General features: G+C 39.2%; 9 protein-coding genes and 9 non-coding genes across 20 annotated transcripts; 9 read left to right on the top strand and 9 right to left on the bottom strand.

The window, feature by feature from the left end:
* Positions 1-9,911: 9,911 nt before the first annotated feature.
* On the bottom strand, positions 9,912-24,505 carry LOC129409715 (protein piccolo-like). The gene is made up of 8 exons (XM_055156232.1): positions 24,095-24,505; positions 19,503-19,679; positions 15,357-15,444; positions 14,889-15,005; positions 14,323-14,475; positions 13,369-13,457; positions 10,939-11,000; positions 9,912-10,830 (listed from the first exon to the last, which is right to left on the bottom strand). Exons 1-8 carry the CDS (start codon positions 24,455-24,457, stop codon positions 9,912-9,914), a joined length of 1,968 nt encoding a protein of 655 aa, XP_055012207.1. The 5' UTR covers positions 24,458-24,505.
* Positions 24,506-28,293: 3,788 nt separating this feature from the next.
* On the bottom strand, positions 28,294-32,080 carry vgf (VGF nerve growth factor inducible). Its single transcript, XM_055156648.1, has 3 exons — positions 31,444-32,080; positions 30,091-30,272; positions 28,294-29,399 (listed from the first exon to the last, which is right to left on the bottom strand). Exons 1-3 carry the CDS (start codon positions 32,059-32,061, stop codon positions 28,571-28,573), a joined length of 1,629 nt encoding a protein of 542 aa, XP_055012623.1. The 5' UTR covers positions 32,062-32,080; the 3' UTR covers positions 28,294-28,570.
* Positions 32,081-39,847: 7,767 nt separating this feature from the next.
* On the bottom strand, positions 39,848-59,987 carry ap1s1 (adaptor related protein complex 1 subunit sigma 1). Its single transcript, XM_020933957.2, has 5 exons — positions 59,840-59,987; positions 56,868-57,046; positions 54,907-55,015; positions 54,103-54,240; positions 39,848-52,497 (listed from the first exon to the last, which is right to left on the bottom strand). The coding sequence occupies exons 1-5, from the start codon at positions 59,840-59,842 to the stop codon at positions 52,450-52,452; spliced, it is 477 nt and encodes a 158-aa protein (XP_020789616.1). The 5' UTR covers positions 59,843-59,987; the 3' UTR covers positions 39,848-52,449.
* Positions 59,988-61,057: 1,070 nt separating this feature from the next.
* Positions 61,058-61,273, top strand: LOC129409927 (small nucleolar RNA U3). Its single transcript, XR_008632642.1, has one exon. It is a non-coding gene; the product is annotated as a small nucleolar RNA U3 (small nucleolar RNA).
* Positions 61,274-62,954: 1,681 nt separating this feature from the next.
* LOC129409931 (small nucleolar RNA U3) lies at positions 62,955-63,170 on the top strand. Its single transcript, XR_008632646.1, has one exon. It is a non-coding gene; the product is annotated as a small nucleolar RNA U3 (small nucleolar RNA).
* A 1,509-nt stretch (positions 63,171-64,679) lies between these two features.
* On the top strand, positions 64,680-64,895 carry LOC129409935 (small nucleolar RNA U3). Its single transcript, XR_008632650.1, has one exon. It is a non-coding gene; the product is annotated as a small nucleolar RNA U3 (small nucleolar RNA).
* A 293-nt stretch (positions 64,896-65,188) lies between these two features.
* LOC129409933 (small nucleolar RNA U3) lies at positions 65,189-65,405 on the top strand. Its single transcript, XR_008632648.1, has one exon. It is a non-coding gene; the product is annotated as a small nucleolar RNA U3 (small nucleolar RNA).
* A 1,346-nt stretch (positions 65,406-66,751) lies between these two features.
* Positions 66,752-66,967, top strand: LOC129409930 (small nucleolar RNA U3). Its single transcript, XR_008632645.1, has one exon. It is a non-coding gene; the product is annotated as a small nucleolar RNA U3 (small nucleolar RNA).
* Positions 66,968-72,268: 5,301 nt separating this feature from the next.
* Positions 72,269-72,484, top strand: LOC129409937 (small nucleolar RNA U3). The gene has a single exon (XR_008632651.1). It is a non-coding gene; the product is annotated as a small nucleolar RNA U3 (small nucleolar RNA).
* A 4,066-nt stretch (positions 72,485-76,550) lies between these two features.
* Positions 76,551-76,766, top strand: LOC129409932 (small nucleolar RNA U3). The gene has a single exon (XR_008632647.1). It is a non-coding gene; the product is annotated as a small nucleolar RNA U3 (small nucleolar RNA).
* Positions 76,767-78,468: 1,702 nt separating this feature from the next.
* On the top strand, positions 78,469-78,684 carry LOC129409929 (small nucleolar RNA U3). Its single transcript, XR_008632644.1, has one exon. It is a non-coding gene; the product is annotated as a small nucleolar RNA U3 (small nucleolar RNA).
* A 1,950-nt stretch (positions 78,685-80,634) lies between these two features.
* Positions 80,635-80,850, top strand: LOC129409934 (small nucleolar RNA U3). Its single transcript, XR_008632649.1, has one exon. It is a non-coding gene; the product is annotated as a small nucleolar RNA U3 (small nucleolar RNA).
* A 2,136-nt stretch (positions 80,851-82,986) lies between these two features.
* On the bottom strand, positions 82,987-84,339 carry LOC110168515 (nuclear factor 7, brain-like). Its single transcript, XM_020933953.2, has one exon. It carries the CDS (start codon positions 84,337-84,339, stop codon positions 82,987-82,989), a length of 1,353 nt encoding a protein of 450 aa, XP_020789612.1.
* A 10,920-nt stretch (positions 84,340-95,259) lies between these two features.
* On the bottom strand, positions 95,260-98,340 carry LOC110168521 (uncharacterized). The gene is made up of 6 exons (XM_020933958.2): positions 98,310-98,340; positions 98,151-98,224; positions 97,735-98,076; positions 95,568-95,669; positions 95,449-95,483; positions 95,260-95,376 (listed from the first exon to the last, which is right to left on the bottom strand). Exons 2-6 carry the CDS (start codon positions 98,182-98,184, stop codon positions 95,272-95,274), a joined length of 618 nt encoding a protein of 205 aa, XP_020789617.1. The 5' UTR covers positions 98,185-98,224; positions 98,310-98,340; the 3' UTR covers positions 95,260-95,271.
* A 6,456-nt stretch (positions 98,341-104,796) lies between these two features.
* On the bottom strand, positions 104,797-108,534 carry LOC129409657 (uncharacterized). Its single transcript, XM_055156055.1, has 6 exons — positions 108,497-108,534; positions 108,338-108,411; positions 107,922-108,263; positions 107,373-107,489; positions 105,319-105,359; positions 104,797-105,223 (listed from the first exon to the last, which is right to left on the bottom strand). Exons 2-6 carry the CDS (start codon positions 108,369-108,371, stop codon positions 105,119-105,121), a joined length of 639 nt encoding a protein of 212 aa, XP_055012030.1. The 5' UTR covers positions 108,372-108,411; positions 108,497-108,534; the 3' UTR covers positions 104,797-105,118.
* A 4,141-nt stretch (positions 108,535-112,675) lies between these two features.
* On the bottom strand, positions 112,676-115,499 carry LOC110168516 (uncharacterized). Of its 3 annotated transcripts, XM_055156057.1 has the most exons (7): positions 115,394-115,499; positions 115,187-115,309; positions 115,028-115,104; positions 114,612-114,953; positions 113,984-114,097; positions 112,941-112,981; positions 112,676-112,846 (listed from the first exon to the last, which is right to left on the bottom strand). In XM_055156057.1, the coding sequence occupies exons 3-7, from the start codon at positions 115,059-115,061 to the stop codon at positions 112,742-112,744; spliced, it is 636 nt and encodes a 211-aa protein (XP_055012032.1). In that variant the 5' UTR covers positions 115,062-115,104; positions 115,187-115,309; positions 115,394-115,499; the 3' UTR covers positions 112,676-112,741. The 3 variants fall into 3 exon arrangements, with proteins under 3 accessions (XP_055012032.1, XP_055012031.1, XP_055012033.1); XM_055156056.1 differs by having other exon boundaries at positions 115,187-115,499; XM_055156058.1 differs by having other exon boundaries at positions 115,028-115,101; positions 115,187-115,499.
* A 761-nt stretch (positions 115,500-116,260) lies between these two features.
* Positions 116,261-118,296, bottom strand: LOC110168517 (uncharacterized). The gene is made up of 6 exons (XM_055156060.1): positions 118,110-118,296; positions 117,951-118,027; positions 117,532-117,873; positions 116,912-117,025; positions 116,531-116,571; positions 116,261-116,437 (listed from the first exon to the last, which is right to left on the bottom strand). Exons 2-6 carry the CDS (start codon positions 117,982-117,984, stop codon positions 116,366-116,368), a joined length of 603 nt encoding a protein of 200 aa, XP_055012035.1. The 5' UTR covers positions 117,985-118,027; positions 118,110-118,296; the 3' UTR covers positions 116,261-116,365.
* Positions 118,297-121,628: 3,332 nt separating this feature from the next.
* LOC110168518 (uncharacterized) lies at positions 121,629-130,707 on the bottom strand. Its single transcript, XM_020933956.2, has 6 exons — positions 130,671-130,707; positions 130,244-130,591; positions 124,190-124,222; positions 123,994-124,113; positions 123,890-123,918; positions 121,629-123,797 (listed from the first exon to the last, which is right to left on the bottom strand). Exons 1-6 carry the CDS (start codon positions 130,705-130,707, stop codon positions 123,696-123,698), a joined length of 669 nt encoding a protein of 222 aa, XP_020789615.2. The 3' UTR covers positions 121,629-123,695.
* Positions 130,708-132,216: the final 1,509 nt, after the last annotated feature.

The raw sequence follows: 132,216 nt of genomic DNA, 5'->3' as shown, positions 1-132,216 counted from the left end.
CACGCAAATATTATACTTACTTATCTTATTATCTTATCTGGTGAGTACAGTTTTAACTTCATATTTTCATGGTTCCAAAAAGTTACATACTGTTGCTTTAAAGGGCCCATATGACACTATTTTCTGAACTGTTCTAACGTTGTTCCTTCATCACAAACAGACCTGGACTTGTGTTTTGTTTCATTCTCACATGTTTAACACACAAACCTGCACATTTAAGCTTTAGAAGTTCTTCTGTCAAACAGAAACACTCTGTTCCACCTTGTGATGTCATGTGGTGATACAGAAAGTGCTCCACTGTGCTTTCAAACTCCATACACCTTCACTAGAATCATCTGGATGATTTCAACTCTGGATTTACCAATCCAGGGTTCCCACTCTTTTTCACTGACAAAATTTCAAAACTTTTCCATGACTTTTTCATGACCTAAAGTGACTTTACAGCACCTACATGTGTAGAACTGATCAGACTTTTAGGGCTAAATATGAAATGTGAACTCTGTCCACTCACCTTTTGGTTTGGGATTGTAGTTTTTTGAACATTCAAAATCCTGTCAGTGCATTTATTGTTGTTTCTTTTAAACAAAAGACGCAGACGTTCGGAAATAATAATAACCTCATGAGAACTAGGGCTGGGTGTCATTAAGAAGTTGCTGATACGATACACACCTCGATACATAGGCCACGATATGATATGTTTTTCGATACAGTGCACTTTCGATTCAATACAATTCGATACGATATATTTCAAATTGATTCAATATGGTTCTGTGAAAAATAAAGGTTAACTCATGGCTGTGATACTAAAAATCGACTAAGTCCACTAAGTTTGTGCAGAGTAAATATGAAAAACATCCATTTTACTCATAACAGTGAAAATGTCAACACAACTGTAGCTCTTACACAAAATAATTTTGTAAAATATACCTAAAAATTCTCTTGGTGGTAAATCGATACAGCAGCCCACGGTATCGATACTGTATCATCACATTAAACAATATGATATATCAATATTTCAATATTTTACACACCCCTAATGAGAACTTAACAGAATGCTGTATTTGCGTGAAAGAGACACTACAATTTCAAACTTTTCCAGGCCTGGAAAATGACATTTTCAAAAGGTAAAAGAAGCTGTTCTCTTGAAAACTACAGCTTCATGGCATCACGAGGTGGAACAGAGCATTTGGAGCTTAGATGTAGATCAGTGGTCATAATAGCCTCATGTAAACCAGAGGTCTACTTCTAAATACTCAAAGAGCCAGTGCCTCCCACAGAAAAGAAAACACCTGGAGCCACAAAACCCTTTTGACTCTAAAATGAGGAGAATGCTGAAGATCATTGTTTTATATAAAAGACTAAAGTGTGTTGCATTTATGAAATCAGTGAAATACTACAGAGAACACAGAATTTTATTTCTCATGTAACAAAAACATTTTGAACCCTGAAAAAAGACACTTGATGCTTATTTCAAATGAAATACTCAATGTCTATTTGACTTCTCATCGTAAGAAATAAAAATCCAAACTTAAATGATCCACCCGCAGCGACCCAAGAACACCGTCTGCTTCTGTGTTTCATTATCATTTTATCACATGTAGACCAGTCTCCTCGGCCCTGACGTAAATGTTCTGTTTTCTTCAGAAACTTTCCTTGGTTGTTGGATTTATTCATCATTTACCTACCAGGGGTTGAAAAGCCCAATAAATCATACTGCTGGTGTAGGTGTCGGGCTGTCAGATCTGTGCACATCGGCGACTGTGACGCATAGTTTGAGTGACAAAAATATTATAAACATTTTATTTGAATGTTACAAGATTACCATTAGTCAGAAATTTTAAATTACGTTTAAAAACGAACAAACTAAAATAAAAATCCTTTATAATTAAATACTAATTATTTATTTCTCAAAGCCGCAGAGAGCCATAACAGAAGGATGAAAGAGCCACATGTGGCTCTGGAGCCGCTGGTTGCCGACCCCTGACCCCTGTAGACAGAATAAACATAAAGGGTTCATCAAACATATGAATGAAACAAAACACAACTCCAGGTTTGTTTTTGAGGAGATAACAGAATTAGACCATGACTTAAAGCTCATAAGGATAAGTTTTGTGTTCACTAACAAAACCAGTATTTGCTCAACTTGTACTTCCCAAGAGTACTTCCCGAGTACACAGACAGTAATATATGGCTGAATACAGTAGAGAGGTGATGTTGCAAACCAGTGAATGTATAACTGATGATATGAGCTGGGCGTGTTTGGGTGGGCCCAGGTCGACGGTGATTTTTGACCCCTCTCAACTCCCAAGTTGGGCGTCGACGCGCACGAATACGAGCTGTTCCACGCCAGTATCGCAATAAAACTGGTACTTTGATCGAGCCCACGCCTCCTGACAAAGTTTAATGTGAGAAAAGCCCTGTACTCGTAACTGTAGTTGGGGCAATCACGGCTGTTAAAGATTCCGTGATAAAAAAAAGTTTGATGTTATTGCAATTTTGTAAGGTGTGTACGAGAATGTGCGGTATTGAGGAGTGTCAATACAAAAGCTAGAGTGGACGTTGCCATGGTAACGTGCAGCGGCAGGTCGGGGTATAAAGACAGTTTGGCTACTCATTTCACTAAAACACAAGATCATTAAGATCATTAAGATGATAAGATGATTAAGATAAAGATCATTATATCATAAAAATCTTATCATATTCATCACACTAGGGAATTCTACAACTGTTACCTAGCAACCGTGTACACTGGGCCAAAACTCCTCTATTGTACACAGAAACTTGACAAATAAAAATCCAAAAAAACACCTTTATTTTTGTTGAAATTATGTTTAAAGTTTCAGAAAAATGTGTTTCTTGTGTAAATTGTGCCGAACATTTGGACAGAATTCTCATCATGTGTAATTTTCAACATATTTTTCAGCTTTTCTTCACAAACTGCTTCTTGATTTGTGTAAAACTATAATTTATATTTACAACAGGCATTATCACAGCAAATTAAAGCAAAATTAAAGAATCATAAAAGCTGCCATGCAACCTTCAAGGTCAAGGTCAAGTTGTGCAGAGGAAGAGGATGTTTAAACTGAAAATTCTAATTGTTAAAGGAAACTCAGTTGTTTTGTTGGGTAAAGGTGAGTGAAGAACTGTTACTTAAACTGCACAAATCTCTCTGTCTGCGCAATTATCGACATCATAAAATTAGTTTTTTAAATTTTAATTCTAGAATCAGTCTGAGTGAACAAGTTCCTTCTGTTTTATTCATGACCATAACATTAGTTTGTCCACTTTGTCACTTAAGGCCAATTTACGGTCCAGCGTCAAATCGTCTGCATCATGACACAGAGCTTCTGCGTCGACTCACGTGCATCTCCGAAATTTTCTAACTACGTGTCAAAACGATGCAGACAGCAGGGGAAGCGACGCACGACGATAAGGGCTGTGATTGGTCATCTCTACCACCACTCCACATACATTTCCTGTACTCGGCTTTCCTTTCTTTCAATATATGTTGAGAAATAATGGGTTTGATGCAGCTTTGTGCATATTTGTTTACGTTTTACAGAAACGAAACTTAAAACCGCATGGCTAATTTGCGCTCAAAAAACAGCTCGCTCCTTGTTCCCTGACGTGGTAGATCGGACTTAAAAAGGACACGACTCAGTGGAATATGAGTGTTCTTTCTGTGACAGAGGGGTGTTCTGCTGATGGTGAGTCTGTTCTGTGCTTCTATCGCGTTGGAGATGGTTCGTGTGAAACTTTTCAGAGATTATACGTCTGCAGGTCACACGCATAGACTGTATTTATGAATGGACATATATCCTAGCCCCCTAGCCTTTTGGTGGTGAATTACTTTGCGGTGCACAGACCTCGACGCAGATCCATAAATCAAAAACGACGGCGACAAGGCGACTGCAGAACTATACTTCACCTTTAATGTGTCGTCGTTGTTCTCCTTTAAGTTTTCGTCTTTCTTCCCTTGATAGTTGTGGATAAATTCTTGATGGTAGAATGTTTATTTTTTTGTGGATCCTTTGTTGGATGAAGATTTGGTGTTGGGGCAGATTTATGAAGCTGCTGAAGAATACAACACACATTCACACACGCATTTTGCCACAAAAAAAACATTAACCGAAAGTAACGTTTACCTACATTATGGCATTTCCAGACATTTTTAGATTTATTTAGGTTATTTTACTTTCTATTTACCTAATTAACAAGTAAATTAATTAATTAGTTAATTATAAAATAAAATATCCTAAATATAATCAAATCTAAGAAGAAAAAGGGAAAGATATGGAACCCTTTACTTCATGTTTTTCATTTTATTATATTATTACTTAAACGTTTTAATTTTTCTTTTTGTCTTCCTTCTCACTTATTTAATTTTTTTATGTATATATTATTATTATTATTATTATTATTATTATTATTATAAATTAATTGTCTTGTCTGTTGTTGTATTAAACCAAAAATTTAACCTGTCATGCCACTGACAACGGAGCACTTCCTGTATTACCACGTGACATCACAAAGTGGAACTGAGTGTTGCAGGTTGCAGAAATGTGCAGGTTTGCATATGAAACATGTGAATGAAACAAAACCCAACTCCAGGTCTGTTTGTGCTGAAATTTTACAAAAAATTTCCAAAAACTTTCAACAATTTTTTCACAGTTTGGCAGTTTTTTAGGTTTCAAATTGTACTTACTGGTTGGAAATCATGACCTTAGCAAACCAGGTTGAACTTTAAGCCACTGATCTTGTAACGTACACAGAGATTAATATTTGATGAATAAACATTTCAGAAATGGAATGGATGGGCGGAATTCTCCCTCATATTTTGTCATCAGTGTTTTAGAACTCTCTACTTTCTGACATTTTCAACATATTTTTGTTTTACTTTTCTTCACAAATTGATTCTTGATTTGTGTAAAACTATCACTTGTATTTATCCCAACTTAATATCTTTATCTGAATAACTTCATCCCAATTTAAATAAAGTTAAAATGAGAGAATCGTCAAAACCTCACGTGCACTTTAGTGGGAGGAATGCATTTTTTCAACTCCTGTAGGAAACCCCATAGATTTTGTTGGCTAAAGGTGGGCGGAAAACAGTTACTCAAACAACTCAAGTACTACTGAGTAACTGGATGTTAGTATTGATATTTAAAGCTACGTTATGTAACTGTTCAGTAATATTCAGGTATGGTTTGTTTAGTTTTTTTGCACTGAAACACTGAAAAAATTTGTCTTAAAACTGAGTGTTTCAATGTTTCAATCCGTGTTTTTAACTTTCGATTTCTGTGGATTCGTGCAGGTGCTGCCTCCAGAAAGTTCCATACTGCAGCTTTAAGTATAGTCCGATGTGGATGTTTTATTGCCTGACCAGTCAGCCCCTCCCACTTTCTGTTCAAGTGCAGAAGAGTCTGGAAACAGATCATAAAGTGTGTCAAAGGTCTGAGTGGCACACGTCCTAACTTGTTGGATTTTATTTCCTCAATTTCATTCCAACATTTTATTAACAGCCCTCAGTAAATATAATGGCGCCTAAAGTTATTATCTCAACTGATTTATCATAAGTGTTACAAAATTACCTCCTGGCTGGAAATCATAACATCAAACTAGGGACTTATATAACTGTTACCTAGCAACCATGTACCGTATTTTCCAGACTATTAGACGCACTCTTAAGCCTCCAACCCCATCAAAAAATGACTGTGTGCCCACAATCCAGAACGCCAGGGTGTCCCAGCACGACTTCAGTAAACTACAAACAGTGTTGGGGAGTAACAGATTACATGTACTGAAGTTACATAATCAAAGTACAAATTATGAGTAACTGTATTCAGTTACAGTTACTGTTTCATTGAGTGGTAATTGGATTACAGTTACTTTATTGAAATAAATGGATTACACGGCGGTATTTTCCTGTTTTCACTTTTTTTTTTTTTTTCTCAGTAATTCCACTCATTGCCAGAAACTAAACCAGGTCTAAACTAGATCTAAACCAGGTCTAAACCAGGACTAAAGCAGGACTAAAGCAGGATTTAACAGGACTAAACCATGCTGCGCAGACGTGTTTCCTCCTCTTCTATCAATAATATTTTAACTTTGGTTAAGTAAAGTCTGGGCTTTTTATTTTCTTTTATCAGACAAAACATCTTATGTTACGATTTCCTGGTCTTTGCTTCTCTACAGCAAATCAAGTAATCCAAAGTATTCAGATTACGTTACTCACTTAAAATAATTTAATGGATTATGTTACAAATTACATTTTGGGGTATGTAATCTGTAATCTGTAGGGGAATACATTTTAAAAGTAACCTTCCCAACACTGACTATAAAGCCGCACCACCCGCAGTGAACGCAAACACACACGGAGCAGACAGCGACCGCGCAGCGAAACACACCCACAGACACACTCATCACTCCACGCCGACGAGGAATGGAACGGAGTGACGAACCGAAAAAGCGAGCGCAATGTGCCACTTCTAGACACAACTGAGTCAGTACGAACACGCCGACAATCCGTTGGTCCCAGACAGCACCCTCCCTACACGCCACAACTGAACAAAGCCCAGAGTCACCGTGAACGTCACAAACAAACAAAACCACTCACCCATCACACTGTTGTGTTTCATTTAATGTGCCTTATAGTCTGGAGAGGTTTATATGTGAAAAAAGTTTGAAAGGTTGTCTGGGGTGAAGGAAGTCTGGTAGTCCCTGCTTTGACTGCTGCCCCCGTGACCCGGCCCCGGATAAGCAGAAGAAAATGGATGGATGGAAGTTTGAAAATAGACCATTTAATGACAGTGCACTTTATAATCCAGAGCGCCCTATAGTGCAGAAAATATGGTACACTGGGCCAAAACTCCTCTAATTTACACAGGAATTAATATTTAAAAAATAAAATAAAACACCTTTATTTTGTTGAAATCATGTTTAAAGTACCAGAAAAATGTGTTTCTTGTGTAAACTGTGCTTTACACAACTTCTGGACAAAATTATCCCAGTGTGATGTCACCAGTGTGGGACTCTCTAACACAGAATTCTAGACTTCCTGTCATTTTCAACATTGTGGGTGTTTCTCAATTCCCAGGATCTTTGCTCCAAAAACCACTTTGTAGCACTCCTCTGAGGAGAGCGACGGCACCGTGTCACGTGACCAAATCAAACACCATAAAACTCAAGAGTTTTAATCAATCATCAATATTTCTACAAATATCAAGTGTTCTGATGTTTTCATGTGTCACGGGCATTAAGACATGAAAATCTGTGGCCAATCAATCATGTCAAAGCCTGATCCATCAGATCTCTGAAGTTCAGCAGGACTGGGCCTGGTGGGAAACCTGGGAAAATCAGGAGCCACAGAGGAGCGCCAGTGGGAACAAACTGTCACACTTCACCCACACTGCCTAGTATGAAAGTGGTGTGTGTGTGAGTGTTGGTGGTGGTTGGAGGGGCCGATGGCGCAGATTGGCAGCCTCACTTCTGTCAGTCTGACCAGGGCAGCTGTAGCTACAATAGTAGTTTACCACCACTGGGTATGGAGTGACTGAATAATGATCTGTAAAGCGTCTTTGAGTGTCCAGAAAAGCACTATATAAAACTGATGCATTAATATTATTCAATAATAATAAAAGCTGAGTGAATCATGTGTTATTGAGTTATTTAGGTTAATTAGTCTACAGAAATAAATACACAGGCTGAAACATTTTCAGATTATAGACTATTTGTTTTCCTAATCTCCTTGAAGAGACTTTGCTGCATTTGTCCTGATTTGAATTCACTGATCTGAGAATAGTGTGATCTGCAGTAATGTGGCTAAAATAACAAAATATTTACTTCTTTTGATAGTAGAATGAGTTTTATTTGATTCAGATGCATTTTACTACTTAAATAAAGTTTGTTTAAAAATGAAATTGCAGTGCATTGTGGGCAATTTGCAGCGCTCCGAGGCAGCCAAAGATCCACCCGGGCATCCTGGGTAAAAGAGCCAAACGGGAAAGTGGAGCGTGGAGGGTGTGAGGACTTTGGGGGAATTGGAACACCACTCGGCGGAGCTCTGATCACGTGAATCTGTGTGAAATGTTCAGAAGCCGAGGATACTGGGAACTGGGAAACACCCTGTGATTTACCAAAATGTGGCCCAATTACAGTATTTATCTGACTACACTATGGCTACTTGTTTATTATTTGAATGGCTTAAGTTATGAGCATTTGCTGTAAATAATTCTTAATTGTTTTATTTGGCATTTAAAAGTTCCCCAGATGCAAATGATTTAAATAAGCAATAAACAACAATAAACAATAAAACAATGATTAAATGAAAAAATTCAAATTAACAGAACAAAAAGAGCCAGAGCTTTCAGGGACACATCCATCCACAGACTCATCTCAGTCCAATTAAAATACAGTTGTGCCCATGAGCAAAACACTACTGTAAACTACAGCCATCTGAACATAGCTTTAAGGCGCTGCACCCGATTTTTACGGTCTTCAAAACAGAACCTTCATTCAGAGCATCCTCATTATTCACCGTAATGAGTTTATAAGCGCCTCTCACAACTCTCAGAGGCTAGAGCTCAGTCATGCCAACAACAACTAGCATGCTAACAATGTACTTACAGCTCTTCAAAGGACAAAACACTTTGAAATTGGATCCAAACTGGACACAGCTGTGCTTATACAATATATATAAGTACTGGGCTAACTAGTTTTTCTTAAATACACAGAAAAAATAAGGTACAACGCCTTTAGCAATTTGCAGTAACACTTGTCTACAGTAGTATCACGTGTCTACATCTCCAACTCAAGTACGACTGAGCGCCCCACAATCCAGAGCGAATCTAGATATACAATCACTCACACTAAAGCAGCAATGTGCTTCTAACTGAACAACATCAGCACGACAACTTCACAGCAACTACACAACTGAACAAACAAAGCCCTGTTGTGTAAAGCCCGGTGCGGTTTATTTGTGAAAAAAGTTCGAAAATAGACCATTTATAATGACAGTGCTAATCCAGAGCGCCTAATAGTGCAGAAAATACAGTAACTGGATGTCAGTATTGATATTTAAAGCTACAGTATGTAACTTTTCATTAATATTCAAGCATGTTTTATTTGTCATTTTGTCTTAAACTGTGAGCAAACACCTAACCCACGGAAAATGTTTCAAGCCGTGTTTTTAACTTTCAATTTCCATGGATTTGTACAGGTGCTGCCTAAAGAAAAAGAAATACATAGTTTATCTTTAAGTATAGTCCGATGTGGATGGTTTATTGCCTGACCAGTCAGTCCCTCCCACTATCTGTTCAAGTGCAGAAGAGTCTGGAAACAGATCATAAAGTGTGTCATACAATAATATAATGGCACTTAAAGTTATTATCTCAAATGATTTATCAAAACGTTACTTCCTGACTGGAAGTCATGACTATCATCATGACACTAGGAGCAACCACGTATACTGGACCAAAACTCCTCTGATGTACACAGGAATTCATTTTTGACAAATAAAATACAAGAAAACACCTTTATTTTGTTGAAATCATGTTGAAAGTATCATTTTTTTTTCTAAACTACACTAGTACAGGGTTCAAAACTTTTCCAGACTTTTCCATGACCTAAAGTGAATTTTCCATGACTTTACAGCACCTACATGTGTAGAATTTGATCAGACTTTTAGGGCTAAACCCTTTTCACTCACTTTATGGTTTGGGATTAAAGTTTAGAACATTCAAAATCCTGTCAGTGCATTTATTGTTGTCTTTTTTAAACAAAAGGTGCAGACGTTCAGAAATAATAAATAGTCTAATGAGAACTTAACAGAACGCTGGAGTTGCATGAAAATTCCATGACTTTTCCAGGATTTTCATGACCATACAAACCCTGGTACTAACACTTAAGCAGTATCACGTGTGGCCTGTCTGCGCCTTACGGGACATCAGGCTGACCGGAATGAGGAAAGGGTTGAGTGGAGCGTTTTGTCTCAGTCTGGTGGTACTCTGGCGGCTTCGGTCCCCTTCAGTCTCTGTGGGTCTGGTTGGGGCTTGGTGGTGGATTGTGGTTCCAGCTGTATGGGGCAGATGGTTTGTGGGTTCAGTTGGTTGTGGTTGGTGCTCTGGGGGTCCTGTTGGTTGTGGTTGGTGGTCTGGGGTTCCGGTTGGTGGTGGTTGCTGGTTTGGGGGTCCGGGTGGTTGTGGTTGACGCTCTGGGGGTCCTGTTGGTTGTGGTTGGTGGTCTGGGGTTCCGGTTGGTGGTGGTTGCTGGTTTGGGGGTCCGGGTGGTTGTGGTTGACGCTCTGGGGGTTCGATTGTTTGTGGTTGGCGCTCTGGGGGTTCAGTTGGTTGTGGTTGGCACTGTGGGGGTCCGGGTGGTGGTGGTTGGTGCTCTGGGGGTCCAGTTTGTTGTGGCTGGTGGTTTGGGGGTCCGGTTGGTTGTGTTTGGTGGTTTGGGGGTCCGGCTGGTGTTGGTTGGCGCTCTGGCGGTCCGGTTGGTGGTGGATGGCTCTGTGGGTCCGGTTGATGGTGGTTGGAGCTCTGCGGGTCCGGTTGGTGGTGGATGGCGCTCTGGGGGTCCGGTCGGTGGTGGTTGGTTGGTTTGGGGTCCGGTTGGTGGTGGTTGGCGCTCTGGGGGTCCGGTTGGTTGTGGTTGGTGGTTTGGGGGTCCAGTTGGTTGTGGTTGGTGGTTTGGGGGTCCGGTTGGTGGTAGTTGGTGCTCTGGGGTCCGGTTGGTGGTGGTTGGTGGTTTGGGGGTCCAGTTGGTTGTGGTTGGTGGTTTGGGGGTCCGGTTGGTGGTGGTTGGTGCTCTGGGGGTCCGGTTGGTTGTGGTTGGTGGTTTGGGGGTCCGGTTGGTGGTAGTTTGTGCTCTGGGGGTCCAGTTGGTGGTAGTTGGTGCTCTGGGGGTCCGGTTGGTTGTGGTTGGTGGTTTGGGGGTGGTACTCCTGAGGATTTTTGTTGTTTCACCTTTTTGTCAGCGTCCAATGAAAGATTGTGGTATGTCTGAAATCCAAAAAAACAAAGGCAGAAATAATTTATCAGATCAAGGGTGGAAAGTAACGAATTTACTTACGAATCATTTACTCACGTTACTGTAACTGAGTAGTTTTTATGAGTAATTTGTCATTTTTAAGTAGTTTTTGAAATAGCTCACGTATATTTTGACCCAAGTATTTTACTTCAGTACACTGGAACCTGCCCTCGTTAATGAGTGAAATCAGATAGAGGAAAAAAATGAAATGCGAAAAAAAATAAAAAAATAAATCCCACTCTGCCAGAAATGAAAGTAAACTGAGGCTGCACGAGCGGCATCTTCACTGTAAAATGTTCAGTCTCTGTACAGAACCGTCTGTCTTGAATCAACTTGGATCATGGTGGTGCCGAGCCACAGATCAAGGTCGTCATGGAAGATATTCAAGGTTAGATTAGGTTGCGTTATTTGTACCCATAGGTAAATTTTTTTTGCAGATTTGAGAGGCAGGTCCCACATTTCACACCTCACTCATCCACATTATCTACAACACGAACAAAAACACAGTTACAATATAAAGCGTTACAGTGTTTCATCCATCCAAGATCTTGGGACTAAAAGCCTCTGACCAGAGGGAAACAGCTGAAACTCTGAGTTTAGTGGATGCTGCATGTCTTTTATAATCCTCTGGGACGTCCTCTGTAAGTGTCTTGAGTACAAAGAGTCGGGGCGGCTCTGAGGATGAACAATCACCTACTCGCCCATTTAACCAACTGATTCTGGGAGATCTTGTTTTTAGCAGAGATGCTCCCAAACCATGAGACCAATGAAAACGTGAAAACCAAATGTTTTTTAGAACATCATGGTTCTATCTACATGGTAAAAGGACAATTTCCTCAGACAATGAAGGAGCTGGTGCCTCTGTTACACACAGTAGTACAATTATCACCAAAGTGAAATTTGAATTATTGAGTGTTCCTAGATACTTACAGGAATCCACACACTCAACTGACTGCCCCTTTATATTCAAGAAGGTTTATTGAATAATTCTGGAGAAGAGAGCAATAAGCCAGAGAATTCAGAATTTGTTACATTGTTAATTCGTTTAATTTGTTAATTTTGTTATGCAGTTAAAGTTCTAAGTTCTATAAAGTTCTATAAAAAGAAGAACTCAGTGTTACTAAGTGTTTGTGAGCTCATTTGTTTTTAAAATGTACAAAGTTTGCACTGAACAAAGTTTGTTTGTATCACCTAAAAGTTGATTAAAATGACTATTGCTGGATTACATTTATGATTCATTCTTTTTTACATCAAATAACTGAAAGTAACTAAGTAACTTTTAGTCAAATTACATTTTAAATGCAGTACTTTTTTTACTTGAGTAGATGGTTACTTTTACTTTTACTTGATTAGGAATAAAGCAAGTAAAGATACTTTTATTTAATTCTTATAGACAACTGTGGCCTATATCGGTACAATTTGTTTTTTTGGCTTTTAAAGGGCCCATCTCATGCAAAATCAACTTTTCAGAGCTTTCTACCTTCTAAGAATGATGTGTGGGCCTTGTATTTGTCACCCAAGTGTCTTTTAGATTTTTTAGCCATTTTTTTAAACAAATTGCAGTGTATTTCTGCCCCCCTCCCACGTGACAACGAACTCAAGCAGTTACAACGATGACGCAGCAGATACACCTATGACGCGTTTGATGTAGCAGAAAGCGCTTCGCACTCGCCCCCCCTCCCCCTGCTCCACCCCGCCTCCACCCTGCATCGACTGACAATTCCCACATGAACACCTAAACAAAAGCGACAGCATAAGCTCATTGTTCTACACTGCAGTGAACACGATATCATAAGTTTATCTACTAGTGTTTATTAATGCTTTACCAATCAGTAATGTTCAGCTGATGTGGACGCGGTGCTTGAGCTTCGTGCTCCTCAAAGTCCTCGTCCGATTCCGGGTCCAACACATGCGTCTGAACGCGCTGTATCTCCATGATGAATAAAAGTTTATTCCTACCACTATCAGGGTGCACGCCTGTCTCCCCCTCCCTCCCTGAGATGGGCGGAGGAAGGGCGGCTCACTCGGCGCGTACGTCACGTTTGGAGGGCGGAACTTGTGCTTTCTCAGGGAGGGCGGGGGGATGAGCAATAGTCGGTTTTTCATAGTTCCTGGTCTGTGACTGTCTCCAAGAAATCAGTAAGATTTCAGAACTATTGTGTAATGGATGTTCCAAAACCCAAATTGTGCTTGTTTATGTGCAGAAGATACAATATGAAAAGAGTTATTTTGAGAGATGGGCCCTTTAAAATGGAGTTGATGTGACTTATATTCAGGTGCGCTCAATAGTCCGGACATGACAGTAAATGCAGGTGTGATGCCGAGGAGTCTGTAAAGGACCTGGGTAATGTGCTGGATGAGTGGGTCACAGTCCAGAACCAGGAGCTCCTCTGGGAGAGACATGAGGAGGTCCAGCACTACTGCACTCTCTGGAGAAACAAGCACAAAACAACAGTAATGTAAGTCATGCTTCTAATGGGGAGGAGGGGCGGCGGTGTGGAGGACTAAAGGGAAGAGTGAGGGGGGAGAAGAGGCGGGGTCTGGAGGACTAAAGGGGAGAGGGAGGGGGGAGAAGAGGCGGGGTCTGGAGGACTAAAGGGGAGAGGGAGGAGGGGCGGGGTCTGGAGGACTAAAGAGAAGAGTGAGGGGGGAGGATCAGGGGTGGGGTCTGGAGGACTAAAGGGGAGAGTGAGGGGGAGGAGGGGCGGGGTCTGGAGGACTAAAGCGGAGAGAACTAAAGGGGAGAGTGAGAGGGCTAAAGTGGAGAGTGAGGGGGGTCTAGAGAACTAAAGGGGAGAGTGAGGGGGGAGGAGCGGCGGGGTCTGGAGGACTAAAGGGGAGAGTAAGGGGGAGGAGGGGGCGTGGCCTGGAGGACTAAAGGGAAAGTGAGGAGGAGGACGGGGGGGGGGGGGGGGGGTCTGGAGGTTTACAGAGAGGAAAAAGTTATATTTTTATACAGCGCTTTTCCACCTTCAAGGCATTCAAAGCTCTGACACTAGGGGCAAGACAGTTTAAGTGTGTTGCCCTAGGGCACAGCCAACAACTGAGCTGAGCTGAGTTGTCCATTATTGTTAGGTAGTGGAAAAAAGGGGTTTATATTTGAGTTTATTTAATTAACACACTGTAGAAAAAAAAGTCCTGTAAAACCATAAATAGTACAGGTTTAGATTATTTTTTTCTTTTTTTCTTAAATAGGCTTAAGGTAAGAGTAAGCTTTGTAAAACACTGTGACACAGACATGGTATTGTTGCATTTGTGTTTGAATGGACACAGAATACACTTCCAGTCTCTTACCCATAGGGCTGAGCTTGCGCAGCAGGTCGGGCTGGTGGAGGGCACTGAGGTATTGGTAGATCTTCTCAAAGCTCACTTCTTCCGTGGAGCTGGGGAGAGGAGTGCTTTTCACTGTCTGCTTCAGAGGGGCGCCGGGGACTGTGGAGCTTTGGGCTGTGGACAGATGATCAGCAAGAAATAATATTGCAGTCTTTTATTTCATACCAAAGACGTGTTGAATAGTTGATGTATTCCTCAAGTAAAGTAAAAAGTAATCCAATTAATAATTACAATACTGTGTCAAATTGTTTGACTTAAACGTAAAATTATGTGCAGATAAAGGCATCTCCAAAGAGTGGACCATGAAGTGGAATTGTCAAACCAACTTAAGGGAAACTAGAACTATTCAAATGTTATCATAAGTGTCTATGTATGCTACCTATTTACTGGTTTTAGGGCTTGGTGATATGCCAGAAATGATTGAATTCAACAATCAAAACAAAAGATTAATTAATACAGTGTTGTTAATTATATCTTGAAACGTCTCAAGCATTAGCTCATGTGTCCGCTGCTCTACACGGGCTCACCTGGAGCAGTCTGCTGCTTCTTCACGTCCTCTGTAACAGCAGGAGACTGGACACATGGACTCTTGGACACTGATGGTTGGCTGGGCGGTGGAGATGCATTTGAGGCCGGGGGCTTATCTGGGAAAGAGACCACTTATAATAATTAATTTAAATGACCTGGAATGTTCCACAGTTTCATATTAAATTAATATTTTATTTATTTAATTACAGATGTTTACTGACTAAAAATACAAAATAAGAAAGAAAAACATGCATCGTGTGAGCAGGCTTTCCTCTTCACAGATGTAACCTACAAGTTTACTTGGGGCTGTCACCTGCTTGTCTCCATGAACATAAATGTTTAGTGTTATAATGTGTAACTTTCTAGGCAAAACAATAACATCTCCATGGAGACATGAAAGTGGTGGATTGTGGAGTGGCACCTTTGATGAATTCTTAGTCATCAGTGTGAGAGGGAGTGGTACAAACCTTTGGACAGTGGAGTGGCCGGGCCATGGTGGAGATGAGACGTGTTTCCCTTCAGCGAGCTCGGCTCAGTGGACATCACAGTGAGCACCTGAGCAATAAACACACAGTATGTTACAATAACCTGAGAAGAACTTTGGCCTAAACCTTCAAAAAATGACTCAAACAGATCATTCATAAACATTACCTATAATATGTTTATATGTAATGTGTATCCTCAGATATGAAGTCCAATGCTTTTACTGAAAGAGTATTAAAATAATATAATTTTAAAATGTAAAAGTTTCCAGAAAGCTTACTTTTGTTGCCAGATTGTACGACTAAAACCAGTTGGCACTAAACCTAAAAGGACTCTCTACAATGTGTGTCCTCTCAGTATATTTATCTACTGGCCTTTATTTAACCGGGACAATCCATCAGACATGAAGTCAGCTAATGGGATTAAAGAGCATTTTTCTCACACTAACACTGCAGGGGCGTTGGTTACCTATTATTTAAAATGTTTGATCTTAACTTTGTCAGCTGTTCAATAATCCACAGGTTTAGATTTTATTGAATTCATTTTTTGGAGTCTTTTGGAGTATACATGTCATGTTACTGCCTCTACTGATCAAATGCTGCTTATGTTTATAACACAAGCATTAAGTATCATTTGTAAACCACATTTTTGTTGTTTTTTGTTCATTTTGTTTTAAGACTTTGGCGAGTCAACACAGGCTCCTCTGTTAAGACGAAATGCTGCTGCTCCTTCAGTGAGTGCAGTACTCTGCTGGCTGTGTATAGAGGTTATGCAGATGATTGATTCATTTAGTTGGGTCACAGGTTTATTCTGACATAAATCACAGACACTCATATTTAACATACACTGACAGAAAAGGTGTCGGCTGAAGCTTGAGCTTTACTCTTTATTCCTTTGTCAGAGCGTCATCTTGAAAGCAGCTCAAATTCATAAATACAGCAAGAGGAAACAAACAAATCAGTAACAGTATAACAAAGTAGTACAGCACAAACTATCATAATTCGTGTATCTGCTCAGAGTTAAACATTTAAACTTCTTTATAAAATGGAACAGAGTGGTGCACAGTTTTACAGTTTCTGTGCAGTTGCTCCAGAACTGCAGCCCTTTAACAGATTTACACAATTTCATAATGTTTGTTCTGATTTTCTTTTTGATAAACATTACCACACCTCTGAGCTCATATCGGCTATTTCAGATTTTGAACATATTCTGTAATGATTTTGACAAGAGGTTGTTGTTTACTTTGAACATGATTTTCAAAGTATAAAGGTCGACTAAACTGACAAATTTCAGAGTTTGAAGCTTTATAAATAATGCATTGGTTGATTCATTATAAGCTGATAATGTGATGCTCTTACTGCATTTCCCTTTTAACATAAAGACTGGACTTGTATTAGTCTTATATGTATTGCCCCAAATCTCAACACAGTAAGTTATGTCGGCCATTACCAGCCAGATGTATATAATAAAAAGACTGTTTTTATCGAGGATATATCTATAGTTATATATAATTGCGATTACTTATGACATTGCATCTTTCCACATTTTTAGAATGTGTGGCAAAAAAAAAAAAAAAATCTAAAAATCTAAAATAAGAAAACCCAATCAACGCTATTAAATCAGTGAATAGTGAAACAACAGGGACACTGCAGGCTACACTCACATTATTCACTGATACAGACTTTGGATCAGACGCAGCTGAAATGAACCTTCCTCTCCTTAATCACATGTTTCTAAGTGCGTGTGCTGAGGAGATTAACTGTTGTAGGGCAAATTGTGTACTTTATCTCCCTCTGTCGTTAGTGAACATGCCAGCTACACTCTGCACAGGCACACACTGTTGGGCAAGTGACTTTAAAACTGTAATGTGTTATTTATGACTTGTTCCTGTCATTTCAAAGTCATTAGTTACATTACAATATTACTGCATTTAAAATGTAAAACATTACATTACTATTGCAGCACTTTTAAGTTACTCTCACCAAAATAACTGTGAAGATGCTGAACTTTTGCGCCGTATATGGACTGAACCAGGACTAAACCAGAACTAAACCATGTCTAAACCAAGACTAAACCAGGATCAAACCAGGACTAATCTTGGACTAAAACTTGGAATCCAGGACCACCCCTGACAGAACTCCCGAGCACGATCAGGCATCAGCTGCGTTTAGCTCCGTGGAGCGTGGAGTTCTGCGCCGCTCCTTTCGCTCGAGGTCCCCCGATGGTCTATATGGGTGCACCTCCGGCGTTTCCCCGCTGCTGATATCGCAGTGATTTAAGTGAATTTGTATGAAGAAAAACAAAAAACCCACCACTTCAAATCCAGGTTAAAAAAACATTGTAACGCTTGTTACTGACATTTGTACTGAGTAAAATATTAGTTTTTTTCCCATGTAATGCCTTACATTACTACGTTACAGCAAAAAGCAATGCATTACAGTAATTCGTCACTTTCATAACACGTTACTCTCAACACTGCAGTCTGAGCAACACTGGAGAAACTACTTTCAGTTTCCATGGACCAAAATTAGGCCAAAGAAAGCAAAGAAACACATTTAGTCTGTTGTGCAGCTCATAGTTCTGCCTCACTGCCACTCAGTCAGAATGTTACTACAGTTTTCAAATAAAGCGTTTTTAACTGCACTTGGATCGTTCTCCATGAATTTATTTCACTTTTAAGGCACTTTAAAGGGTTGAATGAGATGCGCAAACTGTCAATCTATGGCTTCACAAATGTTTAGATCTTACAGGTGTTTTTCAGATTCCAGAATGAGATTATGTTATAGTCCCAGATGGAGGCAAGAGACAAATTTCCCTAATGACTACAATGTGCTTTGCCATGAAATATCTAAAAGGTGAACGCACAAATCTTGAAGCTAAGTGAGTGACTAAACATGCACCTCACTGTATTACAACAAAATCTGCATTCTAACAATATTCATTTCAGATGCCCCTCATATGTATTACTGTATTTTTTGGACTATAAGTCGTACTTTTTTTCACAGTTTGGGTGTTTCCAACGACTTATATTCTGATGCGATTTATATAATAACATTTTCAGACTGACAGCCACGAGAGGCTCCAGTCTCGTGTGTGAGTATCTGCTGCTCCTGTTCCTCCTGTACCACTGTCACTTCACTCTACTGCACATGTCTCCTGCAGAAAGAGCCGCTGTCTCACTGTAAATAGTGAAATATTCAGGCGAAAACGGTAATCGAGCAGCAGAGAGAAAGTTTGGAGTGAGTGAGAAACTTGTGAGGGACTGGCGGGAAGCGTGGATGGAGAACACAGCTTCACGGCAACTGGGCGGGTGCACCATGAAACTTTCCTGAAGTCACTGGATGGATGGACAAAGCCTGAACTTAAATGACAATCGAAACACCCTTTTGGGATTCAGAAAGGCCGGGATAATTCTAACTGGAACTGATGCTGAGTCTGACGACAGTGACACAGAAGAGGAAGCGGCGCTCCGTTTACATTATGGATCTATGGTTTATCTCCGGAGGTCGCCCAGAAGTGACACGGAGAATGAAGTGTTCAATGGATTTAGTGATTTGGAGTGAGTTCGTGAGTTTGGTAAACTTATGTTCTGTCGTTTATGTTATAATAATCTGAATAATTGTTAATATGTCACGTTAACATATTAACAGTTAACATATTCTGTTGTTATTACTAGAACTTGCCTTTCAGGATGAAATCGGATCAAGTCAGTTTCTGGTCTCTGATTTTACAAAATACATTTCCCTAAAAAGTGCAACTTATGGTCCAGTGCGGCTTATATATGTTTTTTTCTTCTTCATTGTGCATTTTTTGGCTGGTGTGACTTATACTCCGGAGCGATTTACAGTCCGGAAAATACGGTAAATATTATTAGACTATAGAATGAGACAAATTTCTCTATTAATAACATTGAATTTGTCCTGAAATAGTCTGAAAAGTGTATTCACAAATCTTGAATGTAATCTTTTCTATCTAAACTGACTAAACACATTAACTTTCTATGTTACAACTAAAACTTACATTTGAACTGTATTTACTTTAGCTGCCCACCGTCTGCATTAAATAATATTGGTCAATAGAATGCAGTGACATGTTTTGAAACCCAGCAGTGGTACGGTGCTGTTCCATACCTGGGCGAAGGCCTGGGACAGAGCCTCTTCCGCCCCCCCTCGGCTCAGAGCAGACGCCTCCTGGATCCAGAAGTCCAGGGGCCTCCTGCTTCTCCTCTGCTCCCTCCTCTCTGCCCGATGCTTGGTCTTGGCAAATGAGACGACCTTCTCCTTCAGAGTGTCCAGAACGGAGTTTATCTGTGAGGAGACGAGGGACATGCCTTAGACTGGTGCCAAATTAACAATGATTATCGTATAAGTTTCTAACACAATACATGCCTCGATACATACAATATACGACACAATATGATACATATCTAGATACAGTACACTTTTGATTCAATACGATATATTTCAAACCAATTCGATATAGTTCAATAAAAAAATAAAGGCTAAATCATGGCTGTGACACTAAAAATCTTCGTTTAAAAACTTCTTGTGCAAAGTGAATATGAAACTAGGCTTGTAACGATAAAAAATTTAGCTGGATGATCAACTGACCAACAATTTAATGCGACAAACGATAATATTAACATTTTGAGACCAATTTCAACTAATATAATGACCATGGAATAAAAATGCAAATACACCCTTTTGAAAGATCAATAAAATTTACTTTCTAAAGAACATTTAACACAGGAACTGCACAAGAATGAAAAACAACAGGCCTAAATAAAATAGACATGCGAACATAACAATAGCCTTATGTAGTCTGGCTTACAGGGAGGACTTGTTAACAAAAATGCACTTGAATAAACCATTGTTAATCCAAACACAACCAAAACATTAAATAAATGGATTATTAAGTCTCTGTAACAAAACTGCCCTTAAAAGTGATTTTTGTCATTGATTTACATTGGAATATTGTGTCTTGTCTCTCTGTGGCTGCTGCTGTGAGCCTCGACATTTTGGTCTTTAAGTGTTGCTTGAGACGTGTATCCAGACTGTTCCAGGGTTTTACACCACATACAGACACACAGAAACTTTTACGGGTAGTTTGAACATTAGGCAATTTGAAATTTCCATACCCTCTTAAATTATAAGTTCTCTCTCATTTTGAACAAGCTTTGAATATTACATGGTAGTAAATTGTTACATGCTCTGAATAAAATTACTAGCAAATAATATTTTACAAGATCAGGAATCTGGAGGAGCTTGGATTGAAAAAAAAAAAAAAGAGTATGGGTGTGTTCTAAAAAAACAACTTTATGGATGATTCGCAGAGCTCGCTTCTGTAATATGATCAATGGATGAAGTGTACATTGGTAAGTGTTCCCCCCACACTTCAACACAGTGAAATAAGGGAAAACCAATGAACAGTAAAATGTATGAAGGGCATTTTGATCAAGGGCATATTTCACTTTGTTTACTATAGCAAGACTTTTGGAAATGTTTTTATGTGTCTAATGTGGGCTTTCCATGATCATTTACTGTCTATTATAACTCCCAGGAATTTATTTTCAGTTACATTTTCTATTTGGACACCTTCAATCAGAACTGGTAAGTCTGTGTTAATCTTGTGATTACCACGTATTAACCCGCACCACAGGATCCTGTTTGGTTATGATGGAGCCGCTTTCCTGTCTGGTATCATGTCAGTTTCTTGTCAGATTTAGGGATTTCAGGCTCTTGTGGGCGGGGCTAGCTGTGTGGATCGGGTATGGGTGTATGTCGGCTGTTGGGGTTTGACCCATTTCTTCTCGTCGTTTACACGCTCACTGCATTTGATGCATGTTCGCCGTTGAGACATATCCCACTCACTTGTGTTGATTTGGCATTGTCACTTGTTTTGTCACACGGAGATGAACTGTTTTGGTTCTGACGGCGGCGCTTGTGTTGCAGCTTCATGTTCACAGCACAGACAACGCTGCTTTCTGCACTCAGACTGCGCACGCATTCACTGTGTTGGTGAACAAATAATCCGTCTAGTCTAGGCTGGCACGCTGGTTCTAGCGTCATTACACTTGTTAAACAAGAGAAGTCAGAGAGTGATAGACGCCTTTTGACATTCAGTCTCTTTGACAGCAACAGAGAGAGCGAGGAAAACAAACATGCATGTAAATAGAATTTATCATGTCCAGAAAAGTTATTGAGCTTGTTAAAAGTTATCGTACAATTAACTGATTTATTGACAATCGTTACAGGCCTATATGAAACACAAACATTTCACATCATCAAAACTGTGAATATGTCAAATGTGTCGCATAAACGAGCTTCCTTTCTCTAAACAAGCAACAAAACTGTAGCTGTAACAAAATAATTTAGTAAAATATACCAAAAAAAAATACTCTTGGCGATATATCGATACAGCAGCCCATAATATCGATACTGTATCATCACATTAAGCGATTTTGATATTTTTGCACACCCCTCATCACATCTAGTCAAATTAAAGGTGCACCATTTAATTTTACTGGTGGAGGATCTGTCCCTTGTCTCCGTGGAGATGTTATTGCTTTTTCTGGAATCTTCCACAGTTTAATCCAATCCAACTTTATTTGTATCGCACATTTTATAAACAAGACAGTTACCAAAGTACTTCACATAGCAGTGTAAAACATCTAACTCTAAAATGTTCCAATCAAAAGGAACTAATAGAATCAATTAGAGCTGTAACAATATCCAAGTCTGACATATCATGATATTATCGTCAAAAGTCTCACAGTAATATCGTGGGCTGTTACAATATATCGAAACACAAGTTCCTTTGCTTAAATGCAGGTTTTATAGTTGCAACAGTCAATAAATATCGGGAACTACATATCCCATGATTCATTTCAGTGCAGACAACATGAAGAATTATGTTTTTGACTTAAATTCTTGGGATTATGATGGAAATAATTCACCCCAATATCATCTCAAGGTATTTTAAAAGTAAGAAGACTCCTATTTACAATGACATAGCCTCTCCAAACTATCGCATTCAATATCGTATCATGAGTAGGCCTGTAACATTAATCAATATATCAATTAATCGTATGATAACTTTTAACAAGCTTGATAACTTTTGCGGCCGCAATAAATTCTATTTGCGTGCTTGTTTGTTTTCCTCGCTCTCTGTCGCTCTCAAAGAGACTGGATGTTAGAAGCTTCTATCTCTCTCTGACTCCTCTCATTCAACAAGTGTAATGACGCTTGAGCCAGCGTGCTCTGTGTTTATCAACACAGTGGATGCGCACACAGCCTGAGTGCAGAAAGCGCCGCTGTCTGTGCGGCTAAACATGAAGCTGCAACACAAGCGCCGCTGTCAGAACCAAAACAGTTCATCGCCGAGTGCCAAAACAAGTCACGATGCCGAATCAACACTGGTGAGTGTGACACGTCTCAACAGCCACATGCGTCAAATGTAGAGCACGCAAACGATGAGAAGAAATGTTTCAAACCCCAACAGCTGATAAACCCAAACCCGAGTGACAGAACTAGCCCCGCCCCCGGGAGAACCTGAAATCCCACAAGACACTGACACGACACCAGACAGGACAGAGACTCCCTCAGAGCCAAACAGGATCCTGTGTCGAGGGTTAATAAAAACATTTAAATGACCAAAATGACGGGGCCACAGCAGCAGCCACAGAGAGAGTGACCACTATATACCATGTCAGTGACTAAAATCACTTTTAAGGGCAATTTTGTTACAGAGACTTAATAATCTATTTTATTTAATGCTTTGGTTGTATTTGGTTCAGCAATGGTTTATTCAAGTGCATTTTTGTGAACAAGTCCTCGCTGTTAGTCAGACACATTAGACTAGTTCTGTGTTAACAAGTCTGTTTTATTTATTTAGGTCTATTGTTTTTGGTTGTCTTACACTTCCTGTGTTAAATGTTCTTTAGAGAGTAAGGTTTATTTATCTTTGAAAGGGTGTATTTGCATTTTTATTCCATGGTTATAATATAATAGTTGAAATTGGTCTCAAAATGTCAATATTATCATTTATTGCAATAAATTCTTGGTCAATTAATCGTCCAGCAAAATCTGTTATTGTTACAGGCCTAATCATAAGATGCATATCGTGCTACTGTCGTACAGAGAGATTTGGATATCCTTACATCCCTGTTGGATATGTTTTATTTGTATTGTGCAGCACTTTGGAAACTGTTTAGTTTATGAAATGTGCTATGTGAATTTGATTAATCACAGTGTTTTTGTTTACATGTGCCTTATATGTGTGTAATCCTCAGTGGTCCAGTAGGTTCATAGTGTCCATGTGTGTACACTAGTCTATGTGCTCTTCTACTTGTTCTGATACAACTCAACATTATTCTAAAGACATTCAGGAACCTTCATTTCTGACCCGTGAATGGGACTTTTTGAGTATCGATACCTGCTCAAATGAGTATCTAGTTTTGCTGACTTTCGATAGTATGGACAACCCTTCATGCATCTTTCTCTCCCTAGTTGAAGTAGTTGAAGTCCTAGTTCTGTTTACTTGTTTACGTCTGGTTTCATCTGGTTTAGTTCTTCTACAGCCTGTGTATTTTCTAACCTAGTGCATGTGTGATATAAAAACATTCAGTGCTGAAGTTGATCGTCCCTAAAGTCAGTCTCTATTGCCTGTGAGCTGTCTGATCCCCTTTTACGCACGGCCCCAGCGCACAGGTCAGTCACGTCACCTCTTCCACCGTGCGTGAGGGCAGACGCTCCTCGATTTGCTCCAGATCCAGCGGCTCTCCGGACAGGTCTTTGGGGCGCAGTTTGGTGAGGGCGGTTAGCAGCTTCCTCTGCTCCGATACCGGCCACTTACACACGCTCTTCCCCAGGTTTTCCGGCACCGCGGGCAGCTCCCGCCTCGTCCTGGTGCGCTTACGGGGCGGAGGCTTCATGGTCAGGCTCAGAACAGTGTTTGGATTTCTGGACGCAACTTTTCTGAATCTGACACCGACCCACGCAGCTGCAACTCTTCTGCTGCCTGCGCTGTGGTGGTGGCGCAGGTGGAACGACAACAAACGTACCGCCCCTACTGGTCTGGATGCCATGTGACGCACTTAAGTGCACTGCTGCCATCTGCTGTCTGTTTTGAGAACAGTTCTACATTTATTTTTCTGCACACAACAAGATGATCTATAATGTATATAACGTAAGATAACGTACGATATTTTATTTTAGTGTCTAATTACCTTATCTATAGGCACATCGAAGTTAGATATAGTGAGCTTAGTGAGCTATTTTTCTAGTTTCAGTTGAATAAAATAAATCAAGAAATGTAAAATACAAGTGTCTGGAGCCCATTGCCTGATGTGTACATGATAGTTCCAGCCTAAAATACAGTTTTACGCATAGACCAAGTAAGCAGCCTACAGCAACACTTGGGCTGCTTATTATTACTGTTCTGTGAACTCCGTGTATATGTGTGTGCACCATTGTACGCGTGCGTGTGAGGACACGCGCATGTGTCTGTTGTGTGTCGATGTGCGTGCGTGTGCGTGTGTGCGCGTTCTGCAGAGGCAGCCTGATGCCGCTGGATGAGTCACCACTTCACCACGTGACTCCATGAATCATCACCTCTGTGAGAATGAGCAGAGCACCATTTCACCAAACACTTGTTCCAACCATTTGATGCTATAAGAACATGACAGTACAGGATCATGTAGGTTTACATAGGCTACTGCAATAGGCTACTACAATAGGCTACTGCAATAGGCTACTTCAATAGGCTACTTCAATAGGCTACTTCAGTGTACAACAACATGGATCAGGTTTTTGCAGGTGATGACTTCACATTCAGTATCTCAGAGATGTGCAATTTATGAACTGTGAGTTCAATTATTGCACCAACTAACTCACTAAAATGACAAATCCACAGTGGGTTTGATGACTCCCACAGAAGGTGATAATGAGCGGGACTGTAGTCCTCCTCTAAAGGTTAACTTGTGACAGTAATGAGGCTGCATGAATCATTGTTTAATTTGATTATCATTTCAATACCAGTCATTAGACTAGAATTATTATATTTATTATCATGACCAATATCCTCCTCTGTGCTCAGAGCATCCACCTCCAGACTGTGTCAGCCTGTGCAGGTTCTTCTGCCTCACGACTGCTGCTCTGGAAGCTCCAGCGCTTAAAGGACTCGTATTACTCTGTTTTCTGATCTGTGTTCTAATGTTCCCTCATCACAAACAGACCTGGAGTTGTGTTTTGTTTCATTCACACATGTTTAAAACACTAACCCTGAAGATTTAGCCTGAGTTCTTCGCTCAAACAGAAAACACTCTGTTCCACCTTGTGATGTCATGAGGTATTACAGGAAGTGCTCCACTGTGTTTTTAAACTCCACACACCTTCATTAGAATCATTTGGATGATTTCAGCTCTGGGATTGCCGATCTCTATTGAACTAAAAGTAAAAGGAGCTGTTCACTTGAAAACCCCAGCTTCATGATGTGAGCCGTAGAATTGGCTGTGGCGTTTGTGCACATAAACCGTGCCCCCTGACCCCATGTCATGTTGGACAAATGGGCTGGTTTCTGGTCTTTTTGGACCTGTTCTCACTGAATAAACAGAGGGGACACATTTGTTTTTCTTCTCCAAAGATTCCTGGTCTACTACTTTATTACTACAACTTGGTCCAGTACAATGACATCACAAGGTGGAAAAGAGCTTTGGAGATGTAGACAGACTAGTTAAAAATGGTGCGAGAACAATGTGTGAAAGAAACAAAACACAATTCCAGGTCTGTTTTTGAGGAGGTGAAGTCAGTGAAGTCCAAATAAGAGCGTAGAGTTGTTCATAAAACCAGCGAACCCAGTTTTATTGCGACACACGAACACAACAACAGACACCGATTGTTGCACAGTTTCAGTTGTAGTTCATTTTTTATACTTTTTATTCAATGCTTTTTTCGAATGTTTTTTTCTGTTTGCACACGAGCATGCACATCACAGAGGCACTCGCTGGTCCTGCCTTTAAATGGGTCCCCGGGGATAAAGGCAGATTGTCTATGCAACAGTTCCTACCACACAATTCTCATTCTTCACAAAAATTACAAATCGACATTCTGTCCATTTTTTTTTTTTTTTTTTTTACAATCATATGAAATCCAAAAACAAAATGGCAAAACAGATGACATTAAAGGCATTGTACCTGATATTTACTGTGTCAAAATGATGAAAAACATGACAAAAAAAACACTTTGTTTGACAGTTTTCAATGGTCCAAAGTTATTCCTCATTTGCCTTGTCCTTTTCAAGCTTCGTAATTGTTCACCGCATTTATAAGCGCTTTACAGAGGCTAGTGCGATGTGTTACGTCACAGTAATGCTCACAACAACTAGCATGCTAACCACATACATCCTGTTTAATGCTTGATAATTAGATGCAGACAGTACGTGGTGGAGTTGTTTACTTACTATATAAGAGCTGTATATATAAAATACAGTATGTCTGTACTGGGGCAAGACCAAATGCTCAAATATGTGAAAAAAAAATGTTTTAAATCGGGTACAGGCCCTTTAATAGTCATCTTCAAAATGCAATGTAGCTATAAAAATACAATACAATGTAGTGCCACTTCTGTCAAAAGCGAAGAGCATTTTCTTTGAATGAGAGCTGCAGAAAATGAGGCGAATCAGCATCGAAACATAATTCAAAGGCAACATATTATGCTTTTGTTTTGGAACTTAAAGCATGGGGACCGTCCACCTGATAGTGAACAAACTCCACCTTTAAAATGAATCCACTGACTCCATCTGCTGGTAACACTCCCAATGTTAGAGTGACTTATGCTGAAAAGGCAAGCATGGTACATTTGGCTCTAGCAACATAACACAAACACATAGGCTTTGAGTGAAGGCAGTTCTGCTGAAATGACCCAATGAATGGACTTTAAAAACAGGGAGGAGCTAGTTTCAAATAGTGCCGGGGTCAATCCAAGAAAGTATAGAAACACGAGAATGACATTCAATACTACTGAAAGGTGCACTATGGACCTTTTTGGCGGCGCATCCACCATCTACAGCAGTGTTATTGCTTTGTCTGGAATGTGACACAGCACCACATCAAACATGTACCTTGGTAATGGTGACCTCTACAGGTAAGATCTATGGAGAGGCAACTCCACTCATAGTTAGAATACAGTTTTTCACAAATAGACCTTTTTCACAACAGCAGGAAGTGCTGTGATGTAGGTAAACGTCAGTTTAGGTCAATGATTTTGAATGGCAAAATATCTGTGAAAATGTCCGGCATATTCTTCACCAGTTTCATAAATCTGCTCCATCACCAAATCTTCAACCAATAAGGTCCACAAAAAAATAAACATTCTTCATGAACATTTTATCCACAACTATCAAGAGAAGAAAAATGAAAACTTAAAGCAGAACAACAAGGCATTAGTGACACACTGAACAAAACTAATGTTAACTTGTTAACTCGGACTGATTCTACAGTTAAAATTAAAAATCGATTTCATGTCGATTATCATAGACAGATAGATTTGTGCAGTTCAAATACTAGACATGTGATCTGTGAACATCTGTAGCACTGAAACTGCACAAATCTTTCTATCTGTACTAATATCGACATCATGAAATAGATTTTTTATTTGAATTCTAGAATCAGTCTGAGTGAACAAGTTACTTATTAATGAATTACTTATTACTTCTGTTTTATTCAAGACCATAATGTTAGTTTTGTTCAGTCTGTCACTAATGCTCATCGTTGTTCTCCTTTAAGCTTTCATCTTTCTCTTCTCAATAGTTGTGGATAAATTCTTCATGTTAGAATGTTTATCCTTTGTGGACTTGTTGGCTGAAGATTTGGTGATGGGGTTGATTTGAGGCATTTCCACAAATGTTTTGCCATAAAAAAAACAGGTCTATAGAATAAATAGAAGTTAGAGAAGTTAAATGCCATACTGCGGAACATCTCAGGCAAAACAATAACATCTCAACGTTCTGTAGATGTTAGATTCCACCCTCACCATCAGTTATATTGTGCATGTTTAAAGTATATTTTGGTAAGGAAGAAACATTATGACAAAAGTTCAAGTTAATTTGCATAATATGTGACCTTTTTATCAAAATTATGTTTATGGTCATTTGTTATTCCATAGCTGATTAGCATTCTCAATATACACATTATTCAAAAAGTCTATGGAAAAACCAGAGGTGATCGTGCACAGTTGAGGTCTGAGTCTGTCCTTAGTCTAACAAATGTGCCTTTTTCCGGACAAACTGCTAGGTATCTCTCCAGACCCTCTCTTCTGTTGCTATTGTCGCTCATTGTCTTTTTGGAACTGGCATCTTTTATCAGTGCCGGAGCAGGAGCTAACCATTGCTTTTGCCGCGCCACCGCCCGACTTGGGGGTGCTTTGAGCTTAAATCTCCACGGGTTCACCAAGGGAGCGCTGTTGGTGTAATATGGTACAGGTTTTCTGAGCAAACGCCATCCGGGACTGGGGTTAGTCCGTGTATTGTAAGCGTAGGAGCTAACTGGATTCGTCAAGAAGCGATTGAAAGCATAAGGGTTGTAGTACCAGGGTTGAGGCCTAGGTGGCGACACAACAGGGATTGGGTAGTACGCTGGTGGATACCGGGGATAGTAGGGGACAGGGTAGGCTAGAGGTTTACGCCAGCCTTCTGGAGCACTCTGCGACCAAAGTCCGGGTTGAAGCTTTCTGGGCTTGCTCCAAAGATCTTGAGAAGGTGCCGTTTTGGGATGATACCAGCTTCGGAGGTGACTGGGGAAAGGTTGATTTGTTTCTACGTTGGAGGGATACCTCGAGGACATCTCAGGAGGTAGCACGTCTTTCCTCTTCTTCTTCTCCTCGACATCACTGATGATGTCCACCACGTCGTCGGCGGGCAGGTGGAGCTTGCTGGAGATCTCGATGAGCTTGTCGATGGTCTGAGGGTCCAGGTCTTGGGCTTGTTCGTCTGAGCGCTTGTCCTCGGGGGTGTCAGACAGCGGCTGCCTGTACCTGGGGCCAGAGTTGGTTACATTTACTTGAGTAACTTTTTAAAGAGGGAGTATTTCATGTCACGAAGTATTAATCGCTAACACATATTTAGACCTTTTATTGTTTTGAAAATGTTACATTTTTGGTTTTAGCGCACTATGTCACTCCCCCTTAAGAGCAAACAACACAATCAATGCACAATGCACATTTCTCTAATGAAACTACTGCACATTGCATCAGGTTTGTGAAGTTGTAGTGTATTTGAAGGAGGGGACCATGTGATAACATGGTAGAAAGTTGATTTTGCATAACATCCCCTCTTTAAAGAAATTGTATTTTCTAGCAGCATACGTTTATTCTTACTTGAGTGATATATTTATTCAAATAGCAGTACTTTTTGCTTCTCTTCCCACTGTTTACTCTAGTCTCCAGCTTTATATTGAAAATATTGGATGATTTGAACGTTTCTTGCACCTCTCCTTCACATATGACCTCTCATTTTTGTGTCTATCTTTTGAAAATACAGCTTTTGTGTAATATTTAATGTTTTGTCTTCTAATTACATTCTCTTCGTCTCGTCCCAAGAATTACTCTTCAGGTTACCCTTACTTGAGTAGTTCCTTTGACCACTATGTTGTATTTCTACTCGAGTAATATTATTTTGAAGTAACGTTCCTCTAACTTGAGTAAAAGTTTTAGCTTCTCTACCCACCTCTGCTTGGGGCCATTGCGTTCTTTGCCCATGTAGCGCAGGAGCATGTCTGAAGCGATGTCGGCCAGTTTCTCCTCCTCCAGACGAGCCCTCTGTGCCTCCGCCGCCTGCCGCCTCATCTCGTCCTGCTCGGCTTTAGCTCGGGCTTCCTCCTCTTCGGGACTCAAATTCTCTTCATCAGTCTGAAGAAGAGAAAATGGGATATTACCAATAAAAAAAAAATATATAATATATATATATATATAATATATACTGTAAATGTGGCGGGATTCTTCAAAAAATTTAGGCTCAATTGGGATATGCGTTTTGAGTGGTTTATTGTGCTCATGCGCAAATATTATTGACAGTGGTAGTTCTCTCTTTAAAAAGGTCAATTCTCTTTCAACTCTTAGCCATATTACATTACATTCACTGGAAACATTATTTACACTATTAAATGGTTAATATTTCACTTGCCAAAAGTTACGCACGGACAGTAGCTTTAATACAAAATCAATAACTCACATACAACACTTCAAATACACAGAGAATACGAATAACTGCCCATACGACTGATGTGTCTGGGTTTGCAGAACGCACCACGGGAGGAGAGAGAAGGCAGCAGCGCAACTGAATTTAGCATGATTTGGATGTTCAAAACTGGCTCTTCTAAGTGTCCACTCTTAGTCACGGCAGAACATGCCAAAGAGGTTATGGAAAAAACATTTAATGTACATTTGATAAAGAAAGGGATCGGCAGACAAGCAAACTGGCGTTCACAATAAATAAATTTGTCTGGTTCCGTAAATATAGAGATAATCTAATTTTAACTATGTGCCTTTTCAGAATCCATCCAGTGGGATTATTGACTTGGTCTTCAACTTGTAAGAAGCACTTGGTAGCGACTGCTCGATGTTCCAGATCTTGAAAGCCCCGAGAGTCAGGAGTACCAAGGACCAGCCAAATGCCCGAAAATCCATGAAAGAAACTGGAGGACACCCACTCAACATGCAAACCAGAAACCCAGAAAAGCCCCATGCCGTCCACGAATCAAACTTGGGATCTTTTTGTTGTGATGTATGCACTGACACCTTTCACTGAAGTGGCACGGCAAGTAAGATCAGCATTCACCCCGTTACTAGAGAGAAGCCAGCATGTTGCGAAGGGAATGGCATCTGGTGTAATAACGTGCCAATGCATATTACAACTCGTTCCTTGAATCAGTTTCATGGAACATCTTAGAAGATCAAATTAACGTATCTCATGTCTTCAAAAAACATGTCAAAAATTGTCTAGCCTTACCATCAAGCTTCTACAACATCAACAAATCGTAAAAAGAATATTGATTGAAATAAATAACACAAAAGTAGCTACCTCCTCTTGACTCTCCTCCTCGTTTGGTTGCGTCTCCTCAGGAGCTTCTTGCTGGGGGCCGGTTGTGTCGACATCATCCACCAAGGAGTTCATCTTCTCCAGCTCGTCCATGAAGCTAAAGGATGGAAAGTTCAGAGCCTTCTGCGTTTCCTCCCGCCACTTCAGCTTCTGTTCTTGGTTCTTGTTCACCGGTAGAACCTCGTTAAAACTGTTGGAATCATCTCTCTTCTCAAAGGTCCCCACGCGAGGGAACTCCTTCATCATGGTCTCCAGACTGCGGAGCTCCTCGGCAGTCAACTGCTCTTCCTCATCTTGGCGTACAGTTTCGGATTTTGGTTCTTCCACTTCGGCAGACTCGGAAGGCGTTTTTGTTTGCTCCTCCAAAGTCTTAAAAATAGTGTGACTAGTTACGTCCTCCATAGGTGGGTCCTTGCTCCTCTCTTTTTCCTGACTTTTTTCATCTGATTCTTGATGTCTTCTGTCTTCTACCTCCTCATTTTCTAAACTATCCTCACTGCGAACCTTGTTTTTGCCTCTTAAAGCTTTCACTAAGATGTTTGCTAGCTGTTGCGGCTCGATGTCTCCGAAAAGGACATCGTCTTCCTCTTTGTCGTCCATTTTGTTTAGACGTGGAGTAGTAGTTTCCACGGGAATAGGTCCAAGCGTGGTGTCCAGCTCTGCACCTTCTCTAGCGGGGTGGAGGGAGGACAGGTGCAAGATGGAGACTCCAGTCAGGAGGAAGAGGCTGCCTGCGGCTCTGCGGGGCACCATCATGCCCCATGCACTGAGTCTGTGAACACAACCAAGAACAAAAGTGGATTTACAATAGGCACAAAGTCTTGTTTTGTGCAAATATTTTATGTTTTAGTTTAGTCTTTATGCCAAGAGACAATGTACAGAGACATTAAGCTAATAAACAACAAAGATGTTCTGTGCCAGATTATATCTAAATAGCTGGTGCAGTGAATAGCTTTTTTTTTTTTTAATCATGTTGTAGTTGTGTCCTCATTTAGTCACCACTCAGAGTTGTATTTAGAGTGATTCATGCATGACTGAGTAATCTTTATTCTCTTGTATTCAAAATGTCATTCCAATCTACTCCTCTTTTCACTGCTATGTAGTGTTTTGGTAGCCTGATTCATGAGCCGGTTTCACTTTGTAGAAACTGTCTGACCTCGCAGTGTTAGAATTTGTTCACTCGACAGTAGGTGAGTGCTTTTTTCATTTAACCCAGTGGTGTCAAAGTCAAATTCACAGAGGGACAAAATTCAAAACTGGGACTAAGTCGTGGGCCAAACTAAATATTTATTACAAAATTTCAACAACATGCATGTGTCCTCTTATTTCAAGAACCTTTTCTTATTAAAATAAATATTTAATGATAGTTTTGCTTAAAACAAGCAGTTTTGCTGCAGAACAAGCAGAATATAAAACAATAACTAAAATTTAAATAAATAATGTCTCTGTAGCAGGAGTCTCCAACCTGTAGCTTGGGAGCTACCAGTAGCTCTTCACCCACTTCCAAATAACTCGCCAAGGTATTTTTAAATTATATGTAGTGTGCATAATAAGTCAAATTTGATGAATTATCCATCCATTACCATTGTAAATGTATCATTTTGATGTGTAATTTGGTGCACTGATAAATGGATAATGGTTTATGTTTTATAAGGATCTAACTGTTCCCCATCTAAGGCTGTGGCTCTTATATTTACTCAGTTTCTTTGCGACTGCTGAATTTGGTACAGTGGCTCTCTGACATTTTTGTTTGGTAAAGGAGCTCACTGCAGAAAAAAGGTTGGAGATCTCTGCTCTATAGTCGATCTGTAGGCGGCGGGCAGCTCTAATACAGATTTGATATGAACTTGCGGGCCAAATATAATTATGTTGCGGGCCAAATTTGGCCCCAGGGCCGGAGTTTGACATGTCTCATTTAACCAATCGCTGCTATTTGGTACACACATATGTAATGCGCTGCTAACGGGGATAACTGGTATATTAAGCTTTCCCCAAATCCCATAGGAAGAAGGACAATAACGTCTTTCCCCTTGATAAAATTCACCAAACATTCTCTTTGTTCCGGCTTTAAATCCTCAATCTCGGGAACCAACGGAACTCGCACTTATGGGGTTTTTGCGAACCATCTAAGTGTATTCTGATTCCTGACCTAGTTGCTGGACAGAAATGAAATTAAGTGGAGGTGACGCCAGCCTGGCTAGTGTTTTGTACAAATGTGACAAAATAAAATACAGTCCTTCTATCAGTAGATTCCGACAGCGCATTGTTGTGATCATGTTTATGCCAAAATAAGCTTGTTTTGCACAGACGCATTTTCTTGTTGTTTTACATGAATATTGTGATTTCAAATGTCCAAATGACCAAAGGCAAAATTCTATTTGTCAGCTGGACAAAAGTTTGTTTTGGTTAAATACGTTTCACTGCTCATCCAAGCTGCTTCTTCAGTTCTGGTCAGACGCTGGAGGACACTGTCTTATATCTGCCTGGAGGAAGGAGCTAACTACACTGAAATGACTCTGAAATTAACACACACACTTGTTTACAGTTTCTGTTAGTTAGCGAGGCCTATTGATTCTGCACTGAGTGTGGGGTCTTATTAGCAGAATCATTCCCATTTGAGAAACGAAACAGCCACCTCACAAGAGGATGAACCAACACAGACGAGAGAGCAATACTGGACCTCAGTCTGCCGTACATCTCCACCTAAAAGACCCCACACTCAGTACAGGTCAATAGGCTTCACTAACTAACAGAAATTGTAAACAAGTGTGTGTGTTAGTTTCAGAGTAGTTTCAGTGTAGTTAGCTTCTCCCTCCAGGCAGATATAAGACAGTGTCACCAGCGTCTGAACAGAACTGAAGAAGCAGCTTGGATGAGCCGTGAAACATATTTGACCGAAATAAACTTTTGTCCAGTTGACAAATTGATTTCTCCTTTTGCTACAAATCAAAAAAATAGAATTCTTGCGTGATATATACTTCTATCAGTAGGTGCCGACAGTGCTTTGTTGTGATCACGGTTATGCCGAATCAGCTCCTATTGCGCACTGTCGTTTTCTTGTTGTTTTACATGAATATTGTAATTTCAAATGTCCAAATGACAACATAATGACCCACGTCTTTCATAGATGAACTATACAGCAGACACAAGCACAGTAGATCTTCAGTTAAGTTATATTTTGATTTCCTCAAGCTGTCTGTGCTGCACTTTTGTACTGTCAATATTGGGATTTCCAATGAACAAAATGTAAAATAATGGTCTACTTTTGTTCTTATCGTTCAAAACAAAATCCCTGGAGAGAGCATAATAAGTTCCATTTAAGATGCCCATTACTAATAAATCAGGATGGGATCATTTCCCAATCTCACGTCGTATGTTTGTCCTCATAATGCCAGTACAGTAGTCTAAATTTGAAGTGCAAACAGTTTTGTTTATGTGCATAAAATATAAAGGGACAAGTTTTTTTTTTTTTTTGCGCAGTCAACATGATAAAGCTTTCAATCTTTATCTAATCTCTCTAAATCAAGGAAATTTCAGGTAATAATTTAAATTTCACAACGTTGTCTTCTCAAAATCTTACATTCGTTATTGTACCTCGAGGTTTAGATAATTTAGGTAAGATTTAAATAATTCTGGGCTTTGACTGTGCATTCTCTAGAATCCAATTGTGTTGCAGTCCCCATAGAAGCCAAACGTCGTGCTCTACTGTCTGCTGTTTTTTTTTTTTTTTTTTTGTCTTTTCTATTTCTCTCCCAAAAATGTTTAAAAATCCAATTATAAATACAAAACCTGAACAGTTTAACAGTAACTTTCCAGAAATTGTGTATAAAAAACCCCCAAAAAACATGTTCATCATATATATCATCATATATAAATAAATAAACATGTTATTCCTATTTATATTAATTCAATTCACAATTCAATTTTCTTAATTCAATATTACAAATTTTTACTCTTTATTGATTTTTATTTTATTTTTTTTAATCAGTAGACAAAAAATAATAATAAAATGAGTTCTCCACTCCCTTTTTAACCCTTCCTTTTGGGTCCCTCATTCATATATACTGACATTACCACGTAAAAGATATTTTTTCTGCAATATAATGTACCTATTATTTTATATACATTTCTGAAAATATACAAAATTACAATATTGATTCTTTTAAATGATTTGAATATTGCCTATATATTACGTAGGCTGCATTAGACCTCAGTTATTGTTGCCCTTCCCATCCTCCACAAAACTGATAAACAAAAAAAAAGAGAAAATTATACTAAATTACGCAAATATTTCTGATAAATTACAAAAATATAATCAGAGTAGGACATATAACAAAAAAATCTCCAAACATATATTTCTCTGTAAATCTCATATCCTACCTTCTGTGGAGCGCTGTCCTGCTTTGCTTCTTTACATCTGCCCGCGTTGGTGTGTTTTCATGCAGTATCCAGGCTCTCCCTCTCTCCCGAACCCTGCCCACCCACACATGCGTCAAGCGGCCCCCCCATTGACGTCACCGAGCTGGGTTTCATTCATAAGAGGTCCCCCCTCCTCCTCCCTCCTCCCTCCTCCCTCCCGCATCCTCCATCTACCAGCAATTAGTGACAGTAACTGCAGACTCGGCTTCAGCTGGCCAGGGAGGGGTCGGGATTCAACACAGCCCGTCAGATGTGTGTTGTGCTATTTTGAAGTAAAAGGCTGCAATGTAGTGTCAATGCCCCTAGGCTTGAAGCTTGATTTGAAAGATAATACTGAAAATCTCACTGCAATATAATAATAATGCATGAGTGTTATAGAGTATAGCGTGTTTTGAGATGCTTTACAGTTTGGTGCATTCTTCATTCACTGCACACGTGGTGGTGATAAGATACTATTGTAGCCACAGCTGTCTTGAGGCAGACTGACAAAAGGTGATGCTGTCAGTTTGCACCATCAGCCCCTCTGACCAGCAATGTGGGTGAAGTGGGTTTATTTGTACATTTACATTTATATAATTATGTTTTATTTGACACCTGTCTCTGTTGTCTTTTTGCTAAAATGTATTATTATCATTTATTAGTGCTGTCAAGCGATAAAAAAAATTGAGAGATGAATTAATTATGATCTGTAATTAATTAATCTAATTAATCTCTTTTTTGGTGTCACCTAAAAATTACTGAGAAAAGTCCATGATGAAAAGTTGAGGTATTTTCATTTGAATTCATTATTACATTATTTTCATACTATCATTAACGTTTTTATATAAGTATCATCATTATTATTACTGTTACTAATCTGCATAAATAAACTCAACTTTACAACATATAAACCATAAACACTCTAGAGCCACATCAGCCCGTTTGACATTAGAATGTGTTTAATGCAGCTTTGTGCAAGTCTCACAGAAACTAAACTTAAAACCGCATGGCTCATTTGTATAAATTAAGTGGAGAAAAGAAAAAAAAAAGCTCTTGTGCGCTGATGCAGTTCAGCTTCTGTTGGACTAAAGGACTCGACTCAGTGGAAAATGAGTGTTCTTTCTGTGACAGAGGGATGTTGATGGTGAAGTTGAGTCTGTTCTGTGTCTGTGTCGCTATGTTTTCAGAGATCAGACGTGTGCAGGTTTATCGCAGATGCGGCGAGAACGGGAATGAAAATTACAACTCTTTGCGGGAGCGAGCGGAGCAGGACTGCACAGTGCGGGACTGTGTCCTAACAACACATAAAAACAGATTTTATAATAAGGCAACTCGCATACACAAACAGTAAAGTTAGAAATTAAAAATAAGATTAACGTGATTAAAAAACATAACGCGCTAAATATGACTGTAACTAATTAATCGCAATTAACGCGATAATTTGACACCCCTACCATTTATATATTTTCTCTTTGTTATTATATTATATTGTGATGTGTGAGCTCCTGTGTCCAAATCATTTCTCCTTGTGGATCAATAAGTTTGTCTAAGTGTCTTGCCTAAGGACACAATGACACAGTGTTTTTGCCACTGGCGCCCCCCTGTGGTCCCTGATTTTCCAGCAGTCTCCCAGTGGGCGAGTGAGGTGATTGTCCATCCTCAGAGCCGCCTTTACCCCCTGTACTCAAGACAGTTCAAGAGGACGTCCCAGAGGATTTTAAAAGACGTGCAACATCCACTAAACTCAGTTTTAGAGTTTCAGCTGCTTCCCTCTGGTCAGAAGCTTTTAGCCCCAAGATCTGGAATGAATCTCAAACACAACAGGACTCCAGGCACTCCAAAGAAGCAAAAAGAGTAAAAAATCGCACGAGGAAAAATGCAGTAAAAGGCCTTTATTTAAATGGCCAAAGCCAACATGTTTCTACTTTAACTGGTCTTCATCAGGGCTTAAATAAAGGCCTTTTACTATATTTTTCCTCATGCGATTTTTTACTTTTTTTTTTTACTTCTTTGGAGTGACTGGAGTCCTGTTGTGTTTAAATTTGATCCTTTTTCCAAGAGCAAACTCCTGCAGCAAACAGCCACATTTTTGATCTTTCTATCTAGAACAAATCGTTTTATAAGCTTTGTTCCAGCTGCTATCGTACTTATGAATAAATTGTAATGTATTTATGTATCAATTTTAGTACACTCTCTTAGAAAAATGTTTTTTTTTAAAATATATTTAATATTTACTGTGATTTTAGCCAAGTGTGATGCATGTATTTAATTCATTATTTATGAAACTAAACATTGGCACACTGTAACACTTTATTTTGTAATTGTGTTTTTATACATGTTTATTGTTCATAATGTGGATGAATGAAATGTGAAATGTGGGACCAGCCTCTCAAATCTGCAAAACAAATCTACCTACAGCAGGGGTCTCCAACCAGTAGCTCTTTACCCCCTCCCAAGCAGCTCGCCAAGGGACTTCTGAATTATACGTATTGTCCAGAATAAGTCAAATTAGATTCATTAAATATCTATTACCATTGTACTTGTATCATTTTGATTTCTAACTTTGTGCACTAATAAATGGATAATAGTTTATATTTTATAGGCGTCTAACGTGGCTCTTCTATTCACTCAATTTCTTGTGGCCGCTAAAATGAGTAGCTCTCTGGTATTTTCGTTTTGTATAAGTAACTCACAGGAGGAAAACGGTTGGAGACCCCTGACCTGCTGGTATGAATAAAACAACCTAACCTAACCTAACCATCCAAGTCCTACCCAGGCCCGGCCCTGCTTAGCCTCTGAGATCTGACGGGATCAGGCTTTGACAAAGTTTCGTCACTTTCTAAAAACTATACTATTAATATTGATCATAGACTGTGTACAGTAAATAAATGGACTTAGCTAACCCGCCATGTTCCAAATAGGCTCTTTTCACGCTTACGTCACAAACCAGGAAGGTGTGGTGATACAGGAAGTGCTCCATGTGTTTCTAAACTCCACACACCTTGACTAGAAACATTTGAATCATTTCAGTTCCTGGACATGCTTAACTCTACTGAAGTAAATACAGTGTTGGGGAGTAACAGATTACATGTACCAGTGTTACGTAATCAGAGTACACATTATGAGTAACTGTATTCAGTTACAGTTACTGTTTCCATGAGTGGTAATTGGATTACAGTTACTTTGTTGAAATAAATGGATTACATTACAGTATTTTCCCTTTTCACATTTTGGGCTAAACCAGGACTAAAACCAGGACTAAACGAGGTCTAAAATCAGGACTAAACCAGGTCTAAACGAGGTCTAAACCAGGAAACCAGGACTAAAAGGTCTAAATCAGGACTAAACCAGGTCTAAACGAGGTCTAAAACCAGGACTAAACGAGGTCTAAAACCAGGTCTAAACAATATGACACTAACAGTAGGTGGATATAATTTAAAGCAGCAGTGATCTCATATAAAAATAATTTCTCTATCAATAATATTTTTAATTTGGTTAAGTAAAGTCTGGGCTTTTTATTTTCTTTTAACAGACAAAACTTCTTCTGTTCAGATCCTGATCTTTGTTTCTCTACAGTAAATAAACATCTGTTCATGGAGACTTGGGCTCAACAGACAATTTGAAGAGAACTTAAGAATTTTCAGGATGTGGTTGGTACATTCATGTCATTTTAAAAAAACATGACAATATCAAGTAATCCAAAGTATTCAGATTATGTTACAAACTACATTTTGGGGTATGTAATCTGTAATCTGTAGGGGAATACATTTTAAAAGTAACCTTTCCAACACTGAGTAAAGGTCCCTCTTAACAGGGAAAACCACCGCTTCATGACATCACAAAGTGCAGATGTGTAGAGATTAATAATAAAAGATTACTCAAACATAACTACACAACATGACTAAAAGCTCACAGTAGTCAATGTTGTGTAATAAAAGACCTTTAAATGACTCCACTGTCAAAGTAATGTGTAAGAAACACTCACAAATCATTTCAAAAGTTTATTAGGTATAAAATTACATTCACACTTCAGTTCAATTACACTGGTTCCATTGGTCGATACATTTACACAGCATAGTTCATTATTCCACACAGGGCACTTTATATACGTCAGCAGAGGCTCCAAACCAAACCAAAAAAACAAACAACTTTCAATTCTGACATGTCTCCCCTTGTAAATAGCAATAAAAAGCACAATAAGGTATTTTCAGAAAGTTGTGTTCTAAAATTGGAAGCAAAATTCCTCTTAATTTCATGTTTTTGTCATGAATACGGTTAGAAAATTTGAAATTAGACCTTTCGAAAGGTCGATGGAAAAAGGATTTTTCTTCCACAGCCAAAATAGCTAAACCACAAGTGAAAAGAAATTCTCGAATGTTGAAAATAAATATTGAAAATAGTTGAAAATAGGTCTGTTACGTTGATATTTTGAAGCTGATGTCGTCAACGCTGCCTGGGGGTGTGATGTTAACTGAAAGCACTGCTCTGTCAAAAGCGCTGTTACTCTAAGTTAGACTAATCCGAGTTTTGTTTTGACCAGAAAGAACCGACTTAACTGGAAATACAAAAGGTGACATGATTTGTGCACGCCCTTTCGAATAAGTTAAGTCGGTCACTCTCGCCTTTTTGAAAACCAAACACCTAAACGGGACCACGAACGCTCGGACTGATCCTGAAAATACGTTGTTTAAATCCGTTTTATGTTTTCTCTTGAGTTTTCAGACACCCTTAAAACTTTTTGACAGTGTGTGCTAATGTGTGCATTGTGTCACCGTAGTAACAGACTTTTTTCACAACATCCGGAAGTGCTGAGCTGTAGGTTTGGGGAACTTCTGGTTGATGGTTATCGGTTGCAAAATGTATGTGTCAATCTCTGGCGTCTTCTCCGGCAGCTTCGTAAATCTGCCCCATCACCAACAAGGTCCACAAAGGATAAACATTCTTCTAAGTGTGTGGCAAAATGAGTGTGTGTGTTTCGATGGAGGATTTGGTCTCTGTGTGGAGACTAGGGCTGTGCAAAAATATTGATATATCGATATACTGTATGGTTTAATGTGATGATACAGTATCGATATCGTGGGCAGCTGTATCGATATATCGCCAAGAGTATTTTGGGGTATCTTTTCACTAATTATTTTGTTACAGCACTACCGTTTTGTTGCTTGTTCAGAGGAAGGAATCTTTTTTTATGTGACACATTTGACATTTTCACTGTTTTGATGATTAAAATGGGCACAAGAAGTGGTTTAACAAACACTTTTAGTATCAGAGCCATGATTTAGCTTTTGTTTTTTATTGAACTGTATCGAATCGAATTGAAATATATCGTATCGAACCGAAAGTGCACTGTATCGAGATATGTATCGTATCGTGGCCTGTGTATCGAGGTATGTATTGTATCAGCAACTTCTTAATGATACCCATACCTAGTGGACACAAAGGATGCTCCAAAAGACTAAGGGCCTGTTTGCACGAGAACGCTTGTGAGTAAAAACGACAAAATATTTTATCACAAGTGCCTTTCGTTTAGACACTGACGGCGTTTTTGGGGAATAGAGACGCAAAAATCTGAAAACATTGAATACACTCCGCCGTAGCGTTTCCGTCTACACTGCCCAAGACGCAAAACTCTGCTCAGGTCGCGGACACGTTTACGTCACATACATTATGACCTAACCACCTGGCATGTGTACACAATCGAATTCCACACACTTTTGCGTCACCGTATGCACGCAGATTTCCTCCTAAAAAGCTTGTCTAAACGCGGAATATAAAGTGAAGGCGCGACGCCACTTTTGCGTCTTCTGTTCAGACCGTCGTCATATAAACGTAGACTAAGGCCATACTGAGCCAGCCTAACCATGTCCTCTGGGAGGATATGTCACCGAACAACAGAAGACCAACCGCGACGCTAAATCTTTTATTCCTTCTGCCATAAAGCTTTTAAATATAAAGTTAATGTGCTATTGTGTTCCTGATGCACTGAGGTTTGAATGTATGGCGTGTGTTTATGTATCCGTTTTTCTTTTTTATTTTATTTATTTATGGATTGTGCATGATCAGAGACGTGTACATTGAATTGCATTTTGGGATCAATCAAGTTATTTACTGATTGAATTGATAGAAAGATGAAAGCTTAAAGGCGAACAACGATGACGCATTAATGAACCACTGAGCAAAACGAATCTTATGGTCCTAGAGATGTCTCGCATTCGAACTGCACAAATCTCTCGGTCTATGTGAATCATGAAATCGATTTTCAAATTTTAATTCTAGAATCAGTTACTTCTGTTTAATTCATGACCATAATATTAGTTTTGTTCAGTGTGTCACTAATGCGTCGTCGTTGTTCTCCTTTAAGTTTTTGTCTTTCTTCCCTTGATAGTTGTGGATAAATTCTTCATGGACAGAATGTTTATCCTTTGTGGAGCTTGTTGGTTGAAGATTTGGTGATGGGGCAGATTTATGAAGCTGCAGGAGAATACGACACACATTTTGCCATAGAAAACCATTAACGGGAAGTTCCGCAACCCTACATCGCTTCCAGATGTTGTGAAAAAGGTCTACTGCTGAACAACTATTAAGGATTTGCGTGTGATGTGGCAGTTCAGTGACTTAATGTTTTGGCGGCCATACTGGAGGTCACGATTGGGGTTGATCCGGAAGGCGTTACTCAGTTACTACAATATAATCATGGCTACTTTAAAGAGCGCAAACAACATAAAACTGTCCGAAATTGCCAGCTCATTAGATCAGCCGTCATTAGAAAGATATAACGCTAAAGTCGTCCTCCTGGGTTGTGGAATAGATCCCTAATTCCGACGCTCGCTCTGTGCCCAACCTCCAATATCCAGATATTTCTAACTACTTAATTCATTCTTCATCGTCCTACACCAACCAAGAACTGAAAAGTTACAAGGGGTTATGCGTGACATCTTTGTTGATCACCAAACCATCACATCTGTTCCTAGGGGAATTAGAATGGGGCGTCAAAATCAGAACCGTAGGTCTCAAGGGCGGTGGAAATTGAGGGGGCGATTCCTTGTCGGCCTGTACAGCGCATTATTCTTATTTTATCACACACAAATACTACACTTTAGTCCAGATAGATAGTTTGACCTCCAGTATGGCAGCATAAACAACAGGTTACGAGCTTTTGTAACATACCGCATTTTCCGGGCTATTAGGCGCTCTGGATTTTAAGGCGCACTGTCATTAAATGGTCTATTTTCAAACTTTTTTGCACAAATAAACTGCACCAGACTTTAAAGAAAGCACAAACATTTGAATGGGTGAGTCGGACTTTGTTTGTCGCGTTCACGAGTCTGGGCTTTGTTCAGTTGTGTTGTGTAGGGAGGGTGCTGTCTGGGACCAACGGATTGTTGGCGTGTTCACAGTGACTCAGTTGTTCAGTTGTGTCTAGAAGTGGCACATTGCACTCGCTTTTTTCGGTTCGTTCCTCCGTTCCGTTCCTCGTCCTTGTGGAGTGATGAATGTGTCTGTGGGTGTTTTTCGTTTTGCGGAGCGCGTCTAATAGCCCAGAAAATACGGCAGATGCAAAACCTTAATAGAGAGACATGTAAAACACCCCCAGCGCGATGTCACATCAAAGCATCAATATCACATTCCATCTGCTCTCTGCACTGGATAACCTCTCCATCATTTGATTGGCTAGCGTGGTTTTTAGCGGTGCATTCTATACACATTTGTACAGTACAATCATTTCATTATTTATTTATAATTACATTTTGTGATATAAGAAAACTAGACCACTACAACATTCACAACCATTATTCTGAAAAATTATCAAGAGATTCATTTTTGTCCATAATGGAACCTATTATTCACATTCAGAAAGTATCCCAGCCCTTGAGGTCTTTGTACCAAACTGTTCTTGGTACACCATGACTTTTCTGTAGTATAGTCAGAGCAGAATTGCATGTGTTATGGAATAGACAATATATTTTATCAGTATTAGTAGATAAAATACCCAAGATATCCACAAAAATATCACGATATTTGCAGTATATTATTTTCAAAGCTGCCCCAGTCTCTGTGTTAAACAGACTAGTGAATGTTAGTGGAAACAGACAAGACATGAAAGAAGATCTGATAAAATCATATTAGCCTTTACCCCAGATACGCTTTGTCATAATTAACGTGCAAACTTAAAGGTCCAAGATTACACTAAATGGACTCTTGTGAGGTTTAAGACATGTTAGAATGTTCCCTCATCAAAAACAGACCTGGAGTTGTTTTGTTTCATTCACACATGTTTGAGTAACACTTTATTATGAGTCTGTCCACACCAGCAAAGCTCAAAATGCTCCAATCCATCTTATGAAGTCATGAAGTTGTAGTTTTTAAGTTCCAGAACCAGAACCCAGACTACCCCGCCCACACTCCTTCAGAACCATAGCCCGGACCACCCCTCACTCCTCCAGAACCAGAGCCCAAGCCCGACCCACCCCCCTCTCCAACAGAACCAGAGCCCGAGCCTGGACCACCCACCCTCCTCCAGAACCAGAACCAGAGGCTAGACCACCACCCGCTCCTCCAGAACCAGAGCCAGAGGACCACCACCCGCTCCTCCAGAACCAGAGCCAGAGGACCACCACCCGCTCCTCCAGAACCAGAGCCTGAGCCCGGACTACCCCCCCAACTCCTCCAGAACCAGAGCCCAGACCACCACCCGCTCCTCCGGAACCAGAGCCCGGACCAACTCCCACTCCTCCAGAACCAGAACCAGAGGCCAGACCACCCCCCGCTCCTTTTTACTTTTAGTTCAGTAGAGATTGGCAATTCCAGGGTTGAAATCATCCAAATGATTCTAGTAAAAGTCCATGGGGCACTTCCTGTATCACCACATGACATCACAAGTTGGAACAGAGTGTTTTCTTTTTGAGAGAACTGAGCCTAAACATGTGTGAATGAAGCAAAACTCAACTCCAGGTCTGTTTGTGCTGAAGAAACATTACAACATAGATCACATAATAGCGTCATGGGGGCCCTTTAACAATTTTGGTGGCATTGCTGTAGATATTTAACAATCCAAACTGATATTGGAAAATATCGTTAAGGCTGGGCCACAACCGATAACTGATATAGGATTTTTTTGATAATATGTTGACTGGAAAAATTAAAAATAAAAAAAAATATCTTTATGTCTGACCATTCTCGTGAATAAGCAGCTTAAAGGCCCTGTACCATTGGAGCAAAATGTACCTCGCCAAGGCACAGCAAGGTACTTGGTCAAAATACGTCTGATGAGTAGTGTTTGCATCAAAATATAAGGAAGTGCACTGTTAGCATGTTAGTTGCTCTTAGTCTTAAGTTTATGGCAAAACTCCAATCTTGCGAAAAGCACTTCGAAACTTATCGTGGTGAGCAATTAGGATGTTCAGAAATCAAAAGGTTCTGTATTTTTTGGACTATAAGTCGCACTTTTTTTCATGGTTTGGGTGTCTTCTGTGACTTATACTCTGGTGTGACTTACATATTAAAATGTTCACACTGACAGCCAAGAGAGGGCGCGCTAGTCTTGTGTGTGAGTATCTGCTGCTCCTGTTCCTCCTGTACCACTGTCACTTCACTCTACTGCACATGTCTCCTGCAGAAAGAGCCACTGTCCTGTTTGTATCATGTCAGTCGATCGCACCATTACTTCTGCACCACTGAACAATTTAACATTCAAACAAACTTATAAGGACAACTGCACTGAATATACATGAAAATGGTAATCGAGCAGCAGAAAGAAAGTTTGGAGTGAGTGAGAAACTTGTGACACTGGGAGGATGCACCATGAAACTTTCCTGAAGTCACTGGATGGATGGACAAACCCTGGACTTCAGTGACACTGAAACCATCCTGTCAGGATTCAGAAAGACCCGAATAATTCTAACTGGAACTGATGCTGAGTCTGACGACAGCGACACAGAAGAGGAAGCGGCGCTCTGTTTACCTGCGGAGGTCGAGGCCGAGTTGTTCAGAAGTGACAGCGAGGATGAAGAATTGAATGGATTTAGTGATTTGGAGTGAGATGGAGAGTTTGTTAAACTTGTTCTGTTCTGTTGTTTATGTTATAGATATCTGAAGACCTGTTCATATGTGACGTTAACAGTCTGTTCTCTGTTCTATTGTTATTACTAGAAGTTGTAGGTTCCTGGTCTCTGATTTTATAAAATACATTTCCCACAAAAAGTGCCACTTATAGTCCGGTACGACATCTATGTTTTTTTCTTCTTCATTACAGATTTTTTGGCTGCTGCAACTTCTACTCCGGAGAGCGACTTATAGTCTGAAAAATACAGTAACTGAAGAAGAACTTTGCCAACTGTTTAAAACAAACTAGTTCTGTTTTTGATGCCTTGCTAAAAATAGGTACAGTGCCTTTGAGTGTTGTAATGCACAAAACAAATAGAAGGCTTAAATGTGAAGGCGTAAAGGTGTGGTCATTCAAACGGCATAGATCAACATTACAGTAAAAGGCAGGATATAAAGAGATACACAATTCAAAACAGGTGATGGAAGTAACTAGGAGTAAGTTAGAATTTCATGTTCACATTCTATTATAGGACAAAGGAAGCTAAGCAAATATACTCTGGTGCGCTTTGCCGTGTGCTGCTTTTAAAAGGTGCACTATGCAACTTTTCTTGTGAAGAGTCAACCTGTTTGCCTGCTCAGAGATGTAAGTGCTTCACCTGGATTGCTCCACAGTATGAACCTGGGTGGCAGTCACAGTATTGTCAAAGTATTGTTTAGATAGGGCAACTAGATTGGGGTTGTCAAAAAGGAGGATGACGAGTTCTGGGGCGAAAAATGTTTGATGATGTTTATACTTTGTAACCGGCGATTTCTGTTGGTGTTTCAATATCTAATATGCCTTCATAATAATACGCTTAATAACTAACTGTAGGCACCATTTTCTGATTAAAGGAGCCGTCTGTGCCCTCACTGTTAGATGCACACTTGCCACGAGAGCTTTAATTCTAAATAAAAATGATAAAATTCTGACTAAAAATGAATTCTGCTTTAAAAAGTACCATGTAAACACTTACTTCCGAATTAAGTTGAATTCCAAATAATCGTTTTCATTAGGAATTAAGTGTGTGGTTTATTCTGATTTTAAAGCTGAATTAATTTATTCCTCGATCATGTACCATATTTTCCGCACTATAGGGCGCACTTAAAAGCCTTTAATTTCATCAAAAAACGACTGTGCGCCTTATCATCCAGAGCGCCTTAGATATGAATTCATTGGGGTGTCTTTCGTAAACTACAAAGCCGCACCACTTGCAGCAATACGGCTCCCGTAGTACCGTACCAATGAATTGTGGACGCCTGGGCTAAGGATCAATATCAACTGTGGTCTGAGCTTTCAGGAAGACCGGAATCATCTCTGAACTGCCAGGTAACAGTAACCGCACTGACTCGGATAATGACGAGAGGGATGTGGACGTGCTGGATGCCGTAATCACCCAAGTGTTTGAACAATTATGACTTATTGTGAATATTCTAACAATTTAGTGTCTCAGACAGTATTTTTTTACATGTTACAACTGAACAAAGTTGAGAGTTATTGTGAACGTGTTAAATAAAGTTTGACTGATTTATCTAACTGTTGTGTTTCGTTTAATGCGCTTTATAGTCTGGTGCAGTTTATATGTGAAAAAAGTTCAAAAATAGACCATTCAATGACAGCGCGCGTTATAATCCAGAGAGCTCTATAGTGCACAAAAACGGTAAATGTTTATTCTTAAAATAATTCTGGTCGTTCAGCATATGCTCGTTGCGTTGCCCTTCTGACTTGCGTCACTGGTGGCGTCCGGATGATCTGACTCCACCAGTCCTGACTTCAAACTTTCATCCAAGTCTCTTTGGATTTGTGAGCGGGATGCGGGAGTGGGCTGATGTAGAGCCTCACACTCAGTTTGTCTTCTTCATCCCTTCTCCTCAACTGTTTAATTTATGTTTTACAATTTTTATAAAAGTGACTGTTTGCTTTGAGACATGCCTGCTGACTAACTGCCAGATTTAATACCATACTGTGGAACTTTCCAGGTCAGTACACCTTCATGGAGAGAAGCAGGTAACAAACTGTCCATCAGGAAGGCTAGCTTTACATGTTGTGAGGAATCATATTATTCATAGTGCAAACGTGTTATTAGATACAATTTTAAAGGTCCAAAAAAGTAAATATATGAACAGAAGCGAGTGAACTAATTAAAAAATGAAAACTGGATTACATTCATAAATGCATGGGTAGGATAACTGCAGCCATTTTCCATTTAGAATTTTGATCCAAAATTCACAAACTTTTCAATCTGAGTTCCATCTCAGAAGTATCTTTGATTCACAAGTACAATACATTATTTTGTTAATGATAACTTAAATAAAATGGACTTTATGAGAAGAGATCCCAAGTCTTAAGAACTACGACTAAATCACAGACTTTCCCAGAAGTTTTGAGATGATTTAAGCTGGACGGACACTGTGCGATATTTTCGATCGTTTCACTCTGCTTCAGCTCAAACTGTACGACCAAATCGCAGGGTTTAAAAATTCACAGCTCACGATTCAGGTTCTCACACTAAACGAACCAGTTCAACAGACGAAACCCTCACGATATTCTTGCAACCAATGATTGCCGATTTGGAGCTGGTCGTGAAGTATTAATCAGTTCAGCAAGACACACGATTGAGCCAAAACTCGTCCCGATCCTAAAAACAGTCGCACGAGTGAAAAATTGGCTCAGAAAGAGTCAAAAATCACACAGTGTACACCCAGCTTTAACCGGAAGAAAACCGGATCTAAAAAACTAGGACTTATTCAGAACTAAACCAGGACTATGCTCTAAAACAGGACAAATTCCAAAAATCAAAGCAGGACTAAACAAGAATATAACCATCTCAAAAATCCAGTAAAATCCAGTCCTAGTTGTGACGTCGAGAGAATGCAGCCTACGGAACTTTCTCCCTGTACCACCCCTTCGTCACTGGACAGTACCTCAAACTATTATTTAACAATTTGTTCATAAGCAGCTGTAATAAAATACCTTTACAAAATCAGAATACATGCATTTTCAACCAGAGAGGCCACTAGGTCAGCATGGGCACTATATAGTCTAAAATTCATTATAGCCATGGTTACTAGAGTGATAAAGGATGGAGAGGGTTGCCATAGTAACAGTGGCCAATTCAAAACCAACAAAATATATATGTCTTTATCTAAATAAAATGATCTACTGGGCAAAAGTCCTCAAAATGGTGCCTATAACTAAAACACACAAATATATGTATGGACCCACCAGACCAGTTCTGCACTCCAACCGCCTACACCATGATTGTTAGCCATTAAAATAATTAGTCAAAAAAATAAAATAAAATACTCAATTAAAAATGCATATATTTTTAAAAGGGCTGTACCTGATTTTTTTTTCATGTATTAAAATAAAACGAGTCTCACCCTAAAAAAGCAGCTATTACGGCCAAAATGAGACGAATTATACTGCGACTTTAACGGCCGCTGCGAACTGGATCTATTTTTTCACGTAGTTTAAGAAGCCGAACCTGATTTTAAGGCTACGTTCAGACTGCAGGGCTTAATGCTCAATTCAGATTTTTTTGTGAAATGAGATTTTTTTTGCGAGCTCGTTCACATTTCCGATTAAATGCGACTTGTGTGTGATCTCCAGTGTGAACTTTAAATGGCCCAAAAGTGTCCCGCATGTGCATTGGAGGACAGGACGACTGTGCTCAGGGTTTACGGAAGTTGCCTAAACATGGACACTAACATTGAGGGGAGCGTGCCTATGTTCAAACATCCCCTTGTTCCTTTAACCTTTTCCCACCTTTCCTTTATCATCAATTTGCATCAGATTTGATCCCCATTTCTCCCAATTTGTTAGTCAATTACACTCAACCTATTCTCCAGCAGTAGTTGTAATGTAGAGGTCATGGTGTAAAGGATCCTAGGTTGAAATGACTCTGAATCATCCCTTTAAATGTGGTATTAAAATAAAAATGACTTGAATATGAGTTTCACTTCGAGAAAAATCTTAGAAATGAGGGAACATAGGGCTGAGGGAACATAATTCTCACCCTGTACCTAGAGATTTTAAAGCTGCTGTCGTACCAGAGCCAGAACATGTACAGCTTGATTTGTTTTAAGGAGATTAAGAAGGAGAAGGACGAGGTTTTTGGCCGTGGCGTTTTGTGGGGCAGTGGCAGCGACGTCCGTAGAAACGTGTGCAGAGTCGCAGCTGAGAGTGGTGGATTGTTAAGTGCTTCACTGCTTCACTGACACGGAATTCAGACACAATTTTCATCTGATGAGAAGAACGTTTGTGTACATTGGTGTAGGTGGGATGAATGTGACCTGGCCGTTCAGACTGAAGTCACATGTCAAAAGATCGGATATGTATCGGTTTTAGGACCACATATCCAAGTGGCCTGGGTCGCATTTGAAAAAATCTGATCTGTGTCGTTCGGACTGTCATTAAAAGATCAGATACAGGAGCATAGGGGCAAAACAAATAGGAAAACACTCATTTAAATATAAAGCTCCTTCTGATTGGCACAATCTTCCCTCTTCGATTCGTGCTTTAACTTCTGTCCCTTCATTTAAAAATGCTCTGGTTCAATATTTACAGAACCCATGTCATTGTTTTTGATTATTTTGTTGAATTTTTGTTGTTTGTTCATCTTGTTGTGATAATCTTTGAACTCTGTTTTAGTTTTCTTTTTTTCCTCAAACTTGTTTTATTATATGTCAAACAGTCGAGTGTGTGTGTGTGTGTGTGATTGTAGTTGTGTTGATTTTGTTGTTTTGATGTTTATTTGAATTTATTTATCCTACTGTCTGCCCTACTGTATCTGTCTTTTGTTGTTGTATTTATAAGGACCCCCTTGAAAATGAGATGGCAAGACATCTCAAGGGGCTTATCCTCCAAACAAAAAAATTCTAACAATTCAATAAAAAAAAAAAAATCAGATTTGGGTCACTTCAGGCTGCAGTCTGAACATAGACCAAGTATCTTAAAAAGTGAAAAAAAAAAAAAAAAACTACTTTCACTTTCCTAACGCATCTGAGGAATCCCAATTATTCACTGAGATGAGTTCTGGACATATTTTGAGCTGCTTGTACGATATATCCGTACTGGGGCAAGACACGTTTTGCTCAAATACATGTGTAAAAAAACAGATATAGGCCCTTTAAAACAGTAGTAATTATGCACAGCTCTTTTAAATGTGAGATTCAATCATTATTTACTGATCCATTCAAATCTCACATAGTCAAAATTGTCTATGCAAAATGTCTCTTCAGTAACCTAAAGAATTCAAAAAAAGGGAATTGTCAATGGGGAGTAGGATTTAGTTTTTGCCTCACCTTTGAGCTCTGTACAGATTTGCACTGTCCGAGCAGCGGCCGAGAGTGAAGCTTGTTTGCACTGAAATTGTAATAGGGATGGGAATTGATACGACTTATTGATTATTCATGATAAAAATTAATTGCTGATAAATAAAATAAAAATAAAACTATCCTGTACTACAGAAAATGGATTCTTGTGAGCTTTAAGCCATGTTTTAATGTTGTTACCTCCTCAAAAACACATCTGAAGTTGTGTTTGTTTCATTCACACACATTTGAGTAACGATTTATTATTAGTCTGTCTACATCTCCAAACATCAAAATACTCTGGTCCACCTTGTGATGTCATGAAGTGGTAGTTTTTAAGTATATGGCTACCTTTTACCTTTAGTTCAGTAGAAATAGGCAATTCCAGAGCTGAAATCATCCAAATGATTCTAGGTATATGGAGTTTAAAAACACAGTGGAGCACTTTCTGTATTATTGCGGAGAGGAGTGTTTTCTGTTTGAGAGAAAAACTCATCTCAGTGTGTGTGTGAATGAAACAAAACACAACTCCAGGTCTGTTTGTGACGAGAAAACAACATTATAACACAGATCAGAAAACTGCGTCATATGGGCCATTTAAAGATTCGCTATGTAACTTTTCTGGATTGAGTGTCTGCCACTTTCTTGTCGCCATGGAAACAGTACAGCTCTGCCTGGAGGGTTCTGCACTATGACTTTACACTTGAGCAAGATGTGCCAGCAGTTACAGGTCAGATCTATGGAAAATTTTTAAAGATTTTTGAACTTTAAAAGCACCCAGAACCGAGTAAATACAATACTGTTTAATGCCATACTGTGGAACATTCCGGGCAAAGCACTGACCCTTATATGAGACAAGTAGGTGGTAAACTCTAGCAGGAAAGTTACATGCACCTTTAACGTAGATAAAATGAACTGGTACCAATTCCCATCCCTGACTCGTAAAACTCTCTCCTTTAAAGATGCAGTAGGTGTTTGGACCTGTCCTCGTCTGCAGAGGTGGTCACTCCCTTTTGAGGACAGTTGACATTCAGAGCGCTCCCTCTGCGAGCGCACACGAGCAGGAGCAGAACACGAGAGGAACAGGAGCGGGACAGGAGCAGAGCAGTACCTCCACGTGGCTCCTGTCTCTCCTGGTGTTAGAGTCCGGGTTTAGTGCCTCGTCCGTGGGTGAGCAGGAGTCAGGCTGTGGCCCTATGCCAGGCCCATCTCCTCCAGCACACTGCGCGGTGACTCATCCTCCTGCGCACACACACACACACACACACACACACACACACATACATAAACACCAGAGCTCAGGCTGCGGTCTGCTTCACGGTTACAAACCAGAGGCCAACAGGTTTTACACACAAGGGTAGAATGTTTTTTTTTTCCAGTAACAAACATATCAAGTAGGGATGCAACGGTATTCAATATAATATCAAATCGCTCGATACTGGTGTCACAATTCGATACACGTGTTTGATCGATACACACGTCCCTCCATGTGCGCTCTGTTGTTGTTTATTTTAGTCCAAAAGGAAAACAGTTATCACGGGGTCCTCCTCTATAGGGACTTACAGCTGAAATATTCTAACATTAGTGTTTTTTTATTTTACGTTGACAGAGACAGGAATGACAAAGGTATGAACTTTTAATTATTTTAGAATCGATTTTACCTTTACATCGGCTTTAATCAAATGCTCTCTATCTCATAAGTTTCCCTCAGAAAACGGGCTGTTGAGACATTTCTACGTAATATAACATAGTTCTGGACACAGAGTGAAGAAGATAGTAGAGTGCAGAGTGTTTAAAAAGAGCAGGGTAGGTGGCGTGGTGCGCTTGGGACCGCCTTGGCGTGGAACAGTTAGGAGGGGGCCAATGCAGTAAGAGGAGAGACAGACTCAAGAGGAAAAGAAAAGAAATCATCAAATCATCCTCAAAAAAGGAAAGGTCTGATAATTTAACTCCTCTAGCAGTCTATATTAAGAGTAAACTGGTAAATTATAACATCTAAAATTGTCTGAGAAACTTTGTTCTTAATTTACTGAATCAAATGAACTAAAACACTTCACATATAAACTACAACAGCACTGGGATGTATTGTTTGTATGTATTGTTTCACTAATAACAGTGTTATTACATTGTACATTATTACATCGTGATATCGTGACCCAGATATATGGGTTGAGATATGTATCGAATCATTGGAAAACTTTACCGTTGCATCCCTAATGTCAAGCGTTATCAACTGTAATATATATTTTTTTTATTTAAATTTGAAACAAAACAAAATTGTAAAAAATAATATCTCAATTAACTGAAATCCTCAAAGGTTGAATTACGGTGAGTGCATCAGTTCACTCCAGTGGTATTACACTAATATTTGTACTACTTACTTAAGGCATGGACACCAATGTGCCTAACATGTGCAGAACTATAACAAAAAGACCTCGCTCTGATCTGAACGGTCTCTCCCTGAACTCCAGCACCTGCACCAGTCATGAGTCAGTGCTAGTGCAGCCTCTGCAGCTCAGGGAGGGAATTCTGGAAGTTCTGAGCTTCACATGAGACCTGTCCTGTCCATAAACTGAGAATGAAAATTTAAGCCTGTGCCTGAATGGGGCACAGGCTTAAATGAAAAGGCTAGGCACACCGAGTACAAGCATTCCAAAAGATCTGAGGGTCTTATGATAGTATTTAGTGGTAAAGCTACATTATTTGAATCTTTACCTTGAGCCAACCAGTTCAAAATCTCATTTTAACCAGCCTTTAAACTAGAGCTGCTTGATTCTTACAGATTTTTTCTCTTTATGAAGTCGAAGTACTCTTAGTAGAGTATGTGTCCGTGTGCTGTGTGTGTACCTCCTGTAGTAGATCAGACTGCTCGATGGCTTTGAGGACACTTTTTTTAGATGTGTCCTGGATCTCTCCTCCCATCAGGAACTCGTCCAGGATGAAGTAGGCCTTCTCAAAATTAAAGATGATGTCTAGTTCACACACCTGCACACACACACACACAGGACATGTGAAGAGAGCAGAGGTAACGTGAAGAGAGCAGAGGACAGGTGAAGAGAGCAGAGGACAGGTGAAGAGAGCAGAGGACACGTGAAGAGAGCAGAGGACACGTGAAGAGAGCAGAGGACACGTGAAGAGAGCAGAGGACACGTGAAGAGAGCAGAGGACACGTGAAGAGAGGAGAGGACAGGTGAAGAGAGGAGAGGACAGGTGAAGAGAGCAGAGGACAGGTGAAGAGAGCAGAGGACACGTGAAGAGAGCAGAGGACAGGTGAAGAGAGGAGAGGACAGGTGAAGAGAGGAGAGGACACGTGAAGAGAGCAGAGGACACGTGAAGAGAGCAGAGGACAGGTGAAGAGAGCAGAGGACACGTGAAGAGAGCAGAGGACACGTGAAGAGAGCAGAAGACAGGTGAAGAGAGCGAGAGGACAGGTGAAGAGAGCGGAGGACAGGTGAAGAGAGCAGAGGACACGTGAAGAGAGCAGAGGACACGTGAAGAGAGCAGAGGACAGGTGAAGAGAGCAGAGGACACGTGAAGAGAGCAGAGGACAGGTGAAGAGAGCAGAGGACAGAGCAGAGGACACGTGAAGAGAGCGGAGGACACGTGAAGAGAGCAGATGCAGATAAGCCCACTTGAGAGGAGAACACTTACACTGCCAAAGTATTTGTCCAGGAGCTCCACAAAGCGATGGATGACCTCCAGCGTGATGAGCTCATTGTCCTGTTCTTCTATCGCACAGCAGAAATACAAACTGGCATATCTGCAAACAATCCAGAACTAATTACATTCAGAACCTCTTTCTTTCACAAGAGTCCTGGTTCCAGAGGAAATAGCTTATTGTACATGATTTTATTGGTGGGGGATCAGAGCAGGTACAGGGAGAGCATGCAAACTCCACACAGAAAGGCCCAGATTCAGAAGAAATGTCATGTTTACAGTGAAAACAGTTTCAATTATGCAGTGTAATTCTTACTGGCTTGCTTCCCTCAAAGGAAATATGTAGTAAATCAGAGTGTTCACCGACGCACCACTGTGTCACCACCAGATAATGGCCACATTTACATGATGTTTTTTAATTTCAAATTAATTGTTCTGAATTAAATAGTTTGGAATTAAAATATTCTCTTTCGCGTTTACGTGGCAATAATAATTCTGAATTGAGGTTTACATGGAAAACTCAAATCGTCTTTTAATTTCTCTCAGCGTCTGGGGGTTATGCCAAGGACACAAACATGATCCATGATGATTTCTCCGCAGTGGTCCTGATGATAATTGCACAGCAGCTGGAGAATTCTCTCATCATGCTTTATGTCTGTCAGCTGAGGAAGAGAAAGGAAGAGTGTCACAGAAGAGAGGAAGAAGACAAACTGAGTGTGAGGCTGCTCTACCTCAGCCCACTCCTGCATCCCACTCACAAATCCAATGAGACGTGGATGAAAGTCCGAAGCCAGGACTGGAGCCAGATCATCCGGATCGTGTCAGAAGGGTGACACAACGAGCATGCGCTGAACCACCGACGTTATTTTTAAGAAGAATGAGCGTTTACATGATCGATCAGAAAATCGGCATAAACCACCCACTTACTTTGGAAATAAATGGAATGTCTTTTTAAGCGGACATGGTCCTTTTTAAAGCAGAATTCATTTTTATTCAAACCAAATTATTTTTATTTGGAATTAAAGTTCTCATGTAAATGTGGCAAACGAAACATGGAATCATTTAAGTGACCTTTACTTTGTAATCAAAAGTACCAGTAAATGATCAAATTCAAGTAACAATTACACAGCTTCTCCAAATCCAAATGTATGAATAACTGGAGCAAAGGTGTACTTCCTCCTTCTGGAAAGGTTAACTGATTAAGGTAAGGTAATTCAATCAACAGTAATCTTTAGATGTCACATTTAATAGAGAAGTATGGTCGAACCTATGGTAGAACCTTGACTAAATTATTTTTGATGTATTTATTTATTGATTTGGCAGGGAGAGTGCAGATTAATGAACATTCCTGCAAATGCATCAGATTTAGCCACAAGGCTTTCAGAAGTTTCATCTGTAGTATGTAGACAGAAGTAACATAACACAATCACATTTGTTACTCATTGTATTATTATTATGTAACAACTAAGTAAAAGTAACATTGTAACAAAAAGGTAGGTTATGTAGGAGACTGAAATATTCAAATCAAATTCAAAGGGAAACATTGAGACCTTATCACAGGATTTTGCTCTAGTAAAACATATTCGTAATGAAAATCTAAACTACCAGCCAAAAGCATGGACACACTTTCTCATTCAGTGTGTTTTTTATTCGTTACGCTTACACACGGGAAACTTAAAACATATTAAGTAAGATATATGCAATAATGCCATAAAGATAAAAAGCTAAATAACTTGACTAAATATTTTTTATATTTTAAATTTAAATCTCAAATGGTGGCTTTTTAAAAAATTATTAAAAGTGTGGAGTTTTTTTAGTCAATTTTTTTGTTTCTACATTCATTCATAATAAGACTCTACTGTGTAAATAACAGTAATAAATAATGTAAATAAAATACATGAAAAAGAGTGTCCACACTTGTGACTGGTAGTATAACATAACCAGACCCACGTCACCTCTTGTAGACGATCTTAAGGTCTCTCCACTCCAGGAAGCTGCACATCTTTGGTTTTCGGGCCAGGACGATCTGCATGAGTTCCCTCACCATCTTCTTCTTCTCCCTCTCGGCTGTGGCCATGTACCACTTCTGCAGCCGGAGCTTCCCCTGGCGGCTGAACAGCAGCATAAACCGCATCTGCACACAACAACAACCACCACCACCATCAGGGGAATAGTTTATAATGCACAAGAGAACAGAGATTCATATGACATTCTTATGATATTCTTACATTTTAAATACATTTGCCCATTAATCATAGAATTTTAGAAGAATCTTTACACCAACATATTAAATACAAATGAGGCTGTCATGATTGCACAATTTGAAGTGCGACACAGAAAAATATCAGAATAAATAATAATAATAATAATAATAATGAATTTGTCTTATACATTGCTTTTCCAGTTCGCTTAACAGTTTGGTGCATTTTTCACTGCATACTACAAGTACATATAATATTTGTAACTGCCTAATGCCACTGACACAAAGCAAGATCATTCCAGTAAACCTTCTTTTAACTGAATCATTAAAAGGCATGAGCTGCACCCATAAACTGTATAAAGAAATGGACAAAGAATGGTGACACCCATAGTGTTTGGTTCCAGTCAAATGAAGCTCATTGAGGCTTGCAGTTATAGCGGCAAATTTGGAGTCAAGTTCTATATTTGGAATTCCGACCACAAGTATCACAGCGACCAAGGAGCCGATCCGGAATGAGGCCGTCAAAGGTAACGCCCCCTCCCACCAGCACTGCTGCGCTGACAGGGAGCAGGCACTTAACAACGCCACCAACCTGTTGCTAACACGAGCGGGAGCAACCCCGGGGGAAAGAAGGCACCTAATTTGTCTGTTATAAACAGAGATGTGCAAAATTACTGAAATATCAATATATCGTATCGTTTAATGTGATGATACAGTATTGACATCCTGGGCTGCTGTATCGATATTTCACCAAGAGTATTTTATGGTATATTTTACTCAATTATTTTGTTACAGCTACACTTTTATTGCTTGATTAGACGAAGGAAACTCATTTATTTGGCATTTTCACTGTTTTGATGAGTCAAATGGGTGTGTTTCATATGAACTTTGCACAAGAAGTAGTTTAACAAAGACTTTTAGTATCACAGCCATGATTTAGCCTTTATTTTTTATTGAACCAATCAAATTGATGTGAAACATATCCTATCAAGTTGAAAGTGCACTGTATTGAGATATGAATCGTATTGTGGCCAATACATCAAGGTAAATATCGTATCCACAACTATAATCAGGATAAATTAGCTCAAATAATAAAACAACCAATAGTTTCTCGTCACAATAATCATGATCCTAGAAATGAATTTTACAAATTGTCAGGAGGAAAGATAGTAAACATTTCTATACTAGTTTGATTTTGTCTGAAGTGATAGAGCAATTTGGTTTTCTAATTGAATACTGTTAAGGTCAAATGCTAAATAGAATAAAATGTCTAGACATGGGGATCATTACAATGTGATTATAGGGGTGGGCAATTATTTTTTTCCATGGGGCCAGATGAGAAACAGAAAATATTGTGGAGGGCCGGGTCAAAATGCTTAACTAATTTCTGCATAATATTAATATTTTAAAAAGCAGTACATATGACTGTTTTGATGAGTTGCTCAGACTGGTAAGAGTTTATGTTATGACTAAGCAATGAAAAAGTGAGGCCGCCTTATAAAAAATGTCATTTAAAAACACATCTAAAATAAAAACAATGCAGCTTTAGTCCATGCATGAGGTCAAATTATAAAATATGTTTATTTTGTAATTCTAAATTATCTTAAACAGGCTGGTCAGACTCAACCAAAGGTCTGTATGTGGCCCGAGAGCTGGACACTGTCCAGGTCTGATAGAGAGTGACACAACAGGTTGGTTTTCTCCCATGTGCAGTCAGGAGAAACCAGTATTATTTCCAGGCTATTACACCACAAATATTGGTCCTGATCCTGTACTTATATTTACACATGTGCAGGTTAACTCGACATTTCACTTGCTCTCATCTGGAAAATAAGCACACAAATGAGGAAGGGTCAACTCAAGCTACAGTCCATGGAAGTTCAATCTGCAATGCTAAACCAAACCTACTCTACTCTAGACATTTGCTATATGTAAATATTTGTAAAGTTCCATGATCAATGTCAAGGCCAGATTATCCATATGGGCCAGTGGCACAGTGCCCAGGGGCACCAACCATCCACAACCAGTAGGTGGGAGCACTACATGACTCAAACTATTCTCAAAATAACTTAAAATATTTTTTGTAAATTTGTATCTTATTCACTTCAAAATGTTAAATGGCCATACATAACTTGCCCCTTCATGTACTGAATACATATACAGTAGTCATCATGTACTGTATAATCTATAGTTGGATGCTACTTGACACTTGGATGCTGTTAAGTTAATTTTTAATTGAGACATTTGAATATGCTTCCATGAGTATAGTTGGTGCTGGGGGAGGGCACCTGTGAGGTATAGTGCCCAGGGGAACCACACTGGCTTAATACAGCTCTGTCAATGTACATAAGAAAGCACATCATTTCTAAAACTATGTCATGAACAGAGGTGGGTTAATATAAGTTTTTTTTTTTTTCTTCTTCCAGCTCCTTTTCGAGAAATGTGCTTTTCTGTTGTTTATAATGTGTAATGTTGTATGTGTATGATTATTGTTTCTCTCTTGGCACAATCTCGAAATAAAAAATGAACCAGTCCATTTTAAACCTGTTTCTTAGTCCATGTTTCTTGTCCTTTTCGCGTTAGTTTGGTGTGCCTGTGGGCCTGTTAGCTCCCCGCTGCTCTGCTCAGGTACACAAACCCAGGTGAGCACTTCCTGGAACGGTTCACCTTACAGCTAGCCCGCATGTTAGCATCTCTCGTGTTTTAGACAGAAAACACATAACTCACCATTGTGCCTTTCGCTCTAGAAACCCGTGGCTACTTCCGAAAGCCGGCGGTGCAGTCAGTCATCAGGATCAAGCCGCCGATGGGGTGGAACTGGCGATAGACTTTACGTGTCCATGTCGGTTTCACATACGGAAACTGCGGACGAGACGGGAGCACACGGAGCATGCGCACAGCCGCACTCGTCTTCCTTGTTACCAAATGACGTCACGCAGCTAAGGCGTTTTTCTGCCATCTGCTGTTCAACTTCATTTACCCTTTAACTTTAAAACTTCAATGTTTTTCAGAAAGATCTATGCCTGTTATTGTCTTCTCTGAAATGTATGAAAAATAATAAATAAATAAAATCTGCTGTACAACTTATGAAAACTGTAGAACAACTTAAAAAATGGAAAACTCCAGCTCTACCTCGCACACAACTGTGATTCAAACATCCCTGTTTTTTTTTTTTTAAATTCATTTTTTTCCCCCACAATTTTATTCCATATTTTCCTGTATATTTATGTTACTACTCGTGCCTCTTGTACGTCTTTTGTTTTGCTTGTATGAAAATGACTGTAAAAGCATTTAATTATTTCATTCAAAGAAAAAAAAAAAAAAAAAAAAAATTATGATTACAAATATGTCATTATGTCAAGTCAACCGATTTATTGTCTGCACTTTCTGAATTCATTTCATAATTATCTTTGCAAAATACCACATTCATAAAGTCAACCTAGGCTACCTTTACAGTTTTCAGGAAATTAATATCACTGTTCAAACCTCCAACCATAAAAACGTAAATTATATAATTAAATTGTAGAAAAGAAACAATTCCCCACTATTAGAACGAGTTACAGCATACTCCACCTACTGTCAGTAGAGGGCGCCAACCCTCTTCTGAGAGTAAGCTTGTTTACCATGGATCTATGATGTTTACACTTTTTTTCTTTACTTGTCAGATAACTAAGTTTTCCATTGCTTAGAGCAGAGTTATGGTGCAAGGCCCCCAATTACACCTTTTTCTGAAATGAAATCACATTATTAAATTAATTGACATTCTAAAATGGAATCTTCTTCTGAAATGAAATGCCATTGTGAAATGGCATCATATTGTAAAGAGAGAGGACACAGTGTGAGGAGAGAGGAGACACAGAGAAGACACAAGGACAGAGACATGTTCCCATGGACCAGAGTGTCAGTCTGGTGGCTCTAGTGTGTGTTGTAGAGCTGTCTCACATTAAGACTATACTTTCAGGGATCATTTCTAGAGTTTGTGACTTGAGAAATGTGTTTCTAAAGTGTCTGGTCTCGCTGACCACGATGAAGAGTTGTTAATACTCCTTCCTGAGCATGAAGCAGACAGAGAGAGCAGGTTTACTCCTCATGCTCTCTGTGCCTGATGACTGTTCACTGTTTCCTCTGGAGGCAGTGAGGAAGGTGTATGATCTGAGTGGTGTTTACTTGTTCTGGAACTGGTGCAGCTTTACTGTCTTAAAATTGGGATACTGATTTTCAAACACTTCAGTAATTGAAATAACATCCTAATGTGCATTTAAGTAGTGCTCCAAATAAAATAACATTTTGGAATTAAACATCCTCACATTCTAAAACAAAATCACATAAAAATAATGAGTTCAACTTCTAAACTAACACCATCTTGTAAAATTAAATAATTTCACATTCTAAATGAAATAACATTCTGAAGTAAAATCACAGTCTGAAATTAAATGACATCACCTTCTGAAAAGGAATCACATCCAAAAGTGATATCCTATTCTGAAATGAAATCACATTCTGAAACGAAATCATGTTATTAAATGAAATTGTAACGGGGTAAGAGAATCATTCCTCTGCTGCTTTAAATGGGTGTGGTTTTACTGTTTGGTGTGGACCAATGGTCATGTAATTGGCAACTTGAAAAGGGGCGGTGCTTATTGTTTAAAAACCCTGTGAACCTTCTCCATGAGTCTGTCTCACAGCCTGTTGTGTCTCTGTCCAGGTCAGTAGGAGGCAGCTCACACATTCACTTATTATATTCATTATAAATGTTAAGGGGAAACTAGTGTTAGACTGAATGTGGACTGGATTTCATTTTGTTGTTTTAACTAAATGTCTGTGATGTTCTCTCACACCCTGTTGTGTCTCTGTCCAGATGAAGTCCCCGGGCTGTTTTGAGACTTGTCAGCAGCTTCATGGGTGAAACGGGGGCACGCTGGGCCAGAGTGCCACACCAACTGTCGATTGCCCACCATGGAGCCACACTAGCCCAACCAAACACCTGGACCTCTGGACAAGCTCTCGACAACCTTTTAAACAAACTTTTGAACCAACTCCCTCACCCCTGGACATGTTGATTCCCCATTAATACAGAAACAACTGGTGGATAATTGTAAATAAAACCCTTAAAACTAGATGGAGGCATTTTCTTTAGTGAAATGATATCACTTTCTAAATTTAAATCACATTCTAAAATGAAATGACATGCTGAATTGCATGTAAGACTCTTTCAAAAATGACTTCACATTATAAATTGGCACCATTTTCTGAAATTAAATAACATCACATTCAAAATAAAATAGCACACTGAAATAAAATATTATTCTCAAACAAAATGACATTTTCAAATGAAATTAATTGACATCACATTCTGAAAAGGAATCACATCCAAAAGTGCGTCTTCTTCTGAAATGAAATCACATTCTAAAATGACGTCACATTCTGAAATCAAATCACGCTAAAAAATACTTAACATTCTAGTGACACAATCTTCTAAAATTAAATGACATCACATTGAAAATGAAACTGAGTTATTAAATGAAATCACATTCTCAAGTTAAATCACATTAAATGAAATAGGATTGTGAAATTAAACGACATCACATTCTGAAAAGGAATCACATCCAAAAGTGACGTCTTATTTTGAAATGAAATCACATTATTAAATGAAATCACATTCTAAAATGGAATCTTCTTCTGAAATGAAATGCCATTGTGAAATGGCATCATATTGTAAAGAGAGAGGACACAGTGTGAGGAGAGAGGAGACACAGAGAAGACACAAGGACAGAGACATGTTCCCATGGACCAGAGTGTCAGTCTGGTGGCTCTAGTGTGTGTTGTAGAGCTGTCTCACATTAAGACTATACTTTCAGGGATCATTTCTAGAGTTTGTGACTTGAGAAATGTGTTTCTAAAGTGTCTGGTCTCGCTGACCACGATGAAGAGTTGTTGATACTCCTTCCTGAGCATGAAGCAGACAGAGAGAGCAGGTTTACTCCTCATGCTCTCTGTGCCTGATGACTGTTCACTGTTTCCTCTGGAGGCAGTGAGGAAGGTGTATGATCTGAGTGGTGTTTACTTGTTCTGAAGATGGTGTAGCTTAACTTCAAATAAATTCTCAGAAGATTTTGGAACTGTCTCCAAGCTCTGACTGTCCCTGCAGTGTGGTGTGTTTGTTCAGTCTGAGTGCAATTGAACTGTGCTCAAGTGTGACACAGTTTCATGTGTACATGCACACACATGACTTTACTATACTCATGTACTATACTCATATACTATACTCATGTACTATACTATATTACTGATAGGAAGAAAACAGTGAATAAAATCTGTGCTTATTTCAATAAGGACTGTGACAGGAGTTTAGCAGCGTCTGGTGTCTGGCTGTTCTCACTGCTCCACATTGTTTCTATCTCCATAAACTCAGGAGGAGTGTGTATCATAAAAGGAAGCACATCTGTCTCACTATTTAACAGATTTTCCTGCCGCTGGACTTCTTTCCACCTCTAAAAGCATTAGAACATGTAAACAAATGGCACCGTGTGATGACGTTATCGGGTCGTGGCACAGTTCAGATGTGCAAATGTGAGTGTGGAACATAGAACCTACACAATAGTGTTTGAACACGACAAGGTTCTAAAGTCCTAGTGTGTGTGTCCTAAAACAGTGACATGGAATCAAAGTCTTTACTGGAATAACATCACATTCTAAAGCAGGAGTGTCAAACTCAAATTCACAGAGACCAAACTTCAAAACTGGGACTAAGTGATGGGCCAAATTAAATATTTATTTAAAAAATTATTTACTTATTGAAATAAATGTTTAATAAGCTTTGCTTAGACATTGAGTCCAGAACAAGCAGAATATAAAACAATAACTAAAATTTAAATAAATAATGTCTCTATAGCAGGAGTCTCCAACCTGTAGCTCAGGAGCTACCAGTAACTCTCCATCCTCTTCCAAATAACTCGCCAAAGTATTTTTAAATGATATGTACTGTGCATAATAAGTCAAACTTGATGAATTACCATTGAAAATGTATCATTTTGATGTGTAATTTGGTGCACTGATAAATGGATAATGGTTTATGTTTTATAAGGATCTAACTGTTCCCCATCTAAGGCTGTGGCTCTTATATTTACTCAGTTTCTTTGCGACTGCTGAATTTGGTACAGTGGCTCTCTGACATTTTTGTTTGGTAAAGGAGCTCACTGCAGAAAAAAGGTTATAGATCTCTGCTCTATAGTCGATCTGTAGGCGGTGGGCAGCTCTAATACAGATTTGATATGATCTTGTGGGCCAAATATAATTATGTTGTGGGCCAAATTTGGCCCCCGGGCCTGAGTTTGACATGTCTGCTTTAAAGTGACACCATCTTTTAGAATTAAATGACATCACATCCAAAAGTCATATCATATTGTGAAATGAAATGCCATTGTGAAATGGCATCATATTGTAAAGAGAGAGGACACAGTGTGAGGAGAGAGGAGACACAGAGAAGACACAAGGACAGAGACATGTTCCCATGGACCAGAGTGTCAGTCTGGTGGCTCTAGTGTGTGTTGTAGAGCTGTCTCACATTAAGACTATACTTTCAGGGATCATTTCTAGAGTTTGTGACTTGAGAAATGTGTTTCTAAAGTGTCTGGTCTCGCTGACCACGATGAAGAGTTGTTGATGCTCCTTCCTGAGCATGAAGCAGACAGAGAGAGCAGGTTTACTCCTCATGCTCTCTGTGCCTGATGACTGTTCACTGTTTCCTCTGGAGGCAGTGAGGAAGGTGTATGATCTGAGTGGGTGTTTACTTGCTCTGAAACTGGTGCAGCTTNAAATGACATCACATATGAAAAGAAACACATTATTAAATGAAAATTCTCAAATGAAATATTGTGAATGAATTGACATCACGTTCTGAAAAGGAATCACATCCAAAATCAATCATATTGTGAAATGAACATCATATTGTAAAGAGAGAGGACACAGTGTGAGGAGAGAGGAGACACAGAGAAGACACAAGGACAGAGACATGTTCCCATGGACCAGAGTGTCAGTCTGGTGGCTCTAGTGTGTGTTGTAGAGCTGTCTCACATTAAGACTATACTTTCAGGGATCATTTCTAGAGTTTGTGACTTGAGAAATGTGTTTCTAAAGTGTCTGGTCTCGCTGACCACGATGAAGAGTTGTTGATGCTCCTTCCTGAGCATGAAGCAGACAGAGAGAGCAAGGTTTACTCCTCATGCTCTCTGTGCCTGATGACTGTTCACTGTTTCCTCTGGAGGCAGTGAGGAAGGTGTATGATCTGAGTGGTGTTTACTTGCTCTGAAACTGGTGCAGCTTTACTGTGTTTAATTTCGGATACTGACTTTGAAACACTTTAGTAATTGAAATGACATCCTATGTGAATTTAAGCAGTGCTCCAAATAAATAACATTTTGGAATAAAACTCCTCACATTCTAAAACAAAATCACATAAAATAACGAGTTCACTTCCTAAACTAACACCATCTTTGTAAAATTAAATAATGTCACATTCTAAATAAATAACATTCAAAGAATCATTCTGAAATTAAATGACACATTCTGAAAAGAAATCATCCAAAAGTCATATCTGAAATGAAATCACATTCGAAACGAAATCAATTTATTAAATAAATTGTAACGGGTTAAGAGAATCATTCCTCTGCTGCTTTAAATGGGTGTGGTTTTACTGTTTGGTGTGGACCAATGGTCATGTAATTGGCAACTTGAAAAGGGGCGGTGCTTATTGTTTAAAAACCCTGTGAACCTTCTCCATGAGTCTGTCTCACAGCCTTTGTGTCTCTGTCCAGGTCAGTAGGAGCTGCTCAACATTGACTTATTATAACCAAAAAAATGTTAAGCACATTCCCCCGATTTAGACTGAATGTTGGACTGGATTTCATTTTTTTGATTTTAAGATTTTATGTTTTTAAAGCTTTGAATGTTCTGGCCCCACGTGACGTCTCAGACCTCATCCAGATTTCCTCCCCTGCAGCGCTCTGAGGTCCGAGGTCCAGCTCCAGCTCGTGGGGCCTAAGACGAGACTTAAAACCAGGAGGACAGGATCTTTCTGGGACCAACCCTAAACTCTGGAACATTCTGCACCCCCACGTCCCAACAGCCCCCACAATGAAGAGTTTTAAGTCTTGTCTTAAAACCAACTTTTATTCTCTGGATTTTAACACCGTGTGAGTCATGTGGTTTTCTGTGTCTTTTATTTATTTGACTTATTTAGTGCTAATTTATGTTTTTTATGTTTTTTGCTTTTATCTTGATTTGACTTTTTTTTATTGTTTTAGGACTGGTTTGACCACATTTTTTGCACTTGACCTTTTTCTTGTCTTTGTTTTATCTCTGTGCAGCTCTTTGGAAACTGCTTTGTTTGTAAAATGTGCTGTAGAAATAAAATGGATTTGGATTTGAAATGAAATGACATTATTAAATGAAACCACATTCTAAAATGACATCCCATTGTGAAATGAAATGCCATTGTGAAATGGCATCATATTGTAAAGAGAGAGGACACAGTGTGAGGAGAGAGGAGACACAGAGAAGACACAAGGACAGAGACATGTTCCCATGGACCAGAGTGTCAGTCTGGTGGCTCTAGTGTGTGTTGTAGAGCTGTCTCACATTAAGACTATACTTTCAGGGATCATTTCTAGAGTTTGTGACTTGAGAAATGTGTTTCTAAAGTGTCTGGTCTCGCTGACCACGATGAAGAGTTGTTGATACTCCTTCCTGAGCATGAAGCAGACAGAGAGAGCAGGTTTACTCCTCATGCTCTCTGTGCCTGATGACTGTTCACTGTTTCCTCTGGAGGCAGTGAGGAAGGTGTATGATCTGAGTGGTGTTCCTTTTTGAGCATAACACAAACAGTCATGTGTGGATGTAGTTTAACAAAAATTAAACTTTTTGTACCAGAATCTCTACCCTAGCTTTATGTCTCTCATAGCACTTCCCTAGTTTTCTCATCTGTAGTGTCTTTTACTGGTGACTTGAAACTGGATTGCCCTGAGATGAAGCTGACCAGATCCTCCAGTTTGGAGCAGGACTGCCGTGTACTATAGACAAGGTTGTCACCTGGCCGGCAAAAAAAATTATCTTCATCACCTCTTATCGCTGGCAGTAGATATGCAAAATAAACAATTATTACTTTTGTTTCTATATTTTAAGGCATTGGGTGAATTATTGAGTTATGAAGCATGTTACTGCTACAGGCCTTCAGTTGTAATTTGTTGTGTTTGCTTTAAATTATTTTGCTGGCTGTCCTGGATCCTGCTGTGGGAGCTCTGTTCCGTGATTGGTGGAGTACATTTACACCTGGCCAATCCTGCCTCACCTCCAGACTCCTCCACGTGTTTAAGGAGACTGGCAGCGCCTGTTCAGGACTGCTGGTTAGTGATGGTGAGATGAAGCCCCATGAAGCACTGAAGCGTTCCATCCATTTGCTCGACTCTTGAGCCGACGCTTCAAGGTGCTTCATTTGCTCCACGGTGCCATCAAGAGGCCAAAAAAATGTATAACAGGCAGAGTGATAATAAAACAATCAACATGATCATCTTGGTTCTGATGGAAAGATTTATATTGAACAAATGAATGATTAAATATTTGAATGTTTGTGACTTCAACATACAAAGTGTTAACCTGGAGTCTGTGTTCATGATATAACGGTCGGCTTAAAAGAAAAAGTAGGAACAAATTGGAGATCAGGATGTAATGTGACTGTGCTTGTGTTACTACTTTACGTCTGTGCTTATGCCACAATAAGGACGGCAAATTGGGTCATTTTATTCATTTTTATGTAAAAATATCAATTTCTCCACAGTATTTGGACTCAGACAGTTTCTTTTTTCCAGAGAATTTCCCCTGTTTAAAAAAAAAAAAACTTTCACAGCGCACAGATGAAGCAGGTGTGCTCCATCGCAAAAAAAAAAAAAAAAGTCTCAAATAGAATGTACCAAACTCGCAATAACCCAAAACCATAAATTGTGAAGGGAAATCCATTGCGTTTCTTTGGCCCTTATGTTTCGCGCTCCAAATCCACGAACCACTTCCTGAAGCAGTCATGTGGTACGGGCGGTTCTCGAGGCTTTGAACGCCGCCACATACGCCGCCACGTACGCCGCCACGTATGCCACCACGTACGTCACCAATACAAGCCTCGATACTCGCTTCACCAAAGACTTCCTGGATTACTAGACACACGCTTCGAAGCCTCGACACGAAGGACACGTCACTACTGCTGGTCTTGGTGGCCAGTCTTCCATTTGGCGTTCGTGTGTCTAGCTCTGTAGTTTAGTTCTGTTTTGTGCGGTTTTTTTAAAATTTGGTCACTCATGTGGTTTACTTTGGACACTTGTGTTTTAGTTTTGTGTGTGTCCCTCAGTTTTACCACTCGTTTTTGTATAAGCCTGTGTGACCTGTTTTGTGGCACAAAACTGTGTAATTCTGTTGGTCTGTTTCTTATTTTCTGTACAAATTTTAGTCTGTTTTGTTGATTTACTTTTATATTCTTGTTAATTATTAAGCATTACTTCTTTTATTACATTTTTCCACCTTGTTTTTTTCTTTTTTTTTTTGTTACTTCCCTGACCCCAGTGAGCTGGGTCGTAACATAGCAGTATACATAAAACAGAACCTGTTGTATTGTAAACATGGTAGCAGCTCTCCACAGGCCCATCAAATATGGCTTGTTTGTTCATCTCTTTCATGAGCAGTGAGAGGAATTCCCTCTTCAGTCCACCTTGTATCGACATCGTCCTCAAACCTTCGAGCATCATCAGAGAACTTAACTAGGAGGTCACAGTTTTCAGTGAATGTTGGTCTTTTGAGTCCCCTAACAGTTCCACCCCAGATGTTGGAGCAACAGACGTTAAATCTGCTGACATGTTTATGGTCGATCTGGAGTGTCAAATTTTGTATTATTTCTGAAACTGACGGTAGTTCCACCCTAAAAGCAAATAGAACAGGACTATTTTACTTCATGAACATATTGGTGAATTACAGCAGATTCATTCAACCACAATAAACCTCCACAGTTGTTGGGCAGGTGAGTTCTTACTCTTTATCCTTTGGAATTGTATGACTGTCCACGTCCACGTCTTCTTCATCCTCGATCACAGTGGCTGAATACAACTCAGTGTGTTTTCTCAGAAATTAACACAAAAAAATACATTTTGGTATTTTTAAATAAACAATATTTGTGATTTGAAGAGTGAAGAATAATACCTGTAACTTGTAGTTTTCGTCAAAGTTGTTAAATCAGTGGGCGACTGTTGACTGCTGTTGGGTATTGAACTCTGCAGCATTTCTGCTCATGATGATCATGTCTGAGTCTGACTCCTCACAATCTGTGGTGCACTCCTGGGCTGGGAAATACAAGATCAGATATTAAATGATTATTTTGAACCAATACCAGAGTGTTCCTCTAGGTAACCCTCTAGGTTTAACTCACAACAGATCATGAAATCTGCAGCTGTACAAATGTACACGGTGATGTGTTGATATGCCTTCCCCACTGCCTCCTTGTAATCTTTTCAAGAGAATGGGGTGTTTGTTGCTGGTATATTTTCATCTTTGAACCATCAGGATACAGCAGAAAGTGGGGACCAGGTTACATTCTTATCAAAGGCCTTTCATTTTGTCAGCGTTGTTCTGTGCATGTTCTTTGGCATCTGTCCCTGGTTTGACTGAAAGATGATGATCCCCTAGAGCCTGCAAAATAATTGAGTAATTCCCCTTTCTGTTAAAGTCATCAGAAGTATTGTCAGGTGGGGATCTAATCTTTATGTGTGTGCCGTCAGTTTCCCCTGCCATTTGAGGGAGCCTCCGTCAGTCTCGAAACCCCTGTGCAATCAGCCTAAACTCAGCTGCAGAGGGATGCTTCTGATATTTCGGTTTTAAAATGGCATTTATGTCACAGTTTCTTGTGTAATTAGACAACAGGTTGACAAGCCTTCAATAATCAGGTGTGAGATGGACCTGTACTCCAGGTTAGTAGACAATCACAAAAGGCAAATTGCTACATGGTAGTGATGTTACGAGATGTGCCAAGACTTTGAAGCATGTGTCAAGTAATGAAAGGGGTGTTTCCACGATGTGAGTATCAAGGCTTGCTTCATTTGGGGGAGGAGCCAAAAATGATGACGTGTGAACCCTCGCTGCGTGGACCTATCAAGTGATTGCTTCAGGAAGTGGTTCAGATTTTACTGCGAGCTATTCAAGCGATATTAAGGGATTTGCGTGTGATGTGGCAGTCACATGATTTAATGTTTTGGTGGCCACACTGGTGGTCAAGACTGGGATTATTCAGTTTATTACAATATAATCATGGCTACTTTAAACAGCGCAAACGACATAAAACTGTCGCCAGCTCATTAGATCAGTCGTCATTAGAAAGGTATAAAGCTAAAGTCGTCCTCCTGGGTTGTGGAACAGATCCTGATCTAATTCCGATGGAGCTTTGTCAGTCTAATCAACGCTCGCTCTGTGCCCAACCTTTAGCCTCCAGATATTTACAACGACTTAATTCATTTGACATCGTCCTACACCAACCAACAACTGAAAGCTACAAGGGGTTAGAAGCGTAGCGGGATGCGTGAGATCTTTTTTAATCACTAAGCCATCACATCTGTTACTGATAACAATGGAGTTGGGAAATTGGAGAAAGGGAGTCAAAATCAGAGCTGGAGTGACCTGGGACAGTGGAAATAGGTGACCGGGTGGGAGGGATTCCTTGCCGGCGAAAGTGAGGAAAGGGCGGTGGGTGGGGGATACCGTGCCGGTAAACCGGCGAGAAAAATACTTTTGGTATATATCATTTCATTTACTGTAAATCCCTTCTTCGTTTGTGTGGAGATGGTCCCTCACCAGAAATTAAATGTTGCACAGACGACTGGACTCAGTGGGCTCCATCCCTCTCTTTTTATATCGCTCTCCACCTCTGTCTGTGATCTTTATCAGCCAGGATCTGATAGAAAGATACTTTGGCCTCCTTCTTTAGCAGATTGACTCCAGGCCAGAACATCCAACAACAACACAAGCCAAAACCTTTGTTATCCAATTCAAATTTTATTGCACACAAATACTACACATTCATCCAGATGGATAGTTTGACCTCCAGTATGGCGACATCAACAAGAAGTCACATGGTTTTGTGACGTAGATGCAAAATTTCAATAGAGCTGCGGTCAGTAGAGAGTTTGGATAGAGAGTGGAGAGAGTTTGGAGAGTTTAGGGAGAGAGATTTAGGAGAGTGAGGAGAGTAGGACAGGTGATAGGATGGAGCCAGCGAGGAAGAGGAGGTTTTCCCCTGTGTGGGAACACTTTGATCTGATATCTCTTAACAAGGTAAGCGAAATCTAACATCATTACAGACACATTAGGTTTGCTTACCAGAACTATTTTTCATGGATTCTTATTTTATTCAAAGTTGAGGTGTTTATTGTGTTCCAAGGAGTTGGGGAACAATAAGAACTCTTCATCCATGCTAAGGCATTACCATGACTTGCATGAGAATAAGGAGGAAACTAGAGCTGAATGTCTGTGATGTTCTCTCACACCCTGTTGTGTCTCTGTCCAGACGAGGTCCCCGGGCAGTTTTGAGACTTGTCAGCAGCTTGGTGGGTGAAACGGCGTCACGCTGGGGCTAGAGCGCCACACCGGCTGTTGATTTCCCGTTATGAAGCCATGCTAGCCCAACCAAATGCCCGGACCTCTGGACAAGCTCTTGACAACCTTTTTAACAAACTTTTGAACCAACTTCCTTACTCCTGGACATGTTGATTCTCCATTTATACAGAAACAACTGGTGGATAATTGTCAATAAAACCCTTAAAACTAAACTCTTTTGTCCATAGTTATCTGGTGATCCACAACACCTGCTGTGCAGGGCGGTCGAGCCCTTAGGGGGCGTAATAAAATCACATTCTGAAATGAAATGACAGTATATTCTGAAAAGGAATCACATCCAAAAGTGACGTCTTCTTCAGAAATGAAATGCCATTGTGAAATGGCATCATATTGTAAAGAGAGAGGACACAGTGTGAGGAGAGAGGAGACACAGAGAAGACACAAGGACAGAGACATGTTCCCATGGACCAGAGTGTCAGTCTGGTGGCTCTAGTGTGTGTTGTAGAGCTGTCTCACATTAAGACTATACTTTCAGGGATCATTTCTAGAGTTTGTGACTTGAGAAATGTGTTTCTAAAGTGTCTGGTCTCGCTGATCACGATGAAGAGTTGTTGATACTCCTTCCTGAGCATGAAGCAGACAGAGAGAGCAGGTTTACTCCTCATGCTCTCTGTGCCTGATGACTGTTCACTGTTTCCTCTGGAGGCAGTGAGGAAGGTGTATGATCTGAGTGGTGATTACTTGTTCTGAAGATGGTGTATCTTAATTCAAAATAAATTCTCTTTGACCGGTTGGAATGGAGCTATCTGTGGGATGTGCTGCAGCATATGGGACTTCCGTCGGGTTTTATTAACATGATTAGAACCTTATATGCTAATCCCACTGCACTTGTGTTAACGGGCAATGTGTGTTCATCCAGGTTCACTGTGTCTCGTTCTTCACGCCAGGGCTGCCCCTTATCGCCACTTTTATTTTTGTTTATCTTTGGAACCTATCGCACAATTAGTAAGACAATCAGGAAAAAAGGCGCCTATCACAATCCATAATACAGCCCATTATATCTCCCTGTATGCGGATGATATTTTAATATATACTAGCAACCCATCAGAATCAATACCATATCTCCTTAATATATTTGAACTGTTTTGGAAATATCTCGGGTTACAGGGTGAATTGGGCTAAATCTGCTTTGATGCCTCTGGGATCAACAACACTAGATGAAACCTCTTATAGTATACCAATAGTACAAAACATGAAATATTTAGGGGTCTATATTCATTCCTCTCTCAACTCCCTGATTGAAAACAAACTATAAAAATTTGTTGCAGACTATAGATGGAGATCTTAAAAGATGGACCTCTCTTCCAATGTCATTTCAGGCTCGTTTGTCAGTAATCAAAATGAATCTATTGCCCCGTATTAATTTTTTGAGCTCTATGCTACCTTTAGCACCACCGCAAGGTTACTTTAAGAAATTACATTCTGTCATAAACACATTCTTATGGAATAAAAGGAAGCCCCGAATTAAGGCCGCAACTCTACATAGATTAAAATCTTCAGGAGGAGTGGGCCTCCCTAACTTTGAATGGTACTCGTGGTGTTTTGCATTAAGATCTCTAGCAGTATGGTTAAAATCTGGGAAATCTGCAGCATGGATACCAATTGAAGAGCAGATAATTAAACCTTACAGTATGCCCACTCTCTTATATTCTAAATTGCCACACAAAACCATTAAAGGCCATTATGGATCCATTGTTACACATCTTATATCTGTATGGGACAAGTTAACAATTTTATGGGGATAGATGACCAATATTTTCTTCAGACACCAATCTTCCATAATTATTCCCTGCTAATTGACAAGAAACCCATTTCTTTCTCACGATGGGAGCATAAAGGGGTAACTAACTTCAGTGATATCATAGGCCAGAAAGGATTAAGAGAGTTTCATGATTTACAAAAATGCTTTAATCTACCAGGTACTTCGTTCTTCTTTTATCTTCAGCTGCGCACAGCAATGCGGTCCCATGGTGTTCCTTGGGGATGCATGCTAAAAAATCACCCTCTTCATTCTATTTTGAACAAAGCAGAAAGCTCTGGTATGATTTCTGAAATTATATAAACTAATTGTTAAGTGCACACAAAAAATTCTACCTGTCGAGCAGCTTTGGAAAACTGAATTGAGAGATCATTTGGAGTGGGATTGGAATCAGATTTGGTCCAACATTTTGATTTCATCAAGGAATCCCAATCACCAGATGATTCATTACAAAATTATTCACAGAGCTTATTTATATCCAAGAAGATTACACCAAATGAAAATAAAAGACAATCCATACTGCGATTTTTGCAAAGAACAAACTGTGGGCACTTACGTACATATGATATGGGAGTGTCCAGAGGTGACACATTTATGGGAAAACGTTACAAAAGATAATGTCTAAATTAATAGGAATAACCATACCTTGCACTCAGAGGTTTCTTTTGCTAAACGACATGTCCAAACTAAATCTGACAACTAATGATCGTCGCATATTACTAGCGGGTTTTACAGCTGCCAAAAAAATGGTAATATGTCGGTGGAAATCAGTTCAGCCTCTGACTGTGAGAGAATGGCTCCTGTCTTTCAGAGAAACCGTTCAACTGGAGCTTTCTGCTGCCCGAATGCATGGAGCAAAAAACAAAAACATTTCTTGCTGGTCCAATTTGTTAATCAAACTGAGATCTGAATCCATTGTTTAGTTGTTACGGGGTTTTTTCATTATAATATATGTTCTTAGAATGTACACAATATGTACTCTCAGTAAACTTTCTATGTATGGTACATAATAAGTGTGTATGATGCGATTTCTGCTGATGTCTTTTGACGGAGGAAACTTGTCTGTTTTGTGTAGAGGAAATATAAACCTGGATGTGTGTTTTTTTTTTTTTTTTTTTTTGTGTGTGGGTGTGTCTGTGTGTATATGAATGCGTATGTACATTTGTATGTATATATATAACATATATACTGTAATATGTGTATACTGGTATGTGTGTTTATGATGCTGTATATATGTTTTTTATGTATATGTGTATATATATATGTATGTATATGAGTGTGTGTGTATATATATATATATATATATATATATATATATATATATATATAATGTATGTATGTGTGTAATTATGTATATGTGTGAGTACATATGTATGTTAATGCCCATCAATAGGGAATTTAAGGGTGGGGGGTGGGGGGCTTAAAAAGGAGAAAAATGCAATGCTAACTGGAATATGTATAATTACAAATAATAACACTTGAATAAAAATTTGATCACAAAAAAAAAATAAATTCTCAGAAGGGCTTGGAACTATCTCCAAGCACTGACCATCCCTGCAGTGTGGTGTGTTTGTTCAGTGTCAGTGCAATTGAACTGTGCTCAAGCATGACAGTTTCTCATGTATGTACAAACATGACTTTACTATATGAGCCCTGTGTGTGTGCGCTGATGTTACTCACATGAGGAAAACAGTGAATAAAATCTGTGCTTAGTTCAATAAGGACTGGGACAGAAGTTTAGCTGCATTTGGTGTCCGGCTGTCATCACTGCTCCACATTGTTTTTATCTCCATAAACTCAGGAGGAGTGTGTATCATAAAAGGACGCACATCTGTCTCACTATTTAATCGATTTTCCTGCCGCTGGATTTTTTTCAGCTTCTAAAAGCATTAGCACATACAGCACCGTGTGATGACGTTATCGGGTCGTGGCATGGTTCAGATGTGCAAATGTGAGTGTGGAACATAGAACCTACACAATAGTGTTTGAACACGACAAGGTTCTAAAGTCCTAGTGTGTGTGTCCTAAAACAGTGACATGGAATCAAAGTCTTTACTGGATAATAATCACATCATTCTAAAGCAGGAGTGTCAAACTCAAATTCACAGAGACCAAACTTCAAAACTGGGACTAAGTCATGGGCCAAACTAAATATTTATTACAAAATTTCAACAACATGTGCATGTTTTCTCTTCAAGGACCTTTTCTTATTGAAATAAATGTTTAATAAGTTTTGCTTAGACATTGAGTCCAGAACAAGCAGAATATAAAACAATAACTCAAATTTAAATAAATAATGTCTCTATAGCAGGAATCTCCAACCTGTAGCTCAGGAGCTACCAGAAACTCTCCATCCTCTTCCAAATAACTCGCCAAGGTATTTTTAAATGATATGTACTGTGCATGATAAGTCAAATTTGATGAATTACCATTGAAAATGTATCATTTTGATGTGTAATTTGGTGCACCGATAAATGGATAATGGTTTATGTTTTATAAGGATCTAACTGTTCCCCATCTAAGGCTGTGGCTCTTATATTTACTCAGTTTCTTTGCGACTGCTGAATTTGGTACAGTGGCTCTCTGACATTTTGTTTGGTAAAGGAGCTCACTGCAGAAAAAAGGTTATAGATCTCTGTTCTATAGTCGATCTGTAGGCGGTGGGCAGCTCTAATACAGATTTGATATGAACTTGCAGGCCAAATATAATGATGTTGTGGGCCAAATTTGGCCCCCGGGCCTGAGTTTGACATGTCTGCTTTAAAGTGACACCATCTTTTAGAATTAAATGACATCACATCCAAAAGTCATATCATATTGTGAAATGAAATGCCATTGTGAAATGGCATCATATTGTAAAGAGAGAGGACACAGTGTGAGGAGAGAGGAGACACAGAGAAGACACAAGGACAGAGACATGTTCCCATGGACCAGAGTGTCAGTCTGGTGGCTCTAGTGTGTGTTGTAGAGCTGTCTCACATTAAGACTATACTTTCAGGGATCATTTCTAGAGTTTGTGACTTGAGAAATGTGTTTCTAAAGTGTCTGGTCTCGCTGACCACGATGAAGAGTTGTTGATGCTCCTTCCTGAGCATGAAGCAGACAGAGAGAGCAGGTTTACTCCTCATGCTCTCTGTGCCTGATGACTGTTCACTGTTTCCTCTGGAGGCAGTGAGGAAGGTGTATGATCTGAGTGGTGTTTACTTGTTCTGAAACTGGTGCAGCTCTGTTTAGTTAAAATTATAGCACTGACCTGGAAACTATTTCTTTGTTGAAATGACACCACATTATAAATTTAAAAAGCATTTTAAAATGAAACTACTTTCTGAAATAAAAACTCTTCATGTTCTAAAGTGAATCACACACATTCAGATTGAAAGAATATTCTGAAATAAAGTCACATTCTGAAATGAAATCACATCCAAAAGTGACATCTTTTTTTTTTTTTAGACTATTGACAGTGATTTTAAATTTGACAAGTGAATGTGGTTGTAAAATCTGGCTTTTGTCATTTGCGGCTTTTTTCTAAAATTAAACCATTTTTATCTTTTAAATGATTTGAACAGGTCACACTTTTATCTCCTCTTGTTTAGACTGTAATACTCTTTTCTCCGACATCAGCTTCCTGCACTTTTTCACTTACAGTTGGTCCAAAATTCTGCTGTGTGACTTTTAACTGGAACCAAAAAACATGAGCACATTCCCCCGATTTAAGCGTCGTTGTTCTGACTTCCAGTTCATTTTAGAGTTGATTTTAAGATTTAAGATTTTGTTTTTAAAGCTTTGAATGTTCTGGCCCCACGTTACGTCTCAGACCTCATCCAGATTTCCTCCCCTGCAGCGCTCTGAGGTCCGAGGTCCAGCTCCAGCTCGTGGGGCCTAAGACGAGACTTAAAACCAGGAGGACAGGACCTTTCTGGGACCAACCCTAAACTCTGGAACATTCTGCACCCCCACGTCCCAACAGCCCCCACAATGAAGAGTTTTAAGTCTTGTCTTAAAACCAACTTTTATTCTCTGGATTTTAACTCCGTGTGAGTCATGTGGTTTTCTGTGTCTTTTATTTATTTGACTTATTTAGTGCTAATTTATGTTTTTTATGTTTTTTGCTTTTATCTTGATTTGACTGGTTTTATTGTTTTAGGACTGGTTTGACCACATTTTAGCACTTGACCTTTTTCTTGTCTTTGTTTTATCTCTGTGCAGCTCTTTGGAAACTGCTTTGTTTGTAAAATGTGCTGTAGAAATAAAGTGGATTTGGATTTGAAATGAAATCACATTATTAAATGAAACCACATTCTAAAATGACATCCCATTGTGAAATGAAATGACATTGTGAAATGAACTCATATTGTAAAGAGAGAGGACACAGTGTGAGGAGAGAGGAGACACAGATTCTTTACTGAAATCACATCCCCTTCTGAATTTAAACAGCATTCTAAAATAAAATCACATTAAAAAATACTTCACTTTCTAAACTGACACCATCTTCTAAAATCATTCAAAATAAAATAACATTCTGAAATAACATTTGAAAATGAAATCACATCCAAAAGTGACATCTTATTCTGCAGAGAAATCACATTCTGAAATGAAATCCTGTGATTAAATGAAATAACATTTTAAAATGACATCACAATATGAAATGAAATGACATTATTAAATGAAATCACATTCTCAAATGAAATAAGATTGTGAAATGAATTGACATCACGTTCTGAAAAGGAATCACATCCAAAAGTCATATCATATTGTGAAATGAAACATCATATTGTAAAGAGAGAGGACACAGTGTGAGGAGAGAGGAGACACAGAGAAGACACAAGGACAGAGACATGTTCCCATGGACCAGAGTGTCAGTCTGGTGGCTCTAGTGTGTGTTGTAGAGCTGTCTCACATTAAGACTATACTTTCAGGGATCATTTCTAGAGTTTGTGACTTGAGAAATGTGTTTCTAAAGTGTCTGGTCTCGCTGACCACGATGAAGAGTTGTTGATACTCCTTCCTGAGCATGAAGCAGACAGAGAGAGCAGGTTTACTCCTCATGCTCTCTGTGCCTGATGACTGTTCACTGTTTCCTCTGGAGGCAGTGAGGAAGGTGTATGATCTGAGTGGTGTTTACTTGTTCTAAAACTAGTGTAGCTTTACTGTCTTGAAATTGGGATACTGATTTTCAAACACTTTAGTAATTGAAATAACATCCTAATGTGCATTTAAGTAGTGCTCCAAATAAAATAACATTTTGGAATAAAACATCCTCACATTCTAAAACAAAATCACATAAAAATGAGTTCACCTTCTAAACTAACACCATCTTGTAAAATTAAATAATGTCACATTCTAAATGAAATAACATTCTAAAGTAAAATCACAGTCTGAAATTAAATGACATCACCTTCTGAAAAGGAATCACATCCAAAAGTCATATCATATTGTGAAATGAAATCACATTCTGAAACGAAATCAAGTTATTAAATGAAATTGTAACGGGGTAAGAGAATCATTCCTCTGCTGCTTTAAATGGGTGTGGTTTTACTGTTTGGTGTGGACCAATGGTCATGTAATTGGCAACTTGAAAAGGGGCGGTGCTTATTGTTTAAAAACCCTGTGAACCTTCTCCATGAGTCTGTCTCACAGCCTGTTGTGTCTCTGTCCATGATCTGAGTGGGCTTAGCTTGTTTTGAAGTTGGTTCAGCTTTACTTGAGATGCATTTGCATTAAGATAAAGAATTGTGTCCCAGCACTGATCACCCCTGAAGTGCAGTGTATTTGTTCAGTGTGAGTGCAACTGAACTGTGCTTAAGCATGGTGCAGTTGGGACTTTGACTTGGTTGAAGGAGTTGGGCCAGAGCATGACACGGTTTCTTGTGTACGTGCACACATGACTATATTATATAAGCCCTTGTGAGCACTGATGTTACTCACACGAGGAAAACAGACGTTATCGGGCTGTGGCACAGTTTAGATATGCAAATGTGAGTGTGGAACATAGAACTCTACACAATAGTGTTTGAACACGACAAGGTTCTAAAGTCCTAGTGTGTGCGCCCTAAAACAGTGACATGGAATCAAAATCTTTACTGGAATAACATCACATTCTAAATATAAATAGCATTACAAAATGAAATCACATTCTAAAATAAAACATCTTCACATTCTAAAATTAAATCACATTCTAAAGCAGGGGAGTCAAACTCAAACTCACAGAGGAAAAAATTCTGGGACTAAGTCATGGGCCAAACTAAATATTTATTTAGAAACATCTGCATAATTTCTTTTCTTTCAAGAACCTTTTCTTATTGAAACTAATTTTTAATAATAGTTTTGCTTAAACTTAACTAAAATTTAAATAAATAATGTCTCTGTAGCAGGAGTCTCCAACCTGTAGCTCAGGAGCTACCAGAAACTCTCCATCCTCTTCCAAATAACTCGCCTAAGTATTTTTAAATGATATGTACTGTGCATAATAAGTCAAAGTTGATGAATTACCATTGTAAATGTATCATTTTGATGTGTAATTTGGTGCACTGATAAATGGATAATGGTTTATGTTTTATAAGGATCCAACTGTTCCCCATCTAAGGCTGTGGTTCTTATATTTACTCTGTTTCTTTGCAACTGCTGAATTTGGTACAGTGGCTCTCTGACATTTTTGTTTGGTAAAGGAGCTCACTGCAGAAAAAAGGTTATAGATCTCTGCCCTATAGTCGTTCTGTAGGCGGTGGGCAGCTCTAATACAGATTTGATATGAACTTGCGGGCCAAATAATTATTTGATTTGATTTGAAATATAATTATATTGTGGGCCAAATTTGGCCCGCAGGCCTGAGTTTGACATGTCTGCTCTAAAGTAACACCATCTTTTAAAATTAAATGACATCACATCCAAAAGTCAAATCATATTGTGAAATGAAATGCCATTGTGAAATGGCATCATATTGTAAAGAGAGAGGACACAGTGTGAGGAGAGAGGAGACACAGAGAAGACACAAGGACAGAGACATGTTCCCATGGACCAGAGTGTCAGTCTGGTGGCTCTAGTGTGTGTTGTAGAGCTGTCTCACATTAAGACTATACTTTCAGGGATCATTTCTAGAGTTTGTGACTTGAGAAATGTGTTTCTAAAGTGTCTGGTCTCGCTGACCACGATGAAGAGTTGTTGATGCTCCTTCCTGAGCATGAAGCAGACAGAGAGAGCAGGTTTACTCCTCATGCTCTCTGTGCCTGATGACTGTTCACTGTTTCCTCTGGAGGCAGTGAGGAAGGTGTATGATCTGAGTGGGCTTAGCTTGTTCTGAAACTGGTACTACACTATTTACTTAACATTAGGAAACTAATATAGAAATACTTTTTTTACTGGAATGATTTTATGTTATGAATTTAAATAGCTTTCCAATATGAAATATAAACTCCTCACATTGTGAAATGACTTCACATTCTGAACTGACACCGTCTCTAAAGTTAAAGGGAGTTTTGGACATAGGGCCTCATTTCCTAGTGAGCCAGAGTGTTGGAGACGTGTGGAGACACTTTTTGAAATATTCCATCCAGTCCTTGTATTTGCAGAGGTCACTGGTGCTAGACTAGTGCATGTCAATGGCCATAGTTCTCCTGCCACTAAAAACAGTCTTACTCACTCCACAAAACACCTGAAACAAATCTATTGTTAACACCAGACTGTCCATGTGAATGTCTGTGTTGATAGAATCATTTTAGAAGTAAAACCAACCTTGCATTTGAAGGAATTTCTGTCTGAGCAGCAGCAGTGAGTTGTACTTCCTGATAGAAAGTTTGGCAGCAGTGCACTGATATCACTTGGCACCAGTGTTGTAACTGAACCATTAACTGAATGATAGTTCATGAACGCAATATTTAGTAGAAAAACATTCAATCTGGCAACAGCCATCAGAACCAATGAGACAGCAGATAGAGACTCTGCTTCCGTCCTCTGGAGAAGGTAAGAGACTAGTTTTCATTAGTATGGGGCAAATCTGAGGATGGAGCCTAACAGGTAGTTAAATAGTGTTATAGTTAAATAGTGTTATAGTTAAATAGTTAAATAGTGTGTAAATGAGCTCGTGGATGTGATGGAGCTGCTCCAGTTGTTCTGCCGTGTGCTGTAGGAGCGTCGCTGATGCTGTGTGTTCATATTGTAACCGTAGCCTCTTATTATAGTTTTGTGATGTTGTTGTGAGTGGTGGATCAGGTTGTGCTGCTCTTGGTGTGTGTTGTGCTCTGATAGATATAGTTCACCCAATAGTGACCAATAGTGTTTCTGACATTCATTATAATACTATATAGCCTATATATAATACATTCACTCATATTCATAATGTATATTTTTTATTTTAGCCTAATAGATTTTCTTCGGGTGTTTTGTGGAGTGGGTAAGGTTTTTATTGGCAGGAGAACTATGACCATTGACATGCACTAGTCTAGCACCAGCGACCTCTGCACATACAAGGACTGGATGGAATAGGCGAGTTTCATTGTTGACAAAAGCGTGTGTTGCATGCTGGGAATTATTTTGATCGGCGGCAATAAACACTAATTGAACATGACGGACGGAGCGAGAAAGCACGTAAAGGGTATTGATCCCGGTTATTTATCCACTCTAACGACAGAGGACCCAAGACCATTTGACCAGAAATTGGTCATAAGCATCGACGGACGCCAAATCACCCTTTTCAACCTCTACAGAGCCTGGACCAAACCAAATTTCTGGTCGGAATCGCCAACTACCTGGACAAATATTCACTTGGGCGATATCCACAATGACTTGGTGGAAACTCCTGGGCCATTCACAGCAGAAAAGATGAAAACCTCCAAGAGTCTCGATGTGTTGTTGAACTTGTTGGAGTCCACAGTTTGTTAGGATCTTCTACGTTTGCTATGCGAATGTTTGAAAGCCGTTTAATTCACTGTTAGTGGTTCTTTTCACTCAGAATACGAAAAAGACATTTTCCTTCTTCCGTGCTTCGATTTGTGCAGGAATGCAGCAGGAATTTACCATTATCGGGGATAAATACACAAGGTTATGCACTGTGTTTGACCGCTACCGTGTTTCTCGCCTCCGACCAAAATATTTCCCAGCATGCAACGCGGGCTTTTAATAACAATGATGTCAGCTGAAACTCGCCTATATTTCAGTGTCTCCGCATGTCTCCAAGACTCTGGATAACTTGGAAATAAGGTCCAAAATTCCAGACTGTCTCTTTAATATACCTACATATCCAAAGCTTCAGGCTAAACATGCAGGATGTGTTTGGGTTAAATGTGTGTGAATGAAACGCAACACGACTCAGGGTATGTTTTGGTGAGGAAACAAGATTATAACAGATCAAAAATAGTGTAATCCAGGCACTTTAAAACATCACAAGCTTCCATACTTGAACTAACAGATCTGCTAAATCTGACTTCTAAGGCTTAAACTGAATTGAACTGAACTGAACTGGTAAAATCTTCAATTGCTCCGGACTAAACGTCTCAAAGTAGGGAAACAAAACCTCGTCGAAAGTGCGCGTGAATGAGTGCAAACATTTCTTCGTGCTGACATCAAAAAACATCAGCGCTCCTCTGCTGAAGTCCACGCCGACCCTTACGCGCTGCAGCTTTTTCTTCACCGTGAGAGACCTGACGGGATCCGGTGGAGAAAACGCAAAGTATTTACCGTGATAGAGAAATATCTTCCAAACGCCTTCCATTATCTGTCCTTTCCTCTCCACATTACCACTGACTACACCCACGGTCCAGCTGTCTCCCGAGACTTCCACGTCCCAGCTGTGAGAACCTGAACTCATCCCTTCAGACCCCACAACCCAGCGGTACATCTCAAACCTTTCTGGATTCCCTGGGAGCTTCTGTCTCTCTGCGAAACTCAAGCTGGTCAGATCTTCGGACAGAGCAAGTTCTGGATGAGCGGTGTTCGGGTCTAAAATGACGGGATAGAACTGAACTGAGCTTTTCATGTTGGTCCAGATGTTGAAGGCCAGGTTGCCCAGATGTTTGGCTTGGTCTACTAAAGCTCCAGGCTCCTCCAACTGTGGTTCCTCCTGCAGGGCACAGTGCTGCAGCTTTTCTTCCACATCCTTGTACTGAAGCAGGAAGAAGACATCCGTGGCTTTGAGCTGCTCCTCTGTTTCCGCGATGATCTTTGACAAACTTTCGATCTCTTCGGTCATCGCCGCCATTTTGTCTTGGAACTTTTTCCTCTTCGTCTCCCCTTCTTCCCTCACGGCCTGGATTCGGACCTCTTCTTCCTCTTCGAGAAACGCCTGGAACATTCGAAACTGTTTTTGGATTTGTCTCTCAGTGTGTTCAACCTGATTCTGTATGTAGATCTCAGTCGCCGAAAGCTTGTCTTTGCTCTCAGTCATATCTTGTCGTTTTTTCTTTAGTGTCTGCAGTTCTTCATCAAGCTGATTCCTGCAAATGGGGGCTGCTTCGGTGATAGGTCGGAATTTATGTCCGGTGTGTTTTTCCGAGTCCCGGCACACGAGGCACACAGGCTGTTGGTGGTCCGTGCAGAAAAGTTTGAGTTCCTCGGAGTGAATTTTGCATACGGAGTTGAGTGGCTGCTGCTTTGCCTCTTGTATGGTTGGGTCTTCAGAAATGTTTTTCATGCACAGTGGACACTCTTTGGTTTCCTTTGTTTTCCACCAGTCCTCCAGGCAGACGCCGCAGAAGCTGTGGCTGCAGCTCAGTACGATCGGGTCCGTGTAGATGTCCTGGCAGATCGGGCAGCACAGCTCCTCCTCTGATTGGGAAGCCATTCTGTGCAAAACTGCAACAAAACACAGTCAAGGAAGAAGAAGTCAAATCAGAAGGTAAAATACAATGTGTAATTGAACAAATGTACGCTAGAGCTGTTTAATGTCATACTGTGATGATGAACACTCCAGGCAGAACAATGACATCTCCATAGAAACAAGATGGACCCCCCACTAATAAGTTACATAGTGCATCTTTAAAATGTTGGAAATACTTTAATTGACACACTTATTTCATGAAAAAAAAAAAATAAAAAAGGTTTATTAAGAACTAGGCCTGTAACGGTAACAGATTTGTCAGAACGATTAATTGATCAGGAAATGATTGTGATAAATGATAATATTGACATTTTGAGACCATTTTCAACTAATGTAATGACAATGAAATAAAAATACAAATACACTCTTTCAAAGATCAGTCAACTTTACTTTCTAAAGAACATTTAACAAAGGAACTGCAAGACAAACAAAAACAACAGGCCTAAATGAAATGGACTTGTTAACATAAGAATAGTCTAAGGTAGTGTACTTACAGCAAGGACAAAAATGTACTTGAATAAACCACTGCTGAACCAAACACAACCAAAACAATAAATAACCTGGATTATTAACTCTCTTTTTATTGACTTAAATTGGATTGTTGTGGCCCCTCTCTCTGTCTTGAAGTGTTCGTATTAACCCGTTCTACATGATCCTATCTGGCAATGAGGAGCCGCTGTCCTGTCTCGTATTGTGTTGGAGTCTTGTGGGTTTTCAGTGGATTTCGGCAGCTCCCAGGGGCTATGCTAGTTGTGTGGATCGGGTGGGTGTATGTCGGCTGCTGGAGTTTGACCCATTACTTCTCATTGTTTGCATTTCACTCGCCTGACTTTAACACATGTGGCCATTGAGACAGATCCCACTGACTAGTGTTGACTTGGCATAGTGACGTGTTTTGTCACATGGTGATGAACTGTTTCGATGCTCTGAGTGTGGCGCCTGCGTTGTGTTTTCACTGCACAGACAGTGGCAGACAGTTCTGCACTCAGACTGCATGCGCCTCCACTGTGTTTGTCAACAAATAATCCATCTATACCATAGATACATACAGTCTATGGTCTATACAGTCTATGCAGACACGTTGGTTCAAGCGTCATTACGCTAACGAAACGAGGAGTCAGTAGAGCGATAGACGCCTTTTGACGTTCAGTCTCTTTGGTAGAGAGCGTGAGAGAGACGAGGAAAACAAACAAGCATACAAATAGAAATGATCGCGTCTGTAAAAGTTATCGAGCTTGTTAAAAGTTATCGTGCGATTAATTGATTCATTGGTTTTTGTTACATTCCTAGTAGTAAATACTTAAAGAGGTGTACTTCTGATTATCAGACAATAAAATGCGTCATGATTAGATGCAGATAATGGACTTATTTTAGAATCAGGAGCTGGTTACACATTATATCTGCACTGGAGCAAGACAAACTTTGCTCAAATACAAGGCAAGAAATTGGGTTAATTAATACCATAACTCCTAATCCCTTAATGACGTAGTTACTAAACCTGAATCATTTTTAGTAAACTACTTGTTCATTATGAATCAAGCCTCTTAGTTATTGTAAAGTGTTACCTGTTTTGATTTGACCTTGGTAAGGTCAAATATGAAAAGTTAGACTTAGTAGAACATTGTTTCCCAAAGACCCTCAGGTGGGTCGCAAGAGATTTTTTTTGGGTTGCCTTGTCACAAACTGCATGTAAGTCTGTAATATACAGTTTTAGACTGTTTTGTTCCAATATTGCTGGTTCAGCTGAATATTAAAAAGAAGAAGAAATGTTCTACATTTAATGTCCAAATAGTCGACTTCTGGATCCTTTTATTGCTGCTTCAGTGACTGTTTTTCATTGTTTAAAACTTGAGTAATACTAATTGTTCAGAGACATGATCACTCAATCAACAATAAAATATCCTCATTAATGTTCAATAATGCTCAGATCCACCTTTATTTTGTGATTTATAAATAATGTCTGTTGACTTGGGTCATGAAGGTTTGTGACTTTTCAAATATGGATCCCCAGAAAAAAAGTTTGGGAAACCCTGGTGTAATGGGCCAAGTGGCTGTAATGCATATTTTTATTGTGTTCTTAGGCAAGACTGAGCTTATCTAATGAATATCTAAGGAATGTGGGGTGTGAGTTAGTGATTGGATCAGATGACAACATCTATAGACCAATAATATTCAATACAGATGGAGCAGCTAACAGTAATATTGTTAAAATTCAGGTTTGTGTTGCAATTTAGCAAATGTTATGTTCATAAAAATGATCAGATTCAATATTTGTGAATTTAAGTGGCATGTGAGAATATGACATCATCACATTCTGCAATCTGAAAACTGTGGGCTCCACGTCTATTCTGACATTATGACATGTCTCTATTTAGACGTGCTGATTTTCCAACACTTTTTAGTATTGCTATTCCAACACTAATGTCATGAAAGGGCCCATGCAGCCTCCGTTTTAGATGAGATATTTTTCCTTAAGGCTGGCCTATGCTCTTTTTAAAATGCATGACTGTTTCCCACGACTATCAGTGAGGACATTTTCCCACTGTCTGATTTACTCTGTGGCCGAAGTATTCTCTGATCAAGAACTTTGCACTGACCCAAGCATCTTATGATATCTGGGAGTGCGAAGTATAATAGGCTATCACATTAATATTATTCATATCAGAAAAGCAGAATGTTTGAAAAATAGTAAAGTGCCACTAAACCGACAATTAGACGTCAATGTTTAAATAGCAGCAATATTCGGAAGAGCAGTGTAACCAAAACCGTTAATAGTATCTTACCACCACTGAGTTTGGAATGAATGAATAATGCAATGTAAAGCACATTTGAAGTAGTGGTAGAGCTTCTAAAAACACATAAACTCAGCAGTATTTGAAATAAAGATGAAACTTACTTTGATCCAAGGTTTTGGTTGGAGCGTCACTGTCCACGACTGTCCAGCACTCAAGGCGTTTTACATTAAAACTATGATAATAACAACTAAAGTCCAGCTGTTTATTGCCAATAAGATGATTTATCCTTATCTAAACTAGTATACAACCCTTTTACTTCCTTGTTCATTTCCTTGTCTGTTTTCCCCCTACTTGCCTACTGCCCTACTTAAAATCACAGAAATAGAAACTCTTAAAATGCATGTGACAGCTTTTTTATTATTACTTGGTTTGGTGACATAGTACATGTGGTAAATATTCAGCATATTTGTATGTCAATAAAGTGTCAGTTTGTGTAAAAACTGTAAACGAGGCTAAAACACTGGACCTCACAAATGCACAATGTCAAAAAAACAACATAATCGCTCCATTAAAATCAACTCGTCAGAAGAGATGCCTAATACAATTCTACATTTCTTTTAAAACAGCATGCCTTAAGGTTAGGGGTGCTTGTGATAGGGTGAGGGTTATCAGTGTTTTTTTTTTTGTTTTTTTTATCTGTTAAGGAAATCATGAGTTTGGAGCTCAACAGTCCCGAACATTTCAAAGTCCACTCTGATTCTAGAAGTAAAGTCCCCATTCATTTTTCCCACTGACTTTTGGAAATATTCAAATACTAAGAGTTCAAAGGCATTGTGGATGATAACCAACGATATCCATATCAATAACACCGTTGTTTAAAGTCCAAAAAGCATGTTTAAAATGCAAAACGTTTCAATAACTTTGCATTTAACGTTTCAATAGCCCAGAAAGTCTATGGCACATGTGGCAAGGCCAAGGTCTGTGGGCTGCATCCGGCTCTTTAAGCCATTTTATGTGGCTCGCAAGGGGTTAAACAGTATAATTTATTATTATGTTGTGATTCTGTGCCGCTACTACATTTCCCATAATGCCCCATGAAGTGACTGTATCCCGCCACTAGAGTGGGGTGTTTCCCCACTTGTGAGTCCCCAACACGCTCTGGCTGAGAAAACTCAACAGTCTCCCCAAAATGTCCAAGAAAAGAAAAATTGATGCAGAAGGACGGCTATTTCATGAAAGATGGGAAAATAAATACATGTTTATACTTCAAGGAGATAAACTGTATGTCTTTTATATAACGAGACAATGTCCATAATGAAGGTGTAAAATACACGTCGGCATTTTGACACAAAACATGGAACTACGTATGCTAATTTTAGTCTCCAACAAAAACAACGAGTTGTCCAAGAATTAAAAGGAAAACTAAAATCGCTGCAGGATATGTTTTCAAGAGCTACAGTCAAGAATGATGCAGAGGTGAGAGCTTCATAGTGGCAGAGGAAATCACTCGCGCTTCAAGTGCTTCTCTGAGGGTGTGTTTATAAAACAGTGCATGCTGAAGGTGTGTGAGCAGGTCAGACCAGATACAGACTTTAAAAATGTCAGTTTGTCAAGAAACACCATTGCTGATGAGTGAAAGAGCCAGCAGGGAATCTTACAACACAGATTACAAACGATGCAAGCAGTTTTCTGGCTTATTCATTAGCCATTGATGAAAGCACAGACAACACAGATGCAGCACAGCAGATCTGATAAAGGCAGATCTGTCTATCACCGAGGAGCTGCTGGATATTGTTTCCATGCATGGGACAACAACAGGGAAGGAGATTTTTTGAGGTGGTGGAGAAGTCCTTAACTAGCTGTAAATTACCGTGGGAGAGATTGGTGGGGCTCCTGCAATGTGTGGCTTGACTGGACTGGTAAAAGAGAAAATACTACAAAAAAACTGTCCTGAACATCTGATAACCTATCATTGCATTATCCATCAAGAGGCTCTGTGTAGAAAGGTTCTGGAAATAGAGGATGTTATGGCCACTGGAATGAAAACAATCAACTTTATTTGTGCGCGTGGCCTAAATCACTGCCAGTTCCAGCACTTTTTACAAAAGATCGGCATTAAGCATGGTGATGTCCTGTATCACACAGAAGTAAGGTGGCTCATTCGAAGCTCAGTCCTCCATTTTTTGAGCTCATAGAGCAAATTGCACTTTTCATGCAAAGCAAAGGAAAAGTCTTGTATGAACTATCAGATCCAAAGTGTCTGTGTGATTTTGCCATGTTGTGTGATCTAACTGAGCATCTTGCCCAACTGAATAAGAGACTGCAGGGACACAAACAAGTCATCACGCAGATGTCCAACTCAGTCTCAGCGTTCCAGCGGAAACTTCACTCTGGAACTCTGGAAGTCCCAACTAGAACAGGACAATCTTGTCCATTTTCCCGTATGCCAGAGCATTTCAGCCTCATATTCAGTTTTTTCATGTGCTCGGTTGAATTTGACTGACGCTTTTCTGACTTCAGAGCGCAGCAGCCAGAATTTGCCCTCTTTGCAAATCCCTTTACTGCTGATGTTGACAGTGCACCTCATCATGTTACATAATGTTTTTAAATTAATATCTCTACTTTAATGTTTGATTGTGTTTTTATTTTCAGTTCATGATTACTGGACTGGACTTCAGAGGCGAGCAGCAGTGATAATGTGACCAATATAGTGAGACTGACAACGTTTCTAAATTTTTTTTTTTTTTATTACACAGTTTTTGAAGACTTTATGTTAGATCTGTTATCAAGTTCTCAGCAGATCACCCTGAATGAGAAAGGTTCTGAGGGAAGTAAATTAAATCAATTTGATAAGATTTGTTAATTTCTTATTTGTTATCTGTTAAATTTAATTAAAGTTACTGAAGGAGTAATGTGAATGTCTCAACTTTATCAGTAGATCAATACAGATAAATTCAATATTGTATAATATTTGAAACTTAAATAAATATTATGAAAAATCAATTAAAGTCTCTCATTTGTAACATACCGACACTGCATATACAGAGTAGCTGTTACAGTCTTAACTTTACAACAGGCCCTTTGAAGACAAACATGATCCAAATGTGGCCCTTGGTGAAAATGAGTTTGACACCTCTGGTCTATGGGAACAATGAATCGAAAATGTACTTCCCAAACTCTAAACCTGTTTAAAAAGCCGCCTACGGACAATGTTGAAAATTTGCACTTGTGCTATGAACACTTGAAACAATACATCTAATCCAGTGGTCACCAACCTTTTTCAGCAGAAGATCTCCACGCTTGGTCCAAGAAAAGAGCAAGATCTACCAACATAAATGTAAATAACAGCAACAAACATGATCATGTTTATAGTTCCAAACCGCTTTATTTTTGCAATCTTGTAATATTTAACTTAAGGAAAACTAATTAAAGAATGACAGTTTTGGTAATTTAACTGTTATCTCTGCTTAATTTAATTTCTTTCCAGTGACTAGTTCGGAATCAGAATACACTCAATGGTTTTCAAGAAGCCCAGAAGTTGTAGACCATGCACCAGCCAATCAGCTGTAAACTGTGAACCCATGACGTCAAACTCATCAAGTCTGTCTGGGTCCCTTTTGTGGTACAGCACAACAGTAAACAAAGCATCGAGATGGATGTAGACAAAGACAGACATTCTGTGTTGGCAACGGTTCCCTAAAGATGTTATTGCCCTTTTTCCTACGGGATTTGGTGCATTACATACATGAGATATGTAATGCACCAAATACCAGTGATTGGTTTAATTTTAAAAAATCAAAAAGTACCCACCTACTGTCGAGCGAACGAATCCTAACGCTGTGAGGGCAGACACTTTCCACAAAGTGAAACCGTCTGATAAACACTGTTGGGCAAGTTACTTTGAAACTGTAATGCGTTATTTATTACCTATTACTGTCATTTCAAAGTAATTCGTTACATTACAATATTACTGCATTTAAAATGTAAGGCATTACATTACTATTGCATTACTTTAAGTTACTCTCACCAAAATAACTTTTGCACTGTATATGGACTGAACCAGGACTAAACCAGGTCTAAACCAGGACTAAACCAGAACTGAACCAGGACTAAACCAGAACTGAACTAGGACTAAACCAGAAGTGAACTAGGACTAAAACAGGACTCACTGTAGGGACGAGCTCGGAGGTGACCGCAGGAGAAAGGAGCGGCTCTGCTCCGCACCTCACGGAGGTAAGAGCGACTGTCACCCGATCGCTCTTTATGGACCCTGCTGCTCGGGCTCGAGGTCCTGATTTCAGCAACTATTTGCAGGTACCCGAGCCGGTGCAAGACTCTGTTACAGCGCGTAACTTCTACCTTCCTTCAGCGTGTCCAGAAGTCCAACTTTTTGTGTGATGGTTTGCATCTTCCTCTGTCTTTTGGGTGCGAGCGCAGGAGCCTTTGTCGGTGCAGAACGTTTCGTCGACGTTGTGGGTTTCGTCGGGGAGAAAACTTGCAACTGAACATGTATTTAAATTTGGCAGCTGAACACATTCTGTACTGTACAGGAGACAGGAGTCCCTTGGCCAGTCAGGACGCAGCGGGAGGAACGCAATACGCATTCATACAATGTAAAAAAAAAAAAGGCATGCAAAATTGCACACAAAAAAAAAATCTGCGAGACCGCGAAAAATGAACTGCAATAGAGGGAGGGACAAGTGTAAACCAGGTCTAAACCAGAACTGACCCAGGTCTAAACCAGGTCTAAACAGCGTGGAGTTCTTTGTCAGTCCTTTCGCCCGCGGTTACCTGAAGGTCTACGAGGAGCATCTCCGGCGTTTCACCGCTGCTGATATCAAGGTGATTTTAGCGAATTTGTATGAAGAAAAAAACACCACTTCAATCCAGGTTAAAAAAACAACAACATTGTAACGCGCGTTACTCACATTTGTACCGAGTAAAATATTACTATTTTTTCCCCTGTAATGCCTTACATTACTGCGTTACAGCAAAAAGTAATGCATTACTGTAATTCGTTACTTTTATAACGCGTTACTCCCAACACTGCTGATAAATCAGGCTAGACTAAAACACTCACTGCAAGAAAAAATTTGCAATTGCAATACAAACAAAATGCAAATCACATGCAGTGCGAACAACCAAAAGAGTGCAAATCTGACCATTAAACAGCATTAACAGTGTATCTAAAGGGTTATTGAGTGGAGTTCTCTTATTATCAAACTCACACACTTCCAACTTTGTCACTTTGCAGTCACAAATTGTTGAATTTAGGCTCGAGATCTACCGGGGACACAGCAAAGATCAACCTGTCGCTCATGATCAACAGGTTGGCGACCACTGATCTAATCCAATGCACTTACTGTGTCCATATTAAATACATAAATAAATAGAACCAAGGTTTGGGAGATTCTTTTATACTTCTGTGCATGGTTTTAATATAAATGGATTGTAATGCATCTCCTCATCCCCAGTTAATATTCTAAAATGACAATAAATATTGCCAAAATTGATTACAATGTGAAGACTGACTGTGAATACTTCTGCTGCGTGCGGTGGTATGAATGTGCAGGTTATGGCAGTTTGTAATGTTCGCCATCAGGGGGCGCCTGACCCCACAGTATAAAAGCTCAAGACAGACTCTGGTCTCTTGTTCTTCCACACAGTCGGTCTGGATGGTTTGGATACACTTGATGTCTCACAGGAGGAGGTACAAAATGTATTTATTACTATTTTATTCATTTACCATACCAACTTTATTTAAAAAGCACTTAAAAACTTTACAGTAGGCCAAAGTGCTGACACAAACACAGAACAGACAATGACAATCACAGCAGAAGAAAATATATAGTACAAACACAATACAACTACAAAAAAACATAGAAAACAGTAAAATACTCAACAAAAAATGTATATGTATAAAGCCAGTAAGAAAAGGTGTGTTTTTAGGAGTGATTTAAAAACAGGTACAGAGTCCTCCTCATCTCTAACGACGACTGGTTCCAGAGCCATGGGGCAGCAACACAAAACACACGGTCCCCACGAAGCTTACGTTTAGTTTTTGGGACGGCGAGCTGGAGTTAGTCTGCAGACCTGAGAGTGTGAAACGGGGCGTAAGGGTGGATCAAGTCAGTGAGGTAGGAGGGCGCTAGGCCGTGCAAACACTGTTCACAGATTCTGCAGATTCTCTACATTTGTTGGGAGCCTCCTGTAAGTTTATTAGTCAGAGCAGCTTGAAGGTTCGATGCAGGGAAACGATCCCATGTTTGTTTCTTTGTACTGTATGTATGTGACGTAAACGCGGATGCAGATCTGACCAGAGTTTTGCGTCTCTGACAGTGTAGACAGAAATGCTACAGCAGAGCATATTAATTTTTTCCACTCTGGAGGGTGGTTTTAGATTTTTTAAACATTTTTTAAGCCCCCAAAACGCCGTCACCTTCTAAACGAAAGGCACTTCTGTTAAAATATTTTGTCGTGTTTACCCACAAGCGTTCTCTTGTATATGTCAAACGTGAGAAGAGCCCTTGTTTTTTACTCTGTATGTGTTTCATTTGCAGTGGTTTTATTTGTGGTGATTTTAGTTTTGATGTGTTTTTTTATATACTGGAGTGAAGGACTGGATGGACTGAACTAATTGAACATTCTCTCCCACCCAATATTATTGGCTGTGGCCGTAGCAGCAGAGGCTTGAAAAGACAGACAGAAGGCATGAGTGGGAGGCAGACCTGTGGCGTGTTTGCATGACACCGGAAACGGAAGAGACGGGGCAAGAGAGGTGAAGGAGCGGGAACGCGAACAGGTGGTGCAGCGGGAACGGGCGAGACTGGACTAGGCGGAGGGATGTGCCGACAAGGATGGATACAACGCCTGAAAAGAGTGAAGTAAAGGGATGTATCTGGGGGACCTTGTGGGCGTGCGTGTGGCCGGACAGTAGATCAGACCAGAGCTAAGAGGCACTCCGTTTCTGCAGCGGCTCGACCTCGACACACCGGAGCTCAACGGGAAGCAAGGATGGGACCATGTGCACAGACGCGGCACGGATACAACGCCTAAATGAACTAAGTACAGGGAAGTGTCACAGCTAATCTGTGTGTGTGTGAGTTAACCACTGGCCTGGCGAGAAATTAAAGGCATGTTCTGTCCTTCTCTAGCCTTTGTCGAGTGCGGCGTCGGGAGACGGAGGACACGTGGCGGAGCGGATGCAGTGGCCCGGACGTGGGGGACGTGGTGGCTTTAACCAACCAAAAAAGAACTAAGTAAAGGGACGTCACTCAGTCGACCCTGGTGTGCGTGTGGCTGGTCAAAGTCGGTCCTAGTTCTAGTCGCAGTCTGAAAGACTTTTGTTTTACTCTAGTTTTTACAGTCAACTACGTGGCATGGCAAAGGGACTAATCTCGCCAGATCCGCACGGACCTTCAAACAGTGACTGCAGCACCCAACCCATTTTAATTCAGATTTTAACCGAACTGGATTTTTAAAATAATATTTTTTATTACATCATTTTTTTTAGGATTCTTTTATCCATTTTATACTCTATTTTATTCTTATTTTAAATATTGTGCTTCACCAAATAAAAACCAAAAAACTGTTAACTGACTGCATGTCCACTCATCTTTTCTAGTTTGGTTGAACTAAAGAATCTGACATAAACAGACCCTAAGATGCTGAAGCAGAGGTGTGAGGCAGAAGCAAGTTTTTTAAGTAGCAGGTAAATTTGACAATCATCTGTGTAGAAGTGATAGTGAATTCCACGTTTTTTTGGGGTTTTTTTGTTATTTTTTTTATTTCACCTGTAACACTCTCACTATAAGAAATAACCTTCAACTTACAATACGAATCAACAGGAAATAAACCAGATTTGTTGTTAGTTCTTAACCGTTCCTACAGCTCAGACATAAAGCAAACAATGCAGTATTTTCAGATGAAGTACAACAGGAAGGCTATTTTATCTGAAGGAAGTTTGAAATCAGATAAGCTGTTAGGTTTGAGAGAAATATTTGTGTCAGCATGCACCGAAACCTGCTTTTAACCACTAAAAGCACAGTGCATGAAAGAAACGTGTAAATAATAGACACCAGTTATGGTCTTTGTTTTAAAGCTTTAATAACAGAAAATTTACATGTGCAATTTTAGACAGAAGTGGCTGTTCATGGTGAGTTTATCTCGTGGCTTCGTACAACACATTAGTTTGTAGCTCTTGGTCTAAAGTCCTCTTTTTTTGGAAATTGATTTTGGCATACGTCAGTTCAGTGGAGTCCAAATTCTGCAATTTAATCATGACATCCAGATTATTTAAATGTATATGTATAAAAACAATCAAGCAATGTATGTTTACCTTATTATCTTCTGATCTGTCTTTGGGAATGTGCTCTTAATGACAAAATAATTTAGTTGATATGAGTAAAATTAAATAAATGCAAATTAAATATAAATTCATTGTTGAAACATATGTACCTTTTGATAGTTGATGGATTTTAAGAATAAGGCCACAAACAAGCAAGACGAGAAAAGCAAATACACCAGACGTGATTGGAAGAAACATGTTGAGGCTGTGTTCTAGTTAAAAGAAACAAAATATGACAAAGTTAGACGTTGAAAGTCACAATCGATACTACATTTGAAGGTGTAAGACTTTTAGTTTTGTCCTGCTGTGTGACAAGAAAAGAAAAGTACACATAAAACAAGTCAAAAAAGCTCTTCACAAGTACTTTCGTGTACTTTCTAGTCATTATAATCATGCTTATTTAAGGTCAAGTTGGGTTTAAACTTTCAATTTTACTTTTTATATCTATATAAAACGTGAAAAGAATCCCTCAGTCGTCCAAAGGTAGAATCCATGTAGAGGAGAAAATTGAGTTTGTCGACTGGACAAAAGTTAGTTTGGTTGAAGACGTTTCGCAGTTCATCCAAGCTGCTTCTTCAGTTCTGGTCAGACGCTGGTGGACACTTCCTTATATCTGTATCTGCAGGGAGGAGCTAACTACACTGAAACTAACACACACTTGTTTACAGTTTCTGTTTGTTTGACCTATTGACCTGTACAGGGTGTGGGGTCTAATTAGCAGAACAATTCATGGTCATAATGGAGCTTCCACACCTCTGGACCTGACCTGACTACACCTGTTGTTCTCTTGTTTGTTTTGATTTAGGTTTGAGGATGGACTTGTAAATAGGAGACAGATGGTGTCTGAGGCCTCCATTTCTGTTTAGAGAAGGATTCTCTATCTTAACAAAAATGACTTCTTTCACTCTCCTCTCAGACTAATTCTTTTCTCTGGCTCAGATCTCTACCTCACTGTCCTCAAATGAGTGGCCCGTGGTTTTTAAGTGGAGATGTGCAGCAGACTGAGGTCCACTGCTGCTCTCTCGTCTGTGTTGGTTCATCCTCTTGTGAAGTAGCTGTTTAGTTTCTCCAATGTAGCATTCACTGCACTGAATGGAGTAGACCACATTACTTTGTTTGTGGCTCGGTGTTTTGTCCTTTGGATGGACCAGTCTCTGTCTTAGAGTGTTTGTAGAGTTGAAATAGACCGGGATCTCATGTGGTCTGAAAATCCTCTGTAGTTTTTCAGAAACACCAGCCATGTAAGGAATAGTAGTAGTAGTAGTAGTAGTAGTACTTAAATAGTTTTTAAGTTCTCTTGGTTTTGTTGAAGGCCCATTTAAAAGGAGAACAGGTGTAGTCAGGTCAGGTCCAGAGGTGGGGAAGCTCCTTTATGGCCATGAATTGTTATGTTAATGTTGCACTCTTAAATAATCCAGGCGAATAGTTCCGTTTTGCAACGTTTATTTTATCCAAGCAGTTCAATACATACGAGGCACGCAGGGCTACAACACCGGAGTGCAGGCCACACTCACAACAACTGGATGGACGTGTCTGACATACTTTTATGGCTGGACCCCCAACTATCGGCACCACTCATTTCATGTCTGCTCTCGATGCTACAGTGTATTTTTATTACATTCAAATTTAATAAATTAGCAGTGCATATACTGTAATTAATAAATACTGTGTAATTTAACATTTCATCCAAATATATTATATCGATGGGCTACATTAATTAGACCCCACACCCTGTACAGGTCAATAGGCTGAACTAACGAACAGAAACTGTAAACAAGTGTGTGTTGTTTTCAGTGTAGTTCGCTCCTCCCTGTAGACAGATATAAGGAAGTGTCACCAGCGTCTGATCAGAACTGAAGAAGCAGCTTGGATGAGCTGCCAAACATCTTCAACCAAACTAACTTTTGTCCAGTCGACAAACTGAATTTTCTCCTCGCCAAATATAAAACATCTTTGTTGATAACTGTCCTAACTCCAGATCTCTTGAATACAGTTTAGTTTCTTCCTGTTTTGTTATTACCACATGTGATGCTTTTTTTTTTTTTTGTGCCACTCCACAGTACACAATGTTGAACAATTTATTATAAATTGAAGCGCACTCAAAATCGTAGATTAAAGAAATAATCCTGATTTGATTTCAGGCAATCTGTGACACACACAAACTAAATTTCTCATGTACGGATCATATTCTAAAGGAAAGAATTTCTGGGAAAGCAAAATATGATTTAACTAGTCCTTCCAAATCATGTAAATGTCTTAAAATAAAAGCAAACTTACCTTGAATTTTCAAAAACGCTGCCGTAAAGATGACTGATTTATTGGTCATTTTTTCACCACAGAAGTACAATCCAGAGTCAGAATAATCCACTTTCTTGATTGTGAGACATGTGATTGAATTATTTAATGTCATTGTGTATTTCTCTTTGTGCGCACCGCTGTAGAATGTAACTTTACTTTCTGAATCCAACATTGAGCAGATCTGAGTTGTGTCGTCGTTCATGTGGAACCACGATATGTGAACAGGAAAACGTAAAGGAGGAACGGAGCAACAGAGAGAAGCTTCTGCTCCTCGTTGGACCTCAGTGTTGGTCAAGTGAGAATATGTGTACGAGAGGAAGCCTGGACAAAAATACACACTCAAATTAAAATGGTTGAGTAAAAACATCAGTTTTGAACACAATTCCAACACTCACATGAGAGAACAAATAAAGTCCATGTGAAGTTCATTGTTGCACAAACACACACCGCTGCAAACTCAAGAGTTGAACTACTGAAAGACACAATGTGAATGGTATAAAACATTAGTGTGGATTATAGGCCCGTTATATTTGATGAAGTAAGTCATACTTTACCTGCTGCTCAGCTCTATTGACTCACTGTGTCTGTGAGAACGTCCTTGTCACGAGTGTACGAGCACAGAGAGCTTTGGAAATGCAACACATTAACCACAATCACTTTTACCAACTACAGTTGCGAACAAAATTATTCAACCCCCGCTGCACGTTCGGTTTATTGGTAAAATGTACAAACCAGCAGCTGTTTATAAAAATGAAATCAAACAACAACTGAAATAGCTCAACACAACTAATATTAGAAGTGGTCTCTACAAATTCAACACAAAATGCTACTTTTAATGACTGCAGTCTCAAAATGATTCAACCCTCTGAATAGATTTCTTCATAAGAGCACATTCTTTGCAGATCAGATGTGGGCTCAAGCACATCCAGATGTAACCGATCAAGTGCAGGACATAGAAGCCTTCAAATATCTGGACTGCTGATGGTTTGACATTTCATTGCATGTCAGTGTAACGGAGTTAAAAATGCACATGCTACTATTTTTTATTTTTTTTTATTTTATGTTTAATTTTAATTTATGTGAATTTTATTGTTTTAATGTTTTATTTTGAAAAACGGAAGTACTCCCACATGTTTTTTTTTTTTTTTTTTTTTTGATAGTTCAACTTCCCCTCTCAGTAGCCTGTTGGAGACTGCAGAGGGTAAGTTCTGTCTGAGGATAAAACTAATATATTTGATCAAAACCAGCGCACTTTTAACATAAAAACAAATACACATGGTGGTACATCTTTTCACGTGTGGTGAATGTGTTGTGGTGCGCTGGTTTGGAGTTTTGTATATTTTATTTGTATTGTAAAAGTCGGCTTAATGGGTAACACTTTATAATAACTACACCTTACTTAGCCTTAATAAAGCATGAACGAAGACTTAATTAATAATGAACAAAGATTTAATTAATAATGATTCACGCTTAGTAAATGCTTAATAAAGCATAATTTGTCTTCACTTTAGAAAAGCTCTCAAAAAGACTTAACTAACAGATAACAGCTGCCTGAATTATCATTGCACTGAATTATTAGTAAATCATTCTCTCATAGCTTACTAATCATTAATAAATGTAATAAATGGTAAGTACATGAGTAATTAAGTATGAAATAATTATGAGTAACTATTTACAGCACAGGCAAATGAAGTGCAAGTGCGAATTAAGGTAGTAATTAAGTAGTTACTAAGCGTGAATCATTATAAATTAAGTCTTTGTTCATTATTAATTAAACCTTTGTTCATGCTTTATTAAGGCTAAATAAGGTGTAGATATTGTAAAGTGTTACCGCTTAATGTCATAGCCTAGTGCTGAATGCTGCGAAAATGAACGTCCATCTCATGGTGCTGGTTTCATTCTTGCAGAGGGAAGCCAGTGCTGATACCCAGAGACATATTAATAGAGTATTTATATGTCACAGGAATAAAGTGGACTGACTCCACATTGTGTCCTGTCTTCTGTATACGGCCTGACAAAGAATCTGCAACCGTTACATTAGAAATATGGCTAAATCAATAGAATAGTCCAAAAAGTTCATAAAAGAGATCATTGTCTTGCACAAACAAGGAAAATGATACAGAAGTATAGCAAAGGCACTGAATGTTTCTAGAGGGAAGCAGAGTTTGAAAGTTTAAAGTTAAAGGAACAGTGGCTACAAGACCTGGACATGGCAGAAAGAGGAAACTATCAACAGCTGCAACCAGAGTCCTGAGGATTCAGGTAGTAAGAAACTCTCGACTGACTGCAAAAGACCTGCAGCAAGACCTGGTGGCAGAGAGAGTTCCATGTCCGATAATACTAACCCAAAAGTACAAGAAAAGTCAGCTCCAGTTTGCTCAAAACTATATAAATAAGCCAAAGAGGTTTTGAGATTCTGTTTGGAACTTTTTGGGTCTATGGATCAGTGGTACGTCTGGAGGAGTTAAAATGAAGATGTGCTGAACAGAACACCCTGCCTACAGTGAAGCATGGCAGTGGCTCAGTGATGCTCTGGGGCTGCTTCACTTCCTCTGGCTCTGGAAACCTGCAGCATGTGGACGGCAAGATCAAGTATCAGGAAATCCTGGGAGAAAATCTCATGCCATCTATGAGGAAACTGAAGGTTGGACATCATTGGACCTTCCAACAGGACAGTGATCCTAAGCATACCTCAAAGTCCACTAAGGCTTGGTTTCAGAAGATGTCCTGGAAGATACTACAGTGGCCATCACAGTCACCTGACTTGAACTCCACTGAAAATCTCTGATGGGATTTGAAAAAGGTGGTTGCAGCAAGCAAACCCAAGAATATTCATGAACTAGAGGCCTTTGTCCATGAGGAACGGGCTAAGATTCCTCAGCAACGCTGCCAGAAGCTGGTGTCTGGCTATGCCTCACATTTAGCAGGTCATAACAGCAAAAGGTGCTCTACTAAGTACTAAAGATGCTTGTCATGAAAGAGTTGAATCATTTTGACACTGCAGTAGTCATTAAAAGAAGCATTTTATGTTAAATTTGGAAAAAAAAACACTTGTAATATAATTTGTGTTGAGCTGTTTAAATTGTTCTTGTTTGATTTCTGTTTTGTAAACATCTGCTAGTTTGTACATTTTACAAATAAAAACCTAATTTGCAGTGGGGGTTGAATAATTTTGATTGCAACTATAGATTCAGTGCCATATATATATATATATATATATATATATATATATATATATATATAGTATATATATATATATATATACACACACATACAGATACACACATACATACATACACACATACATGTAGCCATCTCTAAATTTTCTTATGTTGTTTTATTATTTTATTGTGTATTATCATTAAGACTGTTGGCGTTGATCACACGGGTTGCTTCCGTGCACAGTGCTGGTGGCTCAGAGCAGGTTTCAGTGAGAGCTGTGTGACCAGCAACATGTGGAAAAAACAAAGCCACAGCACATAAATAATTCTGTCTAACCACAGTGCATCTGATTTTAAACTTGCCTCAAATAAAATAGCCTTCCTGTTGTAATACATCTCAAATACTGCATTATGTGTATTATTTTTGTGCTGTAAAAACACAACTAACAAATCTGGAGTTCCACATTTATTGCAAAGTTCTTTTCTGTGCAAGCTTCCATTATTGTAGACACTGTTGACTGTCATAAAATCCTCTTATATGATTTGGAGCTGGACTGTGACTTTTGCACCTAGAACATCCTAGGAATCTGAACCACACTGGAATCCGTTGTAGGGCTCCATCTTGTGGCAGCAGAGGGAATTACCGTGGGGAAAAAAATGAATGTAAACCATACAGTTGTGAGGCAAGGTACATTTATTTATATGGCAGGATCGGCACAGAAAGTAAATCAAAGTGTTTTGTGCAATAAAAAAGACATTAAACTCACAATGTTGGTTTTCAGATTGTAAAATGTGATGATGTCATACTCTCAACAGTTGTCTCCTTTGATTACCTTTGTACTTTTTGCCATGAAATATCCAAATGTAAAGGAACAAATGTTAAACCTGGTCTATTATTGAACTAGTTGGACTTAGTTGTGGGCCAGCAGTGCATATTCTAGTTGCGTATTGTTGCTGTGTCCTTTGGCAAGACCCATCTTACCCAGTGTGAGTGTGGTGTGTGAGTAGGCGATTAGTGCTAGTGATGTGTCGTCCGTGTCGAGCCTTTGAAGCGTGTGTCGAGTAATCCAGGAAGGCTTTGGTGAAGCGAGTATCGAGGCTTGTATCGATGACGTATGTGGTGACGTTCAGAAGCCTCGCAAACCGCTTGTACCATGTGACTGCTTCAGGAAGTGGTTCATGGATTTGGCACACGATTCAAACATAAGGGCGGCGAAACACAATGGATTCCCCAAAAACATTTGTGGTTTTAGGTTATTGCGAGTTTGCGTAACATTTTATTTGAGATTCTTTTTTTTTTTTTTTGGAGCCAGCAAAGAAAAAGAATATTTTCACCCTTTTTGGGAGCATTTTGAGCCTGATATTCCCTAATAAGGTTTATAGTAATAATGACATTCATTAAAGCGGACAGTTCAGAATTTTGGTACATAGGGTCTCATTTCCTTGTGAGCCAGAATGCTGGAGACGTGTGGAGACACTTTTTGAAATAATCCATGCCAGTCCTTGTATTTGCAGAGGTTGTTGATGCTAGGCTAGTGCAAGTCAATGGCCACTGTTAGCCTGCCACTAAAAACAGTCTTACCCACTCCACAAAACACCCAAAGTAAATCTATTAATACACAAGACTGTCCATGTGAATGTCTGTGTCAAATAAAATAAAATTTTAGAAGTAAAATTAAACCTTGTATCACATGAATCGTTTGCACGTTGAGGGACTTATTTTCTCATCAGCAGCAGAATTTTACTCTGCTCTAGTTTGTTGTGTTGATATGAACCGTGGCTATAACTGGGAACAGACTTATTCATGTGCTCTATGTGTCGCTATGGCAGCTGCAGGTAAACAAACTATTACAGAGTCAGTTGGTGCCATGTGGTATCAGTCCGCTGCTGCCAAGCTTTTTATCAGGAAGAACAACTCACTGCTGCTGCTCAGACAGAAATTCTTCAAATGAAAGGTTGGTTTTACTTCTAAAATTACACAGACTTTCACATGGACAGTCTGGTGTAATAACAGATTTGATTTGGGTGTTTTGTGGAGTGGGTAAGACTGTTTTTAGAGGCAGGATAACTATGGCCATTGACTTGCGCTAGTCTAGCACCAGCGACCTCTGCAAATACAAGGACTGGATGGATTATTTCAAAAAGTGTCTCCACATATCTACAGTACTCTGGCTCACATGGAAATGAGGCCCTATGTCCAAAATTCCAAACTATCCCTTTAAATATACAATATTACTAAATACACAAATTTGACAACACAGTGTTTCACCTGCTCTAATATACTGTATTTCTTGTAAAAAAAAAAAAAAAAAAGATCAGGTACAACATTTGTGAATTTAACTGTCTCTTGCCTCCATTTGAGAATATGGCATCATCACATTCTACAATCTGAAAAATACCAATAGTAGTCGTTCAAAGGCATATGAACCCTAACCGATACATATCTGATCTTTTGACATGCGACTTCAGTCTGAATGGCCAAAGCTCATCCATCCACCTACACCTTATCAACAAGCCACAAACGTCACTATTCTGCGCTGAAGTAGGAGAAAATTGTTAATGAACTCTGTGGCACTGAAGTGAAGCACATCTCCACTCACCACTCTTGGCTCCGTCTCCACATCCACACGTTCCTTTCAATGGACGTCGCTGCCGCTGCCCCACAAAACACCACGGCCAAAAACCTCGTCCTTCTCCTTCTCAATCTCCTCCTTAAAACAAGTAAGTTGTTCATGTTCTGGCTCCAGTACGAGAGGAACTTTAAAATCTCCAGGTGCTCGATGCTGCGTCCATGTTTGGACAACTTCTGTAAACACAGAGCACGCTCACTGTGGTTGACGTCGTCGTGTCTCCAGTGAACATGCGGGACACTTTCGGGCCGTTTAATGTTCACACTGGAGTCACATACAAGTCACATTTAATTGGAAATGTGAACGACCTCGCAAAAACATCGGATTTCACAAAAAAATTGGAATTGAGCATTAAGACCTGCAGTCTGAACGTAGCTGATGTTATAGTTTATCTGAAGAACTGTTCATATGTGACGTTAACAGTCTGTTGTTCTCTCTTCTATTGTTATTACTTGATTTTCAACAGGAAATGTCGGTTCCTGAGCTCTGATTTTTTAAAATAAAGTGCAACTTATAGTCCGGTGTGACTTACATGTATTTTTCTTCTTTATTATGGATTTTTTGGCTGGTGTGACTTATACTGAGTGTAAGTGTAAAATTCATGTGCATTATTTGTCATGTAGAATAGTGGTTTGTTTCATAGTGCTGTGGCGTGGTTAGTCTCTGTGATGAAGGCTCCTGAGTGTTGTTCCTCAAGCTGTTTACCTGTGAAAATGGTGTGTGCCCCCCACCCCCAGTGTCTCCCCGTGCTGAGGCAGGCTGGTGCAGGGGAACTGTGTAGGTCTAAAGCACAAATGTGTCAGAGACGATGACTGTGGTCCACCGCAGACACATGACCACTATATGACCTGTATTTGGAACAAAACCAGTGTTTTTTCTCTTGATAACATCATCAGACATGGGTAAACAAAATGTCATTTATGTATGGAAACTAAATTCACTTTGTCATAATGCAACTCCTCTTCCATGCAATTATTATTTGAAAATGACAATAAAAAAACAGTCTCTTTAGTTACATATGGAATATTTTAATGTTTTTAGAATACAGCTTGATCATGCAAAAGCCAAGTCCAGCTCCAATCATACAAGAGGATTTTATGACAGTCAACAGTGTAAACATAAAAATGGAACTTGAACACAAAAGAACTTTGCAATAAATGTGGAACTCCAGATTTGTTAGTTGTGTTTTTACAGGACAAAAATAAGACACATAATGCAGTATTTGAGACATATTACAACAGGAAGGCTGTTTTATTTGAGGCAAGTTTAAAATCAAGTGCACTGTGGTTAGACAGAATTATTTATGTGCTGTGGCTTTGTTTTTTCCACATGTCGCTGGTCACGCGACTCGCACCGAAACCTGCTCTGAACCACCAGCACTGTGCTTCAATTTATGCCTGATGATAACACACACACACACACACACACACACACACACACACACACACACACACACACACACACACACACACACACACACACACACACACACACACACACACACACACACACACAAAAAAACAATAAAAAACAGTATTATTGTTTAGACAGAAGTGGCTGTTCATGGTGAGTTTATCTCGTGGCTTCGTACAACACATTGGGTTGTAGCTCTTTGTTCAAAGTCCTCTTTGTTCGGAAATTGATTTTGGCATACGTCAGTTCAGTGGATTCAAAATTCTGCAATTTAATCATGACATCCAGATTATTTAAATGTATATGTATAAAAAAAAAACAATCAAGCAATGAATGTTTTATCAGGCACACATGTTTACCTTATTATCTTCTTGGTCTTCTTCTCTTTTGGGAATGTACCCTTAATGAAAATAATAAAAATAAAATTAAATTATATCATTATCATATATATATATATATATATATTATATATATATATATATATATATATATATATATATATATATATATATATATATATATATATATATATATATATATATGCAGCACGACTGCTGACAAGGACCAGGAAGCGAGAGCACATCACCCCAGTACTGAAGTCTCTGCACTGGCTTCCTGTGAGCTTCAGGATAGATTTTAAAGTTCTTTTATTAGTTTATAAAGCTCTTAATGGTCTTAGTCCTATTTATTTATCTGATCTGCTTTTATCATATGAGCCTCTCGGACTCTCAGGTCTTCAGGTAGTCTTCATTTAACTGTCCCAAGAGTCCAGACTAAAACTCACGGTGAGGCGTCATTCAGCTTTTATGGCCCCCGTTTGTGGAACAGTCTGCCTGAGGATCTGAGGTCCGCTGCGAGTGTTCATATTTTTAAAAGTAAGCTCAAAACCTATCTTTTTAATTTAGCTTTTAATTGAAACTTTTATCTGTCTTAACTTAAATTATTATTATTATTATTATATTATTATTATTATTATTATTATTATTATTATTATTATTATTATTATTATTATTATATTTATTTATTCTAAATTAAATTATCATTACTGTTTTACTTTGTCTCCATTTTTGATTTTTATAATAACCTTTAGGAGTTTTATGTTTTTGTTTTTATGTTTATGTTTAAATGGTTGTATATATGGATGAAACAAAGGGATGGGGTGGGAATGTACCCTTAATTTGAAAATAATAAAAATAAAATAATATCATATCATATATATATATATATATATATTAATATATATATATATATATATATATATAATATATATATATATATATATATATATATATATATATATATATATGAAGGAGAAAATCGAGCATCGAGCTCCTCATCAAATCTGAGTTTTATGATTTTTGTGAAAAAAAAAAAAAAAAAAAAAACACCATAATTTAAAGATTATTCAGAATTATTGACCCCAGGACCACACAGCGAACTCTAAAATGTTCCTTCATCAGTAATGGAATGAAAGAACAGTTTAGATTTCACTCTGTGACCTGGTTGATGTTGATGAACTGTCTGAAGGATAAAGTCAATTTGAAGTGACATAAACAGAACAAAATGCACTACATGAAGTGTAATTACTGACTTAATTTTGATGATAAATAATCAAGACCTGTCATCTTGTACTATTATTGTACAAAGCCCTTAAATGTGCAAACAAAAATATTCTAAATTCTGAAATGGAGGCAACAAGAAACAAAAATGAAGTGTTCATCTACAGACAAATTACACATTTCATCATAAATTATACTTTTTCAGAATTTTAAATACAATTTTGAGGTTTTATTTTTTATTTTATTTTTCCATCCTTCTTAAAGGGAAGAAAATTAACTCACACATGTACCTTGAAAAAGATAAATTGTTTTCTTCTTGTCAGAATGCCGTAACCATTCACATTCAGCTCTGTTCATCGGTGAAAATATATTATGTATATACTATAAAATATATTCTGTATATATTATAAAATATATTCTGTATATATTATAAAATATATTCTGTATATATTATCAAATATATTCTGTATATATTATAAAATATATTATGTATATATTATAAAATATATTATGTCTGCTTCACTTTGGCTGCAGTTGCCTCTATTCCAGACTCTGAACATTCTGATGACAGAGTTTTAAACGGTCTGTTGTGACCTGAATAATCACAGTTATCGATGACTTTAATATTCTTCACATCCCAGCAAGTACGTGAGCTGAGGAGGAGGAACCATCTCCCACAAGAAGAAACATTTTACTTCTATTTAGCTTATAACAAATATTTATTTACAGTGTAGCCCCTAATGACTAGACTCAATATAATAATAAATATCAATAAATATCAATATAATAATAAATATCAATATAATAATACATAAATAATACACACACACATTCATTTTTAAAAGATTACTTACCTTTTGATAGTTGATGAATTTTAAGAATAAGGCCACCAACAAGCAAGACGAGAAGAACAATTACACCAGACATGACTGGAATAATGACTGGGTTGAATAGTTTGGTGTTGTTTTCTACTGGAAAAGAAACAAATATGTCAAAGGGAGTTGAAAATCACAAGACGTTTAGAGGATGTAACACTTTTTATATTTGTCCTGAAGTGTGACACTTTATTATTATTATTATTATTATTATTATTTTTATTTATTTATTTATTTATTTATTTTTTAATTGTGCAAAAAGCAAAACATTTGGTAATTTTACTGTTAAGCTGTTCCCCCCATTCACCACATTTTGGAATTTGAACTGTCTGTTGTGTTTATTTAACGAAGGTCAGGTCGGAAACAACAGTCTCAACTTTAATAAATATGTAATGCTTATTTTACAAAATAATATGTCGATAACTGTGCCCTTAACTCCAGAACTCTTCCTGTGAATCAGATTTAGTTTGGTTCAAAAATGTAAATATATGTTATATATAAAAGAACATGTTCCAAAAGCAAACTTACCTTGAATTTTTAAAACCACCGCCGTAAAGATGACAGATTTATTGTTCATTTTTTCACCACAGAAGTACAATCCAGAGTCAGAATAATCCACTTTCTGGATTGTGAGACATGTGATTGAATTATTTAATGTCATTGTGTATTTCTCTTTGTGCGCACCGCTGTAGAATGTAACTTTACTTTTTGAATCTAACATTGAGCAGATCTGAGTTGTGTCGTCGTTCATGTGGAACCAAGATATGTGAACAGGAAAAAGTAAAGGAGGAACGGCACAACAGAGAGAAGCTTCTGCTCCTCGTTGGACCTCAGTGTTGGTCAAGTGAGAATATGTGTACGAGAGGAAGCCTGGACAAAAATACACACTCAAATTAAAATGGTTGAGTAAAAACATCAGTTTTGAACACAATTCCAACACTCACATGAGAGAACAAATAAAGTCCATGTGAAGTTCATTGTTGCACAAACACACACCGCTGCAAACTCAAGAGTTGAACTACTGAAAGACACAATGTGAATGGTATAAAACATTAGTGTGGATTATAGGCCCGTTATATTTGGTGAAGTAAGTCATACTTTACCTGCTGCTCAGCTCTATTGACTCACTGTGTCTGTGAGAACGTCCTTGTCACGAGTGTACGAGCACAGAGAGCTTTGGAAGTGCAACACATTAACCACAATCACTTTAACCAACTAGACTGAGAGTCACTGTGTTATCTGAGATCTGTGCTCTAGCACAGTGGAAGTGGCTTTCACCTCTAGATGATATACATGTGTTTATTGTTGGGGGTTGTCAAGGTGACAGGTCAGATGTCTGAGCTCTTCAGGAGTTGGCCTCACCACACACAATCACTTCAACATCTGAACAGATCAAAACACAACTCTCACATGTTCTGCATCAGATCAGTAAAGTAAAAGTGTGTGGATTTGACTAACCAGACTTTTCTGTAGCTGCATCCAATACTGAACCTGATGTTTTGGAGGTCACTTTAAAATCTCATTTTACTGCATTAAGATTTGATATTTTGCTCAGATAATGTCTGAGAAGCTTGTATATTTTCATCGTGGCACTGGCTGAGCTGAGGAGCAGCTTGAGGAGCAGGTTTCAGATGGAGGGGGCTGAATGTGGACTGATGTGGTTTGAAGAGTGTCTCAAGCTCAAATCAGTGCACAAGTGTATTTTGGGGCTGGAGAGATTTGCGTCTGTGCACTACTGCACATGCTCAGAGCACTGAAGCTTAGAAAACTCTCTCATTGCACTGTTGTTTCTTAGGCACAATTTAGAAATAATTTTCTAACTTTATATTTCTCTGTCTTGACACTGATCATTTATAATTGAAATATACATTTATTGTCAGCCTAATCAAAAAGTAAACTATTGATTTAGTAAAATAATGCTGACATTACATTATGAATATATATAACATCACATTATATTGTTAAAGAGGCCTAAAATGAACCTTTTTAAAGGCGCCGTGTCTCTGTAAAAACAGTGTAAATGCTTCCGACTGAAAGACTCATATGTTTCCACCGGTGGTCCTCAGTCAAAAGTTTGGACACCTCTGCTTTAGAGAGCTCCTAGTCTGCCGTTGCTTTTTGTTTCTCCTTTTTTCTATAGTTTTTTTACCCACTCAGCTGCAGATGATGTTAGAGATGTCTTAAGTGGCCTTGGGTGTTGATAATGTCTGTGGACTCTCCTCTCAATACGTTTGTACACGTCACTCTGCAGAATCAATACATTCAGTGTCCACTGCATGAAGATCTCTCTATGAACAAAGATCCTGTCACACAAACAGACACAGCTTTGGTGGTGCTGTTCCTTTTTGTTCATTTATTTAAATGTATTTTTTCCCAGATCAATTCAATCTAGTAACTCTCATCATGCCTCAAATACAAAGACTTGTTTGTTTGATACAAGATACAAGATGATCACAGACTGGACATGTAGCTCCATCTAGTGGACACATATGTTAGATACATTACACACAACGTCTATGACTTTGTTTTATCTAGACATGGTCAGTAAAGCACCTCACTCTCCCCTCAGGACCATCAAAACCTCTGGAGGAAGTGAAGAAGTTCAAATACTTAGGATCATGGGTTCAGTCCACAGATCAAGACAAATTAGAAAAGCTCCTCCCTGGAAAGCACTCAACAAAATGTCACTGGAAAATCTAGCACAAAAAGTCAAACTAGAGAACAGTGTTGAATATCAAATGGCAGGTTCATTTTCCAAACAGTGCTGCACATAAACTTTTATTAAATAATTAATCATTGCATTTATACAGCGCCTTTCAAGACGCCCAAAGCACTTTACACTTCATTATTCATTCACTCAACGGTGGTAAACTACTACTGTAGCCACAGCTGCCCTGGGGCAGACTGACGGAAGCGAGGCTGCCAATCTGTGCCATTGGCCCCTCCAACCACCAACACACACACACACACACGCGCACGCACACCACTTTCATACAATGTGGTTGAAGTGTTTTTCCTAAGGACACAACAACAGTTTGTGCCTCTGGTGCCCCCCTGTGGCACCTGGAATTCCCAGAGAATACTTTGACAAACATGCACTCTTACTCTGAGGTGCATTCTTACTCCAAACATCTCACCTGTAGCTTGGCCTGTTGGCATCACATACAAGCAGGTGGTGGACCAGAGGTTACATAATGAAGCTTTAATGTTAAAAATCTATTAACAATGATATATTATTACAATGACAGAGCCAAGTAACGTTCAAATAATATTGCATTTAAAAGGTGTAGAAGATTGTGCTGTTTATCCAGTTGTAACTTTTCTCCACTGTAAGTGTTAAGGAAAATAAGGCTACATTTAGACTGCAGGGCTTTAACGCTCAATTCCGATTTTTTTGTGAAATCCGATGTTTTTGTGAGGTTGTTCACATTTCCAATTAAATGTGACTTGTATGTGACTCCAGTGTGAACATTAAACGGCCCAAAAGTGTCCCGCATGTGCACTGGAGACACGACGACGTCAACCGCAGTGAGCGTGCTCTGTGTTTACAGAAGTTGTCCAAACATGGACGCAGCATTGAGCACCTGGAGATTTTAAAGTTCCTCTTGTTGTTTTAAGGAGGAGATTGAGAAGGAAAAGGATGAGGTTTTTTGGTCGTGGTGTTTTGTGGGACAGCGGCAGCGATGTCCATTGAAAGGAACATGTGGATGTGGAGACGTAGCCAAGAGTGGTGAGTGGTGATGTGCTTCACTTCAGTGACATGGAGTTCATTAACAATTTTCACCGACTTCAGCGCAGAATAGTGACGTTTGTGGCTTGTTGATAACGTGTAGGTCAGATGAATCCGCTTTGGCCGTTCAGACTGAAGTCACATGTCAAAAGATCAGATATGTATCAGTTTCAGGAGCACATATCCAAGTGTCCTGGGTCACATTTGAAAAAATCAGATCTGTGTCATTCAGACTGTCATTAAAAGATCAGATACAGGTCACATAGAGGCCAAAAAATCGGATTTGGGTCACTTCAGGCTGCAGTCTGAAAGCAGCCTTAGTGTTGTCCTAAAGAATAGTTATACAAAGGCAGAGACTCTGGAGTGTGAGGCAGGAGAAGTTTATTTACCATCAGTCCAGGACGCGGTGAACTTGAATACACTTCACGTTAGTATTGATTATTCGAGACTGACTCTGCTTCCACACAAGGAGGTTTAAATAGGACGTAAGAAGGACAGGCTGGCTGAGAAAAAATTAGAAGAGTGTAGCAGACCGATTCTGAAATGACCAAGAAAACTGATAATGTTTCAGAAGAACAAATTCTGTAATAATAGTTGGATGATGCCAGCGTTAACCTCAGAGAAATGTCAATAATGAACTGGGGGGTTGAGGCACAAAGTGGTTTAATGTACATTTCTGAGAGCGTGACAGGACCACCTCCTAGAATCTGAAAACAACTCACAAATAAACAACACAAAGACGGTTTGCAGAGAAACAGAGGCCAGTGTGGTGCAGTCTGTGTGAGAGAGAAAAACCCACAGCCTCTGTCCACACTGTGTTCACTACAGGCACAAGCTCTTTCACTTCAACACTTCATTTAAAAATACACTTCATGCTCAGACTTTGATGTTGTTAACTCAGCCTACACAAAATGGAGTTGTATATCAGATGTATTTGCTGCAGTAGAAGTGCATATGGCAGCCTATTTATACTATTCATTTCACTAAACACATCATAATGCAACTCCTCTTCCGTGCAATTATTATTTAAAAATGATAATAAAAAAAACAAAACAGTCTCTTTGGTTACATTTGGAATATTTTAATGTTTTTAGAATGCTGCTTGAACATGCAAAAGCCAAGTCCAGCTCCAATCAGACAGGAGGATTTTATGACAGTCAACAGTGTAAACATAAAAATGGAGCTTTGCAATAAATGTGGAACTCCAGATTTGTTAGTTGTGTTTTTATAGCACAAAAATAAGACACATAATGCAGTATTTCAGATGTATTACAACAGGAAGGCTATTTTATTTGAGGCAAGTTTAAAATCAAGTGCACTGTGGTTAGAGTTAGAATTATTTATGTGCTGTGGCTTTGTTTTTTCCACATGTTGCTGGTCACGTGACTCGCACCGAAACCTGCTCTGAACCACCAGCACTGTGCTTCAATTTATGCCTGATGATAACACACACACACACACACACACACAGACACACACAGACACACAGACACACACACACACACACACACGCACACGCACACGCACACACACACACACACACACACACACACACACACACACACACACATAAAAAACAGTATTATTGTTTAGACAGAAGTGGCTGTTCATGGTGAGTTTATCTCGTGGCTTCGTACAACACATTGGGTTGTAGCTCTTTGTCTGAAGTCCTGTTTGTTTGGAAGTAGATTTTGGCATACGTCAGTTCAGTGGAGTCCAAATTCTGCAATTTAATCATGACATCCAGATTATTTAAATGTATATGTATAAAAAAAAACAATCAAGCAATGAATGTTTTATCAGGCACACATGTTTACCTTATTATCTTCTTGTTCTTCTTCTCTTTTGGGAATGTACCCTTAATGAAAATAATAAAAATAAAATAAAATAATATCATTAAAATATCATGTGTGTATATATATATATATATATATATATATATATATATATATATATATATATATATATATATATATAGAGAGAGAGAGAGAGAGAGAGAGAGAGAGAGATAGTAATGGAATGAAAGAACAGTTTAGATTTCACTCTGTGACCTGGTTGATGTTGATGAACTGTCTGAAGGATAAAGTCAATTTGAAGTGACATAAACAGAACAAAATGCACTACATGAAGTGTAATTACTGACTTAATTTTGATTATAAATAATCAAGACCTGTCATCTTGTACTATTATTGTACAAAGCCCTTAAATGTGCAAACAAAAATATTCTAAATTCTGAAATGGAGGCAACAAGAAACAAAAATGAAGTGTTCATCTACAGACAAATTACACATTTCATCATAAATTCAACTTTTTGTGAAGCTTAAATACAATTTTGAGGTTTTATTTTTTATTTTATTTTCCCATCCTTCTTAAAGGGAAGAAAATTACACATGTACCTTGAAAAAGATAAATTGTTGTTTCTTCTTTTCAGAATGCCGTAAATATTCACATTTAACTCTGTTCATCGGTGAAAAGATATTATGTATATATTATAAAATCTATTATGTATATATTATCAAATATATTATGTCGACTTCACTTTGGCTGCAGTTGCCTCTATTCCAGACTCTGAACATTCTGATGACAGAGTTTTAAACGGTCTGTTGTGACCTGAATAATCACAGTTATCGATGACTTTAATATTCTTCACATCCCAGCAAGTACGTGAGCTGAGGAGGAGGAACCATCTCCCACAAGAAGAAACATTTTACTTCTATTTAGCTTATAACAAATATTTATTTACAGTATAGCCCCTAATGACTAGACTCAATATAATAATAAATATCAATATAATAATAAATATCAATGTAATAATAAATAAATAATACACACACACATTCATTTTTAAAAGATTACTTACCTTTTGATAGTTGATGAATTTTAAGAATAAGGCCACCAACAAGCAAGACGAGAAGAACAATTACACCAGACATGACTGGAATAATGACTGGGTTGAATAGTTTGGTGTTGTTTTCTAGTGGAAAAGAAACAAATATGTCAAAGGGAGTTGAAAATCACAAGACGTTTAGAGGATGTAACACTTTTTATATTTGTCCTGCCGTGTGACACTTATGTTTTTTTTAATTGTGCAAAAAGCAAAACATATTTTTGGTACTTTTACTGTTCCCCCCATTCACCACATTTTGGAATTTGAAGTGTCTGTTGTGTTTATTTAACAAAGGTCAGTGTTTAATCAGAAACAATAGTCTCAACTTTAATAAATATGTAATGCTTATTTTACAAAATAATATGTTGATAACTGTGCCCTTAACTCTAGAACTCTTCCTGTGAATCAGATTTAGTTTCCTCTGTTGAAGTGTGCCATACTTTGTGTAAAACTGTCCTTTATCAGTTGGTATGAAGTCAATTATTGTTTGACTTCATACCAAGTGGTTTAGACACAAGTATTTTGGTCCCCTAAAAACACTTTGTTCAAAAATGTAAATATATGTTATATATAGAAGAACATGTTCCAAAAGCAAACTTACCTTGAATTTTTAAAAATGTCGCCGTAAAGATGACAGATTTATTGGTCATTTTTTCACCACAGAAGTACAATCCAGAGTCAGAATAATCCACTTTCTTGATTGTGAGACATGTGGTTGAATTATTTAATGTCACTGTGTATTTCTCTTTGTGCGCACCGCTGTAGAATGTAACTTTACTTTTTGAATCTAACATTGAGCAGATCTGAGTTGTGTCGTCGTTCATGTGGAACCACGATATGTGAACAGGAAAAAGTAAAGGAGGAACGGAGCAACAGAGAGAAGCTTCTGCTCCTCGTTGGACCTCAGTGTTGGTCAAGTGAGAATATGTGTACGAGAGGAAGCCTGGACAAAAATACACACTCAAATTAAAATGGTTGAGTAAAAACATCAGTTTTGAACACAATTCCAACACTCACATGAGAGAACAAATAAAGTCCATGTGAAGTTCATTGTTGCACAAACACACACCGCTGCAAACTCAAGAGTTGAACTACTGAAAGACACAATGTGAATGGTATAAAACATTAGTGTGGATTATAGACCCGTTATATTTGATGAAGTAAGTCATACTTTACCTGCTGCTCAGCTCTATTGACTCACTGTGTCTGTGAGAACGTCCTTGTTACGAGTGTACGAGCACAGATGATGGATGGATTGGATGATGCCAGCGTTAACCTCAGAGAAATGTCAATAATGAACTGGGGGGTTGAGGCACAAAGTGGTTTAATGTACATTTCTGAGAGCGTGACAGGACCACCTCCTAGAATCTGAAAACAACTCACAAATAAACAACACAAAGACGGTTTGCAGAGAAACAGAGGCCAGTGTGGTGCAGTCTGTGTGAGAGAGAAAAACCACAGCCTCTGTCCACACTGTGTTCACTACAGGCACAAGCTCTTTCACTTCAACACTTCATTTAAAAATACACTTCATGCTCAGACTTTGATGTTGTTAACTCAGCCTACACAAAATGGAGTTGTATATCAGATGTATTTGCTGCAGTAGAAGTGCATATGGCAGCCTATTTATACTATTCATTTCACTAAACACATCATAATGCAACTCCTCTTCCGTGCAATTATTATTTGAAAAATGATAATAAAAAAAAACAAAACAGTCTCTTTGGTTACATTTGGAATATTTTAATGTTTTTAGAATGCTGCTTGAACATGCAAAAGCCAAGTCCAGCTCCAATCAGACAAGAGGATTTTATGACAGTCAACAGTGCAAACATAAAAATGGAGCTTTGCAATAAATGTGGAACTCCAGATTTGTTAGTTGTGTTTTTACAGCACAAAAATAAGACATATAATGCAGTATTTGAGATGTATTGCAACAGGAAGGCTGTTTTATTTGAGGCAAGTTTAAAATCAAGTGCACTGTGGTTAGAGTTAGAATTATTTATGTGCTGTGGCTTTGTTTTTTCCACATGTCGCTGGTCACGCGACTCGCACCGAAACCTGCTCTGAACCACCAGCACTGTGCTTCAATTTATGCCTGATGATAACACACACACACACACACACACACGCACACACACACACACACACAGACACGCACACAGACACACACACACACACACACAGACACACACACACACACACACAGACACACACACACACACACACACACAGAAACACACACACACAGACACACACACAGACACACAGACACACACACACACACACACAAACACAAACAACAATAAAAAAACAGTATTATTGTTTAGACAGAAGTGGCTTTTCATGGTGAGTTTATCTTATGGCTTCGTACAACACATTGGGTTGTAGCTCATTGGCATACGTCAGTTCAGTTGATTCAAAATTCTGCAATTTAATCATGACATCCAGATTATTTAAATGTATATGTATAAAAAAAACAATCAAGCAATGAATGTTTTATCAGGCACACATGTTTACCTTATTATCTTCTTGTTCTTCTTCTCTTTTGGGAATGTACCCTTAATGAAAATAAGTTATAAAATTAAATTATATCATAAAATTATCATATATATAGATGATAATTTAATGATATATATAGACAGAGTTTTAAACGGTCTGTTGTGACCTGAATAATCACAGTTATCTATGACATTAATATTCTTCACATCCCAGCAAGTACGTGAGCTGAGGAGGAGGAACCATCTCCCACAAGAAGAAACATTTTACTTCTATTTAGCTTATAACAAATATTTATTAACAGTATAGCCCCTAATGACTAGACTCAATATAATAATAAATATCAATATAATAATAAATAAATAATACACACACACATTCATTTTTAAAAGATTACTTTACCTTTTGATAGTTGATGAATTTTAAGAATAAGGCCACCAACAAGCAAGACGAGAAGAACAATTACACCAGACATGACTGGAATAATGACTGGGTTGAATAGTTTGGTGTTGTTTTCTAGTGGAAAAGAAACAAATATGTCAAAGGGAGTTGAAAATCACAAGACGTTTAGAGGATGTAACACTTTTTATATTTGTCCTGCCGTGTGACACTTATGTTTTTTTTTTTTATTGTGCAAAAAGCACAATACTTTTACTGTTCCCCCCATTCACCACATTTTGGAATTTGAAGTGTCTGTTGTGTTTATTTAATGAAGGTCAGTGTTTAATCAGAAACAATAGTCTCAACTTTAATAAATATATAATGCTTATTTTACAAAATAATATGTTGATAACTGTGCCCTTAACTCTAGAACTCTTCCTGTGAATCAGATTTAATTTTCTCTGTTGAAGTGTGCCATATTTTGTGTAAAACTGTCCTTTATCAGTTGGTATGAAGTCAATCATTGTTTGACTTCATACCAAGAGGTTTAGACACAAGTATTTTGGTCCCCTAAAAACACTTTGTTCAAAAATGTAAATATATGTTTTATATAGAAGAACATGTTCCAAAAGCAAACTTACCTTGAATTTTTAAAAACGTAGCCGTAAAGATGACAGATTTATTGTTCATATTTTCACCACAGAAGTACAATCCAGAGTCAGAATAATCCACTTTCTGGATTGTGAGACATGTGATTGAATTATTGAATGTCATTGTGTATTTCTCTTTGTGCGCACCGCTGTGGAATGTAACGTTACTTTCTGAATCTAACATTGAGCAGATCTGAGTTGTGTCGTCGTTCATGTGGAACCACGATGTGTGAACGGGAAAGTTTAAAAAAGGAACAGAGCAACAGAGAGAAGCTTCTGCTCCTCGTTGGACCTCAGTGTTGGTCAAGTGAGAATATGTGTACGAGAGGAAGCCTGGACAAAAATACACACTCAAATTAAAATGGTTGAGTAAAAACAGCATCAGTTTTGAACACAATTCCAACACTCACATGAGAGAACAAATAAAGTCCATGTGAAGTTCATTGTTGCACAAACACACACCGCTGCAAACTCAAGAGTTGAACTACTGAAAGACACAATGTGAATGGTATAAAACATTAGTGTGGATTATAGGCCCGTTATATTTGATGAAGTAAGTCATACTTTACCTGCTGCTCAGCTCTATTGACTCACTGTGTCTGTGAGAACGTCCTTGTCACGAGTGTACGAGCACAGATGATGGATGGATTGGATGATGCCAGCGTTAACCTCAGAGAAATGTCAATAATGAACTGGAGGGTTGAACTGGAGGGTCACAAATAAACAACACAAAGATGGTTTGCAGAGAGGCCAGAGTGTTGCAGTCTGTGTGTGAGAGAAAAACCACAACCTCTGACCACACTGTGTTCACTACAGGCACAAGCTCTTTCACTTCAACACCTTTTACAAAAATACACTTCATGCTCAGACTTTGATGTTGTTAACTCAGCCTACACAAAATGGAGTTGTATATCAGATGTATTTGCTGCAGTAGAAGTGCATAATATGTATATATAGTTACACTGTTCATTTCACTGAACACAGTTAACATTTTAATTGAGCTGCAACAATTCATTGACGTAATAGACAACGTTGACACAGAAAATATGTCAATGGCTGTAGAGCGCATTGATGCGTCGCCTTTAGAGCCGAGCTCTGAACACCTGCTCTGCATTCTGACTCAAAGCACAACAATGCACTGGCAAGACATGCTCAATAAACCATTGAAAGAGTACAGATGTGGCACACTGCAGACTGGTGCACCGAGGACTGTCCAGGCGCACTGCAGACTGTACAGATTATTCGATTTATTTATTGTCATATATTGTCATATGAAATACAATCAAACTTTGACAGAGCAGATCTGTAGCAGTAAAAATGAACAAACAGACACATCCTCACATCTATACCAATAAAAAACATTTAATAAATAAAATAAATAGATTATTGCACTGAGTCCCTTCAGGCCTTTTATCTGCACCTGTGGCCCTGGAGCACGTCCACTGCTCGTGGGTAGAAGCTGTTGTGCAGCCTGTTTGTGCGTGTGAGGGGAGTTTGAAGTCTTCCTGAGGGGAGAGTATGGACGAGGCAGTTCCTTGGGTGAACTGCAGACTGTACAGGCTGACCACAGCGTGAAACTCGCTGTCAGCTGTTCCTGAAACACCCATTGGTCTGACCGTGTGAGGGTGACCATAACTGTAGTTCTGCTTTACCACATGTATATTACAATTTTAAGCAGCATTTTATGTTCTTGCCTTGGACCCCGTAAGTAATAAATGTACTGTCACAGTACAGAATGAGTATATTTCTGTAAGACAAAATATACTTTTTATTAGTCTAACTAAAAAATATATATATATATTTAGGAAAAATTTTTAACATATTGTTCTATAGCCTAATAAACTGTTATAATATCATTAATTAATTAATCAAAAAAATAGCTGAAAGATTAATCTATTCATTGAAAAAAAAAAAAGTTAGAGTGTCTGTGTCTGTGTCTGTGCGTGTCTGTGTGTGTCTGTGTGTGTGTGTCTGTGTGTGTGTGTGTGTGTGTCTGTGTCTGTGTCTGTGCGTGTGTGTGTCTGTGTGTGTGTACTGGTCACATATTATGTCTCGACAGGAGCATGGTCTGGGGATTGCTCTCTTTTTTTCTCCTCCCTCTCCTCATGTTATACTGCTTTGTTTTCTTCTTCTTATGTCTCACAGTCAGAAGGTTCTGTATTTGACTCCTGGGCCTTTCTGTGTGGACTCTGCATGTTTTTCCTGCATTGACCCAAATATGATAGACTTGCAAAAAGGGAATTCTTGTGATTTTGTACATTCACAAACACTTCTGAGAATCTGTACTGTTCATGCAAAGACAGCAGGTAAAAAGTAGTCCTGACCAAAACTAACTCAAGATCTGGGGCCTCATTTATAAAAACTGCGCAGGAGTTGTCGTAAGTTAGTGCATACGCCTGTAGCTACGACAAGGCGTGCGCCACGCAAACTCCATATTTAGAAAACCCACCGCACGCACCAAACCTGCAATCTTTGCTTTATAAATCCCACCTGCAACTACAATTTGCGCACGTAAACCTACGTCATGTCACGCCCTCTCCACACCTCCACCTCACCATAAAAGGAGCATGTAAAGTGACTCGTGAATGAGATTTCCCTAAACATGAGCCGATATTCAGTGGGTTTGACCGAGACACGCGGGACAGAGGGAGGAGGACGCTCCACGCAGCACCACGTGACCACGACAAAGACTTTATTAAAGACTTTATTAAACCTTGTTTAATAAATAAATACAAAACTTAAAGTGACAACAATGACTAATCTGTTCATTTAATCATTTTTTATAATATTTAGGCAGCACATCTTTGCAGTAAAGCCCATGTGTTTTTTCGCTGTTTCAAGAGTTTTATCGCTATATTTTTAAGTCTGTGTATGAAGTGTGTGAGGACTGGCCCTGTATTTATGCATATACACGTAGATACGTGCACGCGCTGATCTGAATGGTCAAATTATGAGCGCGTGCGAGAGATTCAGATGCCCTCCCCTGGAGAGCGAAAGGAGCGCGGGAGGGACACGAGGACACAGACTTAGCATGAAACACATCAGATACAGATGTTATTCTGCCAACTAAAGTCCACACGAAACATCCAAACTGCTGAACCTGTGAGTGTGGGTCTGGGTCGGGACGGGCACGAGCATTATTCTGTTCTTCATATTGTCAGAGAGCAGCTCTCATGTACAAGAGTTCCCCATTACACAAAAATGTAGGGAAGATTTTGGTTGGGGTCAGGTTCGGGCAGTGGGCTTCGTGTTGTCCACAGACTCGGGTCACTCTGGCGCTCGGTGCATAAAGACTAAAGTAAAAGTGTTAAAGTTGCGTTCATTAAATCAAAGCCTGGCTCCTGCTGCGTCCAAGGGAAGAGTTTTTCTCTCAGGTCGGGTCATTATTTCGTCCTCTGTGTTGGTCACAGTCTGTGTTCTATAGAAGTCTGTGGTCGCAGTGTGGACTGTGGGACTCTGCGCTGCACCGAGTCCGGGAACGTGGCCGCGCTCGTGCACGAGTGTCAAATGGATGGAAGGATATTGTGGAGAATAATGAGTGGAATAAACAGCCCTTCTCCGTATTTTGGCGAACCAAACACTTAAATGCGCAAATCAGAAGGTAATTCTTCTGTATACGTGGATTTTCTGATCAAACACTTCCTCAAACTCTGTTCACTTCTGCTTCTCTCCACGAGTGTCGCTTTTTCCCCGTGTCTCCAGACTTTGCGTAGAACTTACAGCAGGTCCCGAGTTGGCGTAGAGTTAAGCAAAGAGCCACGCCTTAGTCGAGTTTTATAAATACCGCGGTTGGCGTAGGAAGCGCGCGCGCAAGGATTTTTGCGTAAGCAAGCTTTATAAATGAGGCCCCTGGAGATGTCCCTGTGCTCCCGATAAACTGGTCCAGACACACTGAAAGATGGGTCAAATGCAGAGGAGCAGCTTCCACATTTGGACAATAAAGTGTATCTTAACCAAACTTTATTACTATTTTAACAATTCTAAACACTTTTGGAAGGGTCTGTGTAGGAGGGTTGAAACCGTACTGAGGCACAAAGTGGTTTAACAGACCACAACCTAGAAAACGACTCACAAATAAACAACACAAAGACAGTTTGCAGAGAAACAGAGGCCAGTGTGGTGCAGTCTGTGTGAGAGGGAAAAACCATAACCTCTGTCCACACTGTGTTCACTACAGGCACAAGCTCTTTCACTTCAACACTTCATTTAAAAATAGACTTCAAGCTCAGACTTTGATGTTGTTAACTCAACCTACACAAATGGAGTTGTATATCAGATGTTTTTTTTCTTTTTTTACAGAATAAGAAGACAGAAGAGCCCTTGATTTTTTACTCTATATGTATTTTATTTGTGGTGATTTTAGTTTTGATGTGTTTTTTTATACTGGAGTGAAGGACTGGGTGAACTGAACTAATTGAACATTCCCTCCCACCCAGTGTTATTGGCTGTGGAAGGAAACGGAAGAGACGGGGCAAGAGAGGTGACGGAGTGGGAACGAAGACAGGTGGTGCAGTGGAACGGGTGAGGCTGGGGGGTCAGCCTCATCATCAGAAGAGCCTCTAGTCAGAAAATCCATGTTCGGGTAGTGTTACAAATTGTTACAAATGAAATTGTATTTCAAGTTTTAAATATTTTAAAAAGTAAATATTAAAAGTAATAAATATATTAAACCCTTAAAATACAGCAAAAATGTTTGAGGAAATAATGATTTGGGTGGAAATGTCTGTCTTAAATGGAACAGGGTTAAGAATTGTCTGATTTTCAGGCAACAACTTGCAAAATGTTCAGTAATTCGAGCTCTACAACCTTCATTTCAATTTTATTTTAAATCTTTTTCTTTTAATATAGCATTGGTGGGTTTGTAAACCAACACATTAAGTAATACTGGCCTTAGCTAATGCTGTGATGCATGATTATGCGTTTTCCTGTCAATATCTCTAAAAACGTTGATGTTGCAGCCATTTTTAATTGGTAAACACCCAAAAGTTTACTAATTCTTCCCTGATATCCAGGGATTATTCCCTGTTGCTTTCATCAAATATACATTCAATTGTTCAAGAGAAATGTTGCTGACAAACCAATAGAAGAGGTCATGATTTTCTGACTAGTGGGCCTTCTCACTACAGGGCCTTCTGACTAGTGGGCTTTCTGACTGGGGGCCTTCTTATGATAAGGGTATAACCGAGGCTGGACCATCTGGACAAGGCAGAGGGACGGATACAACACCTGAAAAGAGCTAAGTAAAGGGATGCATCTGGGGGACCTTGTGGGCGTGTGTGAAGCCGGACAGTAGATCAGATCAGAGCTAAGAGGCACTCTGTTTCCGCAGCGTCTCGACCTCGATACACAGGAGTTCAGAGGGAACCCTGTTGAGCATGGCGTCGGGAGCAGGAGGACCCGTGGTGGAGCAGAGGCGGAGGCCCGGATGCGGGGGACGTGGCGGCTCTATTCACCTGCATGATAGAGCTAAGTAAAGGGACGTCACTCAGTCGACCCTGGTGTGTGTGTGGCTGGTCAAAGACGGTCCTAGTCACAGTCTGACAGACTTTGTTTTACTCTCGTTTTTACAGTCAACGTGGCGGTGGCTGGACCAGAGGGACTATCACGCCAGATCCACATGGACCTTCAGGCAGTGACCACAGCACCCAGCCCATTTTAATTCCGATTTTAGCCAAACTGGATTTTTTCTTTTAATATTATTTTTCATTACATACCCATTTATACCCATTTTTACTCTCATTTTAAAGGTTGTGCTTCAGCGAATAAACTGTTAACTGACTGCATATCATCTTTCCCAAACAGTTTGGTAGAACTAAAGAATCTGACACATGCACAGCTAAACAGGAGCGGCTGAGTCTGGATTTAAGGTCCTCAGAGTGTGACATGGTTCATACAGCACTAAAACGTTAGAGATGTGCTTTGGTGTGAGATCATGGAGACACTTGTACACACAGGTTTGTTTTGGATGAGGGAACAGTATTACAATATGGTTTAAAGCTGAAAAAATGCACACAAAGTACACTGAGAGTGAGAAAGATGATTAAAAAAAAAAGTGTAAAATCTTTGTTGGGGTGACAAGTGAAGAGCAACATTCAGAAAATTGTCCATCGATGCCCACCCAGAGCCGACTGTGTGTACGATGGACATTGTAAAGTTTATTTGATGACGGTACAGACGACATGAGTGTCCTCTGGTTTCCTTGGCAACCTGCTTCTCACCGTTGTGGCCATAAAGACGCGTGCAGTCCCAGTACAGTTCTGTTTAAAATAAATGAAGACAGAATCATATTTTGCAGAAAACTTAATCATACTTATATTTACAAAAAAAAACAAAAAAACTGAAATCTTACCTCCCGTGAATCTGGTGTCTGGTCTTTTGCTAAAACAAAAACCAAAAAGATATTACTTATTTGTTGATAAGTTATGAATTGATAAGCAATATTTAGAACATTACCTCTCTGGAGATGGAAGATTTTGACGCTCAGACCAGTAATAATCAAAATGGAAAAGACAGTGATACTCCCCAGAATTATTAGGACAGTGTAAACGCTCGGGCAGTCCATTTTCTCGTCCACTAGACTCACAGAATATAGAGTATGTTAGTGAACCAGACATACATCACACAGTTTTATGGACCATTGGAGGCTTACCTGGAATAATTGTGACAAGATCACCTTCATCACCTTTAAAAGACAACAGGGTTCATAAGTTTCCGTGCATATTTCAGTCAGGGTAGTTGATTTTTAAACAGTGAAAAGACGAAGCATCTAGTTTATTCTAAGTAACATGTTCCAAGCTCTCACAGAGGTCAGCTCCATGTCCCCACAGCCTTATAACCTGGTTCTATAAGAGGTTCTATCCTTCAATAAACAAAACCAAAATAAAAAAGAAGTACTGTATTTTTCGAACTATAAGTGGCACTTTTTTCATGGTTTGGGTGTTTCTTGCGATTTATGCTCTGGTGTGACATATATATTAAAATGTTCACAGTGACAGCCACGAGAGGCTCTAGTCTTGTGTTCCTCCTGTACCACTGTCACTTCACTCTACTGCACATGTCTCCTGCATGTTCCTTCTGCAAGTTGTGAAATCTGCAGCTGAAAACGGTAATCGAGCAGCAGAAAGAAAGTTTGGAGTGAGTGAGAAAGTTGTGACACCGGGAGGATGCACCGTGAAACTTTCCTGAAGTCACTGGATGGATGGACAAACCCTGAACTTCAGTGACACTGAAACCATCCTGTCAGAAACACCTGAATAATTCTATACTGATACTAGGGGTGTGCAAAAATATCGGAATATCGATATATCGTATATTTTAATGTGATGATACAGTATCGATAGAGTGGGCTACTGTATCGATATATCACCAAGAGTATTTTTACGTGTGTTTTACTAAATTATTTTGTTACAGAGCTACAGTTTTGTGGCTTGTGGAGTGAAAGGAAACTCATTTATGCAACACATTTGACATTTTCACTGTTTTGATGATTAAAATGTTTGTGTTTCACATGAACTTTGCACAAGAAGTGGTTTAACAAAGACTTTAGTATCACAGCCATGATTTAGACTTTATTTCTTATCGAATCGATTTGAAATATATCATATCAAAGTGCGCTGTATCGAGATATGTATCGTATCATGGCCTGTGTATCGAGGTATGTATCGTATCGGCAACTTCTTAATGATACCCAGCCCTAACTGATACTGAGTCTGACGACAGCGACACAGAAGAGTTTGCGTCGCTCTGTTTACCTCCGGAGGTCGAGGCCAAGTTGTTCAGAAGAGACACCGAGGATGAAGAATTGAATAGATTCAGTGATTTGGAGTGAGATGGAGAGTTTGTTAAACTTGTTCTATTCTGTTGTTTATGTTATAGTTTATCTGAAGAACTGTTCATGTGACATTAACAGTCTGTTGTTCTCTCTTCTATTGTTTTATCTAGAACTTGACTTTCAACAGGTCTCAGATTTTATAAAATAAACTGCAATTTATAGTCCCGTGCGACTTATATATGTTTTTTTTTTTTTTTTTTTTATTGAGGATTTTTTTGGCTGGGTGTGACTTATACTCCAGAGCAGGGATGGGCAAACTACGGCCCGGGGGCCAAATGCGGCCCTTTAAACCTTTTAATCCGGCCCACCAAACTTGAATAAATAATAATAATAAACCTAGTTAATGTTTTATTTTTCCTGCATTTCCGGCGTTTCCCAGTAGACGGCGCACTATATATACATTGAGGTGCGGCGGCTTCTGTTGGCCGCAATGCTTTATGGGAAAGTCATTTTCAGACGGTGTATTCGGACCATGAATGAGGTAGAAGTGTTCAAGACATAAGACTGCACTAATTCTGCAGTAACTGTGTCTAAGTGTAAATCTGTAAAAGTAAGATCTATTCTTTTCGTGCTACGGTGACGTTAAATATTTTTTCATGTGTCACTTGAGCGTCTGCTACACTCGTGTCTACACTTCATACTCAACTCTGTGCTGTGTGCAATATATGTGCTCCCTGCGCACACTCTGCCAATGAGCGCGCCACTGCCCCCTAATGTAGTGGAAGTGCAATTGCACTTTATTCTAAAGGCCCGTTCAGACCAAAGCGTCAAAGCGTCCACTTTCTATGTAAGTTATGTGGACACTGAGCGTCCTGCTTTTTGCGGCGCGTTTCGGCGTCAGCGCGGCGCGAATCTGGCGTCAGCGCAGCGCGTCTCAGCGTGGCGTCAGTGGCCAAGACGCGCGTCCAAGGCGTCAGCGTCAAGAAGTTGAAAATGCTGAACAGACGCGCCGCGTCAACCAATCAGACGAGTATCCAGAGACGCAGCGACGTATTATCCAGAACCAGAACGAGAACCACAAACACTGAGCGAATAAATATATACGCCACAATCACGCCGCGAGGACTACACCAGGACTGGGCAGGACTGGACTAGACAGACTAAACAAGGACTAGACCGCTGATGATTAGACAGACTAGCCGGGACAGACTGCGGAAGACCTAGATCTGATCCAGTGTCATTAGTGGAGTATAAATATAAACACGCCCCAGTCGTCGACCCGATCTCCTCCTTTGATGTTTTATGTCATAAAAACACTCTCTCAGTCTGGTCTGACATTGTTTCGGAAAAGAGCGGGACCGGGCTCTTGTTTCCAGCAACGGACGCGCGTCAGTATTTTTGTCCCGTTCGTCACGGCGTCAAAGATGCGCGTCGGGGGCGTCCAAACTCAAAATGCAAAGGCTCCAAATAGAGGCGTCAAGGCGTTTTTTGACGCTTGGTGTGAACGCCTTAAGACAGTAAAAAAGTAAAAAAGCTGCTCCCCGAGGTCAAACGCGCCCCCTTGACGGAGCCTCGCGCCCCCCCCAGGGGGGCCCGCCCCACTATTTGAGAAGCACTGGTCTAGAGTAAATCTCAGTGCAAGGACTCCTTTGTGTGACGGTGTCTTACGTAAAGTATTATACCTTTTGATATATGGTGTAGTTAGAAAAATAGGAATCACTGTGTTACATGTGTATGGAAAGACCGTACGAGCCAGCGCGAAATCCACAGGTTGCAAAATGGCTGCCCGTTCAAATTGATGTGCAGAGCTCAATGGCGCATGATCCCAGATTAGCCTAGCAATGCTAGGTACTTCCGGTGGCTGTTGCCTACGAGCATGCGCAGTAGTGCTCTTTCTCCCACGGGCACACGCGACTACACGCACGGAGCGCGGGCTCGTGTATCACGTGATCGTTTTGACCAATCAGAGCGAGAAGAGCTAGAGCGGAGCAGGAGCTAACGAATATAAAGTGTTTTTTTAAGACAACTGAAGGATTTTGAGCGAGAAAAAGTTTATGATCTAAAAATAGGTAAAAATCACCAACAGATCCGATATTTTTGAAAGCTGTAGATGACCTGTCAGATGAACACGAGCAGTTTGTGATTACATTGCCTCTATGAGAAAAATCTTGTCTCAGCCCATGAGATTTTTTCTGCTGAAGTTCCAGTGAGTGACACTACGTCAACTGGAGGCAGCTACAAGCAACAATACTGTATCCAGTTATTTAGTGCCCGGTGACCTTATGCAGCCATTCAAATTGACCCACAGAACTTGACCAAATTATAATAAATAAACCTTACTGCTGTTTTATCTTTCTTGCATTTCCGGCGTCTCCCGGTAGATGGCGCACTATATATACATTGAGGTGTGGCGACTTCTGTTGGCCGCAATGCTTTATGGGAAAGTATTTACAGGAGTCATTTTGGGCGGTGTATTCGGACCATGAATGAGGTAGAAGTGTTCAAGACATAAGGCTGCACTGTTTCCGCTTTAAATCTATGCAAAACAACATCATATATTTCATACTCACTGTATTAGAAAGTCCTAAAGGTTTGGTTAGACTGAATTAGCATGGGATCTGTGTCGTCTACACCCTCGGTCAAAGTGCTTGGGACACATGTTTGCTTTTGTTGTGCAGTGGGGCAGACCTCATTTCACTTTTCATGTTTAAAGTTGCAGCGCGTAGTGCAGAATACGTCCTACATGAGAGTAAATACGAGTGCAATGGAGCCGGGCTCTGAACACGTCATGTCCCGTCTTCTGTTCGGCCCTCCAGTCAAATTTTAGAACCCTATGTGGCCCCCGAGCCAAAAAGTTTGCCCACCCCTGCTCCAGAGCAACTGAAACATATGGTAAGTGTAAAATTCATGTGCAGTATTTGTCATGTAAAATAGTGGTTTGTATCATAGTGTATCATAGTGCCTGGTCTCTGATTTTATCAGATAAATTTCCCCCCAAAAGTGCAACTTATATATATAGATATATGTTTTTTTTTTCTTCATCATTACACATTTTTTGGCTGATGTGACTTATACTGGGATATTTCTGACAAGATGTTCATCACCTTTAAAAGACAACAGTGTTCATAATTTTTCATACATATTTCAGTCAGAGTAGCTGATTTTCAAACAGTGAAAAAACAAAGTATCTAGTTTATTCTAAGTAACATGTTCCAAGTTCTCACAGAGGTCAGCTCCATGCGCCCACAGCCCTATGGTTCTATAAGAGGTTCTGTGCTTCAATAAACAAAACCAAAATAAAAAAAGAAATACACTACTGGTCAAAAGTTTTAGAACACCCCCATTTAAAAATAATAAAATAAAAGAAAAAAAGAAAAGTCCAAGCTCTGCCAAAACTACCTCAGGGAAAAAGAACAAGATGGTAAAGCTTGAAAACCTGGAGTGTCCAGCAGCAGCACAGTGTCCAGACTTAAACCCCATGGAGCTGGTTTGGGATGAACTGGACAGAAGAGTGAAGCAACCTACAAGTGCCACTGTTGCACTCTTAAATAATCCAGGCGAGTAGTTCCGTTTTGCAATGTTTATTTTATCCAAGCGGTTCAATACATTTGAGGCACGCAGGGCTACAACACCGGAGCGCAGGCCACACTCACAACACTGGATGGGCGTGTCTGACCTCCTTTTACTGCTGGACCCCCAACTATCGGCACCACCCATTTCATGTCTGCTCTCGATGCTACAGTTTATTTTAATTACATTCAAATTTAATAAATTAGCAGTGCATATACTATAATTAATAAATACTATATAATTTAACATTTCATCCAAATATATATATGGGCTACACCACACATTTATGCAAACTTCTGCGACAGACTTGAGAAGAACTTTCTGAACAATATTTGATTTCTATTGTAAAAAGAACAAGCCACGAGTGTGTTCAGCTGTTCTATCTGACAAAGGTGGACACACACATCAGTCAAAAGTTCAGAATAGGTAACAGTAAAACAAGTGTAAAATGTGTGGGGTTCTAAAACTTTTGATGTAATGTAATGTATAGGTTAAAAAAAAAAAAAAAGTGACATACTCTGGCCTTAACTTAGAGTCTTACTGTATCCCTAACATCTCTGTTTCTGCTGTATGTGCTGTACATACTGAAACTGTGAAAAACTTGCATGTGTCCTGTATCTTCAGGGTGAGGCACTGGCAACGCAGGTTCAGTTGTGATTATAGTACGTATAGTTTAGGCTACATTCAGTTCCTTTAAGTTACTGTTACTAATTGCAACTAATACATGCATCAAGAATCTCGGACATTGCACAGTTCATACTGGGAAGGATTTCATGTTTGATTTCCAAGTGGGATGCGTCTATTGACAAAGCCGATCTTTTCTAGTCTTTTGAAACATATCGCTTCGCATACAAAATGTTCGCCATAAACACGGGATGATTTAGGCAGTCAAAGGTTTCCTTTTTTGTCCTTCCTGTGGATCAAAATAGTGGATCCTGCCCATCGCCTTCACCTTTCACTATTTTTTAATTCCGCTGGGAAGGGAAACAGTTTGAACAGAGGTTTGAGTCACACACATCTGATTCCCTTTAGCATTTATAGAGTTCGCGAACAAATTTCTCGAGCCTTTTTCCGCCGTTAGGATCCAACAACCACACAATTACGATGTCCGAATCCCAAAACTAAAATATGACAATATCAGAACCAGAAACAAAAGTGATATGGTTCAAAAGACTAGAAAAGATCAACTTTGTCAATAGACGCATCCCACTGGGAAAACAAACGTGGCGGTTTGATGCTCATTCTTTTCGGAAAATCCTTCCCAGTATGTACTGCGCAATGACCGGAAGTCCGAGATTCTTGACGCGTCTATTGCAGAGATAGTTTTGCATTGTTGTGCTGCCAGAGCAACTGTGTACTTACCGTCAACACTTAAGTACGTCGACTCTCCAATGACTACATTTGACCTTATGAAGAATCCACAGAAATACAATCCAGAATCTGAGGTTTGTACTTGATAGATTGTCAAAAACACATGTGTTTTGCTGATGCTCATTTGAAACCTGCTGTGTTTAAATCCAGAACAATATGAAGGTTCATCATCAGATCCAATCATTGAAGAAATACAGCGAGCTTTAGTTTCATTCTCCACTCGGAACCAGTCCACTTGAGTTGTCTCTTTGGAGATATTTGAACACGACAAAGTGATGTTTCCTCCTGAACGGACCTCAGATATTATATTAACCCCAAAAATTGATCCAGCACAGATGCCTACAATGATAAAAACATTCACTACAAACTGTTTATAAGCACTTGTAAAATTGTTAGAGAAAAAGTCTCGGCTACTTACTGAGGATAGAGAGCACAGTGCATGTGGAGGTCTTCATCGTGGGTTCACTAGACTACTCAGACACCAGCGGCTCAGAGGTTTATTATGTGGAGAACAAAGGGGCGGAGCCTTATGATTTTTTATGCATTTCCTTTTGAGACTGCACAAGTGTTTTAAAAAGGTAAAAGACCGTGTATTATGCTACAACTTTTTTTTTCAGCCAAGGTTGAGAAGCAAGATTACCCCCACACTACATTTGAGTTACTATGGCAGCCCTAATACCATGAGTGAAGGGGACGAGGAGAGGATGAGGAGAGAAGGAAGTGGAGGGTTATCATAGCAGCTGATACAGAGGCCACTGTTGCTGGAACAAACAGGCTTTTACTCTTTTTGTATTCAATATTATTTTATATAAAATAACTTAAAACTTAAAAATTTATAACTAATAATCATGTAAAAACATGCATTGTTGGTTGCTTTGTAAGAGTTATAATATTCTAAAAAAAAAAAAGAATTTTTTTTCATTGGATTGAACATTTCGTCAATGCCAAAAGTGTTCATAAAAAGGTTGGAGCACCCTGAGAAACCAGTGCAGACATGGTGAGAACATGCAAACACTGAAAATCAAACCCAAAACCTTCTTGCTGTGAGGTGATATTGCAAAGTACTACAAAGTACTGGTACTACCAGCACTGGGACATTACAGAAACAGATCAGATGGTACTACACCCACACAGCACAAGAACACAGAAAATGACAGACGACACCTTCTGCATTTGAACAGAAAGTCTGAGAGACTGTGGAGGCCCCCTGCTGGGCTGAAGTCTGGAGAAATTCAAGCAAATAATGATCATGTCAGTTTCTGCCTTTTGTCTTTGCACGACTCTTCATTTTTGTCTCATGATACAAAGGCAGAGAACAGGAACTGATGAGGAAGCCTCAAGAAGAAGGTTGGATGAGCTGGTGAGGAAGGCTGGATCTGAACTGGGTGCAGAACTTGACTCATTCACATCTGTGGCTGTGAAGAAAGCCCTAAACAAACTCCTGTCCATCCTGGACAACCCCAGCAGCCCCTGCAGAGCACCGACACCAGACTGGACAGCACCTTTGGGGACAGGCTGTTGTCCCTGTCTTGCTCCACTGACAAACTCTGGAAGTTGTTTGTACCACATGACACATGAGGCTGTTCAACACTTCTCTATAATTTGATAAACTGATATTCTATGCTGTAAGTCTGTGCAATTAATTCACTTTTGATCACGATTTCGATTTGTGTGTCAAACGATCTCCAAACTCATGTAATCGAGTTGAACCGACAGCTTAATACAGTTTATTTTGGGATATATTATTTTTATATAAATACATTTTTTAAATATAGAGATTGTAGAACAGCTGGATATAGAGTTTATTTTAGATACATTTATGTTTTTCTGCCTTATTTCATGTTCAAAGAATATTTTATTAATTTTATGTTTTATACATCGCAAAACTTCACCAAGGTTCATATTTGTAGCCTATATTTATTTTCAATTTGAAAGTTTTGCATAAATTATCAATAAAAAAGAGG

Source organism: Boleophthalmus pectinirostris, unplaced genomic scaffold, assembly GCF_026225935.1.
Source record: "Boleophthalmus pectinirostris isolate CB_2022bp ecotype Guang Dong unplaced genomic scaffold, ASM2622593v1 HiC_scaffold_20, whole genome shotgun sequence".
Lineage (NCBI taxonomy): Eukaryota > Metazoa > Chordata > Actinopteri > Gobiiformes > Gobiidae > Boleophthalmus > Boleophthalmus pectinirostris.
Note: the sequence above shows the minus strand (reverse complement) of the source record. Positions and strands in the feature narration are given on the sequence as shown.

Bases quoted from the DNA above. Each gene is read 5' to 3' on its own strand.
- LOC110168521 (XM_020933958.2), bottom strand. From the start codon at position 98,184: ATGAACTTCACATGGACTTTATTTGTTCTCTCAT. The intron at 95,670-97,734 runs GTAAGTTTGCTT...TCTTTTAACTAG, and splicing joins AGCGTTTTTGAAAATTCAAG to AACACAGCCTCAACATGTTT. The intron at 95,484-95,567 runs GTACATATGTTT...TTTGTCATTAAG, and splicing joins AATCCATCAACTATCAAAAG to AGCACATTCCCAAAGACAGA.
- LOC110168516 (XM_055156056.1), bottom strand. From the start codon at position 115,061: ATGAACTTCACATGGACTTTATTTGTTCTCTCAT. The intron at 114,954-115,027 runs GTGAGTGTTGGA...ATTTTTGTCCAG, and splicing joins GACTTTATTTGTTCTCTCAT to GCTTCCTCTCGTACACATAT. The intron at 114,098-114,611 runs GTAAGTTTGCTT...CTTTTCCACTAG, and splicing joins GACATTTTTAAAAATTCAAG to AAAACAACACCAAACTATTC.
- LOC110168515 (XM_020933953.2), bottom strand. From the start codon at position 84,339: ATGGCTTCCCAATCAGAGGAGGAGCTGTGCTGCCCGATCTGCCAGGAC.
- LOC129409657 (XM_055156055.1), bottom strand. From the start codon at position 108,371: ATGAACTTCACATGGACTTTATTTGTTCTCTCAT. The intron at 108,264-108,337 runs GTGAGTGTTGGA...ATTTTTGTCCAG, and splicing joins GACTTTATTTGTTCTCTCAT to GCTTCCTCTCGTACACATAT. The intron at 105,224-105,318 runs GTAAACATGTGT...ATTAAATTGCAG, and splicing joins AAGACCAAGAAGATAATAAG to AATTTTGAATCCACTGAACT.
- ap1s1 (XM_020933957.2), bottom strand. The intron at 55,016-56,867 runs GTGACGTGGGTC...GATTGTTTGCAG, and splicing joins CTTAAGATCGTCTACAAGAG to ATATGCCAGTTTGTATTTCT. The intron at 52,498-54,102 runs GTACACACACAG...GTGTGTGCGCAG, and splicing joins AGTCTGATCTACTACAGGAG to GAGGATGAGTCACCGCGCAG.
- LOC110168517 (XM_055156060.1), bottom strand. From the start codon at position 117,984: ATGAACTTCACATGGACTTTATTTGTTCTCTCAT. The intron at 117,874-117,950 runs GTGAGTGTTGGA...ATTTTTGTCCAG, and splicing joins GACTTTATTTGTTCTCTCAT to GCTTCCTCTCGTACACATAT. The intron at 116,438-116,530 runs GTAAACATGTGT...ATTAAATTGCAG, and splicing joins AAGAACAAGAAGATAATAAG to AATTTTGAATCAACTGAACT.
- LOC129409715 (XM_055156232.1), bottom strand. From the start codon at position 24,457: ATGGCATCCAGACCAGTAGGGGCGGTACGTTTGTTGTCGTTCCACCTG. The intron at 15,445-19,502 runs GTATGGAACAGC...TTTATTGCTCAG, and splicing joins TGTCCCAGGCCTTCGCCCAG to GTGCTCACTGTGATGTCCAC. The intron at 15,006-15,356 runs GTTTGTACCACT...TCTCTTTCCCAG, and splicing joins GGCCACTCCACTGTCCAAAG to ATAAGCCCCCGGCCTCAAAT.
- LOC110168518 (XM_020933956.2), bottom strand. From the start codon at position 130,707: ATGAAGACCTCCACATGCACTGTGCTCTCTATCCTCA. The intron at 130,592-130,670 runs GTAAGTAGCCGA...TTATCATTGTAG, and splicing joins CACTGTGCTCTCTATCCTCA to GCATCTGTGCTGGATCAATT. The intron at 124,223-130,243 runs GTAAGTACACAG...TGTCTTTTAAAG, and splicing joins GACGTACTTAAGTGTTGACG to GTGATGAAGGTGATCTTGTC.
- vgf (XM_055156648.1), bottom strand. From the start codon at position 32,061: ATGGACGACAAAGAGGAAGACGATGTCCTTTTCGGAGACATCGAGCCG. The intron at 30,273-31,443 runs GTAGCTACTTTT...TCTCTTCTTCAG, and splicing joins AGGAGGAGAGTCAAGAGGAG to ACTGATGAAGAGAATTTGAG. The intron at 29,400-30,090 runs GTGGGTAGAGAA...CTCTGGCCCCAG, and splicing joins CGCAATGGCCCCAAGCAGAG to GTACAGGCAGCCGCTGTCTG.